This window comes from Phascolarctos cinereus, unplaced genomic scaffold (assembly GCF_003287225.1).
Source record: "Phascolarctos cinereus isolate Bilbo 61053 unplaced genomic scaffold, phaCin_HiC Scaffold_1;HRSCAF=81, whole genome shotgun sequence".
Taxonomy (NCBI): Eukaryota; Metazoa; Chordata; class Mammalia; order Diprotodontia; family Phascolarctidae; genus Phascolarctos; species Phascolarctos cinereus.
Window position 1 is genome coordinate 127788029 of NW_027555514.1, and position 112377 is coordinate 127900405.

General features: G+C 35.5%; 2 protein-coding genes across 2 annotated transcripts in view; one reads left to right on the top strand and one right to left on the bottom strand.

Annotated features, from left to right (window-relative positions):
• The first annotated feature begins 1993 nt into the window (after nucleotides 1–1993).
• On the top strand, nucleotides 1994–99516 carry LOC110200654 (ankyrin repeat domain containing 26). The gene is given in 38 exon segments (XM_078154086.1): nucleotides 1994–2417; nucleotides 5709–5823; nucleotides 5989–6162; nucleotides 7601–7707; nucleotides 14728–14865; nucleotides 15803–15933; nucleotides 16538–16560; nucleotides 16563–16590; nucleotides 24604–24660; nucleotides 27183–27219; nucleotides 30285–30357; nucleotides 35183–35243; nucleotides 35617–35765; nucleotides 38152–38214; nucleotides 38216–38255; nucleotides 38258–38384; nucleotides 38386–38518; nucleotides 40672–40819; nucleotides 41474–41535; nucleotides 44099–44195; nucleotides 49601–49629; nucleotides 49721–49802; nucleotides 49908–49952; nucleotides 57348–57632; nucleotides 59427–59476; nucleotides 60140–60278; nucleotides 61946–62159; nucleotides 63022–63205; nucleotides 65859–66002; nucleotides 67843–68799; nucleotides 71107–71259; nucleotides 76172–76284; nucleotides 78221–78347; nucleotides 80383–80673; nucleotides 84783–85000; nucleotides 86405–86633; nucleotides 96236–96281; nucleotides 97581–99516. Coding segments are annotated over 38 exon segments (5331 nt in total). The 5' UTR covers nucleotides 1994–2184; the 3' UTR covers nucleotides 97610–99516.
• Nucleotides 99517–108381: 8865 nt separating this feature from the next.
• LOC110200653 (ankyrin repeat domain-containing protein 26-like) overlaps nucleotides 108382–112377 on the bottom strand; it is a 78139-nt gene continuing 74143 nt past the window's right edge. Inside the window, 1 exon segment of the mRNA XM_078149945.1 lies at nucleotides 108382–111582. Coding sequence (XP_078006071.1) covers nucleotides 111482–111582 — 101 coding nt within the window. The 3' untranslated portion in view covers nucleotides 108382–111481.

Sequence of the window (112377 nt, forward strand, 5' to 3'; positions counted from 1 at the left end):
CATTAAAAACTCATGAAAATATTTTTCAACTTCCATAAATTTCATACTAGGTTTCAGCCAAACATTTGTCATTAAGTTATGAGGTTTTAATTAATGATTTGCCTCTATATTTGAAGTATTAACAAACTTAATTTATTAATTTATTATTCCCTATAGATATCAGGTAGAGTTTTTTATAATATACACATTGGTCCTCTCCCCAATAAGCATTATATACATTAGCAAATAATTATACAATTATATAATAATTTTCTGCCCACAAATTACACACAGTATAATACGTATATAATGATGGAAGAAATATTGACAGGTCAAGGCACAAGTACAATCACCAACATATGGATTTACACACTGGGCCACAAACGGTCCAACACTGAGACCAAAAAACCCACAGGATGAGCTTACATTTTGGCTCTTTGGACAGAAAAAAAAAGCAGCAGCACCCATTCATCAGGGTAGGTACGCATCATTTCTATATTCTCAAGTCCAGTGATTCTAGAGCGGAATGAACAGTATGAATGCTCACAGTGGAGAGAATACATATTACATCAGGAATGGAAACTAGCAGAGGAGAAAAAGGGGGGGAAAGCCAAGGCCAGTTAGATAATAGCCTGTTCTATTCCCCTTTGCAGGATTTTCCTTATGCTTTGAAGGTTGAACTAACTTCAATAAACACAATTTTTCTAGCTCCTGCTCTACATTATATGTATCTTAAAAACAAAGCCAACTCTGATGATCTATTCTAATGGAACGCTGCAACAGTATGATATAAACTAATATAGAGAATCAAAATATGGGTGTTAGAAGAGACCTTTAAAATCATGGAGTCCAGCCTTGCAATCAGTGTAAGAATTGTTTCTGCACCACAATCAGCTTCTACTTGAAGGGTATTATCTCACGAGAAGTCCATTCCATTGCTATAAAGTTTATTTTTCCTTATGCAAGTCAAAACCAGGCTCCTGTCATAACTAGTCTTAGCAATTCATTCTAGAGGCACCCAAGGCTTCACAATGGCCCTTCACATATTTAAAAATAGACATCATGCCTTCCCTTGGTCTCCTCTGTCTTAGTCATTCTTAGTTCATCCATATCTCTTCTGAGAATTTATCAATGTCCCTCCTATATGCAGCACTCATAATTAAACACAATAATCTGGACAGGGTCCCCTCAGCCCAGAGTTGAATGTGACTATTATCCTCTGTGATTTAAACCTTATTATTCTATTACTATAGCCTTAGGGTATATTAAACTCTTTTAGCAACTTAGGATCAACTAACATTGACATATCTTTTTCCAGTGAACTGCTATAACCCTCCCCACCATTAACAACGGCATCAGTAAGGCAACTGAAATTCTGCAAAGCCTGGGCTTGAACCCAGGGCCTCCTGGCTAAGGCCAGCTGCACTCTCCCTGTGTCAGGCTCCCCATCCCATAAAAATCATTCCCGCTTCTCCTGAAAGCAATAAAGTGGAAGGGAGAATCAGAAGAAAGAGGAACCTAGATGTATTTGTCCCAGGGGATCCAGCAGACCCCATCGCACTTGTTTTCAGTCTGGGCTTCACAGACTCATTAAGGGCTAGAAGAGACTTGGGAGGTCATCTAGTACAACGTCTTCATTTTACAAAAGAAGAAACTGAGGCTCGGAGAGGAAGGGCTTTACCCATCTTCACAAAGGGAAACAACAGAGCAGGTTCCGGGATTCGAATCCGAGCTGTCTGAATCCAGATACAGCATGGTGCCAATTAGGCCACACCTTGTCCCCATGTCTGCTACTTGGATGTGCATCTTCTTTTGGTGCAAAGAGTGGAAAGAAGCTCTAGCAGGAGACGCAGCCTGAAGCTCAGCCTCGCTCCCCAGCTTGACCTTTGGACCCCTCCCAGGGAGCGCTACCCTAACCAGCACATGCGCATTCACCCGTGAGCGGCTTTACGCTTGCGCCCATGCGCGTGACCCGCGGATGTGATAAACGCATGCGCAGTTCAGTCCATCTCGCTCCGTTGCCAAGGCTACAACCGTCTCCAGGGTTGAATCTTCTGTAACTGTTGGGCGCTCTGGAGTCTCTGAACCTCCATTCTCCGGCCCCTACACTTTTCTGGAGCGGAGGCGAGGGCTCGGAGAAGGCTGAGAGGCCAAGGGAGAACCCCTCGCGAGTTCTCCCGAGCCTCTCTGAAGCCGACCATCAGGATGAAGAAGTTTTTCAGCTTTGGCAGCAAGAGAGAGCTGTCTCCCTCTCGAGCCTCCTTCGTCCCGCGGAGGGACAACGGGGTCCTAGCTTTCGGCCCTAATGCAGGATACCTCCTCAGGGCCAAGGACCTGGGGAAGATCCACAAAGCTGCCTCCGTCGGGGACGTGGCGAAGGTGCAGCAGCTGCTGCTGCTGGGGAAGGCAGGCGTGAACGATCGGGATAAAGTGAACCGGTAAGAGGGGCGGGGAGGGGGGAGAGAAGGGAAGGGCTCCCCCCTCCCCTCCCAGCAGCCTGAGACCCCCACCCCCTCCACCCCTCCCTCCTCCTGGGTCCGTGTCTTCACTAACCCTGGGAGAAGCTGTTCCCCTCAGCACCTGGGACAGGGCAGCGCCTCCCGGCGGGGTCAGGGCCAGGCTTTGCCTCCTGGACATTGCACAGCAAGTCCCGAAAGCTGGGGTCACCTCACCCTCCTGCCTGTCCACTTTTAATGAACGGGAAACTCCTTCATTGTACTTTGAGCCAGGGTCCGACCAACTTATTCTTTCTCGATGGCGACGTGGGAGCAAATACTACTCTCTTCTAGTGAAATATTGTTTTGAGTCGTTTCAGTTGTATCCGACTATCCGTGACGGCATTCGGGGAATTTTCTAGGCCAAGATACCGGAATGGTTTGCTGTTTCCTTCTCCAATTCCTTTTACAGATGAGGAAACTGAGGCAAAGAGGGTTAAGTAACTTGCCCAGGGTCACATGGGTATCTGAGGCCAGATGTGAAGTCAGGAAGATGAGTCTTCCTGACTCCAGGCCCAGCACTCGTATCCATCGTGCCTCTTAGTTGCCCCTTCTGGTGAAATATGGCCACGATATGTGGAGTGTAAAAGCGTCAAGGCAGAAAATTAATTCCTGCTTTTTTTAAGCATCTACTGTATGTGTCAGGCACCTGCCTAACAGAAACAGATACAAAGAAATGGGGGAGCAGGGATTGTCCCTGCATTCTAGGAGGTCTAATGGGGGAGGTAATCAGTAAGGGAGACTGATGAGAGGATCAGATACTTAAAAGGAGAATCAGGAAAAGAGTTAAAAAAAAATCCTATCTGTTCACTGAAACATGCATTATTTTCTAAAGCAATATAAAATGCATTTAAAAGTAAACTAAATTTTTGAAAACTTCCAATAAAACTAGCATGAAAGTCACTTTTACCAAAGTAAAATATCAGAAATTTGAGTATCATTTTTACATACCTGTTCCATGTTTGTATGTAACTGAGTTTGTATGAAGTAGATAATGTGAAAAGGGAAAGTTGAGGAACTATGAAGTGAGGGTGTTTGAGGGAGTATTAGCATGTGTGTTGAAGAAGTATGATGCACTGGAGAGGAGAGAAAGATTGTTAAGATAACATGGGTAAAAACAAATATATATGTGTATATATATATAAATACATACAAGATAAATTGGGAGTAGTCCCAGAGGGAAGGCACTAGTTTTAAGGAAGATCGAAAAAGACTTCTTGTAGAAGGCAAGACTTAGCTGAGACTTAAAGGAAATCGGGAGGTTAAGCAAGGAGGGACAGCATTCCAGTCATGGAGACAGCCAGTGAAGACAATGTCAGGAGATGGGGTGCTATGTGTAAATAAACAGATATTTATTGTATCTACTATGTAACCAACACTTTGCTAAGAGTTGGGGAATCAAAGAATGGCAAAAGACAATCCCTGCTCTCAAAGCACTTAAAGTTCCCCTCACATTCCATAATCAAAGGCTTCATGTCATCTCCTCCATTTTCTAATTAAACTTTTTTTAAGCATTAGTATCCAATATTTTTAAGAGATACAAAAATATTATTCAATGTTGTTTTTGTTTTGTTTAATTATTAATTCAAGGTAATATTGTCTTGTCAAAATTATTTTTCAACTGGGAATAGAGTGCTTGGCCTGGAAAGTCAAGAAGACCTGAATTCATATTCTACCTCAGATACTTTCTAGTTATGTGACCCAGAGCAAGTTACTTAACTGCTGTTTGTTCATTTTCCTCAAGTATGAAATGAGACTAATAATAGCACCTACTTCCTAGGGATATTACAAGGATCAAATGAGATAACATTTGTATAGTGCTTGGCACAGTGTCTGGGACATAGTATACACTTATTAGATGCTGATTTCCTTCCTTTTCAGGCTACATCCAAGCACATCACCATTGCTGCCGGAAGGATAGGGAAGGAAGAAATCTCTCCCCCTCTACCTACCTTAGGCACTCTGGAAGAAAGCATGAGGGAAATACAAAAGGGGAGTCCTGAAGAACAAGAAAAAAATGAAAAATATTACATGCATGAATATTTAGATCCACATTCATTACATCAGGAATACGTGATTTTGTTGGTGTTGATAGTCTCTCCACCAAAACATATCATAACCTCTTTATAACTTATTAGAGGATCAGCTAGGGGCAGCTAGGTGATTCAATGGATAGAATGCCCTGCCTGGAGCCAGGAAGACTCATCTTCCAGAGTTCAAATCTGGCCTCAGATACTTATTAGTTGTGTGACCCTGGGCAAGTCACTTAACCTTCTTTACCTCAGTTTCCTCATCAGTAAAATGAGCTGGAGAAGGAAATGGCAAACCACTCAAGTATCTTTGCCAGGAAAACCCCAAAATGGGGTCATAAAGAATTGAACACCATTGACATGACTGAAGAACAACAAAGATGGTATTTGAGATTTGCTGTTGATAAACTATTCATCCTCTTTTAACAACGTGGTGATATCTTTAGGACTTAAGTTAGGTTGGTCCATGGACAGCTGAAGTACCAGTCTCTTTCTTCAAATCTTGCCAGAATGGTAGAACTACCAAAATGTGTACCCTGCTGGGATGGCCTTTAGCAGCACAAATCCACTTCAACTGTCCAATGCTATATTTCAGTAAGGCTTTAGTGGAGAATGCACACACATGTGCATATGTGCCTATACAAATACACAATATGGAAATATCTAAATGTTTTTCTGAGGCAGCTACTTTAGTAAATGTTTTGTAATTATAGATACTCTTCGTGGAAAGAAGTTGTTAGGCTTAACAACTAGGCAGAGTGATACACACCTGTAATCTCAGCTACCAGTAAGGTTGAGGCTGGCAGATCTCTTGAACTCATGAGTTCTGAGCTGCAGTGGACTATGCCAGTAGGGTGTGTGCACTAAGTCTGACATCATTATGGTGATTCCCAAAGTACAAGAGGCCATCAGGTTGCCTAAGGAGAGGTGAACCAGCTGAGGTGAGAAACTGTACAAAGTTATCATGTCCATCTATAGTGAAATCTTAATCTACCTGCTGTTTTTTTTCCCCCTAGCAATTTTGTTCATCATATCCAGTAATAACAGCAAATGCATATTTTGTATTTCTTCAGGTGACAATAGTGGTCACATATTTATTTTGGCAGTGATTTAGAGTTCAGGCGCAAGAATAACACTGAATTTTACGTTAGAAATCACATTAACTAATAACTGCAATTTTGATTTAGCTCTCTCATTTCCATAGGACGCCTCTACACCTGGCCTGTGCTAATGGATATCCAGATGTTGTGTCTCTCTTAGTAGAGAGGAAATGCAATCTAAATCTGTTTGACAATGACAGGCTAACGCCTTTAATTAAGGTATGTACTATTTAATCACACTGGTCAATGAAATGCATTTTGATTTTTCTCTTTGATTAAGTATATACGCTTTACTAACTTATTTAAATGTCACTAATGATGTTTTAGCATACTAAATTTTATCTTAGAGTTTTTATTGTCTCTTTCTCTATATTATATTGACAGGCAGTAGAGTGTCAGCAGGAGGAATGTGCAACTATCCTGCTTGAACATGGTGCAGATCCTAATCTTGTGGATGCCAGCAACAACGCTGCACTTCACTACGCTGCCTCTGGACAAAACACAGCCATAGCAGCAAAGCTGCTGAGACATAAAGCAGATATGGAAGCAAAAAACAAGGTAGAAGCCTATCTCTTGTATAACAAATTATTTTATGAGCTAAAATGTGTAATCAGGTAGTGTCCAATTCACATATTTTATCATTCATATATTCATGGAAGCATTTCTTTAATGAAAATAACTCAAAATAGTTCTGTAGTCAAAGTTCATTGACCTTTGGCATTTTCTAATGGGAGGGGGAGGAAACAAGGGAGGAGATTTCATTCATGTTGAAACTCTCCTACGATTTAATCTTAGAGTAGAGATTCTTAACCTGGTATCCATTAACTGTAAGCAACAATAACTTTATAGTTATTTCAATGTAATTGGCATCCTTTGCATTCTATATATTTGAGCCATTTAAAAACCATATTTTGGGAAGGGGTCCATGACGTAAAAAAAGTTAAACCCTGTCTTGGGGAGTGTCTTGAAGTACTGAAATGTTAAGTGACTTCCCTGGGTCACCCAGCCAGTACGTGTGGGCCAGTGGCAGGCCTTGAATCTAGGTCTTACTCATTTAAGACTAGCTTTCTGTTCATTCAGTCACAGCTGTCTCTTCAGAATTCTCTTTGCATGATATATTAGGTCTGCTCCCCAGAATGCAACGGTTACACCAAATATTTGCTTACAATGCTTTTCTGCGTATAGACCTTTACTTATGATAACATAATGTTAATTTGTCATGTAGAAACGCCACAATTTTTTTGACAAGTCTTTTAAAAATTTGTTCCTATTAAGTATAATACTACCCAGACAGAATTTTCATAAGAGCAAATTCTTAAGTGTATGTGGGTTTTTTTCTATTTCCTAAAGACTATACCATTTCCTTTCTAGAGCTGCTGAATAACTCTTGATTTTTAAGAAAAGGTTTAACTTTTAGTCACTGCCACTTGAGAGAGAAAAAACATTAAGTACACATTAGGATGATTGGGAAGAGAGGGAGAATGCAGGAGAATGGCTCTTCCAGGTTTAACTACCTCGAGGCAAGATCTTCAGTTTTGAGGCTGGTTATGCACACTCAAGGGGAGTGGGTAGAGAGAACTAGTTAACTGTAAAACTAACCAGGGCATAGCTTTAGCTTAGCAGAGTTCTGAGGAAATAAGGGTGGCCTCATGTAGACAATAATAGATCATGACATGAAGATAACAAGAAAGGAAGATACTCCTGAAATAATATGAAATAGCCTCTTACAAATCTGGGTTTCTATCTCCTGATCACAAATTAATAGCTGGAAGGAATCCCAGAGGTTATCTAGTTTCATTCTGTCATTTTACATGTGAGGAAACTAAGGCCCAGAGAAGTGAAATAAGAAGCAGAATTTATGTCCTGCTCTTCTCACTCCAAAATTCCGTTGTACCATACTTTTTTAACATGGATGTTCACAAAATTTCTTAAACTGAGTTGAAGTATATATAGAATTCTTGCAAACTATAACAATATCTTTAATATGATTTTGCAGGAAGGGTATACACCACTTTTGCTTGCAATTAGAGGAAATAATCAAGATATGGTAGATCTTCTCTTAAAGAATGGAGCAAATGTGAATGCCTCAGATAAGTCTAAAAGGTACAGTAATTAAAACTTGAAATACAAAAAAAAAGGAGAAAAGTTTTTAGAGGAATAAGAACAACTTATATCATGGAACCCATGAACAACAATCACTGAAATTGATTATTATTCTGAAATGGTGAAAAACATCCACAAACATTAAATATGAAAAGAAAAACTGTATTTATGAGTCTGCAACAAAGAAAGCAGTTCATGTGGACATGCCAACTACTGTTGATTACTATTTGTGGTTATTTGATTTTAAGTTAGTTATTTGATTTTATTTGATTTTAAGTTAGTTAAGACTATTCCATAGAAGTTTTGTACTCTAGTGATTCAGTTGATTCTCTTTATGAAGTCTTCATGTCACCCATGAGAATTATAGTGTGTGTTTTCTATTCCTTCTTCCTTTGATTATCCTTAAGAATATGCACATTGACAAATGCAAATCATTACAAGAATAACATGAAATACTTTCATGAACTTATGATCTTATCATTGTGGATGCTTCTGCCATTGGTTCAGATTTTAATCCTCACATACCTTCTTATCCTACATGATTTTTGTCCTTATCATTCCATAAATTCTTCATAGAGGATCCAGGAAAGACATTGAAGCCTTCTTCTGGTTCTTTTAATATTTGAGGACCAGTGCATCCAAAATGCTCTCTGGCTTTTATTTTCCATACAAGATTAGGCCTCCTCTTTTTCTGTTTATATGTGTCTTTGATAATGTCACTCATACCACTTATTACATCAAAGTCATTATTGCCTGAGTCTCCCTATACTCACTGTGCATATTTCCATGGCTTTTGGGATTATCTATAATTTTGATCCTATTGAGATCATATTTTTGGTTTTGGGATTTTTAAAAAGTCACTGTGACCAAATAGCATTCCAGAGAGAATATTGGTGTTTATAAAATGAGCTCTTGTGTCTCTGGGATCATTGGAAGTGCTGTGTAGTTTCTCAAATGAGATCCAATTTGACCTCCTTTTCCCAATAATTATGAGCCCAGTGTACTGTGGTTCTTCAGTGCCCATCCAGGCAGTGGGCATGTATATATATCTATACATATAAACACCTCTACAAAGATGTAGATAGACAAGCTAGATGGGGCTGCTCTTTGACTCTCTGGAATCTAGGAAATATATACTTTTCATCTATGTCTTTAGCATGGATTCATAGACCAGACTCTTTCAACTAAGTTTAGATTTCATCAAGGAGTCTTTTTCATGTTCCAGGGCTTGATACAATTAGCACAATATCATCCAAAAATAGGAGCATTTGGAAATATTTGCCACCATATACAGTCTCAATTCTATTTGGACTCAATGCAGAATATTCTACGTAACACTGGGAAACACCTTACGTGAGCATATGCCTCACTCTTTACATCTAGATTAATGCTAATACTTACTCATAGGAAAAAGTTACCCCTTTGGGTGGCATGGGTCATCGAGTCCTGTATGATTTTAACGTTAGCATGGGAGAAACTTATTTGATGTCACCAAATTTAAAAAAAATGGAACTGACATTATCATAACAGACAAAAATAACTGGTTATCATTTTTGGAATAGTTTCAGAATTTGTTGTCTATGTTCATTCAGATCATGGCCAGGCTACATAAAGGTCAAAATTAATATAAATGAGAAGAAAGGATAAAGATGAAAAGCAAGCAGTGGTTATAGCAGCTTGTGATTAAACAAACTATCAACTCCCCAAGATGAGAAACTGACATATCAATCATCCAATTAAAAAGCATATGTTAGGCACTGTTGTATGCTAAGCACTGTGTTAGGCAGTGGACATAAGTAATTTCTCAGAAGTTTAATACAAAAGAGTTGCCCCAAAGAGAAATCCAAAAGAGCCCAGAAATTATATGAGCTGGGAAACATTATCTGTGCCAAAAAGAGATCAGTTATGGCTATGATTAACTCAAGCTTAGAATACTACACAATTTGCAAAAAGTTAAGGAGGAAGAGAGTAGAAGATGAAGACCAGTACTGCTTCACAAAACAATGAAAAGCAGTTGAAGAGAAAATAAACCTGTAGGTTGTTTGACATGAAGCCTATACGATATCATTCTGAAAGAATTTATCTGTGGAACTGGAAGAGTGGCAATGAATAGATATGAAATAGAACAGAACTACCAATATGTCTTTTTTTTTTTTTGGCAGTTGGGGTTAAGTGACTTGCCCAGGGTCACACAACTAGTAGGTGTCAAGTGTTTGGTCTGAGGACGGATTTGAACTCAGGTCCTCCTGACTTCAGGGCCAGTGCTCTATCCACTGCGCCACCTAGCTGCCCTTCAGTATGTCTATTTTCATTAACACCGCTAGTGGAACATGTGGATTCATTCAGCTCAGTTCCTGCTATTCTCTGTTAGGCAAGGGCAGTGGTACTTCACAAGGCTCCAGATACATATAGAAAAAAAAAAACCTATGACAGATAAAAGACAATTATTAATTTACTTCATAATCATTTTTAAAGGCATTTGGAAGAAGGGAAGATTCCAAATGAGTGGGAAAGGCCACTTCTAATGGAATAAAAGTATACAAATATTGAAGAGTTATAGATTAGATTTTTCATTTAGCTGAGATCTCAAAAGATGTGTGTGGTATCTCTTTGAGCCTTTACTTCTGAATGTAAACATTTTTAATAGTATTTTTCTCCACTTACATGTCAAGATAATTTTTAGCATTCATTTTTACAAGATTTTGAGTTCCAAATTTTTTCTATTTCTTTCTCTCCCCTCTCCCGAAAATGGTAGGCAGTTTGATATAGATTATACATGTGCTATCATGCAAAATAATGTTTTCACATTAGTCACAGTTGTGAAAGAAGAAACAGATCAAAAGGAAAAAAAAACAGGAAAAAGAATAAATTTTAAAAATGCTTCAATCTCCATTCGAAGTTGATCAGTTCTTTATCTGGATGTAGATGTAGATTTTCCTTTATGGGTCCTTTGTACTTGTCTTGGATCATTGTGTTGCTGAGGAGAGCTGAGTCATTCATAGTGGATCATCACACAGTGTTGCTGATACTGTGTACAATGTTTTTTCTGGTTCTGCTCATTTCACTTTGCATCAGTTCATATATGTCTTTCTATATTTTTCTGAAATCAGCCTGCTAATCATTTCTTGTAGAACAGTTGTATTGCATTACATTCATATACCACAGCTTGTTGAGCCATTTCCCAATTGGTGGACAGTTTCCAATATTTTGCCACCGTGAATAGGACTGCTATAAATAGTTTTGCACATGTAGGTCCTTTTCCCTTTTTTATGATCTCTTTGGGATACAGACTTACTAGTGGTATTCCTGGATCAAATGTTGTGCACAGATTGATTACCTTTTGGGAATAGTTCCAAATTGGTTGGATCAGTTCACAACTCTACCAACAGTGCATTAGTGTCCCAATTTTCCCTCATCTTCTCCAACATTTATTATTTTCCTTTTTTTGTCATAATAGCCAATGTGATGGATGTGAGATGATACCTCAGAATTGTTTTAATTTGCATTTCTCTAATCAGAAATGATTTAGAGCACTTCTTCATATGCCTATAGATAGCTTTGATTTCTTCAAATGAAAACGGCCCATTCATATCCTTTGACCATTTATCAGTTGGGGAATGGTCTGTATTCCTATAAATTTGACTTAAATTTCTCTATATGTTTGACAAATGAGGCTTTTATCAAAGATACTTGCTATAAAGATTGTTTCTCAGCTTTCTGCTTTCCTTCCAATCTTGGTTGCATTGGTTTTGTTTGTACAGAAGCTTTTTATTTTAATATAATCAAAATCATCTATTTTATATTTCATAATGCTTTCTTTCTGTTATTTGGTGATGAATTCTTCCCTTCCCCATAGACCTGACAGATCTTCTTTGCTCTTCTAAGTTGCTTGTGGTGTCATCCTTTATGTCTAAATCAGGCACCTATTTTGACGTTATCTTGGTATACAGTGTGAGATGTTGATTTGTGTCCTATTTTCCAATTTTCCAAGCAGTTTTTGCTAGATAGTTCTTATACCAAAAGCTGGGGTCTTTAGGTTTGTCAAACACTAAGTTCTTATGGTCATTAACTATTGTGTCTGGTGTACCTAATCTGTTCCACTAATATAACACTCTATTTCTTAGATACAGATAATTTTTTTGCCAGATAGTTTTGGTGATCACTGCTTTATATTTAGTATTGCTATATTATCTTCCTTTGTATTTTTTTCATTAATTCCTTTGATATTCTTGACCTTTTATTCTTTCAGATTTTTTTACTAGTTCTGTCAAATAAATTTTTGGTAGTTTGATTGGTACAGCAGTGAATAAGTAAATTAGTTTAGGCAGAATTGTAATTTTTTTTTTTATATTGGCTTAGCCTACCCCTGAGCAATTGATGTTTTTCCAATTGTTTAGATCTGACTTTATTTGTGCAAAAAGTGTTTTGTAATTGTTTTCATATAGTTCCTGGGTTTGTCTTCACAGATAGCCTCACAGGTATTTTGTATTGTTTATAGTTGTTTTGAATGGAATTTCCCTTTCTATCTGTTGTTGCTGGGTTTTGTTGGTCGTGTAAAGAAATGGTGATGGTTTATGTGAGTTTATCTTATGTCCTGCAACTTTGCTAAAGTTGTTAATTATTTCAAGTAGTTTTTTAGTTGATTCTGTAGGGATCTCTAAGTATACCATCATATCATCTACAGAGTGATAAATTTGTTTCCCCATTGCCTATTTTAATTCCTTTGATTTCTTTTTCTTCTCTCATTGCTATAACTAGCATTTCTAATACATACTAAATAATAGTGGTGATAAAGGGCATTGTTGCTTCACCCTGATATTATTGGCAAGGCTTCTAGCTTATTTCTATTACAGATAATGCTTGCTGATGGTTTTAGATAGATACTACTTATCATTCTAAGGAATGCTCCTTTATTCCTATGCTCCCACTGTTTTTAATAAGAATGTATGCTGTATTTTGGCAAAAGCTTTTTCAGGATCAATTGAGAAATTAATATTATTTCTGTTGGTTTTCATGTTTATATGGTAAGTTTTGTTCATAATTTTCCTAATATTGTGCCCTTTCTGCATTCCTGGTATAAATTCCATCTGGTCATAGTGTATGTATAATCCTTGTGCTATATTGCTGTAATCACCTTGCTGATATTTTGTTGAACATTTTTACATTGATATCCATTAGGGAAATTGATCTATAATTTTCTTTCTCCCTTTTAGCTTTTCCTGGTTTAGGTGTCAGCACCATATTTGTGTCATAAAAGGAGCTTGGTAGGACTCCTTCACCTATTTTTCCAAATAGTTTATGTAGCACTGGGATTAATTGTTCTTTTAATGTTGGGTAGACTTCACTTGTGAACCCATCTAGCTCTGGGGATTTTTTCTTGGGAAATTCATTAATGGCTTGTTCAGTTTCTTTTTCTAAGATTGGGTTATTTAGGCATTATATTTCCTGACCTATTAATCTGGATAATTTATATATTCATTAAGTATTCATTGATTTAGCTCAGATTGTCAGATTTATTGGCATATAATTGGGCAAGCTCTTTCCTAAGAATTGCTTTAATGTCTTCTTCATTGGTGGTGATTTTACCCTTTTCATTTTTTATACTGGTAATTTTGTTTTCTTATTTCTTTATTTTTAATTAAATTAACCAATGGCTTGTCTTACTGTTTTTTTTTTCCATAAAACTAGCTCCTAGATTTATTTATTAGTTCAGTAGTTTTTTTTTTTTTAATATATATACTTTCAGTCTTATTAATCTCACCTTTGATTTTTCAGGATATCTGATTTGGTGCTCAAATGGGGATTTTTAATATGTTCTTTTTCTAGTTTCTTTTTTTTAAGTTGCATGCCCAATTCATTGATCTCTTCTTTTTCTGTTTTGTTGATGTAAAAATTTAGAGAAATAGCTTTTCCCCTAAGTACAGCTTTGGCTGCATCCCACAAATTTTCACTAAGTAGTGTCAAGGGACAGCAAACCTATACATGACATTACTGAGATTGCTGTGGTACTATGTTAGGCAAAAATCCCATAAATTTTCAGCACACAACAAACCTGGTACTTCAGAAGATTCGTGTTTTCATCATTGTGGATATTCCCTCTACTGGTGGAGCTCATAATCACACTAAATCTTAATTAACTGCCTTCATAAATTAATGGGCCTTTCCCAAATCAACTGGTGCTAGCTTTCTGATGAAGAACCTTTGTTTACTTAGGTTTGTCCTTAAACAACACAGAGTTCATGGCTCTATTCATGTTCAAAGACTTTCATGTTTGTTAAGACATAAAATAGTTTGTTCTGGATTAGCCTTTGCCAACCAAGGGCTAGCTCCACATTATGGGTGTTGGTTTTTTGATTTTTTGTTTTGTTTTGTTTTCCTTTTTTTTTTTTTTTGCTTTTTATTTATTTATTTATTTTTGGTGAGGTAATTGAAGTTAAGTGACTTACCCAGGTTCACTCAGCTAGTAACTTCTAAGTCTCTGAGGCTGGATTTGAACCCAGGTCTTCCTGACTCCAACGCTGGAAGCTCTATCTACTGCACCACTGGGCCACTCCTCAGCTTCACATTATGAAGTGACATTGGAATAGGAATTTAGTGGAGTGAGTTGCCAAGATTATTTCTAATCTAATCATTTTCAAAGGGTTTCTGCTTTACTTTGAAGGCCAGTAAACAAGTGGAAACTGTGTGGGATCCCTCACTGAAAGTCCTTAACTATTGCACACAACTTTGACATACTCTCTTCTTGTCTATTATAAAGCCTTAAATTTGACAATCCCTGCTAAAACTCTAAAGGGGCAAAAAAAATTATCTTTGTTATCTTTCATTCTGGTCTTAATTGTCATTTTTAATGCTACACATAAGCACTAAGAGTACTCGTGTCAATCACTAAGTGTTTATGCTCCAGACGCATCTTAACTATAAAGAATAGGAAATATCTTTTTATTGAAACATATCAAGAAAAATTTGATTAAATGTCACTAATTAAAATCTTAAATGTGAACTGTTTCTTTGTTATTCTAGAACAGCCCTGATGATTGCTGTCAGTGGTGAACCAACAGGCATAGTCAGTCTTCTTCTTCAGCATGACGTTGATCTCTCTTGCCAAGATATATATGGATGGAAAGCTGAAGAATATGCTATTTTCAGTGGTCATTCCATGTAAGTACTTATAATTCTAATTATCCTTAATTAGATTTAAAAGCGTTTTCCTCCATATAACTGAAGCTACCTGGGACTTTTATAGTTGCGTAATATAGCAAGCATCTGGCAGGCATACTTCAAGGCACTAAGAAGAAACTGGACAAATGGCAAAGTTAAGTCATCCAAGTTCAGGAGGACATAAGTAAGAGACAGGGTACAAAGTGGAGTCAGGTAATCTGAGATTGGAATTTTTAGATATAATGATAGTGATGATGATAATAGCTGCCATTTTTATAGTTCTTTAAGATTTTCCAATGTTTTACATACATTTTATTATTTGATCTTCCCAAAAGTTCTATAATTTACTTGTGATGCCTGATTTAGAGAGGCAGTTGTTTCTTTTTTGTTTGTTTGCTTTTTAACCTTGGCTGACACTTCTCGATTATAGTAGACCTAAAGTTAGTTTTAGAGAAAATCACATTATGTCTTGGACACCTTCAAATGAGTGATAACTAAAAAGAATAAATCATAAATACTAATAGTCAACATTAGACTTTACAGAATGTCAGCTTGGTACAGGGTAAAGAATGCTTGATTTGTAGTTAGAGTACCTGGGGAGAGATCATCTGTCACTACATGTGTGACCTTGGACAACCATTACCTTTTCTGGGACTCAGTTACTTAATCTATGAAATAAAGAGATTGGAGTAGATGACCTATATAGAACCTTTCAGCTCTGAATCTACAATTCTATAATACTGTGACTCTGAATACAAGTGTATTACATCTAGACTGAATGATTAGTTGTGCTCTGTAGACCTTATCAAAACAATAAAAAAATTTGTTGGTGATAATCTGATTATTTAAAGTTTGAGATACACTAAGACTTGATGCACATAATTTTTATCTTTGTTGATGTCGACTTATTAGGTTTTATATTTTATTTTGTACATAGTCATCGCCAACTAATTAATCAGTATGGAACACAGAAGGCACTTAATCAGCCCCTTTCACCCCAAATTGGCAGTTCAGAGAGGGCTTCTGATCCAGAATTTGCTTTGGGTGGACCTGCCATGGACCAGGAAGGTAGGACTGATAAACCCAAAGAAATAATTAATTTAAAAAAATAATAATAAAAAATAAAAGTCATATATACTTTTTTCCCCCCTATTTCCTTTTCATACTTTAAAGGGATAAGAACTGGTTTAGTTTTGGTTTAGTTTGCTTAATTATCCTTGTAGGTTCACCATCCTGAAACTGTTTACTAAAAATAGCCTCAAAATCTTTTCAGTTATTATTATCCGCTTTATCCAAAAATTTCTTTATGTAGGCTACAATAACAATTTTCAGATTTCTACGTTATTCTAAATATATCTAACTAAATCATATGAAAATTCTTGAACACTTTTAAAATATATTTAGCAATATTATTTGTTTCTGCTTCTTAAATAAGGGAAAATTAAATAATATATATAAGGGTCTCCTATAACTGTAGTATGTGCACACATGCACCAATAGTTTGCATGATCTAATATTTGAATATGTAAAGATAGAACAGTAAAACAACAGGAGAGCAGATTCCTTGTTGTATTTTAGAACTCTGTGTAAATCACTTATCCAGGCTTTCAAAATATATACATTTTAAATGTTTCCAAAATTTTAAAATGTTCATAAAGCTTTCGCTTCACAGATACTAAAGAAAATAAAAAAAGCCACAGGAGTTATGGGGACCAGGGAACAGAGGTTTGAAAGGTAATGCATATGTGTTCCTAGATTTTGGGTCAATATTTGCATATGTGCCCACCTCTAACATGACCCTAAGAAGACTTTCCAACCCCCTGATGCAGGTGATTAAACTTTAGAAGAGAGAAGATTTTGTGATTTAGCTCCTAACATTTAATCCTGCCATCTGGGCCATTTGGAATCTTAATGACATGGGCTTTTAATGATAAATTTATCTCACATTTATGAGATTTTTTTTTCAAATCAGTTTACCCATTAACTTATGTGGGTATTCTGGTTACTCTCATTAGAATGATGATGAAATTGAGGCACAGAAAGCTTAGATGACTCACTCATGCTAACAGAGCGAAAAGGAAAGAGTTATCATGTACTTTTAACTATTGTACGTTACACTACATATCAGAAAGAGATGAGCTATATAAACCTTCCTTAGAAGAAATGAGAAATCACAATGGCAGAAAAAACAGTATTTACTTTTAAATATATCTTACTACTGCCTAAAAATGTTGTATTCCAATAAAATATTTTAATTCCCTATAGCTAGTCATGTGACAACTGAACCTTGCTTTCCCTCATTTTATTCATTTGTAAAATAGTATATCTCTAACTACAGACTTGAAATTGTTGTGACAAGCATTTAGAACTAAAAAAGTGAAGTTGTATTCCTTAATAAATAGCATTTTTAATCATGTTACCTACATATATGAATTTTAAGCACAAATTTTTAAAAAACCTAATCCAGTTTTAATAAAATTATATTATGGAATCTCATTTAAAATGGAGTGTCTATGAGGCTTATCAATCAAGAAGTTATAGTCCAGAACATTGAATTAAATATAAGGACAATTAAAAAGTATAGTTTTAGTGATAGAACTTTTCATAAATATATTTCAGGAAGATATCAGAATATAGACACTGACTTTATGAAATACATAATAACCAATAAAATTTTCTGTACAAGCCACAATCATAGGATATACTTAAATGTGTTTATGTTAGAATTTTAAAAGGTTAAAGTAATAGGGATAGGAATAAAAAGAAAAGTTAATTATAATGGTTTGCTATTGTAAGATAAATATGCTTTCCTTCAAATACTCATCCTCCATAAGAGGATATTTATTTGTTCCACCTTATTTTGTGTTCATCAAAAAACTGTTAAAATTCATTATCTGATAGGTAAGTGTAGCTGTAACAGCATCGCTTAAACCATCATTAGATTTGAAATTGGTGATCTGTCAGTTTTTTTGAACTTGAGGAGTCAGTGAACTATTAGCATAAACCTCAAAACTTCATTGTTTTGGGGTGAAGCTTAGAAAAATAAAAACATGAGAATCTTTTTTTCTTGACTTTTACTAATAGTGAACCTCTTGCATATAAATTTTCATATAAATCATATTGTCAAAGGGAACCAGACTCTTATCATGAAGAAGAGTGTGTTAGAGCCCTGGTACTGAGGCCGGGTAGTCATTTTCAGTGCCTAGAACCAACATCTTACTTTCTTGCCATTATTTCTTGCATTCTTTTGTACAGATTGATTGTGAATTACCTCAATTTTTTTGTCAAAAAAACTAAAATATATTAGTTTTCTGGAGCCTTGACAAATTATTATGTCCTGGGGTAGAGCATTCCCTAGTTATTTCTTCTGGTTACTTTGATATTTTAATTCAGGGTTATGGTAGAAAAGCTATAATTTATCCAAAACATTGGTTTCCAAAAATCTTTTTATCTGCTCTCTGAAAATTGATACTCAATTTGTTTTTTGTGCAACCATAATTTTAATTGTGTAGTGTCATCTTCCTGCACAAGTCATCATGGATAATACCACAAACCACTGAATGATAAATGCTAACAAGTAAAAGATATCCTTCTCAACTGAGACAATGCTGTAGTGTAGATAGATAAGGCAAGCAGGATTTAGAACCATGTGGTCTAGTTCTGGCTGTGCCGCTAACTAGCTTCTTCATCTCTTTGACATTTTCTATTTACAAGTATAAAGTAAAGGATTTGGACTGCTCTCTGAGATTCCATTTATTCTAAAACACTATGTTTCTGTACTAATCCATTTTTAATATCATTGATTTAAATAAATTTTTATGCAGATCCTGAATAATATGCCTAGTCAACTACAGTAGCATTCATAATCCTTTGTCCACCTCCTTCATAAAATAATTTATACCACATAAATACCACTCTGTAGCATGACAATCAAATCTCCCTTTAATTGTACATTTTAGCATTTCAAACACGTCTATGACTTGTCTCTAGAAATGCATACAAAACTTTTAATTCATAATTTGTAAATCCCTTAGGTCATAAATACAACTTCACTCTAATATGGAAGAATTTCTTAGCCAGTACCAAATAGTTTTTAATATAGTTTTAGATTTGGGTGCAGATAGGCCACTTTACTTTGCACTTTTTAAAATTAGTTCCCTTGATATTCTCAACCATTTGCTCTTCCATGTGAATTTTGTTGTTATTTTTTTCTAGCTCTATCAAATAAATTTTTGGTAATTTGATTGGTAGGGCATTGAATAAGTAAATTAATTTAGATAGAATTGTCATTTTTATTATATTAGCTTGGCCTACTCATGAGAAATTGAAATTTTTCCAGGTGCTTAGATCTGACTTTATTTCTCTGAAGTATTTTGTAATTGTGTTCTTAAAGTTTCTGGGTTTGTCTTGGCAGGTAAACTCCCAAATATTTTATATTTTCTACAGTTATTTTCAATGGAATTTCTCTTTCTATTTCTTGTTGCTGAGCTGTGTTGGTAATATATAGAAATGCTGATGATTTATCTTATATCCTGCAACTTTACTAAAGTTAATTCTTTCAAGTAGTTCTTTAGTTGATTCTCTAGAGTTTTCTGATTATAGCATTATATATATATATATATATATATATATATATATATATCATCTGCAAAGAGTGACAGTTTTGTTTCCTCATTGCGTATTCTAATTCCTTCAATTTCTTTTTCTTCTCTTATTGCTAAAGCTAACATTTCTAGCACACCATTGAATAATAGTGATGATAATGGGCATCTTTGTTTCACCTCTGATCTTATTGGGGATGCTTCTAGTTTGACCCCATTAAAATATAATGCTTGCTGATGGCTTTAGATGAATACTGCTTATCATTTTGAGGAAAGCTCCGTTTATTCCTATGATATCTACTGGTTTTAATAGGAATGGATGTTGTATTTTATCAAAAGTTTTTTCTGCATCTAATAAGATAATCATATGATTCTGTTAATTTTGTTATTGATATGGTCAATTGTGCTGATAGTTTTCCTAATTTTGAACCAGCCCTACATTCTTGGTATAAAACCCACCTGATCATAGTGTATTATCCTCCTGATAGGTTGCTGTAATCTCTTTGCTAATCTTTTATTTTAAAATTTTTGTATCTATATTCATTAGGGAAATTGGTATATAATTTTTTTCTGTTTTGGCTCTTCCAGGTTTAGGTATCAGCACCATATTTGTGTCATAAAAAGAATTTGGTAGGACTCCTTCTTGGCCTAATTTTCCCAAATAATTTATATAGTATTGTAATTAATTGTTCTCTAAATGTTTAGCAGAATTCAATTGCAAATCCATCTGGCCCTGGAGATTTTTTCTTAGGGAGTTCATCAATGGCTTGTTCAATTTCTTTTTCTAAAATGGGATTATTTAAGTATTTTATTTCCTCTTCTCTCAATCTAGGCAATTTATATGTTTATAAATATTCATCCATTTCACTTAGACTGTTACTTTATTGGCATTAATTTCCTTTTCATTGGTAGTGAATTCACCCTTTTCATTTTTAATATTGGTTAAATGTTTTTCTTCTTTCTTTTTTTAATCAAATTAACCAAAAGGTTTTTTTATTGGTCTTTTTGTAAAACCATCTCTTAATTTTATTTATTATTTAAATAGTTTTCTTACTTTCAGTTTTATTTATCTCTCCTTTGATTTTTAGAATTTCTAATTTGGTATTTAATTGGGGATTTTTAATTTATTCTTTTTCTAGCTTTTTTAGTTTCATGCCCGGTTAATTGATCTTCCCTCTTCCCTCTTCCCTCTTTGTAAGCATTTAGAGATATAAAATTTGTATCTGAAGATCGAATTTTCTGTTGAGCTCTTGTCTTTTCATCAGGAAAGTTTCAATGTGCATCTTTTCCCCTGAAAGATTATGCTCAATTTTACTACATAGTTGATTGTTATCCAAGCTCTATTGCCTTCTGGGATATCGTATTACAAGCTCTACAATTCTTTAATGTAAGAAACTGCTAAGTCTGTGTAATCTTGACTGTTTCTCCTTGATAGATGAATTGTTTCTTTCTTGCTACTTGCAGTATTTTCTCCTTGACCTGATAATTCTGGAATTTGGCTACAGTATTTCTTGGAGTTTTCATTTTACAATCTCTTTCAGGAAGTCATAGGTGGATTCTTTCAATGACTATTTTAACTTCTGGTTCTAGAATATCAGGGCAGATTTTCTTGATAATTTCTTGAAAAATGCTGTCCAGGCTCTTTTCTTATCATAGTCTTCAGGTAGTCCAATAATTCTTTTTTTAAAATTTATTTTATTAATTTATTTTGATTTATCAACACTCACTTCCATATGCTTTTGAGTTTAAAATTTTTCTCCCCTTCCTCCCCACCACTCTCCCCAAGACAGCACACAATCTGATATAGGCTATACATTTATATTCCTATTATACATATTTTCACATTAGTGAAGTTGTAAGTAAAAATTAAAACCAATAGAAGGAACCATCAGAAAGAGGAAACAAAACTCAACAGAAGAGAAAAAAAAAGATAGTGATTCAACTTCCATAGTTCTTTCTTTGGATGTGGATAGCATTTTTCATCACAAGGCCTCTGGAGATGTCTTGGATCCTTGTATTGGTGAGAAGGGTTAAGTCTATCAATATTAGTCATAGCACAACATGGCTGTTACTGTGTACAACGTTCTCTTGGTTCTGCTCACTTCACTCAACATCAGACCATACAAATCTTTCCAGGTTTTTCTGAAGTCAGCCTGTTCATCATTTCTTATAGCACAATAGTATTCCATTACATTCATATACCACAACTTGCTCAGCCATTCCCCAATTGATGGGCATCCTCTCAATTTCCAATTCTTTTCCACCACAAAGAGAGCTGCTATGAATATTTTTGTACATGTGGGTCCTTTCCCCATTTGTATGATCTCTTTGGGATATAGCCCTAGAAGTGCTATTGCTGGGTCAAAGGGTATGCACATTTTTATATTGTCCAATAATTCTTAAGCTGTCTCTCCTAGATCTATTTTCCTGGTTAATTATTTTTCCAATGAGGTATTTTACATTTTCTTTTATTTTCTCATTCTTTTGATTTTGTTTGACAGACTCTTAATGTTTCATAGAGTCATCAGCTTCCACTTGCCCATTTCTAATTTTTAAGGAATTATTTTCTTCAGTTAGTTTTTGTACCTCCTTTTCCATTTAGCCAATTTTGCTTTTTAAGGAGTTGTTTTCTTCAGTGGATTTTTTTTTTCCCATTTGGCCAATTCTATTTTTAAGGAGTTTTCTTCAGTCAAATTTTGTGTTTCCTGTTCCAAACTGTGGATTTTTTTTAATAAATCTCCTATATAACTCTCATATCTTTTTCCAGTTTTTCTTCTACCTCTCTTACTTGATTTGTATGATCCTTTTTGAGCTCTTCCAAGAGCACTTTTTGGGCTCAAGAGCAATATTCCTCTTTGAGGCTTCACATGCAGGCATTTTGATGTTGGTCTCTTCTGAGTTTGTGTTTTGATCTCCCCTGTCACCATAGTAGCTATCTATGATTAGGGCTATTTCCTGTTTCTTACTCATTTTCAGCCTATTTGGTGACTTTCAAAGTTGAGCTCTGCCCGTAGTTACGGTAAAGGGGGCACTATCCCAAGCTTCTTATGCTGAGGGCCAGTGGCCTGGTCACTGGTTTTCCACACTGGGGCCTCAGATACTTACATCTTCCTCATTTCTCTGTGGGTAGAATAGCCAAGTTATGTCGATTGTGCCAGGGTTCCAGAGCTCATCATTTTTGCCTTCTGTGCTGGGGCTGGAGGCCTCACTGCTTGCCTACTGAGCAAGGACTGAGAGGCCTTTATTACTGACCTCCGCTGTGACTAAGAGCATCCCACTTGCCCAGATATTGTCTATGCTGGACTGTGCTCCCTTTTACCCAAGTGAGACAGACCTTTTCTGAAGTCCTTTTAAGGTATCTTAATCTGGAAAAGTGTTTCACTCCATCTTTTTGTGGGTCCTGTAGCTCCAAAATATGTTTAGCAGCTACATTTAATGTTGTTTCCGAAGGAAACTGGGGAGAGCTCAATCTTGGCTTCTCTTTACCATCTTGTCTTAAGCCCTGTGTTTTAATGTTTTCAAAGTGTTTTCCTCATGTTACTTTTGTCTTTCGTTATAACCTTTGAAATTTATCCTTTAGGGGAAATGTCTAGAAACTTGATGCTTTTTTAATAGTAACATTTTCCCTTTAATGAAAAATCTTTAGAATGTAGTTATAGAGACTTGGAATTGGAAATTACTTTAGAGGTAATGCAGTCCAACTATATCATTTGGGAAAATTCATTAACACTAGGTTTATGAAAGATATGTACTTTGTGAAAGATATATACTTCTAATACTTTTTATTTTTATTTTTTAAAGAGACCTCATTTTACAGTGGGAAAAATACTAGTTTTGGAGTTAGAATTTCCTGGAATTCCTTAGGAATATCATTTAACCTCTGAGCATTTGTATACTCATCATTAAAATGAAGGAATTCAATTAGATTTGAATTATATGATTCTATGAAATCATTCTTTAATTTGACAGGCAGTGATTGCTTATTATATGGTAGTTAATGTTTTAAAATGTAAAACTTACATGAATTTAAACCTACGGCACTTTTGTAAGATTTATGGGGATTTAAGCTATGTCTTATCTGTCAAAATTAGAGAACCGTGTAGTTCTTCAGTGAATATGAAAAGCCTGCAAAACCAATTTTGGGTATTCAAGGCAATTCAAAGGAATGTCATGTTTGGTGGGATAGAGGAGACAATTAAAAATGTTCTCAGTTGTCATCAAAGTTCATAGCCAAAGTGACGTATATTTACTTGTATTTGGTTAAATTGTTTTTACATATTATAAATAATAGTTAATATCAAACAAGATGATTTGTGCCAACTTTAACTTCCTTTATATCCCTATTACAATGATAATTTGTATCTGAGATAACTTTTTTAAAGGAGCCTATGGATGTTATAAGTTCTCTAGAAATTAAATTTTATTCAATATAATTTTAGAGTGAAATGAATTTTATTTTAGTTTGATCTTTTGATAACTGGTAATTTATTTGTGATATTTGTGGGTACTCATTATTTACATATATTTAATTAACAAAAACAGTTCATTCCTCATGGAATGGGAAAACATCAGATGAATAATTTATATTTTTTCTATCAAAGATAAATTCTCTTAAAATCACTAACATTTACATTCATGATGGTCATGCGAGGGAAGAGAGGTCATCTTATTTGTATTGGTTGGGTAAATTGCTTTTTACTTTTTGCCCTCTTCTTTCTGTAGTGGCAAGTAATGAATTTCTTTGTACAACAGGATTAAATGAGTAAGCAGTGTTTTTAGTATTGTGCTATTAGATAAGGAACAAGATCGAAAGTAAATACATATCATCAGCAGTGGAATAATTATGTGAATGGTAATTATGTGTCTTTGAAGAGGCATCCCACTTGGCAGACTGGCACAGAAACTTTTGAAATGTGGAAGCAAAACACAGCTAGTGAGAGAAAATCAGTTGACTCTTTCTCATTGAGGTTTTAATAATATATATATTATTTCATTTTAAGTACTTTCATAATTAGTAGACCAAATAGATCATACTAACAGTTCGTACATTCCTTTTAGAATAGAGCTGCTTGTCTTCATATTTTTTTTCTGATTTCAGATTGTTTCATCTATCCCTTTCATGCCTATTCCTAAACAGATATAGAAGTACAAAAATCTCAAGTGCATACATCAAGAGCAAGAATTTCAGGGAAAGGTATTCTGTGAAATAATGAAATAAAAATATTCACTCAAACAAGAATTAAATTACTTTAGTTGCTGCTCTAATTCAAATTTTATTTTTGGTATTGCTTTTACTATTTTTGTTTAGCTTAAGCATTATGTAGAATAAAATAGGATAGAATCCATTATACTGATATTTTCTGTGTGGTATGCCATTAGAAAGTAGCATTCAGTTTTTTAACTTGATAAATTCTGAACATTTTGTTAAAAATAATTAAGAGATGATTTCAGGAAAAAATGTAGTAGTAGAATCTGTTTAGCATTTCTACTATTTTTGAATAATTATGTTGAGTTTGAACTTTTTATTTAAAATATAAAGATCTTTGAAATTCGTATTTTAAAAACTACTTTGTAATGGTAATTTTTTTAGCATTGTTCATTACTGGATTGAGTTAATTCTGCTCATGTTCATGTTGATATTGTATTGATTTTATACTTTTTTACTATTATAATTCCACTCCTTGATGTATGTGTGTGTGTGTGTATACATGTATATATAGATATATATCTATACCTATATCTATATCTATATATATATATATATACATATATACATAAAAAGATAAACTGATCAAATATTTTGTCTATGTGTCTAGTTCAAGTTAATTGCTCATGTGCCACAAAAAGAGAAGGACCTACCTGGTACTACTCTGATCTTTATTCTATTTTCAGTATGACCATGTAATTGCTAACTATACTGATGTTTTGCTACAGTCATTATATAGTATAGGTTGAGTGCTTTCTAATTGTTAAAAAAAAAATAAGAGTCCAAACCATGGGAATTAAGTTGTTTGAGATCCTGTCCCAAAGAGGCTCTGGAGAGGTAGTAATGTCCTAGCCCACAGAGCATGATTCTTCTCCTTTGTTTTATCATATAAATTTCACCTTGCCCCAGAACATAAGTGACTCTTTGAATCATGTCTATGGTATGAAATAAGCCTGGAGGCAGTGTGCCAGCTCTCCAGCTTTGAGGCGATTAGAACTTTTATGCTTTTTAAACAACCACAGTGAAATCTTTCCTGATCAATCATATCTAACTAGAGAAGAGAACTAGAGACTTTGTTCTGTATGAATTAACTTGTTTCTTCTGGCCCTCCATTCTTGGGAAAGTCTTGGAATACCATTTTATCCTGCACAATATGGCATAATGTTTTTAGCTTAGTTACATTTTAATGGGGAAAAGCAATATGAGTCATATTTGTCACTCATAAAATAGTTACTAGGTACTTAGTATGTATTATGCTATATACCGAAGTCTTATTCTAAAATTCATCAGGGTGTAGAGGCAACCTTAAATTCTCAAAGTTTGTGTAGACAAAGTGAGCACTCTTGTAGGTTTTAGCCAGTTGGAAAGACTAGATAGAGAGCTGGCCTTTAGTAAGAAGTCAGGGTTGTTTAAAACCCACTTCTGATACCTACTGGCTGGTAAACTCTACACAGGTTGCTTAACCTTTTACTGCCTCAAGTTACTAACTCTCTAACACTATAATTTGCAGAGAAATTGCCTGTCTATATCGGTGGAGGTAATTATTCTCACTGTGAGTTCCATATAGATGAAATCTCATCTCATCAAACATACCTAGTTCAAAAGAAATCTGGCAGTATCTTGTTGAATGAATTAGAGAAAGTAAAGTTTGGAGAATAGTTATGAATCATATAATCAAAGAAGTTACCCAGTGAAATGGACAAATGGTCATGTCTTAATTGCTTCCCTTAGACTAGTGGTTGATAGAAAAAAGAAGTGTTTATTTCACTGCCCATCTCACTGTCTTTAGAGTATATTTTGGGGGAGAAAGTCAGAAGAAATAACAGATGTACATTGTACATAATAAGCTTTTTGTTTTTGTTTTTAGTATCCCTCCCTGGGAAGGCTTGAAAAGAAAAAATATATTGGTTTGCAACTCATCAGCCCCTTCCTTCTAGGGACTGTAGAGGTCTATGCAAAGTATGTCATATCTGGATCTCTTGCCCATGGAGAAGAGCTAGAAATATGTTATGTCATACCAAGACAGCGCAGTCTCTGGATCTGCCCTGATTTACAGCATGGACCAAACAGGTCATGCTGTGTCATGTTCAATGTGGCAGTACTATATCTCCAAACATTCCATCTGTGTGGTGAGTGGTAAAAAAGGTGAAACAAATATGGTCTTTCTCAATCTACCTACATAAAAAAGCCCAGATTAATTCTGTTATGTCAGCTCGTTCCTTCTATTTATGATATCTGCTAGTGATGTTATGCTCTGTCAGTGTGAAAATGTCTGCTAGTGAAATGGCCAGTGTAAACAAATCACTGACAGATATCTGATGCTTGAAGAAGACCTCTTTCTACCCTCAGAGCCTTGATACTTAAGACACTTATCTCTGGCATAATTGCATTTGTATCATGGGTCTTTGTCCAACAAAATATATTGTAGCAAAACTTCATAAATTATACCTTTAATATTAATATCATGTATTTGTATTTCTGTTTTAATTGTATTTTACTTCTTTTTCCAGTAATGGAAGAAAATTCCCTGGAAGAATCTATAAGCAGGTAGGCTTCATAGGGGTTAATATTTCCTTTAATTAACTAATCCATTAATTATTTTAATCAAATTAATTTATTAATTAGTAATTTAATTAATTAATCCACATGGTCCATTCTCTAATAGGTGTTTCTCTCCAAGGCAAAGCAGATTCTCATGCTCCAAAAAATAACATATCTTCAATTTAACGAATTCCCACCATCATATTAACCCATGTGTTTACTTCATTATCTCGCATAGAATTATGTTTATTAAACACCTCATATATTTATATATTAATCAGATTGGCAACTATTCTGTGTTAGAGTTGCCTGTGAACACCGAAGGATTGAGTTATTTGCCTGGGCATACAAAACCAATATGTGACAAAGGGAGAACTTGAATCCAGTATATTTGTACTCCCTATCCACAATCCCCTAAGAGATCTATTAATAAAAAGTAATTAGATGGATAAAGAATGAGCAAGCTATGTTCTTCCATATCACCACAGTATGTATTAGCTACCTGGAATAGATTCCTAAGAAGCCTTTTAAGGCACGTCTCTAGTGCAAATATGTATCTTCTTAAAGTTGAGGAAATGTATCTAAGTGCTCAGGGATTATCAAGTCCAGGGGTGATCAGCATGGGGTAGCGATTAGTCACTGGGGACAGGGTCTTAAGACAGGATGCAGTGTTGGAAATTTCTCAGCAAGACAGAGAAAAGCAATAGAATAAAATCAGAAGTGGCTGCTAAGTGGTTTCTGCTTGGAGCTCTTGTGGACAACAGTGGTAGAAAGCTGTTTCTCACATTGAGACCTTGGCAGGAATATTGTAGTTCCCAGTTTGAGGCATCCAGGCAAGCTGGCATTCTATCTTGAGAAGAGGTGGCAAGCCTGTTAAAAGGACATCATTTCTCTAGAGCTCCTAGAGATGCAAAGAGACATGGCAGTGTATTACCTGTAAAGACCACCAACTGGAGTGACTAAGGACTAGATATCTCACTTCCAGTGAGCTCATATTCACACAGTACAGATTCTTTTGCAGTGACCTACAGAGTTTGTACTTTGTTTGTGTTGCTGTCTGTGACAAAAGTTAGTCTTAATATAGAAGAAGGTGAAAAGGCTGGAGAAAAAGCCATTTTGCCCTTTGGATGATCAAGTAGAGGGAATGATACAAACTTTTTAAAATTGAAGAAAAAAGAGAATCTACTAGAGGTAAAGAGGAAGAGTGTGAGTGTGTCAGGAGGTTGGTGGGAAGAGTCATGTAATACAGAGATGCTGAATATTTGGAGCCTTTCTTCCTTCTTTTGTCCAAAGGAGATTGTGTGAAAAAGGGAGCAGGAGCAGGACCTGAACTCAAGAAGGAGAAGGAATTGAGAGGATGATTTGGAATCCTTTAGAATTTTAAAAAAAATCAGAGAGTGAGAGTTAATAATATAAAGAAATTCAGGAGGCCTTGAGAAATTGAAGTGACTTAAGCTGAAAGAGAATGATTCCATCTAAAGGAGATAAAGAAAGTGAGTAAAGATAGATTTGAAGAGTTGGAGGAGGATATATGGAAGGTTATGAGGAGGAAGAGGAAATGGAATGAAACTGAAGGGGAGGTAGAAGGAGAAGAAGGATGTAGAAAGACAAGACCAAATAAATAAAGTGGCAAGTTTAAGGAGAAGGAAAGGACACTTGACTTGCCTGTCAAAGAATCAAGAAAACCTATAAAAAAACAAAACAAAACAAAAAAAGCTGTCTTGGTGTTAACAAATGCTAAGGAGCTAAGAAAAGAAGTGCCTTGGGGGCGGTGGATAGGGAGTGGGTCTAGGAGTAAGAATAAACTGGAATCAAGTTCCCCCTTTGTCACATACTTGTTTTGTGCAAGTCATTAAATCCTTCAGCGTTCTCAGGCAACTCTCTGACACTGAGCAATTGCTAATCTACATTATTTCCCTGCACCAATGAAAACACAAGTCATATACCCTACTGTTCTTGAATTCCTCCTTTTGCAAAGAGGTGAATAGAGTGATAACTCTGTAATTGAAACTCCCTGAACTCAGATTACCACAGCAGTTGTACAGAGGTGCTTCTAGCAAGAAAGATAAAGATTAATAATTTTACTTTTTGTATGTATGGGGAACCAGGTAAATTTTTAGTGACCTGAATTGATTTTTCTGATTCTGTGATTCATGGAAGTCTACTGTAAGGAGATAAGTCTCAAATTAGGTCCTGAAGGAAATGGTGCACATTGATTGGTAGTGGATAGGCAGATGGACATTCGAAACCAAATAGGCATCATGAATATTCTAATTTACTCTGAAAATGGTTTCTATTCTGTTCTATAATATTGTCTGACCAGGTTCATCAGTGATTATATTACATTCAGGAATGATTGCACTTGTAATAATTACCTTTCTGAGACTGTAATATACGACCTACTCACATATCCAGAGGGCAGCTAGGCAATATAGCGGAGAGAGCGCTGGACTTGAAATCAGGAAGACTTATGTTTATGAGGTCAGATCTAGCCTCAGACACTTACTAGCTGGTTGACCCCGGGCAAGTCATTTTCCTTATCTATGAAATGAACTGGGGAAGGAAATGGCAAACCACTCCAGTGGTTTGCTATGAAAACTCCAAGTGAGGTCACAAAGAGTTAGACACAACTGAAAGAGCGAACAACAAACACAAGTCCTATCTAGAGTTGAAAACTAAGGAAGGTGACTTTAAGAAAAATGAGAGACTTACTATGAAAATGTTTGTCAGAAACCTAGTAAGGAAGGCACAGAGAGTAATGCTACAGATACATTGCAGGTTTTTGGTGAGTGTATGATTTGTAATGTCCCATTGTATTCATTTGTCAGCTTTAGAGGAGTATAAAAATAGGAAGTGAGCTTATTCTGGAGGATAAACCCACTGATAGCTTTTACAATAATATTCTGTGCCAGATTGAATCTTGGAGTAGGCATAGTTTACATACTCTGCTCTATTAAGTTATCCTTTGTAATGTATCATTTGGTAGTAAAACGTCTGACAACAACTGAAAAGCCTTTTTGACAATTCTCTTCTGGAAATAAAACTACTTATTTTTGTTTTCTTTTTAAAAGACTCTGTGACAAACCTGGGGCTGATGATTCCTGGCCAACCACAGATGAAGAAGAATTAGATTTTAGTATTAAGGTAAAGTTTCTTTATGAAATTTTTTTTCTAGTCTTAAATTTCAGTTTAGTGGGTGCTTTGCTTTGTAAAAAGATTTGTTGTAAACCTAATAATCATCAACAAAATCAAACAAAAATAAAATTTTAAACAATATCCTTAGTATTTAACTCCATATGAATTCAACCCATGTGGAGCCAAATGAGTTAAAAGCAAAAAAGCTTTTGTTTTGTGTTAGGCTTTAGGTTTCTTTCAAATTTTCCCACCTTTAACTTTGTTTTTTTTTTCCCTGAAAAACTAGGTAAAATCAATGCTTTCTGCTGATATCTCTGTATCACTTTCCATATTTCCTTGTAACCTTTGTATTTATTTGTGCACTCAAAAGAGTATTGGATTGGGAGTCAGAGAACCTGGGTTCATATTCTATGGATACCACTCCTAAATAAATACCTTGGCAAAGTGGTTTTTTTTTTCCTGGATAATATTTAAGGTCCCTTCTAGCTTTAAATCTATGATCCATTATGTGATATACTGTTCTCCAAATGTTGGGAATAGAGATTACTTCCAATTTTTTAGCTTTTACAGATAGAGCAGATATAAATATTTTTGTTTAGCTAGGTCCTTTTTACCCTTCCTTTGCTCTTTTTAGGGTGAATTAATAGCAATGGAATTATAGCAATGAAAATCAGTTTTATGACTCTTGTATGTTGTTCTCCAAAATGTTTGCACTAATGTACAGTCTGACCAGTGGTATATTAGAATTTCCCACAACTACATGAATTTATAATTTTTGTAATTTTTGACATTCTAGTTGATATAATAAACTTATGTCAATTTACATTTCTCTGCCTATTGGAAGATTGGAACATTTTTCATGAAGTAATTCTGTAATAATGAAACAATTTTTATTCAATCATTGCTTCATTTTACTAGATTGAGAGATATGTATCAGATAGTCAGTCTTCAATTTTTATGAAGGTCACATTCTTAGAAAATGGCACAAAAGTCAAATACTTAAATATGTATTCACTGAACATATGGGAAATAGAGCTTAGGTTCCCATGACCACCAAAAATTGTAATCTTTTGCTAGAGATTGCTGAATATACCGTTTCTAACAGCTCAGCCCACTATGCTTTAGACTAATTTTCTGCCGTGTCCCACCCCCCAGGTGGATACCTTCCCTTTGCCCCTTTTCCAGCTTCCTTTTATGTACTATTTTTTCATTAGAATTTAAGCTCCTAGAAAGAGGGGCTGTCTTTCCTTTTGCTTATATTTGTATTCCCAGAACTTAACACTGTGTCTGACACATATTAAGGGCTTAATTAGCATCTCTTCTAAGCTATATAATTTTATGATCCCAGTATTTATTACAGTTTTATTATGGTATGATTTGTAAAAGTTGTGTTTAGAATTTCTGCCTTTAAAAAGATTACCATTTCTGCGTGTCTGAATCTACTTTTTTTAAAGGTTCTATATGATAATGAGATATATTTATGTAACATTCTTGTTCAGAGGACCCTATGAGACTTACACTGCATTTGGGGACCGTAATTGTTATACAAAACTTGAGTTTTAAAGTCAAACAATAAAACTATGCTAAGGAATGTTTGGTAAGATCTTTAATCTACAAAGGTAGGGTGAACAAGATCGGTGAAGTGTCTAGCAGATACCTGCCACTCCACAAACTTGCAGCATTGTCCTTCTCGTTTCTTTCCCCTACTGTGTGTGGGGGTTGTTATTGTGAAAGTGAAAATGAGGTTAGTAATTAAAGCATGCAGATGCTTGAAGTTGCAAATGATAAACCACCTGAATGTTGAGGATTGACTGTATATATATTACATATTACCATTATCAAACTTAGTTTATATACTTATTTAAAATATTTTCCAACCTTTTTCTGTTCTTTTAATTTTAGAAATACCATTTTTTCTTTCTTGAATAGATCTCTCCATAATCAAACCTATTGATTTTGTCTCTAATAATTCTTCTGTTTGATAAAAAGTATCCTCCACAGTTGATAAAAAATTTTATTCCATTTATTACAACTCTTAATTTTAAATATTTAAATAAACAATATAATTAATGTTTATTGTAGCATACAGTATGAGGTATAAATCTAAAACCTTACCTTCTACTGCTTGCCTAAAAAAAACTAAGCACCATAGAAATTTTACTACTCCCTCTTCTCTGACTATGCCTTGTACTTTCCAACGTCCAAGACTTATAGTTAGTTCCTTCCTCCTACCATTGGCCTTTGGACACTCAAATCATAAATTAAGTATTAAGGCCTAGGTCAAATGCTCCTTATTTTAAGAAATTTTCCCTGATCCCATTTCTTTCTCCCTTCCTATATGGAAGCAAGCTCTCCCTCTTTTGATGTCCATTAAATGTACCTTAAATTGCATCACATTTCTCTTATTTATCACATGGTTTTATATTATAGTGATTGGTGTAAATATCTCATAGCTCCTTAGGGATGGAACATCTCTTTTTATTTCCCATTGAATCTAGTAGAGTAACTTACACATAAAAACATGAGTTGCATGAATTGACATTTTTTATGTTTTTTTCTAAGTGAATAGGCAGTATTAATGATGGGCTATATGTAATTAATTAATTAATAATAATAGCTAAAATTTATATCGGCACTTCTACGTGTCAGATACTGTGCTAAGCACGTTACAATTATTATCTCATTTGAGTCTCACAACAACCCTGAGAGGTAAGTACTGCTATTATCCGAATTTTACACATGAAGAAATTGAGGCAAACAGCAGTTAAGTAACCTGCCCCCAGGGTAACACAGCTAGTAAGTGTCTGAGGCAGAAATTGAATTCTAATCTTCCTGACTGCAGGCTTGTGCTTTATCCATTATTTTTGCTCAAATATCCATCTCCTACCTTTGTAGTACATACTGAGTTTTTTTTGGTAGATAATTTTGGGTTTGTGACACTTATTTATTTTATTTTGTAAATGTTATGTCCAAATTTCTTAGTTCCTTGTTTTTTTTTTCTTTTTTTTGTGAGGCAGTTGGGTTAAGTGACTTGCTTAGGGTCACAGAGCTAGTAAATGTCAAGTGTCTGAAGCCAAATTTGAACTCAGGTTCTCTTGACTCCAGGTCTTCTATGTGCTGCGCCACCTACCTGCCCCCATAGTCTCTTGTCATAAGAAGTTCTTGAAAAGTCTGCTTTGATTATATTTGTTACTTGGTACATGATGTATATATTTCTGGCAGCTTGTAGTAAGGAGGTAGCATGACATGGTAGCAATAACTTATGACAGAAGAAAGATGATAGCAGGGATGGAAGGATCTAGTGAGGGTGTTTTCAGGATGTGGGAGACATGGACATGGTTGCAGGCAATAGAGAATGACCTAGAAGATAGCTGAGATTAAAAATAAATGTTAGAATCGGTATGAGAGAGGTGGCAAATCTGTTGGAGGAGATGGGATGGGATGGGATCACCTGAAAAAGTAGAGGGCTCAGCTTGGTGAGGAGTAAGGCCACTTTATCATGTGATATAGGGATGAAGGAGACAATGGCAGAAGGCATCTGAGTGATTGCAGAGGTGGAAGAGGGAGCTCATGTCCAATGGCCTTTATTTTTTCTATAAAAAATTTGAAGCAAGTTTCTCAGCTGAAAGTGTAGAGGAAGAGGGAACCATGGAAGGTTTGAGAGGGGATGAAAAGGCTTGGAAGAGCAGTTGTGGAGGGTGGGATAGGTAAGATAAGAGAAGTATGGTAGGATTGCCTAGAAGCAGTAAAGGTCCACTTGAGCTTATATAACACAAATTTGCAATAGTCACACTAAGAATGGTTGCATGGTTTTCTCATTTTTAATTGGTTTCCTATTTAAACTTATGTATTTTATTTTATGCACTTAAACACATTTTTTGAATAGTGATCCAATGGTTTTACTAGACAGCCAATGAGGCCTATGACACACACAAAAATTGTAAAAAAACCTCTTTTTTAGGTAGGTTTTTTTGGGAGTTGTATATAATACTTGATTCTTGGCATTAACGCAAAAGCAATAAACAGTACATAAAAAATATCTGCCATTAGACTGCATCTTCACAGCTTTTCCTAGACCCAGATAGTTCCTAGAGGGTAAAGCCCAGTCCTTCCAAGTGCATACATACAACACAAAAAAGGTCAAAGAATACGACATAGTTTGCAGTTGATGTTGAGTACATATTGAGGAGTTCTAGTCCTTAGATGAAGATGTGAGACCTGAATGCAAGATCTCAGCTTTTTCTCAGCAGTACAAAGAAGGGGCTCAAGACCTTGTGTGAACTGAGGTTCTTATAGCCTTATTTTTTTTTCTTTTTAGTGGCCTCTTGCTAGCAGGAACTTTTGCTTTCTTCCTGCTGAAGGTGTCAATTGTAATGAATGAACCCAACAACTGGGTCTAGAAAAAGTGAGCCTGACATCAACATTTCTCTAGTTTCCCCAGTGTTGAGACCTTTAGTCAGGTTTCTCCTCCTTTCTTTAGTTTTAACAAAAGAAGTAATTTAGAGTAATTATTACTATTCCAAAACACACAAAGAAACTAAAACTAATGACTAAGGGACTTTAATTGTCTTTGTTATAGTGATTTGAATGATACATTGAAATACTAATTTCTAAAACCTAGTATTTTTCAATGATATGACAAAGTATTGAAGAATAAAATTGTACTTCTTGGTATATCAGTTTTTGGTGAACAAAATAGTCAAGAAGACTTTATTTTCTACATTATGATCAGACTAAATACATTACAATGGTAAATGTCAGAAAAATGTAGACTGTTAAAAAATAGTATCTTATAGGAATTGATACTCATTATTCTTTTTTTTTTTCTTGGCAGAAACTCCCCAAGTCGAAGTTAACCAAAATAATAAGTGCTTCTCAGCAGATAAGGAAAAACAGTAAGCCATCTGAGGAATTTCCACTCTTATATTATTATTTATTGCCTTGAAATGATAGATTTCTTCATGTACTCTTTATTGGTTTTTAATACAGTAGAGAAGTCAATACAGAACATAGAACTTTTCTTGGGCACAGTGAGTCATATAGCGAAAAAGAAGATATGACAAATTCCCTTCCTAAGCCTTCATCCCAAGCCCAGTGCTCCCCTCATCTTGTCCATCCCTCACTTGGCTCCTTTTCAAGGTCTTCCCAGATGATGTCTACTCTTCTGGGCATTAATAAGGTAATTATATTGGCTATGATTCCTATCCTTCTTTCCATATTTGTTTACCCTCTTTCCTTTCCTCCCTCGCTCATCACCACTTCATGAAGATGGCAAGGATTCTAGGAATGGAAGTCCTCAATAGTCACATCAAAAGAAAACTCAGGGAAATTTATATATTGAAGATGAAACATTGATTGGTCCAGACAAGTCATGAGGGAATTATCAGGAAGAAGGATTAGAAAGCAGCCAAGAAGGGGTGGAGCCAAGATGGCAGAGTAAAAGTAGTGACTTGCTTGAGTACTTCCCCAAACCCCTCTAAATACCTGTAAAAAAACTACTCTAAACAAATTTCTAGCTCAGCAGAACTTAAAAAAGACAGTGAAACTGATGTCTAGCCCAACACAACCTGGATGGTTGATAGGAAAGGTCAGTTGCTCTGAGCTAGGAGGGTGTGCAAGCACAGTACAGGACAGTACAACCTCCACATTGGAAACAGAGCCCTACCTTAACAAAGAGTTAAAAAGTCAAGTAATTGGCTGAGAACATTAGCAAACGCAGAAAAAAAAACTAAGACTATAGAATCTTTCTTTGGTGACAAAGAGGATCAAAACATATCACAAGAAGGAGATAACAAAGTCAAAGCTCCTACATCCTCCAAGAAAAATGTGAATTGGTCTCAGGTCATGGAAAAGCTCAAAAAGGATTTTGAAAAGCAAATAAGAGAAGTAGAGGACAAACTGGAAAGAGAAATAAGAGTGATGTAAGAAAATCATGAAAAACAAGTCAACACCTTGCTAAAGGAGACCCAAACAAATACTGAAGAAAATAATACCTTGAAAAATAAGACTAACCCACATGGCAAAAGAGGTCCAAAAAGCCATTGAGGAGAAGAATGCCTCGGAAAGCAGAATTGGCTGAATGGAAAGGAGGTCCAAAAGCTCACTGAAGAAAGTAATTCCTTAAAAATTAGAATGGAGCAAGTGGAAGCTAATGACTCTATGAAAATTGAAGAAATTATAAAACAAAACCAAAAGAATGAAACAATAGAAGACACTGTGAAATATCTTATTGGAAAAACAACTGACCTAGAAAATAGATCCAGGAGCGATAATTTAAAAATTATCGGAGCATCTGGCAGCCAAGTTCGATAAAAGAGCCTAGATATCATCTTTCAAGAAATTATTGAAGAAAACTGCCCTAATATTCTAGAACCAGAGGGTAAAATAGAAATTGAAAGAATCCACTGATCACCTCCTGAAAGAGATCTCCAAAGGAAAGCTCCTAAGAATATTATAGTCAAATTCCAGAGTTCCCAGGTCAAGGAGAACATATTGCAAGCAGCCAGAAAAAAAGAATTCAATATTTTGGAAACACAATCAGGATAACACAAGATTTAGCAGCTTCTACATTAAGGGGCCAGAGGGCATGGAATATGATATTCCAGAGGGCAAAGGAAATAAGATTACAATCAAGAATCACCTACCCAGCAAAACTGAGTGTAATTCTTCATGGGGGGAAAAAAATAGACATTCAATGAAATAGAGAACTTTCAAGCATTCTCGATGAAAAGACCAGAACTGAATAGAAAAGTTGACTTTCAAATACAAGACTCAAGAGAAACATGAAAAGGTAAACAGGAAAGAGAAATCATAAGAGACTTATTAAAGTTGAGCTGTTTATATTCCTACATGGAAAGATGATATTTGTAACTCATGAGACCTTTCTCATTATTAGGGGAGTTGGAGGAAATATGTATGTTGACAGAGGGCACAGGGCGAGTTGAATATGAAGGGATGATATTTAAAAAAATAAAATTAATGGATGAAAGAGGATTGTACTGGGAGAAGGATAAAGGGAAAAGTAGAATGGGGTAAATAATCTCACATAAAAGAAGCAAGAAAAAGCTTTTAGAGTGGATGGGAAGTGAGGGAGCTGAGAGGGAATAAGTGAATCTTACTCTCATTGTATTTGGCTTAAGGACAGAATAACATACGCAATTAATTGGGTATGGAAATCTATCTTACACTACAGGATAGTGGGAAGGGGATAAGAAAGGGGAAGATGATAGAAGGGAGGGCAGATTGGGGAGGGGGTAATCAGAAGCAAACACTTTTGAGGAGGGACAGGATCAAAGGAGAGAGCAGAATAAACAGGGACAGGATAGAATGAAGGGAAATATAATTAGTCTTTTTCAATATTACTGTTATGGAAATATTTTACATGACTATAATGTATAACCTATATTGAATTCCTTGTCCTCTCAAGGGCATGTGGGTGGTTGGGGAGGGAAGAATGGAGAGAATTTGGAACTTAAAGTTTTAAAAATGAATTTTAAAAATTGTTTTTACATGCAACAGGTAAATAAGATATACAGGCAATGGAGTATAGACATCTATCCTGCCTTATAGGAAAATAAAAGGGGAAGGGGATAAGAGAAGAGAGTGAGGAAGGGAGAGCAGATTGGAGGAAAGGGTATTCAGAATGCACACTGTCTTGGGGTGAGGGGAGGGGAGAGATGGGGAGAAAATTTAGAACTCAATCTTTTGGAAGTGAATGTTGAAAACTAAAAATAAATTAATTAGTAAAAAAAAATTAAATCATCTGCTGGGGGGGAGGGGGAGAAAAAAGAAAGCAGCCAAGAGTAAGGACAGTTAGAAGATTATTAAGATAAAGTGGCAGAGGAGGAATTCAGTCAAGATGTCCATGATGCAGGAATTTAGTCAAGATGAGCAGGATGCTATAGATGGAGGGAAGGATTGGAATATGTAGATACAGAGGAAGAAGAAGAATAAAGTCAAGGTGAAGAAGATTTTGAAAATATAAAGGGAAAAGAGATTTTGAGTAATCAACAGAATCTCTCTCTTTATACTATTAAATGATAGAAATGGAGCTAAATGTAAAATGAGTAAAGAAAAGAAAGTAATGAACATTGCTACCAAATTTCCCATGGCAATTATAACGGATGTTTATTGAAACTTAAGTGCAAACTTATATGTCACTTCTCTTAAGGTAAAAATAACAAAATGTTTTGTTTGGTTAACAAATGATTTTTCTTTGAAAGTCAAGATTTAGATCTAGCTTACTTAGTCCAAACTTAGTTGTTTTGTTCTCATAGATGAATTAGAACAAGAAGAATATGTGAAAAATATTTTAGGCCATAATAACTTTTTTTTCATTTATTCAAATACTAAGTATCTACCACATATTATACTTGAGTGTGTAAAATGAATGAAAGTGGGATTTCTGATTGATTATAAATTAAAACAAAGTTTCCAGTAATAGAATTATAAAAAGAGAAGAAACTTTGAAAGGTTCAAGTAGTATGTATATTTGCTTTTATTTAAAATGCCTATGTGCCATCCCTAACATTCTATTTTTAAAGACTCAGAAAAAGTGATTCCAAGATATTTTCTCAGACCTTTGTAATTTTTTGCCTTAAGAACTGTAAAACCCTGAAATGGAATTTCCTTTTTATTTGAGACCAATTTTAAGTTTACCTCTCTTTTGTTCTTCAGATGGATATTAATTCTTCTCTAAGGTAATAGTTAACATAGAACAGAGGAATACAAACCAGAACTTAAATAATAATCTTATTATAATCCCTCATCTTCCAACCTTTTTTAAAAGACATCTAATTTCCAAAACTTTCATTTCTGTTCCATGCAGTATATATTGTTAGCTTACCTTGCATTGTGACCTAATATAAAAGTGGGACAAAACATGTTGTAATCTCAAATTTGAAAATTTCACTTTCAATTTCTCCTTTATATTTTAATAGCAATCATAACAACCCCAAATTTTAATAATTAAGTTCAGCAATTTATTCCACATTATAAAATTTTCTTATTTGCAAGGCATTTTGTTATAAGAAATTCAGAAGCCAAAAAGACTCAGTTTATGGCCATTATGTACTGTATAATTTAATCATGGATTTAAGACTTACACAAATAACTTTAATTTCTTATAGCTACTAAAAAAAAAGTAAGTTTAAAAGCCCCAACAATCTACATGAAGTATTTGAATATTTATAATTTAAATGAGATTAAAGTTAAACTTCTTTCCTCTTCATGTATCTCTGTTTAGGTCAAATTAGATTACCCATCATTTCCTAAATGTACCTTGAGCTTTTCATTCTTCAGTGCCTTTCCTTACACTATTCACTGTGTTTGGGATATCTTCCTTGCCCTCTTTTTTTGCCATCTGAAATTCTAGCTATCTTTCAAGGCCCAAATCAAACAATACCACCTATATAAAGCTTTCACTGGTCCTTCTAACTCTTCTAAGCTCATATATTTTGAATACATTTCACAGATTCTTCTTTCTTTCATATTTATATCTTAGTAAATAGTGATTAATTATCTGCTATGTACCAGGCAGTGTGCTAAGTGCCAGGGATATGAATTTTAAAAAAGAAAGACAGTACCTGCCCTCAAGGGGCTTACAATTTAATGGAGGAAGACAATGCAAAATATCAAAGGAAACCAATAATTTGGGAGTTAGGTGAAAATACGTGTTTCTCAGACAGAGGGGAGAAGTTAGAGAACTGCACAGTAGTGCAGCAAAGTGAGAAATGAAGAATTGTTTCTACTAAGCCCTCTCCTGCAGTGGAGGCTTTGAAATTCCTCCTGTCATGGGGCCGGTGGTTAGGTGGAGTACCAAGGCTTGTGTAATCTTGAAGGATGATGAGGTTTCCCCAATCATAGGATTCCTAGGGCCTGGTGGAGTAGTCCCAAAGTTGTGGTGAGAAATGAGGAGATGTCTGTGCTGGGCTCTCTCCTTCAGTGGAGGTTTTGGAGTTCATGGTTCACCTCTCCAATCAGAGGGTATCTTATCATCCCTATTAGATTAGTATTTGAGCATAAGAAATGTTTATTATCTTTCTCATGTCCTAGTACTTGAATTTGTTGAAGGAAGAATTAAAACATTCATTGGCATATATCATGCTGTAAATTAATATTTCTACTTATGGAGAAGAATTTTTCTATAAGGCAAATATCTAAAATAAGTGACTGCAAAAATCTAATTCTTTGCATGATTTGATTGTTAGGTCCATCAACATCTGGCAATTATGGTATGTTACATAGGTTTGTATTATGCATGCTAGCAACAGATTAAAGAAAAGTTTTGTAGGACATTGTACATTTCATTCTCATTAATTATAGGAAGAATCAACAGAATCAGAGGAGGAAGAAAAGGAAGATGCTGTATCTGTTGACAATGGTACTAGAGAACAAACACTTCCTGAAACTGCAAATCTTCCCAATGAAGTTCAGGCTCACTGTACATCAGAGAATCGTGCTGTTAGAAAAGGCAAGTTATTGTTTGATAGGACCCAGGATTTCATCATTGTGGGAAATTCCCATTGAGAAAATTTCTACCAATGCATATTGACAACTGTTCTACAGCTTATATATAGTATTACTGAATACCCTGGGGCACTAATAGGTTCATTGTCTTGCCCATGGTCACACAGCCAGTATTTCTGAAAAAATACTCAAACACATGTCTTCCTAACTCCAAAACTATCCTTGTATCCACTGTGCTGTGCTATTCCTCACGTTGTAGAATATGCTTACAAAGCTTTCTTTTTGTAAAATGCCATTATAAACCTGTAAATTTAATGTGTATTGACCTAACTCTGAAGTATGTTAAATACAAATAATCTTTCTCTTTCTCTTTTTTACCCATAATATTAAGTGTATTTTAGAAAAGATTTTTGTTATGTAGTCTTGTATAAAATTACCTCAGCTCCTAACTTCTTTCTTTGAAGTACCCTCCTTTGCCCACAATGCCTAAATCCAAATGTTGCGCTCTTATTCTGGTTTTGTTTCCTCGAATGTTTTTGTTGTCATTTTCATTTAATTTTCCCTGAAGCAATTATGAATAGAAATATTTGAACAGTTTTCATGTTCTCAGTAGTACATATTGTAATTATTAATGTAATTTTTTGCCTCTGCTTTATAGATATGATGTTAGCATTAGGATTGGAAGAGGAAGAAGATGCAGAATCACCTTGGGATTCAGAGGTATCTTCTCTTAAGTTATTTTGAAACTTCAATATTGATTGTTTCCTTTCAAATTGCATTGCAGATTTACTTGTTTACTAATGATTGCAATTGCCTAGGTGGAATGAAAACTAGAATTTTTGAGCTGGAAGGGACCTTAGAAATAATCTAGTCCAACTACTTACATTTAACACATGAGGAAGCTGATCCCCAGAGAAGTCAGATAACTTGTCTATGGTCTCACAACTGATTAGTTACAGAACCAAGAATTTAATCCAATGGTCCTAACTTGCAGGCCATACACTTTCCATTCTACCCCTTAATAGTTTACCAATTTCAAAATGTCATTCATTCATTTACTCAATCATTCAGTGAACAAATGCCATAGTACCATATGCTAGGTATTAAGATATATTCCAGTGAAGTAAGAGACTTCAGACAAAGACTTAGTATACAACCCTGCTTCCCTGCTACATGAGTAGTTTAACTTTAAGTGATGGAATAGGACACAGGCACTTATAAGATGATTTTATGGTCCACAGGGAGCAAATTTCTGCAGAACTTGTATGCACAAAAGCTGACAGCAATACAGAGGGAAATGGCAGAGTAAATTGTGGTTAGTCAGAAAAGCTTTCATGAAAGAGGTTATAATTAGGACTTAATGATAGGGTCAAATTTTGATTGGCCTAGAAAAGGGAAGAAAACCTTTCAAGAGAGAGGATAGGTAGAAGGAAGTAGGGGTGGTTGCAAGGAATGTAAAGAGTGAGGTTTAGCTGTAACAGATAGCCTATAATAGGGAATAGAAATTATTTTCTATAAATAAGATAATGTGAATTGAGGCCTTGAATGGTAGCTTTAGAAGTTGGGATTCGATTTGCATCAAGGAGCCATTGTCCTTTCTTATGCAGTGTAATAATATTTTGAAATTTGGTATTTTAGGAAAGCTTTTTGTGATCAGTATAGAAGATTAACTGCAGCAGAGGTACATTATAGGGAAAAAAAGATCTTGTTTCAATAGGTGTAAAGTGCTGAAATAAACTAGACTAATGGTGGAAATAGGAAAGATTAAATAATAACTTGTTTATTTTAGAGAAAGATGCAGCAGTATATAGCAATTACTAGGCTACAGAGAGAAGGAGATAACTAAGTTTTTAAGACTGAGGACTGGGGAAAACATAGATATCACTAATAGAGACAAGGAAGTTAGAAAGGTTTGGGAAGGCTTACATGATGACAGGCTAAGGCAACTCTTTAATGTGTTAGTTCTCAGGAAACGTTTAAATGGAGCTATCTCATAGATTGCTAAAATTTTAGGAATATGAGAGTAATGTCAGATGATTTTCCATGTCTTATAGCAAAAGGAGTTCAGAAATCTGGGTCACACAAGAATATCCCTTGAAATTGAAATAGGCAGAGTTGAAGGGATTAACTCACAGTTTTATATTGGAAATAATCAAAGGCAGAAGCATGAAGTGTGAAGACAAGAAAAGGGCAGTGAGTATGCTTATGCTTTTTAGTGTATGTAGAATATTGAGCGGAGACTGTGGAGTTAAACGTAGAGTGGAGACCAGGTAACAGAGAGACAAAAAAATCATGATTCACAAGAGGTTTGGAGACCAGTATTAGACATCAAGCATGAGGCCAGGAAATTAAATGAAAAGAAAAAAATATATTATCCAAGTGTAGGAGACCTCTAGAGAAGGTGGGAATTATATTGAATACTCCACTATCAACGATGAATTTTTCAGTACAATAGATACGGTTAGTATGATTAAGCTAAAATTTTCAGCCATTCTGTCATATGTGTGTATACACACACACACACACACACACACACACGTACATATACATATGTGTGTGCATATGTACATATGTGCGTATATGTATACCTGTGTGCATATGTAATATAAACCTAGATCAGTTTGAACTGTGCAGGGCTTTGTTGTCTAGTAATTTCAGTCATGTCTGACTCCATTTGGGGTTTTCTTGGCAAAGGTACTAGAACGGTTTGCCACTTCCTTCTCCAGCTCATTTTACAGATAAAGAAGCTGAGGCAAACAGGATCACACAGCTAGTGTCTGACACCAGATTTGAACTTATAAAATGAATCTTCCTGACTTCAAGCCCAGGGCTCTATTGACTCTGCCACCTTTTCTAAGATGATTGTACACTGTACATTAGACCCCAAATATTATTTTCTTTTCCCACATTGTTAGCATTTGAAAAACAGTATTTTAAATGTACTATAAAATTTTGTTATAACTATCATAGCAATAATATCCTGACTTGGAATTTTATCATTACTTACAAGTAAGCCATATCTGTATAAAAAAAGTATACTCCAGCCTACAGCACTACATTTACCAGTGTTATCTCATCTATAGACAAAAGAAAGAAGAATAAATTTGAAAGGTGTAAGTGTGATGTTTTCTTTTGAACAAAATGTTTTATAAAAAATTTTATTTTCTGTAGAACTGTCATTTCTCTCTCAGTGGAAAGTTCACATTTTACCAGCAGAAAGCATTCAGGACTGCTTTCTACAGTGAGCTTGCTAACTGTGTTGTTGATCTTTTCATTTGATAAGTGTTCCACTGAAAGTCTCTCCAAAGGATCTGCCAGGCACGTACCTGCAGCCACAAATCAAACCTTAAAAGACAATATTTCAATGAGACAACATGAAGGTAAGATTGTACAGTTAGATTTGTTATATAGTTAGGTTTGTTTGAAAAAAAATAAAAGTGGTATTGGGGAGGAGGTGGCAGGGAAGTGACTCTTATCATCAAATATGTAGAAGAAAAGGTGGGCAAAGTCTTAGTGCCACTAACAGGACTAAGCAGTATCACTGAAGGCTTGCCTGAGCAAAATCAGAAAAAGAGGTCAGAAAAAGGAATATAATAGAAAGTAGGGAAGGAGAGGTATTAGAAGGAGAATGGAAGAGTACAATGGAAAGAGAGAGAATAGAAATACATATGTTTGATATGGAGTGACAGATTGGCTCTAATAATTGTCTCTATTAATAATCGACCAGCGTTTGCATGGTGGTTTGTTTTACAAAACAGAATGAGCTCCATTTCAGTTTAATTAGTTGGTTATACAGATATCTTCCCTGTGATACAAGCCCATATCACCTAATTTTTTGGTGATAGAGTCAAGACCTATAATTCCATTGTTATGAGATAACTCCCTCTACTAGTGCAGGTTAGCACCTTCTCTGAAATTTAGGATCTCAGAGAGTTGACTAGAGTACTGAAAGGTTAAGTGATTTGTTAATAGTCACACAGCCATATCAAAATCAGAGGTGGGACTCGAGCTCAGGCCTTCCTCATTCTAGGGCCATCTCTCCATCTACTCTGCCTCTCAAACTTCACTGGTCTCTCATCTCCTGGCTCTGAAACCTTCAGTTATTTATTTCATGTCTATCAGATAAAATGCAAAATGAAGAAAATGTGTTATAAACTTCATTTTTAAAAATCTTAACTATCTATTTACTCCGAAACATACATAATAGAAGATGGCTGCATTGGAACCAGGATGAAAAAGCAACCAAATTTCCTTTCCTAAATTGCTAGGGAGGGTCTGAGGGCCTCCATATATACTGGATGTTCTTTTTTCTTTCAATCAAAGACAAGATTTATTAGAACATCCATCATACTGGGCAGACTCTGAAGGAGTCCGAATGTTAGTGAGCTATTGGCTAGATTTTAAGAATCTAAGCATCTTAATGGAGACAAGATGGACCTTATATACCCAAAGACTATGGGAGGGATCTAGGAGTGGCCAAGTAGTCTATGAGGCAGTAGAACTCCAGGAACCTGGACCAGTTGGCCAAGGGAGAATGGAGCCTAGATAGGATTAAGGGTGGGAGGAAGCCTGGGACCAGGAGGTAAGACAATGGAGGGCTAGGCTAGGTTAAGGGTAGGAGAGATTTGGGAGGTTGGGTGTAAGCAGTAACATAAGGCCAGTTGATAGGATTTTAGCCTCAGGCTAACTCCAGAGTTTTGGCCATGTGGGAAAGTCCAGGGATTTTCCTAGATGCCATCCTCATCGTTCCCCCCTCAAACAAATGGGACCTAAATTCTTTTGGGGTAACGGGTGAAAGTCTTGGCTTCTGAAACTGCTTCTTGCTGGCAAGGGGTGAAGAGCTGTCTCTGCCTCGATGGGGTTCTAAAGAGGTTGACTGGAACCACGCACAGGCTACATCCAGGGAATGATGGGGGGACATTGGCTGGCATCCGCTGTTTGCTATCAATTGTAGGTGAATGCCTGTCGTATGGAAGACACAAATCTGACAGAAAAGACTGTAGGGCCCAGATATGACAAGATAAAACATCCTTAGCTATGTTTGGATTCAGATAATTCAGTTTTCCAACCATGCAGTCTCAAATCTACGTCATAGCCAGACTCAGGAATAGCGAGGTGGGTAACATTCCTTTTCAAAGGAACATAACAGGGAAACTGAGCCAAGAAGATCCCATCTTACACTGAGGCTAAAATTGTCCTCTCAGCTTTTCCCAATGCTGATTTCCCACCAGTATCATATTCTCTGAGTAGCTTGTGGCATTTCTCTCAGATGATGGATTATTGATTATCCATGGATTATTGTGATCCATCAGACAACTCAAAATGAAATCATATGAACTTTTACTTCACATAGCAAGTTTCACTAATCATAGCTTAGGAAAAACTTTTCCACGATTTACATCTCAAACTTAAATTTGTCCTGGTATAAAAAGCTAATCATTAGAGATTTCTATACACTTGCAAATTCTCAGCAAGCTATAACCTAAACAAGCTTTTTGGCTAGTTTACACATTAAAACAGTAACCAACAATTGTCAAATTATTTTAGCAGTAACCAAATTATGAAAAGTTGCTTGACGTAACTGATACAAAAAGTTCATCAATCTGAAACTTGAAACAAACCCATTACCAGTCAGGTGATTTCACTTTTGTTAAATGCATTTCCAAATTACTTTACACAGAGAATCAACATCTCATCATTAACAGTTAAAACTACAAATGTAAAAGAGCATGTTTAGCCAAGTTCGGAGACTAGCTTCTTTACCTTGAGCAGGATATGCTGAACCTGGGTGATGCTTCCAGGCAAGGGTTACCCTAGGACCCAAGGCCATTGCCAGGGGGGCCCATACTGTAGCTGCTGCTCCTCCTCCCTCCTTCCTTTCCCAGGTGGGAGAGGGTAAAAGCAAAGGTGAGGGGGAAAAGGTGAAACTCTCTTCTCTTATGAGAGGGATTAACAGATACCCTCTTGACTCAAGGAAAAGGACAGGGAGAAAGGAGTGACCAGGGTTGTAAGGAGAGGTTTCAAAACTCCTTAATGACAAATCATAAAACCTCCAGAATCCCAGTGAAGTGAGAGCCTGAGAGCATCAGGTTGAGTGTGAGACAGCTTCATAACTGTCTGCCTGAAAAGCACCTCCAAGCCTTATTGCTTGAGAGCAACCCCAACTGCAGAGCAAGAAAGGAGGGTGTGGGGGCTTACATACCTTCCAGTCTCTGCTGGAGAAGAACTTGGGATTAGGCAGTTTCTCCATACGGCCCACCAAAATGTTGAGATTTAGGGGTGCTGGGGCCCCAAAATCACAAGTGGGTCCTGCCTGAAAGAATTCAACCTAAGCCTTCTTTCAGCCAAAGACAAGGTTTATTAGAACATCCATAATATTGGACAGACTCTTAAGGAGTCTGAATGTTAGTGAGCTATTGGCTAGATAATAAGACTCTGAGCCCATGGCTAGATTATAAGAATCCGAGCAGTGGCTAGATTTTAAGAATCTAAGCCCTGGGTGTTCTTATTACTTGCTTTTACACATATACGTGTCTCCCCTCCCCAGATTAATTTATTCAAGAATAATTATGCTTTTTGCTTTCTTCATTCTTGGCAACTTTTAGCTTACTTTCCTGAATGTTTTCATCCAGTTATATAGTCCAAGGATGTTAAAATGAGGTGGCCATAGGATAAAATACAAAGTTAAAAAAATTTCCAATAGGTTGGCAGAAAAAAATCACTTGCCAGCAACATTTAGGGGATGGAGTGCTGGCTTCCAAGGGCCTTAACAATAGGGCTCTAATCAGCCTTAATTCATACTGCTCTTCTTCACTCTCTTTTTCAGCCAAACTGTTCTATTACGTATTCTGTATATTGTCCTGCCCTGTGCTACTTCCATGTAACTGTTTAGGCCATCTGTTGAAATCTCTCTCTTCCTTCAGAAACTTTCTGAGGTCTAAACTCCATGAAGCTTTCCTGGCTTTTCCTAGTAATTTCCCAATATTTCCCAATTTATTGATTTGTTGGTTTCTTTTAAAAGTATATTTATTATAAACGTCATCAACTAATTTTACAGAGCACCTACTACTACATGACACTATAATCCATCCCAAGGTTTACTAAACTTAGACACAACAGTCATTGTTGTTTCTGAACTTTTCATAAAGGGAAACATAGAACAAATGTAAAATAGTAACAAAAAGAATTATATGTAAATGTTCATTTACCCCCAAGAACCCATGAGTTCACTGGTCTAGACTCTAGTCTTAGATGCCTTGGAAACTGAGATAGATTGGGGCTGACTTCACCTCCCCACCTTGTCTGAGTTATATGCAGTCTTCTTCATTAATTTCTGAGGTAAAAAGAAAAAAATCACCTTATTACCAGACTTTCAATGATGCCCACACAGAATACACACATAAGGACAATCATTGCTAACTTCTAGCACATGGGCCATCCCTCTCTCTTTGATATTAATCACATGTGTTCCAGCTGTTTATAGGAATTAGAGTGTTTTCTTCTTCCATGTGTGAGAGAAGAAGAACAAAGCTATACTTAGAGACAATTAGGCAATTTGTCTATCTTTTCTCTGTCCAGAGGTATAATTAATGTCTTTTTTAGCCCAGGTGAGTGAGTAAAAACATTTATACAGGAGTTAGTTATAACGCTTATATTACTGATGCATATAGGGTTAATAATGTGCTTAGTATTGTTTTGGGAGTATTTATTTTAAAACTTCTTTCAGTTTCTTAATACTTTTGTGGACTGACTTATAGTAAACCTAATATTATAATTTAATATAGTAAACAATTTCTTAAGCCTTTTTTGGACTGATGTATAGTAAACTAATTTAATATTGTAAAATATACAATGCTTTCAGAACTTCAAATTTTATTTTCTGAGATTTATTGTAAATATGTAAAAAGCTTTGTTTTCCATTAATTATATATGTTGAAAAGTTTTTATATATTAATAACGTTGAATTTGTGATTGAGATGATTAAAACAATTTTGCTGTTTTAAAATAACTCTCAAAATTGAAAGTTTTTGTACATCATTTCTTAGATGTATTTTATATACCTTCTTTCATGAATGGATCAAGAAGCTTTAAGATGAATAAACTAATGGATATGAGAAGTATAGGCATGCCAGTAGGCAACGTGGGTATGGAAAGAAATGAAAATGTATTATTAACCATTATTCTACAAGTGTGCATCTATGTGTATGTATTCAGAACATTTATTTCTAGCCCTTTAGTTCTGTGATAAAAATATGGTTTATAGATTGCTTTAAATTCTGTTTTATCTTTACTGTGTACATATTGCCCGATTTTGCAAATTATATAACCAATTAAGGAATCACCCACAGTATGAACACTTGTAGTATAATTGCATTAATCACTCTCATTGCCTGGAAGACATGCTGCTGCATTAGAGTATCATCTTTTTAATTAATTCCCTGTGAGACTTGAATCTTTTAAAAAGGATAACCTTTATGTGTGTCATTGATGAGCATGCTTAAATATTGGTATATGTACATATATGTATTTGAGTCCCTTGACATCTATGTATTTGAAATGTAAATTGCATGTTGTGCCAACACAGTATTTTTGTTTTATTTCAGGTACTAATAATTGATTCCAATTACTGTCATGCAAGTGCTATAATAAGAATTATACAAAATTAAAACATTCATTTTTTAAATCCTTTAATGGGATCTAACAAGCATTTTCATTTTGCATGAAGTTGTGATTGAATTACACTGTTAAAATACAGTTAATGATAAAACTTTTATTCTTTTTTCAGATTATCTTGAGAGACATCCTAATTTGAAGGTAATAACATTGATACTTTTAATTTATTATCCAATATTTGTTGAAAACTTTGACTATAACCATCTTGTTATTTAATTATCTTGTTTCATAGCCCCTTCAACCCACTATTGAAATGCAAGATTCTTTCACAAACCAAGAATCAGAAAAAGGAGTTAAGGGAAAACAAAAGTCATGTAAGTGTCATAATTCCATAATTTAGGAAGAAAATAATTTTATTTTAAAGAATTTTCAATATTCATTTTTCTTTTTTCTTCCCTTCCTCCCCACTTGTATTACAGATTTAATGGAAGAATTTGATTTAGATGATGCAGATGACATGGATGGTATTTTCCTTTTTGCTCCTTCTTTACAAATATGGTTATAAGTTAATTTTTAAAAATCACATCTAATAGAAGATGATATCTGTAGTCTTCAGGTTTTTACTTTTGAGTTTTGAACACCATATTTCAAGTTGTATTTTTATACTTTCTGGCATTTTTGTATATTGCATGAAGGCACATAACTATTATGTATCATGTGTACATCAAGTGCCCACTGTTGTACTGTAGGACACAAAGATAAAAACAAACAGTTCTTTGCTTCAAGGAATTTACTTTCTATGAAGGCATACAACATATAAACTATGTTACAGGGTCTGGAGTAAAGGAGGTAAGGGAGAGAGATAAAAGTGCTCTAGGAAAATTGAGGGGGGAGAGAGCATGAAAAAAGGTAATAGTTGTGGAAGGAAGGTTTCATAGCTGTGATATCCACTGAACTGTAGCAATAGGGCAAGAGAATGGCCTAGTTAAGTGCATTCAGAAAATGACTTAATAGCTTTGTGTAGAATGGACCAGAGAAGGTAAGAACCAGAGATAAGAAGACCAATAATGGATTGCAAAAATCCAGGTGATGAGGTTGTGAAGTAGGAGGATAGTTTGGGAATGAAGAAAAGGGAGAAGATAACAAATTTTATGGAGGTAGAATCAATAGGATATAGCAACTTTTGGAAATGTGTGTGTCTATATACACATACATATATATTTGGATGAGAGAAGGGTCAACGATATAAAACCAGATGACTGTGAAGATGGCCTGTATTTAACAAAGATAAAAAATATTAAAGGACTGATGACTTCAGAGAGGAGGAAAAGGAAATAATGAATTCAGGCATGATCATGTTTAATTTGAAGGTACAGGAGGACTTGCAGGCTGAGAAGTCCAGAAGCCAGTCCTAAAATGTGGTGTCCAAAACTAAGGACAGAATTCAGGTGTGATCTGACCAAGATCAGCCAGACTAATATCTCCCTTCCTCTGGATATTATATCTCTTTTAATTAAATTTAAAATTGCTCTAGTTCTTATGGCTACTATATTGACTCATATTGAGCCATATAGTCCAACAAATTCTGACAAACATTATCTATCCATACTTCTTCTGCCTTGTGTTTTTACTTGCATTTGCCATTTTGTCCACAAAGATGACGTGAGGGAATTTGTTAAATGCTTTGCTGAAATTTAGGTAAACTATAATGGCAATAATCCTCTGGTCGGTCAGTCTAGTAACCCTATCAAAATATGAAAATAGTCTGGTGTTACCTGTTCTGACCACTTCCCAGGGAAATCGTGAGAGTGGATCAGATCACCAACAAAGATTATCAGAAGAGATTATCTGTGAGGCAAGGAACTTCAACAGTGTCTGAGGCTTCGTAATGTCAAGAGATGAAGACTCAGAAAAAAGGCCATCAGATTTGGCAGTTAGGATCCAATTGCTAACCTTGGAGCAAGCAGTTTCAGTAGAAGCCAGTAGAAGCCCAAAGCCAGATAAAAGGGTTTGAGGAGTGAATATAAATAACTCTAGTAATTAGAGAGCTGAAAAGGAGGTGAGATATTGGACAATAACTTTAAGAGATGCTGTGATTAAGTGAAGGATGGGAGAAACTTTAAACACCCAGAAAATTAAATGTTTGTTGAATAAGCTGATGTTTTTCCCTTTCATACATCATTGTCATTAATTTGCACTTTTTGAAGCTAGTATAAAAGTAGTCTTGTCTTATTTTATTAGGGAATACATACACTCTATAAGCTGTCATTTTCATGCTAAATTTGTAATACATATTGAAAGTTAAAAGATTAATCTTCAAGAAGTTATTCTTTTTTTTGTTTTTTACATGAAATGAGATCATCTATCCTGTAATAAGTTTAGATACATTCATTAGAATCAGATGACAGAAATCTAACTAGAATATTCTTGATTGATCCCAACCTTATTCTCTTTTATTCCAGATTCAACTTCTCAAAATTCTTTTAGATTATTCCTTATTCTCTCCTTTTTTGCTCCTGTATCTAACAGCCCTTCTTTTCACCAAAGTCAAGCTCTGTGTTTGGGCCTGGTTCCAAACCTTTGTATATCTTCCATCAGTTGCTCCCACAGTTATCTCTGTCTCTAAAGATTCATTCCCCATTCCCTTCAGCATGCCTGGGTTCTTCTTTATCATTATTTGAGCTTTCAGTGAGTTGTAATCTTTTTCCTGGTAGGGAGTCTTCCTCTGTGTTGATGGATGCTGACTGATCAGGGCTATGGTTGCTGAAGATTGGGGGCTGGGAAAAATGGGGGGGCTGTGGCAATTTTAAAAAAAAGATAACAATGAAGTTTTCCTCATCAATTGACTCTTCCTTTCACTTGAACACTTAGAGGCCATTGTATGGTTATTAATTGGCCTAATTTCAATATTGTTGTATCTCAGGGAATAGGAAGGCTAGAGGAGAGGGTGAGAGATGAGGAATGGCCTGTCTGTGGAGCAGTCAGAAGATGTATAATATTTGTCAGTTAAGTTCACCATCTTATATGGGCAAAGTTCAAGGTACACTAGTAATACCAAGATCACTGATCACAGGTCCCCATAACATAGAATAATAATGAAAAAGTTTGAAATATTATAAGAATTACCAAAAAGTGACACAAGACACAATATAAGCATGTATTGTTGAAAAAAAAATGGTGTTCATAGACTTGCTCGAAGCAGGGTTGTCATAAACTTTCAATTTTTAAAAAATGCAGTATCTGTGAAGTACAATAAAAAGATATACCTGTATCTGGAGGCAGAAGGAAGGACAAAGTAGCGAAGCAGGTGAACAACAAGAGTAAACCCTTCTCTGGTACCCAAGAAGGTGATGGAAAAATAGAGACTATTCTTGGCTCTAATGAACATGCTGATTATGGCTTCTCATCATAATGGAATATTTCTGTGAATGAACTGAACTCTCCCTCTCTGAGAAGGCAACCATTTATCTCTTCCCCTCTATCCCAGCTCTAACCTTTCAGATGAAGATTTAAGTTTTAGAATTCCCCTTTAAGCCCCTCTCTACTGTTTTAGTAGTATTATTAAATCTGTCTTCTTTAGGTAAAAGATGAGGTAAATTCCAATTGTTTTCTAGGTGTTTGTGCTTATTCATTGGCAACTATGTGGGTGGTGCAAGCTATGGGATTTCAGCTCAGAGTATAAATAACTGAAACTACCCTTCTAACAATGTGGTTTAATTGTCACCTGAGGGTGAAATGAGCTGATAGTGATTTTTCATTTCTCTTAGTAACTTCATAACTCTCCTAAAAGGTAGAATTTTTGGAAGCGAGGATTTTATTTCTTTTCCCTTTTAACTAAGCAAACCAATCCTCAATGATCACTGTGATCTCAGGACCTCTCTCCCTCTCTTGAGAAAAATCCAGCAACACTTACTGGTTACGCATTCACCATGTCCAAGTCCTCAGCTTACTTCCCAACTTCTTTTAAGCTAGTAACTACTTCTACATTTAGTTAAAACTACTCTGTCTGACCAATGGTCCACTTGCCAAACAGGACATGCTTTTTTCAGACATCATCTTTTTTGACCTCTTTAAAACATTTTGCACTGTTAACTACCCCCTTGTTCTCATAATCCCTTCTTCCTGTGTTATTTGTGACCCTATTGATTCTCCTTCCAGTCTTACTGTTCCTTCTCAATTTGTATCTTCACCCCTTCCTCTGTCATAGTTTCTGGTCTGCTCTCTTTCCACCCTTCTTTTAGTGATCTGTGTTCTCATGTATTCAACTATCAAAGCTTATGTACATTACTTCCATCTCTTGATATAGAATAGTGTCACTCTCTAAGCTTCAAATCTCTTATCGCTAGCTATCACATGAACATTTTCAACATAACTCAATATTTCCAAAGCAGGACTTTCTTTTTAAAGCCTTTCCTCCCAATAACTCCCCTGTTTTTGACCATCATCCTTCCAGTCACCCAGAGCTGCAACCTTTCATCCTCAATTCTTCTCTCACACACTCTGAATATCTAATGATTGTATTTTCAAGATTTCACCTTTTTAACATCTCTCAAATACACCCGCTTCTTTCCTCGTGCATTGCCACTGTCCTAGTCTAGGCCCTCCTCTCCTCCACCTTGAACTATTTCTGGTGGATCTGTTGAGGTTTAGAGGTTGAGAGGTGCCGGGACCCCAAATTAACAACATGTGCATCCTGCCTGAAAGAATTCGACCCAAGCCTTCTTTCAGCCAAAGACAAGGTTTATTAGAACATCCTTCATATTGGGCAGACTCTTAAGGAGCCTGAACATTAGTAAGCTATTGCCTAGATTTTAAGAATCCAAGCAGTGGCTCTATTTTAAGAGTCCGAGCAGTGGCTTGATTTTAAGAATCCAAGCACCTTAATGGAGATAAAATGGACCTTATACACAGAAAGACTGTGGTAGGGATCTAGGAGTGGCCAAGTAGTCTATGAGGTAATAGAACCTCAGGGACCTGGACCACTTGGCCAAGGGAGAATGGAGCCTAGATAGGATTAAAGGTGGGAAGTGGCCTGGGGCCATAGGGAGGTAAGGGAGATTGGGTATAGCCACAGTGAAAGGCCAATTGATGGAATTATAGCCTCAGGAGAAGTCTAGAGATTTGGCCATGTGGGAAAGGGTTTTTCCTTTTTGGGGTCTAGGTGCCATCCTCATCGTTCCCCCCTCAAACAAATGGGACATAAATTCTTTTGGGGTAACGGGTGAAAGTCTTGGCTTCTGAAACTGCTTCTTGCTGGCAAGGGGCGAAGAGCTGTCTCTGCCTCGACAGGGTTCTAAAGAGGTTGACTGGAGCCAAGCACAGGCTACATCCAGGGAATGATGGGGGGACATTGGCTGGTACCCACTGTTTGCTGCCAACTATAGGTGAATTTGTGTCTGGAAGATACAAATCTGACAGAAAAGACTGCAGGACTCAGATATAAAGCAGGGGCTAGATTTAGGGCCCAAATATGAGAGGATGAAACATCCTTAGCTCTGTTTGGATTCAGAAAATTCAGTTTTCCAACCATACAGTATTAAATCCACCTCATACCCAGACTCAGGAATAGCCAGGTGGGTAACATTCCTTTTCAAAGGAACAAAATGGGGAAACTGAGCCAGGAGGATCCCATCTTTGATTGAGGCTAAAATTGTCCTCTCAGCTTTTCCCAATGCTGATTTCTCCCCAGTATCACTTTCTCTCTGAGTAGCTTGTGGCATGTCTCAGATGGTGGATTATTGATTTATTGATGGACTATTATGACCCATTAGACAACTCAAAATAAAATCCTATGAGCTTTTACCTCAAACAGCAAGTTTCATTAATCCCAGTTTAGGAAAAACTTTTTTACAATTTACATCTCAAGCTTAAATTTGTTCTGGTATAAAAAGCCAATTGTTAGAGATTATTTCTGTATGATTGTAAATTCTTAGCAAAACCCAAATAAGCTTTTTGGCAAGTTTACACATTAAAACAATGACCAACAATAGCCAAATTATTTTAGCGGTAACCAAATTATGAAAAGTTGCTTGACATAAGTGATAGAAAAAATTCACCAATTTGAAACTTGAAACAAACCCATTACCAGTCAGGTGATTTCAATTTTGTTAAATGCATTTCCAGATTACTTTACACAAAGAATCAATATCTCATTAACAATTAAAACTACAAATTTAAAAGTGCATGCTTACCCAAGTTTGGAGGCTAGCTTCATTACCTTGAGCAGGATGTGCTGAACCTGGGTGATGATTCCAGGCAAAGGTTGCCCTAGGACCCAAGGCCATTGCCAGAGGGGCCCATGCTATAGCTGCTGCCCCTCCTCCCTTCTTCCTTTCCCAGGTCAGGGAGGGCAAAATCAAAGGTGAGGGATAAAGGGTGAAACTCTCTTCTCTTATAAGAGGGGTTAACAGATACCCTCTTGACTCAAGGGAAGGGAGAGGGAGAAAGGAGTGACCAGGGTTGTAAGGAAGAGTTTCAAAACTCCTTAACGATCAATCATAAAACCTCCAGAATCTCCCAAGATATTTTTAGCTGTTCTAACTTTTCCTGTAACTTCCGTACAGGAGGATTCATGAGTGTAGAGGAAAGGGAGAAAGTAAGCCTCAGGGAATCAAAAGACAACTGCAGTTTTCCCCAATTCCTTACCGCCAAGAAAATTGACAGAATTGGGCATATGCTTCCAGTTAGGGTGCCCATCCTTGTCCTCTAAGCTGCAGAAGGTGTGCCCAGATCGATGGCCTCAAACTGACCCACCGGACTGAGAGTCTGAGAACATCAGACTGAGTGCGAGACAGCCTTGTAACTGTCTGCCTGAAAAGCACCTCCAAACCTTGTTGCTTGGAGAGCTACCCCAACTGCAGATCAAGAAAGGAGGGCATGGGGGCTTACATACCTTCCGGTCTTGGCTGGAGAAGAACTTGGGGTTAGGCAGTTTTCCCATACGGGCCACCAAAATGTTGAGGTTTAGGAGTGCTGGGATGTTGGGCCCTCAAAATCACAACACGCAGGTCCTACCCGAAAGAATTGACTCAAGCCTTCTTTCAGCCAAAGACAAGGTTTATTAGAACATCCATAATATTGGGCAGACTCTTAAGGAATCTGAATGTTAGTGAGCTGTTGTCTAGATTATAAGAATCTGAGCCCATGGCTAGATTATAAGAATCCAAGCAGTGGCTAGATTTTAAGAATCTAAGTCTAAAAAAAGCTATCTTCTAATTAAATTAAAGTAGTTCACATTTGGGAAAAAAAAAAACAATGCAACCATGCTTAGAATAAATAAGAGTTCTTTTTTTTTTTAAATACAGTCACTGAAGGGATCCTAATTGTAAATATTTTCTGTGTAATTAGCCAAAAAGACTTAGTTTCAAGTCTCATCTCTGACACGTACTGGTTAGGTGACCTTGGGCAAGTCATTTAACCTCTAAGTGCCCTAGGCAATTCTCTAAGACTGTAAGTTGCAGAGAAGGTACCAGTGTACATTATTAGAGGTAGTTTCCTCACCTAAGAGTTCTCTATAAATAAATCACAGGTTAAAAATCACAGTTTCAGAATCTATTTCCTAATCCTAAATAATTTGAAAAGTCAAATGTGAATGTTATTTTTAAAAGGTTATTACAGAAGAAAAGCCTTTTCCCAAGGGTCTTGCTAATAAGTTCTTTGGGAATATACACTGAGATGGATTTTGGGAGGAAATAAGAGCTAGTAATCCTAGAAAAAGAAGATAGGCTGAATAAAAGAAAGAAAAGTTTTTTTTTTCTTTTTCCTCATGTTACAGAAGAGATAAAATACCAAATGCATTAATAAACAAAATAAAATCATAAAGCTAGGTGGTAATTTGAGTGACATCCTGTGAAAAAATTAAATAATGTGTCAAGTAGATAAAACTGTTGTAGTATTTAACTCCAATATTTCCTTTTCAGATGCTTCTGATTGGGATTCTCCCAGTACTTCTCAGAAAAGTGAAAGTTACAGAAGTTCCAAGGATTTGAATTTTAATGGGAATTATCCTTGCCCCTCACTGCCACTGATCAAAAATCAGTCAGAATCTACAGAATTTGGAAAGATTCCTTTAAAAGAAGATGAAGCAGCTAGAGCTGGAAATGGCCCTGAGACTGGGTTTAGCGATGTGATTCTAGAAGAAAAACCAGTGCCTCAGAAGGAGTGTGAACCACAGCCCTCTCTGAAAGAAGAGGAAGGTAAAGAAGGTAATGAAGAAGCTTGCAGAAATAACATTCTGAATTTTCCATAGGTAGATCATTTGCTCTCTTTGTTACATTCCAATTTTTATTAGTATAGGTAAGCAAAATAAATGATAAAGTCATGTGATGACAGAATTCACTGCTTGTTTTTACTCCTCTCATGCAGCCTAGAATTTAGCAGGTGTCTTTTTAACAGGTATTTTGCTTTTCTCCTCTAATCAGTGTAACATATGTTAAATTAGTCTTCTCCTGTCTAATCGGCTGGTTTACTACTTAATTTTTTTTAAGTGTTTCCAGTCCTAAAACCATTAGGCTTATATAAGTTTATATTCACATATAAAGTCCATATATGAATGATTTTTCTTTTTTCTGTAATTTTGAATTATTTATAGCTCTGTTCCCTGAAGCTATAGTCGAGTTAACTTTCCCCAAGTATTAAATTACCTTGTTAGTTGATGCTTCCTGGTAATTGTTTCCATGACATTGGTTTGAATGGAATGCAATTACCATACCAAGGAATGTCTTTTTAATACTATTTTTGAAGTTACATAAATTAAGATAATTTTGTCATATTCAGGTTTGACTGTTTATGTTGGTTTTGTTTCAATAGATTTTTTTTGACTGTGACATATACAGTTATATCTTCCTAATCTTTAGAAGTTATGTTAATCTCTGTTAATTTCTCTCCATGTTATCATACTCTATCTAGCTCTGAGGTAACTAAAAGATTTACATTGAACTTCAAATTACCTGCTGGAGTTATTATAAGCATATCTTATTTTCTTATTTTCTTGGCTTAATCAGAGTAGCTTATAATTAATTATACAGATCTCATGTACTTTTATTCCCCTATGCAACATGACATCAAGGTTTTGTTCTCTCTATGCTTTGAAATAATCAGATTGATTCTGTCTTTTTTTAAATTGATTTTGTCTTGTCACTGCCTAAGTCATGATTCTGTGTCTCTGAACTTAGTTCAAAAGTTCATCTGTCTTGTAATAAGTTAAATTTAGAAATCCAGTTCTGTTGTTAATGATTTTACTATTCTTGTGAGAAGAAAATGTGTTACCCTTGGAGGAGACATGTGAACACTTGGACTGTGGTCTAGTATCTTTATATACTCCAACTGTCCTTCAAAGATGTCTGGCTTGTTATCCAAAGAATTCTGGTCCACTCTTTATAACATTGCAGGTGGACTCAAGCAATGAAGATTTCTCAGTCAGAAGAGAGAAGGAAGGAATTGTTGCTAACTGCTCATTCCCAATTTCCAGTCAGTCATGTTGTCCTCATCTCCATGATGCTCTCTACTCTATAACCTATCTCATTGTTTTCCCTACCTACCCAACTCTTTGTTCTCTTGCACTTCCCCAAACCCTATGAAGGCTAGAAATCCTTACCAAATTTATTGGTTACTGCTAGCCTAACTAATAAATTGATCACACACGGACCATTTGCTCTCTGTTTACCCTTAATTTTCAAATGTAACAGTCTCATCTTGATTAAATATATAAATCATTCTTCACAACTTCCTGTGATTTGGTATGTAATGAGCATCTCACAAGAAACTTAAAATGTAGCAGTAGATTGAAATTACAAAATAGTAAGCTAAATGCATAATTAGTAAAACTGAAATGTATTACATTTTATACCTTATTTTAAAATAGATAAATTATAGCTGTAATAGCTGCCATTACTGTTAATGGGGGGGGGGGATTTCAATCATATAAAAAGTAATTCTAAATAATATGAATTGTTACTTAAATATCAATATTGAATTAACACAAGAATTGGAATTTAAAGGATCATCAGAGGAAGGCCAAGAAAGTTTTGATAAAAGTGACCAGGAACAGGTATGTAAAAATGACATTCAAATTTCTGATATTTTATTTGAGTAAAAGTGCCCTTCATGCTATTTTTATTGGAAGATTTTCAGAACTTAGTTTACTTTTAAATGAATTTTAAACTGATTTAGAAAATAATGCATGTTTCAGTGAGCAGATAAGACTCCTTTTTTGCATTATGAAGTATAATTCTGTAATCTGAAAATGGATACTTTTAGAAATAATCTTCTAACGAAATGTGCTCATTGTGAATGCTAGAAAACTAATTATATTGCTGAATATCCCCTCATTTCTCCCCATAAATTAAATGAAGACTATTATCTGTAAAAGATATTATGACTATTTATGATAATTTTCATAAGATTCCTAAATAATTCAGCTTCTACGAAATTAGGTGGCATAGTGGATAGAGTCAAGAAGACCTGAGTTTAAATCTGTTCGTGGGCTCCTAGCTAGCTGTATTACCCTGGAAAAGTCACCTAACCTCTCTTAGCCTGTTTCTTTATTGGTAAAATAATTATAAGTAAAGCTTATCACACAAAATGGTTGTGAGGATGGTATGAGATAATGTATATAAAGTGTTGTGAAAACCTTAAAGTGCTGCATAAATGATAGTCATTGTTATTATTTTTAAATTTTTATTATTTTACAATGCTATTATCTATTTTATAGGACAAAGTACAGATGGATGCAGATGATCTTGATGACCTCAGTCAGTCATCTGACATAGCTACAGAGGATTATGATTTCCCTCCCTTAAACAATAAGAATGTTTTGTTATTGATTGAACAACTTAGTGTTGATTGTAAAGGTAAGAATATTCTTAAATTACCTAACAAAATGCCAGTGTTAAACAGAAACCAAAGATATGGGTATATTCAAGAAGATACCCCAAAGTCCTATTTCATTGACTCATAGTAAAATAGATTTGACTTTGGGTTCTTGGTGGCTCTGACATTGGAGCCTGATCTCTGGCAGGCCTTCCTAAAGGTGAAAAGGATTATGGTGGCTTCAGGGTGGTGAATTTTTCTGCCACAGAAGATGAAATTCTATTTGTTTAAATTCAAAAAAGAGTTATTAAGTACCTACTGTGTGCCATATATACGAAGTTTAGATAAGACATAATCATTGTCCTCATTGAGTGTGCAATCTAGTAGGGGGATGTAGCCTACCTAGATAGCTCTAGTATTAAAAAATATATATACTTGAGGAGTACAGTCATATTGCTATGTGAGGTTCAAAGTGGGATAGAACACTAACTATCAAGAAGCAATAATTTCTTTGTAAAGCTACCATTTATTTGAGTTGATTTTTAAAGGATGAGTATGAATTCAGTAGGTGTAGATCATGGGAGTGAATATGGGGGATGAAGTGAACATTTCAAGAGTGGAAACTGTCAGCAAGGAGGCAGAAAAATGACAGTGAAAATGGAGTTTTACTGGATGGGATATAGCAATAAGAGGTAAATATGGAAAAACAGGGTGTTACAAACTTGTAGAGGGCCTAGCTTTTGAATTGAGTTTTAAAGGATGGGTATGAATTCAGTAGATGTAGATCATGGGAGTATAGGGGGAAGAACTGAGCATTTTGGAGCTTCACTTTCTTCATCTATAACATATCTTACTTCACAGGATTTTTGTGACCCTATATGTGCTATATTACTACATGTGAGTTATTAATATTGAATGCTAGGACAAGGCATATGAATTTTTTGCTTGGTTGACAAGAGAGGACCATTGAAGAGACTGATATGACTAGATGCATAAAAATATCAGGCAGTGATCTCTTTCATGGAAAGAATGGCCAAAATATTAAAATCTTTCACTAAATGGCCAAAAATGTCAACAATCTCACAAATGTTCTGCCTAGTTTTTATAATTCTTCTTTCAGCTTGGCATATTGAATAGTGTACTGGACATAAAGCCGTGAATACCTAGGTTCAGATTCTGCCTTATACACCTGCCACCTGTGTCAATCTCAACAAGTCCTGTAACTTCCCTGTGCCTCAGTTTCTTCTTTTTTGGCCAGTGAAAAAATGAGCATGGATGTTACTGTGTGAATGTTACGTACAGATTTACATTATAAGTCCCTAAGGGAGAAGCAGTGTTTACATATAACTATTTAGGGTAAAATGTATTTATGATACTTATAAAATAGTTCAGTATACTTGCAGTTTATAGATATTAAATGTATAATCCATTTTATTAATCTTATTTGTCCCCCCCCAGAGTACACATCAGAATGTTTACTTTTTTTTCTGTCATTTTGAATTGTTTATAGCTGTCTTCCCTGAAGCTATAATCGAGAGACTAGAAGAAAGTGAAAAAATCTTTTGACATATTTCAGTTTCTCCTTAGCATTCATATTTGGATACTATTTTGTCATTGCCAGAGTGTTAGAATTCTAAGTAATACTGCTACTGTCCTGCAGATTTAAAAATACTCATATTTTTATTTACTTGTGTTTTTCTCTGTACAGATCCTATTAGCCTTTTGAAAATTCAGGATGCAGTTCTTAGATATGAACGATTGGTAGAACTTAAAAAAGGACATTGTTCACTACTCACTGGAAAAGTTAAGAGTTTAGAAAACAAGATTACTGGACTACAGGAAGAATTATCAGAATCAAGAGAAATGAAATCCCATTTAGAGCATCAAAAAGCAGAATGGGACAGAGAACTCAGTAGCCTCAGGTATCTAACTCATGCGTTTCAATAAAGACTTGAAAGCATTTCTCTTATGTTGAAGCATTGTGAGAGAGGATTTGAGGTTAGGAAAGTAAAAATGACACATCTTTAAAATAATAATATAATAATGAGCCTACTTAATCCTTTTTATTCTATGGATATCTATGAGAGATGCATTTTTAGTGAATTTTCAAAACTTTACCTTAATTACTTAGATTTTTTTTTCAAAATGAAGTAAAAGTCAACTCTAAATAATCAATAATAATGGGAAAAATGGATGAGGGAAATGTAGAAATCACTCCCACACCTAATTTTAGTCAAGAATTTTATCTATATCCTCCTCTAAATTTTTTACCAGCATTCAGATGTATCAAAACTCAGAAATTTTGAAAAAGTCGTTTCCTTTACCTCCTCTGTAGTGCAGGTCAGTAAAAATTTAAAGCCAAGAAGTCAGGCAGGGAAGGCGGGAAGTCAGTGGACATATGTATCCAATTTACGGTATTTCTGTCCATTGAATACAAAAAGCCAAAGCATCCAAAGAACTATATGATACATTTTGGATAGAAGCTTAATGCCCTAGATAGAGAAATGGCTTCATGTCTCATTTGTGACACATCCTGACTGTGTGAGCCTGAGCAAGTTACATAATCCGCAGTGCCCCAGGCAACAATCTAAGGCTTGAAATTGCAGAGCAGGGACCCATCTACATTAGTACTGGGAGTTTCCTGACGGTGAGTTCCCTATATGGATCCAGTTCCCCCTAAATTAATGTTCTTTTCCTTTAGAGGTCCAGATGAACATACTTAAAGTGCATTCCTTATTTCTACTGAACTATGATGTTAAAAAAAAAAAGGCAATTTTAATCTAGGTTTACACTGAAGCAAGAGGAAGTAAAGCGAGTGACTGCAGAAATGCTGTTTGAAAAAATTAGAGAACAGTTAAGAAGAAAAGAAGAACAATATAGTAAAGAAGTGGAGCTAAAACAGCAACTTGAATTCACTCTTAGAACTCTGGAGCTTGAACTGAGAACAGTAAGAAATACTTTGAAACAGGTAAATTGGAATTTAAAAATCAATATTTCCACCTTTTCTTTGTTAAGAATATTTATGGGTTATTTTTCTTTATGTATTTATGAATACATATTTATGAATGATTGAACCCAGCTTAGTTATACTAGACATAAATACCATAGTCCTTTTTTAGGATTAAAAAGACTTCACAGTATTCACCTGTCCACTCCCATTATTGGCAACCCGTTATTGTTCTTACTAATACAATTAAAATTATCCAAGCCTTTCTAAATGGAAGAAAGGCAAAGTCTTAATAGGTCACAGCATTGGACTAAACTTACTAATAAGATGAAATTCAATAAGAATGAATGAAAAGTTTTATAATTAGATAAAAAATTAGTTTATAAGTATAAGTTGAGGAAGATAGCATTTTGTCTGGAAAAAAATATAGGAATCATAGTGAGCTCTAAGTGTAATTTGAGTTGGTGCTGTAATAAAAAAAAAAAAGCTAATGTAATTTTGAGTCCCGTTAAGAGAAGTATAGTTTCCAAAACCAAGGAGGTAAAAATACTTCTGTACTCTGACCTTATCAGACCTTGCCTGTAGTAGTTTGTTCATTTGTGGCTACCACAGAATTCTGGTAGCTAGTAAGCAGGACGGCAAACAGGAAGAGGAAGGGACTTGAGTCCATGACATGTGAGGATCAGTTAAAGGAACTGGAGATGTTCCTTGAGAAAAGAAAACTCCAACTGTCTTCAAGTTGTTGGGGTTTTTTTTCAATTTAACAAACATTTATTAGGCATATGCAATGCCCTGTGAAAGTCACTGGAATAAATATCAAATTAACCACTGATCTTCCTCACATAGAGCAAGTACACAATTTGGCACAATGGTAGGAAGGCATTTTTTGTACTGTAATCCAATGTTTGTTTTGAAGGGTATAATTCACTTTTTTGTGTCTGTGTCTTTTTTAAAATTTTTAAAAATTAATTAATTTATTTTAGTTTTCAACATTCACTTCCACAAGATCTTAAGTTCTAAATTTTCTCACCATCTCTCCCCTTCCCCACCCCAAATCTTCATTCCTCTTCCCCTAATCTTCCCTCCTTTCTATCTCCCCACTCCTCTTATCCCCTTCTCCTTCTATTTACCATAGGGCAGGATAGATTTCTGTCCCCCATTGCCTATATATCTTATTTCCCAGTTTCACATAAAAACAGTTTTTAACATGTGTTTTTAAAAATTTGGGTATCAAATTCTCTCCCTTCCTCCCTGCCTACTCACCCTCATTGAGAAGGCAAGCAACTCAATAAAGGTTATACATGTGTAGTCATGCAAAACACTTCCATAATAGCCATGTTGTGAAAAACTAACTATATTTCCCTTAATCCTATTCCAACCCCGCATTTATTCTATTCTTTCCTTTGACCTTGTCCCTTCTTAAAACTGTTTGCTTCTGATTACCCCCTCCCTCAATCTGCCCTCCCTTCTATCATCTCCCCTTATCCTTTTCCCCCCTTATCTTCCTGCAGGGTAAAATAGATTTCCATACCCAACTGAGTGTGTATGTTATTGCCTCCTAAAGCCAAATCCAATGACAGTAAGATTCATTCATTCCCTCTCCCCTCTCTCCTCTTCCCCTCTATGGTAAAAGCTTTTTCTTCCCTCTTTTATGTGAGATAATTTACCCTATTTTACTTCTCCGTTTCTGCTTCTCCCTGTGCATTCCTCTCTCACCCCTTAATTTTTTAGATATCATCCCTTCATATTCAATTCACCCTGTGCCCTCTGTCTATATATATTCACTCCTACTACCTGAATACTGAGAAAGGTCTCATGAGTTACAAATATCATCTTTTCATGTAGGAATGTAAACAGTTCAACTTTAATAAGTCCTTTATGATTTCTTTTTCCTGTTTACCTTTTCATGCTTCTCTTGAGTCTTGTATTTGAAAGTCAAATTTCCTATTCAACTCTGGTCTTTTCATCAAGAATGCTTGAAAGTCCTCTATTTCCCTGAGTGTCTATTTTTCCCCTGAAGGATTATACTCACAGTTTTGCTGGGTAGGTGATTCTTGATTGTAATCCTAGTTCCTTTGACCTCCATGAATATCATATTACAAGGCCTCTGATCCCTTAATGTAGAAGCTGCTAAATCGTGTGTTCTTCTGATTGTGTTTCCACAATACTTGAGTTGTTTATTTCTGGCTGCTGTGTTCAGGTTTTTGAAGGAGAGTCATGTGGAAGAAGGATTAAGGTTGCTCTGCTTCACCCTAAGGGACAGAACTAAGACCAATGCATAGAAGTCGCAAAAATGTAGATTTTTAGGATTAATGTTAGGAAAAAATTGCCAGCAAATAGAATCATCCATAAGTAGAATGAGTTGCCTTGAGAGATGGTGGCTTTCCCGCCCAGACCCCCCATGAAGACTTCAAGCCAAGACTAAGTAAAGTCTAGTAAGAGTCAGGTACTTAGTAATGGGTATGGATTCACCTGAATGGTTGTTGAGGTTCCTTTACAACTCTGAAATGCTATCATTCTTTGTTGCTTTTCATTTTCAATGCTTACTTTTCTTAGATTTTTCAGCTATTTTCCATTCTTTTTCAGATTCCATATTCCAGTTAAAAGTAAAATATTTTTGCTGACTTTTGCAGGAAGAATATGATTAAAAATTTTATGAAATGGTTGTCCCCAGGTTGAAGAAGAGCGAAACGACACTCAAAGACAACTTTCTCAGGAGCAGTGTGCCAGAGCTTTGCAAGACAAAATTCTGAATAATCCTCTTTGGAAGAAAAAGGAAATAGAAGCAGCTGCCTCCAAAATGATTCAGAGTTCTGAGGTATTCCCTTTGGTCATTTTCAAGTCTAATTGTATATTTAAAAAGTCAGGATTTTTGTTCTTCATTTTCAGACAAATTAGTCATCCTCAGTCATATCCATCTGTCTACAGCAGACAAACAGTGACACACATAGTGACCAAAATCAGCACAAGTTGTTTGTTTTACTTTGTTGCTTCTTTTCTTTGAATTGAATGATCCCTCCAGAGACACAAGTGTACGTCTACTGGAACAAATCCCTGCCTCTCAGTAGAGCCTCTGCCCTTTCTGGACATAGGGAGAGGGCAGTTTATCAGTTTCACTAACCTCTAAGGGGAGAAAGGAATGCAACCAGGTAGAAGGTGACACCAAACACAAACCACTTTTCTTCCTTAATTAAGTGATTTCATCTGTTGGCCCTTTCCAGGGCAGAGACTAAGGGTTACTAAACATATGAGAATAGTTTGGTCTTTTTCACATTATTATCTCACTCATGTTTCATGAAAGAGAAGGGAAAAAAGTATTGCAACAAGAATAAATTGCACGTAGATTTCTAAAATAAGGGTCTATACTTTACAAGGTTTCATTCATTCACACTGATCGTTGCTCAGCATGATAGAAACTCAAGTTCATCAAATGCCAAGTTTGTGATTATTCATTTTCTTTTTTTTTTTTAACAGTGGTTTGAAGTAAATCATTCAGGTTGTCAGCCCTTAGTAATCCTTTGGTGCCTGGGCACTGGAATGCTTTATTTAACTCAGCTGCTGCCTATTCATACCTTTCTCTTGGCTTTATAGAAAAGATCTCCTAGAATCTCCTAAGCTTTTTGACATAACTGTTTCCACGAGTCCTGATTGGGGGCAAATGTTCCTGGACCTGTTTTACTATGATGGGGGTGCAAAAATCAACTTTTTATGCTTTGGCCTCAATGATACTTTCATTATTCCTTTGAACTTTGATAGTTAGGGTTAGGTTACCATCTACTGACCACACTCTGGGCCTCACTTTTCCTATCCCTAAAATGAGAGGTTTGGACTAGATAACCCCTAAAAGTTCTAAATCAGTGAAGCTCTGAAAGTGCTACAGATCTATTAGAGAAGAGATCGTTCTCAACATGTACACTAAGAAATTCTAAGACCGTTATCACTTCATTAGTCTGCAGCTAATTGTACCAGGACAATGACTAACTGTAGGACAACGGCTTATGTTCAGCCTAAGAGGAAATTAGCTATTGGAAAAGAGTGCTAGATTTGGAGTCTGAAGAGACCTGGATTCAGATACTGCTTCTAGCACTTACTAGGTACGACAATGAGTAGATAATTTAATAACTTTTCCTAACCTAAGTCCTAATCTTTAAAATGGGGAGAATAATATGAATATTTCCCTCATAAGTGTGTTGCAAGGCTTATGAAAGATAATGTCTCAAAAGTACTTTGGAAACTTTAAAAGGACTTTGTAAATAGCAGGTGTTGTTATTTTTATCGTAATACCATGCCTAGCCACTGTGGGATCAAATGGATATAGCAAAGGAAATAAAGTATGCGGAAAGGCAGACAGATTTGGGGGCCTAAAACTACAGGGTTTATAAAATGTACTCTATATCATATAATGAAATGCATATCTTATTTTGAGGACTGAATATCCAAAGTACATATCTTCTGATTGATGTAGCACTTTTAAGATCTGTTCTTTGGGAAAATTGAGTCTGACAGAAATGTGAAATAGATGAAACTCACTCAATTTACTTTTTCTTTGAATGAACTATGCTTCTTGGCGCTAGGAGTTTAAGTTTTAGTTATTAAGGAAAAATCAGAATGCATAATTTTATTTTTAGTAGCAATTTTTTTCTGCTTATTGTGTTTAGGTTCCTGATAGCAATGAAAAAGAAAAATATCTCCTGCATAAGAATCAAAACCTACAGGATGAAGTTGCCATGCTTAAACTGGAACTAGACACAGTAAAAATTAAAGATCAGGAGAAAGAAAATCAATATACAAGAGAAAATGAAGTTTTAAAAGAAAAGAATGATGAGCTTCAAAAGGAATTAAAACTGAATGAAGAAGCATTAACAAAAACAATATCCCAGTACAGTGAACAAGTAAATGTTTTGACAACTGAGAATGAAATCCTGAGCTCTAAATTCAAGAATGAAAAACAAAACAGAGACAGACTAGAGACAGAAATTGAATCATACCGTTCCCGTCTGACTTCTGCTCTTCGTGATCATGAACGAAGTCAGACAACAAAACTAGACCTCGAACATAGCTTTCAGCGAGAACGAGATGAGTGGCTTCGTTTACAGGACAAACTAAATTATGACTTGTCTAGTCTAAGAGAGAACAATGGTGTCCTTTCTCAAGAGCTCTCTAAAGCTGAAAGTAAAGCCAATAGTTTAGAAAATGAGCTATACCGTGTACATGATTCCCTCAGAGAAAAGACACACATTTTAGAAAGCGCACAAAGAGAATTAAACCAGGTCCAATATAAAGCAAAGGAACTGGAACACACAAATCAAATGGAAAAGGAAAAACTGAACAAATATATCATCAAATATGAATCTATCCAAGAAAGATTAGCCCAAATCCAGAGTGAAAATATGTTGCTTCGGCAACAGCTTGAAGATGCCCAAAACAAAGGCATCCTTAAAGAAAATGTACTGAGTGATGCCCAGGTACAGTTTATTGATCTCTTCAATAAACTTCGTGCTGATACTGAAAAACAAGTTCATATGGTAGAAGACAGAAATAAAGAGTTAATCAGTGAATGTAACTACTTAAGAGAGCAAATGTGTAAATATGAAAATGAGAAAGCAGAAAGAGAGGTAGGTCTTTAAATAATATCATTTGATAAGCATTTCACTTTTTGAAATGAAATTAAAAGTAATTTTGATCAAGGTAAATTAGGAATTTGAATTTTTAGCAGACAGATGATGTTACTAATTTTCATTGTAAAAATTCTGACAAGTAAGCATGGAGAATGAAGAAGAAATAATATGAAAATAATCAACCTGATATTCATCTTTTAGATAAGGTGACTTACTTTACTTAAAAATATTATGTAGTCCATGAAATTTTAAAGGCAAAGTGTCGGTTTGATAAATGTAGATAGATTTAATCACTTGTAAATAAATACTGATGGATTTATAATTCTAATAATAAGCATAATATTCCATTTTAATACTGCAATGGAATGAATTATTTGAAATGCTAAAACTTAAGATAAATCCTGAAAAATTATGTTAGTGTTAATATGACAATTCAAATTGGACATCTGAATTGAGATACTGTGGGATATTATAGTTACTGTTTTCACAACCTTTTCTGAACCTGACTAGTTTTAATTCAAACTACTTGGATATAATTTTAGAAATATTAGATACTGGATTATATTTTTAATGAAATTCCAAAGACTAGTAACTACTTTTCTTTAAAATTTAGGATAGTAATCTGTTCAAAGACATTATGATTGTGCATTGAGCCTTCTTTTTTTGTGTGTGGTAACAGTGACATTTTTTTAAAAAATGTGTTTTTGCTTCCCCACTAGATTTTTTTTTTTAAATTTATCTCAGTATTTTTTCACTGTTTTACTAACATTTCTTGCTTAATGTACAAAACTGCAGTTTCTAGGATCGCTGCCTTTCATTTGTTAAAGACAGATATCTTTTTAGAGTCTAATAGCAATTCTCATTATCTGTGATTTTTCATATATGCATTGGGTGGCAGGACTACCAAGTATTGTACTGGGTAACAATAATTTTTTTTTTTATTTTATTTTTAGTATATGTGATCATGTGTTTGAATCTAGTCATTCATACTGGAATTTAGCTTATTTGTAGAAATTCAATTAATTATGCCAATTTTTCCTTGCACATGGGCTTCTTTTAGCTTGTATTTCCTTTAAAAATTTTACTAGACTTTATTTAAATTTATTTTTACAAGATACTTACTCTTATCTAATAAGATAGAAAAAATTTAATTTCTTTGGCTTTTTAGCTTCATTTGCTATTAGTAATTTGTGCAATAATTTACTTTGCTGTATAATGAAAATGAACAGGATTTTTTTATAGCATATCTGTATATACATATATCTGTGTATTTGTGTATCTATGTGTACATGTACACATGTGTGTGTTTATGTATGTATATAGGTATTCCTGCTAGGCTAGAGAATGAAATGACTTCCCTTTTAGCTGTGACCTTGCACCAGACTGTGTATATGTAAGTGGGAGAATTACCATATTTTTTACAGTTTCCCCTTTTTCTATCCCTTGAATGCAAACAGGAATGTAATTCCTATCCTAACAGAAAAAGGAACTGCTTTGAATACTTGGCAAGGACAGTTGATGTGTATAGAAGTTAGCAAACCCTCCACTCTACCTTTTTGTTTTCTGTCAGCAAACTATCACTTCAAGTCCTTTTACCTAGCCTAACAGGCATATGAGTATATATGTTCATCTCCAGGGCAACCTATGAGAGGAAGGAAAATACAACTTTTTCTTATAGATGTCCTCATTCTTATAAAGGCCAGTGCAAAGAACTAAGGTAGTTACTTCTCTGAAAAAATGGAAGGAAAAAATCCCTAATGTTTCTATCAAATATAGAAAGCTATATATTCTTCCCCTTCCCCATTTCTCCACCTTCCATGTGAATTATACTTAAAAAAATTTTATCTCCTATATGGCTTTGGAGGTGTTATAATTCTTAAAAAGATGGAATGGGGAAATCAGGCTGAATGCATTGCTTTATGAGGAGAATATTGAGCAAGTAGGAAGATAGCATTTGATCCATGGTGAATGGAGGGTGAGTGGTATAGTCAAAAGAACTTTGTAGTCTCAGGAACTAAGTTCCAATCCTTTTCTCTATTAATTACTACCTTTAGAACTTGAGTAACTCATTTGACCTCTTTGGGGCTTAGTTTCCTCATCTGCAAAATGAGAAATTGATTAAATACTTGATTAAATAAAATAAGAATTTTTCTAGTTCTAAGTCTATGATCACTATGAATATGTTAATTAAATTATATGTGTGAAAATATTTACATCAACTAATTTTGAAGGCATATTTTTCATACAAGCTAATATTGATTTATGAAATCAGTAATAGAAATAGTTTGGGCATATTTCTATCAGGGTGCAGTAAAAAGGCTTCAAGAAGAACTTGCTGATTCCCTGAAAAAACAATCCATGACAGAAGCTTCACTAGAGGTTACATCACTTTATCAAAATGATTTTGAAGATAAGAAAAAACAACTACAGAATGAAATCGATCAAACTAAAAGTAAAGTATGTATGCAAAAAATTGGTAATTTGTCACTGATTAGTGGAAAGTGTTTTCAGTATAATGTTTGTGGGGTTGTTTTTTTTCTTTTTTACCAATATTATGTATTTCCTGAACACTGTGCCTGTCATTTAAACTGACTTAGAACAATACTTATAACCTATACCATTTGTACTCTTAAATTGGGCTCATTATATTCACCCTTTGGGTGGCTGACAATTTTGTTTATCCTCACACAAGGAATGAGGTGTTTTCTAAGGAACAATAATAACTAAATCATTTCTATCATACTTTATGGTTAGAAAGTCCTTTACATACATTATCTCATTTAATCCCCTAAACAGTTCTATGAAGTAGAAGTTACTTGTTTGTTTCTATTCAAACTACTCCTTAAATGAAAGGAAAATGATATTACTTCACAATTTGAAAGTATATAAATTGTGCTTGGAAAGTGAAATTGAGAATTAAAGTAATTAGGTGGATAATCTCATATTATCTTCTAATTTATTCAAACTGATCTCACCATGTTGATTTCTATCTCCATACCCTCAGTCATGCCCTTCTTCTTACTTAGTTAGTTATACTTCCCCATCTATGCTACCTATCCAAACCTATCCATTCTTCAGCACCCTGCTTCTCAAATATCACCTTCACCTCTAAGATCCTTTTCAGTTCCAAAAGGATGATTCTTTTGCCATAAGCCTTTGTTTTTGGCTTTTCAGCCCTTCTTCTGAAGGTGAATTCTCCTGAATTCCACTTTTCATCTGATACTATATAATTTAGTATGTAACTGTATATTGATTGCCTTATGGTATTTATATCTATTATCAAACTATCATTTCCTGTATCTAAGTCTTGTTTCCCCAACTAGATTGTAATTCCTTGAGGACAGGGATTATTTATACTTCTTTATCTTCCATAGAACTTCCTTTTCACAGCATGTTGATAGTAGGAGTAATACTTATTATTGTAGTAGTAGTAGTAGTAGTAGTAGTAGTAGTAGTAGTAGTAGTAGTAGTAGTAGTAGTAGTAGTAGTAATAGTTGTAGTAGTAAAAGAACATGCTAAATAAATGTTTATTTGTTGACTTTGCCATGAGTTGAAAGTTTAGCTACAATTAAAATTACTACAAGGTAATATTTGGACTAAAAAACTTTGAGTTTTTCTAGTCTGATATTATAAATTTTCAATTGCCCAGAGTCCCCCAATGGCAAAATAGAAATTCAGTAGAAAATTATTTTACTTTTTATTATTATGAAAAACTATCATAATGAAGGAGAACTTCAGCATAGAATGCAGTTTCACAGTCAAATTCTTCTAAAGTGTTCCCTTTATTACTATAAAATATATTCCTCAATTCTAGGTTTCTTTCACACATTTATGTATAGTTAAAGGTATGCTGTTCATCATTATTCCAGTCAAAAGGTGTAGAAATGGATATTTCTGGTATCCTTCAAAACATGTTTTCAAGCTAGTAACCATCATCAATTGTAAAGTAATGGAAATCAATGCCAAAGCAGCCAAACATGGAGTTTTTGATGAAGAGATTTTCTCTGTTTAGAGGCTGCTTGGTGCAGATGGTGATAGAACTTTGGGCCTGGAGTTAGAAAGACCTGATGTTAGATGTAGCCTCAGATGTTGTCTTTGTGATCCTAGGCAAGTCACTTAATCTTTCTCAGTTTCAACTATAAAATGATGGGGATAATAATAGCACCTACCTCTCAGGGCTGTGGTGAGAATCAAATAGCACTTAATAAATGCTTGTTTCTCTGCTCCAAAAGCATAAAGGCCAATATTGTATGTTGCATTTAAGTAATCACTGCTTCCCACCATTTGATAAGCACCTCCTAATGTTGCAAAAACAGTTCTCGTACCTGGTGAACTTCAGTATAATTGTTTTAACTAAGAAATAATTGTTAGGTCCAATCTCATTCTTATGAAAACTTCTTTTCTTTCATATTTGTATGCTAGAGAAATATTTCTAGGTTTCAGAAATCAGAACTGGAACCAAAATAAGTTTTGTTTCCCAAGTAACTCCCCTGTGACTCATTCTCTTTATTTCCCTCCTGTTCTTTTTGGCCCACATTGATTAAAATATTAACCTTCAAAAGCTTTTGGCTCCTGGCTTCAGGCTAGAAACTAGGTGTGGACTGAGCCTTAGGAAGTATAGCAAGGAAGCAGTAAATTAGAGTCCATCTTTGGCAGTATGAATTAGCTCAGTTAATTGGCATTCAAAATAAGCTGGCACCATTTCTTCCCTGTCTTCTTTCCCTGATCATACAAGTAACTAAGCTTTTACTATGTAAGAATTAGGTGAAATTACTGTTTCTTTCTTGTTCAACATTTAACCCATCAACTAGTGAATGTCAAGTATGTGAATTATACTATGACAGGTTCTGACCGGGTTAAAAAGAATATGTGTAACACATACCCTCTCTCCTGGAAGAATTTTCAGTGTTACTGGGAAGCCAGTGCAAAGTAGAGGAAGTTCATTTATAATACAAGGTAGCATATAAATAAGTACCAAGTGAATGGCATATAAGTAAGTAGCTTATAAAGCATATATAAAAGGGAAAGAACACTATGGTTAGAGATTAGTGAAGATGGTACTTAATCCAGTCCTTCCAACATAAAAAATTACTCAATACAAATTTTTGGAATTAGCACCTCTTTTGGAAGAAAATTGCCAACTTGCTAAATTTAGTAACATGTGTTTTAGATGATTGCATACTTATAATTGAATAAAAACCTACATCTGAAGGTGACTTTTCCAAGATTTTGAGTCCTGGCTCAGCCCCTTGCTGTCCATATGACTTTTGACAAGTGGTTTTCTCTCTTCAGGCCTGAGTTTCCTCATATATAAAAGATGTACTAACTCATCACTAGGGTCCATTTTTACTGTAACAGTCTACAATTCTAAGTGAGTGAACTCCGGTTGCTTGTTCTTATTCTCTAATCTATTCAGCTCTCCCAAATCTACCATTGAAAAATATGTAATGAATTCCTGCCATGTACCTATACAATATTTCAGCAATAGAGACTGAAATAATAAAGAACTAAAGTGAGTGGTGGCACAAAAATTAGAAGCTAACTAGAATGGCATGCTCACTGTATCAAAGAATGTAGTTAAGGAAGAGATCTTTGTTGTAAGATACCAAGAAAACTTTGGAGAAAAGATCGAACTCGAGTTGCTTTTGAGGATTGGGAAGGGTTCAATAGGATAGGAGAACAATACAGTCCAGGAAAAAAGCAAAACTACAGGAATGTGAGGAGGATTGCTGTAAAGAAACTACAAGTAAAAGCTGGAAAAAATAGGATGTGGTTAGATTTTAGAGGAAGAAAGGCAGAGAAGTTTAGTCTTTAATCTGGTAGACCATAGCAAACCCATTGTAGGTTCTTGAGTTTTTAGATCATTAATATGATCTAAACAACATTTTATGAAGATTAACTTAGCATCTTGTAATAAGGATTGGTGTGGGGGTGAAACTAAAACACAAAGACCCTGTAGAACCTTTTTTTTTTAAATTAAACCGTAGGCGAGTGACTTAATATCACTGTGCCTATTTCCTAATCTTTAAAATGAGAAAGTTGGAATAAGGTATTCACCTCTCAATTTATGATCCTCTGCTTGGGGTAATAGGTCTAGACTAAGGTGGTAGTCATGATATAAAACAGGGAAGAGAAACACTGAGAAGGGATAATTTACAGGGATAATAAATGACACATCAGATAAGAGAAACAGGATCCTATGTTGCAGTGAAATCATATACTAAGAAGAAAGGTTTTCGGGTACAGATAGAACGATTGACAATGCACTTTCAGTAGACCAGTAGGGAGGTAATCCAGATTCTATGGAAATAAAGAAAAGCACTATGTTATTTGCATAGAGAGCTAGCCTCAGAGTCAGGAAAACAAGGATTCAGATACCAACTCTGACATAGATGGCTTTGTGATCCTGGGCAAGCCTTGTAAACTCTTGGTGCCCTAAGCCATTCCCTAAGACTCTGAGAGCTGCAGATTCTGAACTGCAGGCTGGGCACAGGGCCTGTCTGTTCCCTATACCAATTAAATCACAGATGCAGACCAAATAAGCAAACAATCAGAAATAAATAGATGAATGAAATGGGAATAATAGATGAAGACATGGCAGCTGTGAGATAGTCATTCATTGAGAAGTTTGGAATCAAAGAGGAGAAAGAAGAGTGAATCTAAAAGGGGCAGCAGAATTCAGCAGAATGAGGAGGGTTCTTTCTTCCTTTGTAAGATAGATAAGACCCCTGGAGAAGGGAGAGATTGAAAACCTTGAAAGGAAGTTGTCAAAAGGACAGATCGTTTACTTGGCTCGTAATCTAGAGCAATAGATAGCACTCAAAGAGAATAACAAAATATGAATTTACACAGGTTGCATCTCACTTAGCCAAATAGAAAGAGATTTGGAGAAGAGTTTTATAGCCTAACATAAGAACACATATATAGACATTTCAACATAGGAATGCTTAGAACATAGGCCAGGTGTGCCAACAGGAGGAATGAGGATGAAGTGACCGTTTCCTTTGGCTGTAGAGAAAGGGGGAAGGCCAGCATTCCTGCAAGGTGTATTGGCAAACTTGGCCCACATTTTATGCATTCCTATGCATTTCAACCATTTTAAAATTTATTAACATTATTAGTGTAATTAATACCTATATTGAAATAAAATGAGAACTATCATTAATCTAAATTTCACAGAAACAGTTTGTAGCAAAATCAGAGGAAGGCTATGTTTTAAGTAAGATCAATCTTTCCATATTTGTGTTGATTTTATAAACTACGCTTAAATTGATATTTAGAATTGGATCTGGAATTAATGAAAAGTATCTTTTTTTAAAATGCCAGTTCTGTTCTTGTAACATTTTTCATTGTGAAAATGTTTTCAAAGCTTGATACTGAAAAGGAGAAATTAAAGAAAGTCATTGAGTTAAAGCAATCTCTGGGAAATCGTCTAGAAAAAGAAATGAAAAGAAATGATGAATTACAGAAAGAACTCAGTGGGTAAGACTCTTTTCTGCAAATTGTTTCAACCAAATATTAAGTAATCAAGGACTTAAGTGTCTATTAAATCCTAAGTACACATTCATTTTATACATGAAGACTTGGATAATTACAGTATATATAATTTTAAATGAGCAATAAGTTTTTTCATTTTCATTTTATTCACTAAATTATTGCTGAAAATCAAACATTCTAACTTTCATCTTTGAAATTATAGTAAAATGCTGTGTAGCACCTGTACTGTTAAGTATGTTTTCCAGAATTATACTATCCAGCATTTGTCAGTCCCTTTTTAAGTGTCCTATTACTGAACATAAATTGTTTCTATAAGGTTGGTCTCTATGTTCTTCATGCTAATTTATTTTCTTCATTATTCACTTATTCCTTCCTTTATCATTCATTCAAAAAGTATTATTAAACATCTCTTGTGTACAAAATACTGTGCTAGACCCTGGAGTTACAGAGATGAATAATGAATGATAATTGAAATGATTACATTGTAGTAAAAGAGGTAATTCAGGGACTTCAATACCATGTGCAAATAAGAATGTGGTAAAATGCTTAAGAATGGTCCATAGAAAATGCAACCAGAGACTGAAAGAGGTAAAGATCTTTTCTGTCTTTGTGGGATCAGCAAGATTGTATTAAGGATATGAGTTTTGAGTTAGACTTTACAAAATTACTTGGCTTGAAATTTAAGTCTTTCACAATGTGGCAGCATCCTGCCTTTCCACACTTAAATTATATTATTCCCTCTTCTACAACTTAAGCTCCTGTTAAACTGGACTGTTTTCTGTCCTTCAGAACACTGCGCTTTCCCACCTTTGCCCTGTGCCTGTAATGTTCACCCATGGCCTCTGCACTTATCCTCATGCAAATGCACCTCTTCTATGGAGCCAACTCTGATCTCTGTTGTTGATAATGAATGACCTTCACCATCAGACTTCACATCACAATTTCCACTACACTCCCCCTGAAGCTCTTACATTTTGTTGTGTATCATAATTATCTACATGTATATCTGATATTCTAATTGAATGAGAGCATGGACCATAATCTATCTAAATTTTGTATTGTATCACGACCTTTAGGGCTAAGCACTTGATTCTTTCTAATGGAATTTTTATTGAATTCCAATTGATGAATTTTAATTGAATATGGCAAGAGACCACCACTGTTGAGGTGTCAAATCCTCTGACCACACAGGCTGCTGTTTCAGTGGCAGAGGAGAGTCTCCAAATCATGCATTTTCCAGAACTGTAATTCAGCTGTGTTATGGTTTAATTAGGTTTTTGTGGGCTTCTATTAGAGCACTAGCTCTCAGGGGGAAGATTCATTCACTGTTGCAACCAGGCAATTTACAAAGTAAATTATGAGATGCAATTGACTTTTCAAGTTAGGGACAACCACTATGCAAACATTTTAAATGCAACTTCATATTCTAATAACATTAAATGATACCATTTGTGTTGTGTGGGCTACGGCATTTAAGTACTTGGCCACCTAATTTACACAGATCTACAATTAAAATAATAAAGGTACAAAACATTCCCATAAAACTTTTTTTGAAATAAATTTACTCATTTAAATTTTAGATTATATTAGTGGAAGATAATCACCTTTTCTACAAATATTACAGCATAACCAGATCATTTGGAGACTATTCTACAATAAAGTAAAATTGATGAAGAGCTGATGTTGAATATACATCATTTGATATAGAGATGAAATGATTAGTGAGGCTACTGTTTCCTTTGGTTTTTTTAACAAAATATTGTCAGATTTGAGTTGGCTGACCTCAAGAACTCTTTTTAGATTTATTTTCTTCTCTATGATTGAAAATAAGTTAAGGCAATGGGTCAAAAATAATACTTTTTGAATCTATAATATTTAAGCTATAAAGAGTTTGACTTAATTATTCTGTTCATTCTCACAGATTTAAAAAACTGTTGAAAACAACACAAAAGAAATTAAGAGAATATGAAAAAGGAGATGTTTACAAGGGGGCACTGAAGCAAACACATTCTGAAACGGATAGACAAATTAATAGGTTAAAAAATAAGGTAATCCTTAATATTGGAAAACATGAAGTGTCTTATCTTTATATTGCTTTTGAAATGGTTAAACACATATCTGTATCTACATATATATGTATATCGATATGTATACATATGTCCACATACATATATATCCGCATGCATACATACACACATACATATATGTAGCAGGTCACTGGACGTTAGTAGCCATGAGAAGATTTACATCTTCCCCATGCTTGGAAAGCAGCACTTTCTATCTAAGTCCTAGTTACACAATTCCTGTTGTTCTCAGGGACTCAATAGACAACCTTGCAAACTTTATATCTCCCTGAAAATTCTGGGCTCCAGTGACTTTTTATGTAGATTTGTGTATTAGAATTTTTCCTCTCTACTCCCATTATAGAATTCATGTCAACTAGAATATATCTAGAAGTGGGCTGTTTGAAGAAATCAGGGGCTGAAAAGCCTTTTAAGGTCAGTATTTGCAGGGCCTCTTAGAACTTTGGCACTCCCTTCTGACACTCTGCTTCTGAAATCTTAAAGATGAAAAATTATCTCCCTGAAAGGATGACTAATAGGCAGAAACAATTTAAAAAGCAGTAGTTCTTTCACAGATTTTAAGATGACAAAGAACAAATTAAGCAAGAGTTTGATTGCAAGGTGATCACTGCTACTATTAAGAGACTTCATAATATAAGACAGAGTTATAAAAATTAAGGACTTTCTCTCTAAAAATGGGACTTGAGTTGGCTTAAGAGAGAGAAGGACTCTAGTACTTAGAAGATTTTCACTTCATTTCACCAGTAAGTGGGTGAAAACCATTTCATTGCAGTATGCCCTATTCATCACTTTTGTATTTTAGGGAAGCAAAGATATTCCCCCCTGATGGAAGAATAATAAATTGACTAATTCATCTGAAGCTGCTACTTTTCTTTTCTTTTCTTTTCTTTTCTTTTTTTTTAAGATTCTGATATTTGATGATATTGAAACATTTCCCCAACTCTAACACCTTTAGGCCACCACAGGTTGGGGGAAATTCCTAAAGAGGTTTTGAAAAATAGCATAAGTGTTCAAGTGAACAAGTTGGCATTGGCCAACTTTAAAGTGCTATGTAAATGCTAACTAGTAGTATTTTTTTTTCCTATAATAAGTGACTCCTTAAAAACATCTTATTTTACTATCATTAATTTTCCTAGTTAGTGTCTGCTGTCTTGCAGTTCTCATCAATATTTATCTAAAAGAATTAACTTCTTAACATACATTGAGTTTTTGCCCTTTGGAACTCGGTGGTGTCACGCTTTTTTATTTGTCACTTATTTCAGTCAGTCATCTAACTCCTGGGCCTGAAGGAAAACAGGTGGAAGTCCTGCTAAGCTTGTTGGTTTATATTGTGAGGTACTTGGGGAGCAGGAAGAGGGATATTACATAATAGAATCTCTGGTAAATGTGATGTGTTCCCTGGGCACTATCACTAGAGTTTTGTAGATGAAAAAGACGTGATTTTCTCGGGCTCTGAAACTGACCATGTGACATTCAAATTACCATAAATTTATTTGCTTTCTCAGTAAAGTCTATCATCATAGAATCAGTGTTCTCATTAGGATGATGAAAAGGAATCTCATTTCTTTCCAAATTCCTTTTAAGATCTATTGTTGCTTTAAGCGTAGCATAACTTAAGAAGAATTTGTTGATATCCATCTACTATGAATTTTATTGATATCTGCTCACTGTACTAAAAGCTGGGCAGAAAAGACATATGGAAAAATTGGAGAACATGGAAGATATGGGATCAAGTACTAGATGTGGATGATACCGACTGTAAGAGCTAGTAATATCATTTCATGGTTTCTCCTTTCAGTCTTAACTTTGTTTTTCGTTTGTTGATTTACCTAATGATCATTTTAGGAAATACATTTTGTAGCTGTAATATAAGAATATTGATACATTTAATTATATCTGAATTAAAAATAATTTAATCTTCAGTTTTAAATTAGTATTTAAATTGAAAGACCTAAATTTTACTTGTATAATTTGCTAAATTGATATTTTATGCAAACAGATTGAAGACCTTACACAACAGTTGGAAGCAGCGTCTTCAAAATGTAAACAGTTGGAATCAATGAACCAGAGTCTTCGAGAAGAGTTATTTTCCATGAAAATCTTGCAAAAGAAATGTGACAAGCTGGAAGAGAATAAAAGACAATTGGAAGAAGAAGTAGTTAATCTTAAGCATCATTTGGAAATTACTAAGCTAGAAGGCAGTCAAATAGAACAATATAAACGTGAGATTGAAGAACGAGCGAGGCAGGAAATTGTAGAAAAACTAAAAGAAGTCAACTTATTCTTACAGGTTACTTTATAATTACTATGCTTTTTATTATTGCTTTATTACATGATAATATGCTATATTATTAATAATATATAACTATCATATATAATCACATGTAATAATATGTAATATAATAATATAATATTATATGCTATATTACTATATGATTATCACTACTATTTATTTGTTTTTGCTTTTTTTTTTTTGGTGAGGCAGTTGGGGTTAAGTGACTCACCCAAGGTCACACAGCTAGTAAGTATCAAGTATCTGAGGTTGGATTTGAGCTTAGGTCCTCCTGACTCCAAGGCCAGAGGTCTATCCACTGCATCACCTAGCTGCCCCCATCACTTTTATCATACAGCTAGTAAGTGTCAAGTCTCTGAGGCCAGATTTGAATTCATGTCCTCCTGACTCCAGGGTCAATGCTGTATACATATTGATTGAGTTTTAAAAAATAATTGGCATAATTAGAAAAAAAATTGAAAGGTGAAATGTTTTGTTTTTAATTCAACAAAGGTTTTAGTTGTAATAAAACATTCTGGAAGATTCTGGAGTTAGAGTTAATTTTTTTTAATAATTATGCCTGTTTTATTTTTTTTGTTTGTTTTTGTTTTTGTTTTTTAGCAAAGCTCCATGTTTATTCACAGGGTATTATAGCCAGGCCCAGAATTAACTAGGTGGGAAAATTTCCTGTTTAAAAAGGAAATTGTACAATGGGGAAACTGAGTCAAGAGGATCCTCCCTTTGTCCATGCTAAAGTTATCCCCTCAGCTTTCCCTAGGAACAGATGTCCACTTGTAACAATTCACAGACACAGGTTCACAGAAATGCATAGGGCATTTCCCTTGGATGGTGGATTTAATACTGGTGGTTTAATAATAACTAGACAACCATACCTGAAATCAAACTCAGAATAATATCAAATTACAAGCACAAGAGATATTGCCTCAAATAGCAAAATTTCACTAATTACAGCTAAGAAATTATTGTAATAATAATTAACAATGTACATATATAAAAACATTTCATTTCTTCTTCATATACAAATTAAGAATAATCACATTCTGAACACATATAGTGAATACCTGATAATTGACTCAAAACCACAGAAAAATGCCATTACCATGAATCACCAAACTAACATGTAATGCCTGTGAAGCTCTGAGGCAAAATAAAATCTCTGAATCTAAAGTATATTGTTACCAAATTGGTTCAAAGATGTAATTTCAATTCATTCTAATTTTATTAACATCAATATTTTCAGAAGTGATAACCAAATAATCTATCAGATAAAATTAACTCTTTACTGTAAGAGAACCTAGCAAGTTTCCTCACTCTGATTGGGAGTGGTCCTAGCTTTTCTTTTTGTGTTTTTTTTTTAAATTTTTTAAATTGTTTTTATTTTTTTCTATTAATTTGTTTTTAGTTTTCAGCATTCACTTTCACAAGATTTTTAGTTCCAAATATTCTCATCTCATCTCTTCTCCCACTCCAAAACAGCATTCATTGTGAATACCTCTTCCCCTAATCTGCCCTCCCTTCTATCCCTCTGTCCCTTCTCTTATCCCCTTCCCCTTCTTTTTTCCTGTAGGGCAGAATAGATTTCTATACCCCATTGCCTATATATCTTATTTCCCAGTTGCATGTGAAAACAATTTTTAACATTTCTTTTTAAAACTTCGGTTCCAAATTTTTTCCTTTCTTCCTTCCCTCATTGAGAAGACAGGCAACTCCATACAGGTTTTAGATGTGTAGTCATGCAAAACACTTCCATAGTAGTCATGTTGTGGAAAACGAACTGTATTTCCCTTCATCCTAACTTGCCCCCCCCATTTATTCTATTCTCTCTTTTGACCTTGTACCTCCTCAGAAGTGTTTGCTTCTGATTACACCCTGCTCCAATTAGTCCTCCCCTTTATCATCCCCCTCCTCTTATATAAGCCCTTCCCCCCTATTTTCCTGTAGGGGAAGATAGATTTCCATATTCAATTGATTGTATACGTTATTCCCACTTTAAGCCAAATCTCATGAGAATAATTCTCATTCCCTCTCACCTTCCCCCACTTCCCCTACACTGTGAAAACTTTTTCTTGCCCCTTTTATATGCGATAATTTACCCCATTCTACATCTCCCTTTCTCCTTCTCCCAGTATAATCCTCTCTCACCCCTTAATTTTATTCTCCAGATATCACCTCTTCATCTTCAATTCACCCTGTGCCCTCTATCTATCTATCTGTGTATCTATTTATATATGTAATTTTTCCCTCCAACTATCCTCATACTGACAAAGGTCTTATGAGTTACAAATATCATCTTTCCATGTATGAATATAAACAGTTCAACCTTTATAAATAAGTCCCTTATGATTTCACTTTACCTCTTCTTGCTTCTCTTGAGTCTTGTATTTGAAAGTCAGATTTTCTATTCAGCTGTGGTCTTTTCATGAAGAATGCTTGAAAATCCTCTATTTCACTGAATGTCCATATTTTGCCCTAAAGAACTATACTTCATTTTGCTGGGTAGGTGACTTTTGGTTTTTATCCTAGCTCCTTTGCCCTCCAGAATATCATATTCCAAGCCCTCCAATCCCTTAATGTAGAAGCCACTAAATCTAGTGTTACCCTGATTGTGCTTCCACAATACCTGAATTGTTTCTTTCTTGATTCTTGCAATATTCCCTCCTTGACCTGGGAACTCTGGAATTTGGCTACAATATTCCTAGGAGTTTTCCTTTGGGGATCTCTTTCAGGAGGTGATTGGTGGATTCTTTCAATTTCTATTTTACCCTCTGGTTCTAGGATATCAGGGCAATTTTCCTTGATAATTTCTTGAAAGATGATGTCTAGGCTCTTTTTGATCATGGCTTTCAGATAGTCCAATAAATTTTAAATTGTCTCTCCTGGATCTATTTTCCAGGTCAGTTGTTTTTCCAATGAGATATTTCACATTGTCTTCTATTTTTTCATTCTCTTGGTTTCGTTTTACAGTGTCTTGATCTCTCATAACGTCACTAGCTTCCAGTTGCTCCATTCTAATTTTTAAGGAGTATTTTCTTCAGTGAGCTTTTGGACTTCCTTTTCCATTTGGCCTGTTTTGCTTTTAAAGTCATTCTTGTCCTGGACCTCTTTTGCCATTTGGGTTAGGCTATTTTTTAAGGTGCTATTTTCTTCAGTATTTTTTTGGGTCTTCTTTAGCAAGCTGTTGAATTGTTTTTCATGATTTTCTTGCATCACTCTCATTTCACTTCACTGTTTTTCCTCTACTTCTCTTACTTGCTTCTCAAAATCCTTTTTGAACTCCTCAGTGGCCTGGGACTCATTCATATTTTTCTTGGAGGCTTTGGATGTAGGAGCTTTGACTTTGTTGTCTTCTCTGGTTGTATGTTTTGATCTTTGTCACCAAAGAAAGATTCTGTGGTTTGACATTTTTTGCAGGAAAGGGCCAGGACCGGGGCCAGGACCAGGCTTTTCTCTCACCATGGTCACACACCTTTCCTACTGTCTTTCTAAGTTGTCTTTGGTGTTTGTGGGTTGAGAAGTCTGGAAACCACCACAGCTGCCTGTGATTCAGTCCCCTGAGGGCTGCTCCAGATTTGCTGAGGCCTGGTCTTCACCTGCCGGGCCTATTACGCTGAACTGTGTTCCTCTTCCAGCCAGGCACAATAGGCCTTTCCAATCAACCATCCAGGCTGTGGGCTGAAAATTTGTTTCACTCTGTCTTTTTGTGGGTTCTGCTGCTCTAGAATTTATTTAGAGACAGGTATTTGGAGGGGTTTGGGGGAAAACTCAAGCAAGTCACTGCTTTTACCCTGCCATCCTGGCTCCACCCTATACCTGTTGTTTTTATAATGATACTAATTCACTAGGATAAGAACTAGTGAATTAACATCCAATAGAACTGGGATTGTTGTTTTTTAAGTTCAAATTTAATTCAGCTTACCTTGATAATTAGTGCCTTCAAAGTTAGAATCTAATTTTAGAAAATCAGAATTGTTCTCTGAATCACTAATTGAAATTAAAATGTAACCTAAAAGAATGTGGTAACAAACATCTTATAATTTTCAGGGTAGAGTTGGGCAAGTTTTGGGGTTTTTTTGTTAACTTTGTTCCTTGTTTTGCATTTGGTTTAGACACAAGCAGCATCCCGAGACAACTTAGAACAATTAAGAGAAAATAACAATGCTTCAATAAGAAACCAAATGGAACAACGAATTAGAGATCTGGAAACTGAACTCTCCAAAATGAAAAACTCACATCAAGACTCAACTGAGGCAGAGATAGAGAGATACAGACAGCTTTATTGTGAAGAATTAAAAATCAGAAAATCATTGTCAAACAAAGTAGACAGGTAAGCCCAAACACGGACACTAAGAATATAGTACCTAAACTTATCAGATTGCTTTTAAGGTTTTCCATTTTGAATTTAACGACTCTTTAATGGATTGATTTATGACTTCATTGGGAAATGGGGGTTAACTGTAGAGATTATACTTTTATGCATATTGGTAAACCAAATAATTTTTAAAATGTTGACAAGGTTAACAAAAGAATGCAGTGTGGTACATTGGAAAGATGGTACTCTGGCTGTAGAGTCAGAGGATTTGGCTTCAAATCTTGCCTCTGATGATAACTGCTGTATGACCTTGAGCAAGTCACTTAACCTCCCAGGACTTCAGTTTCCTCATCTTTAAAATGAGGATGTTTGATTAGGTGGCTTCTGAGATCTCTTTTAGTTCTCAATCTATGATTTTATGAAAATTATTTTTAAGTATGTCTTATTGATGTGTCATATTATTTCTTTTTATTATCTGCTACAGATGAGTCCTTCCTGGATGAAGTTAAATATTTTGAAAATTAGAATAGCATTATTCTCATTTCACCAAATGACAATATTAAAAGGTTTAAAGTATTTCTGAAAATGTATAACAGAATCACATCAATATATAACTCATTATAAATAATCTTCTAATGGTGACAGCCAGGACTGAAGGACTTGGGGCCATCCTGGTGACCCACAGCAAGTCGAACCATTCCCCTCAATTTACTGCTACCCCACCCATTCAGTTTTCTATTCATTGAGGGAGCTATTGAAGGGGAAAAGAAAGAAAGGAAATATTAACAGAAAGGTTTAGATTAGAGGCTTGGATAGCCAAAAAATACTATACTAAAGAAAAAGGGATGGGGCAGTTTTCCTTTGCTATATATCTTGGTAACAGTGGTGGGTAGGTATTATGTACAGTTGAAAGCCTCAGGACTTTTTTTAGCCTCAGCTGAGCTAGAGACTGCATCCCTGAGTCATTTGGCTGCTACCTGGGTCCTGGTGGAAAGACTGCAAAAGCACTGCCTGGCATAATCACCCAGATTTGATACCCTTAAAACACCTCTACTCATTTCCAACATAAATTTATAGAATACAAGTCTTTTTATTAATTACTTCCTTAAAGATCAGATTAGTAAAGAATTCCAGATTTACAAATATCTTTTGTGTTTTGGTTGGGTTTGTTTTTAATTTTCCCAGGACAGTCTGAAAACCTTTCCCTTTAAAGGTTACACTCAATTTCTTTGTACCATTTATTGGGAAAGTACCTTAATGGAAGTAACTCAATAATGCAAAAACTTTAATAACCTACATACTTTAATTGTTTTTGGAGTTAAGAAACTACCAAGGGAAAAGTCACAATTATGATAACATTAATAAAAAACAACCATCTAAGAAAAATGTAACTATTTATGTGCTTTGAAATGTTCACAGAACTACAGAGAGGCTAGCTGAGATGAGTCACCGACTCCTGAATGAAAAACAGAAGAATAAAATTTTAATCAACAGTTTTACTGCAAGTCCAATTCTGGAGCCTCCACATGTTGGGAATATTAATACTAGTATGTTCCTCAGTAGAAGTCTTATTCCAAGAGGAAATTTAGTATATTCTACTGGAAATATAATGTCTTCAAAAAGCAGAGTGGAGGCCTACCTGGCAAAGGTTAGTCATTTAGAATTTTTTTTCTTTCTTTAGGTTAAAGGTATAATTAAAATTTTCATCTTAATGAAATTTCCTACTTAAGTATTTTTGAATGTGTCATATTGATTTTTGCGACCTATTAAAATGAAAGTGGTCCTTTTACCTAATGATAATTAAAAATAATGAGTTTTATAATTTTTTTTGATTTTTAAAATTTGAGGTTTTTTTATCTTTAGTTTTCAACATTCACTTTTATAAGATTTTGAGTTCTAAATTTTCCCCCTTTCCCCTTTCCAAGATGGCATGCAATATGATATAGGCTATACATGTATAATCATATTAAACATATTAACGCATTAGTCATTTTGTGAAAGAAGAATCAGAACAAAAGGTAAAAACCATGAGAAAGAAAAATGAGAGAGAGAAAATAGTATGCTTTGCTCTGCATCCAGACTTTCATAGTTCTTTCTCTGGATATGGATAACATTTTCCTTCATGAGACTCAGAAGAACTAAGTCTAACAAAGTCAGTCATTGCATAATGTTGCTTTCACTGTGTGTAATGTTTTCCTGGTTCGGCTCACTTCATTCAACATCAGTTTCTGCAAGTCTTGCCAGGTTTTTCTGAAATCCGCCTGCTCACCATTTCTTATGGAACAATAGTATTCCATTACATTCATATACCACAACTTGTTTAATGATTCCCCAGTTGATGGGCATCCCTTCAATTTCCAATTCTTGGCCACCACAAAAAGAGCTGCTATAAATATTTTTGTACACGTAGGTCCTTTCCCCTTTTTATGATCTCTTTGCCGTATAGACCTAGTAGTGGTATTGCTCGGTCAAAGGATATGCACAGTTTTGTAACCTTTTGGGCATAGTTCCAAATTGCTCTGCAGAATGGTTGGATCACTTCACAACTCTCCCAACAATGCATTACTGTTCCAACTTTCCCTCATCTCCAACATTTATCATTTTCCTGTTTTGTCATGTTTGCCAAACCTGATAGGTATCATGTGGTACCTCAGAGTTGTTTTGATTTGCATTTCTCTAATCCATAGTATATTTCTCTAGTCCATAGCATTTTTTCATATGACTATAGATAGCTTTAATTTCTTCTTCTAAAAACTGCCTATTCGTATCCTTTGATCATTTATCAATTGGGAAATAACTTATATTCTTATAGATTTGACTCAGTTCTTTATATATTTTAGAAATGAGGCCTTTATCAGAGAAAGTGGCTATAAAAGTTGTTTCTCAGCTTTCTGCTTTCCTTCTAATCTTGGTTGCGTTGGCTTTGTTTGTGTAAAAACCTTTTAATTTAATCAAAATTAAGCATTTTACATTTCATAATGTTCTCTATCCCTTGTTTTGTCATAAATTCTTCCAGGTAAACTATCCCTTGCTCTCCTAATTTGCTTATAGTAATAGCCTTTATTTCTAAATCGTGTACCCATTTTGACTTTATCTTAGCATACATGTAAGATATTGGTCTATGCCTTTAATGTAGAAGCTGCTAAGTCTTCTGTAATCCTGATTGTGGTTCCATGACACTTAAGTTGTTTCTCTCTGGCTGTTTTAAGCATTTTCTCTTTGACCTGATAATTCTGGAATTTGGCTACAATTCCCTTGGAGTTTTCATTTTAGGATCTCTTTCAGGAAGTGATCAATGTATTCTTTCAGTGACAGTTTTGCCCTCTGGTTTTCCGCAGGGCAGTTTTCCTTGTTAATTTCTTGAAAGATGCTGTCCAGGCTCTTTTTTTTTTTTTAATCGTAGCTTTCAGATAGTCCAATAATTCTTAAATTATCTTTCCTGGATCTATTTTCCAAGTCAGTTGTTTTTTTTCCAATGAGGTATTTTACATTGTCTTCTATTTTTTCATTCTTTTAATTTTGTTTGACTGATTCTTGATGTCTCATGAAGTCATTAGCTTCCATTTGCCCAATTATAATTTTTAAGAAATTATTTTCTTCAGTTAGCTTTTGTACCTCCTTTTCCATTTGGCCAATTTTACTTTTTAAGGAGTTGTTTTCTTCAGTTAATTTTTGTCCTTCCTTTTCCAAGCTATTGACTCTCTCTTGCATACCTCTCATTTCTTTTCCCAATTTTTCTTCTACCTCTCTTATTTTACTTTTAAAATCCTTACTGAGCTCTTCTAAGAAGGCTTTTTGAGCTTGAGACTAATTTATATTTCCCTTTGGGGATTCAGATTTTTCCCCTTCTGAGTTTGTATTTTGCTCTTCCCTGTCACCATAAAAGCTCTCTTTGGTCAAGGTTCTTTTTTTCTTTTTGTTTATCTTGTTTGCCTATTTCCTGGCTTTTTAAGTTGAACTCTCCTGCTGGAGAACATAGGAGGCACTCTCCCAAGCTTCTTGTGCTGGGGGCCAGGGGCCTGATCACTAGCTTTGTTCCCTGAGGCCTCAGGTGCTGACCACTGGTGACTGTAGGGGTATGGCAGCTTCATTGATGCTGAGCTGGGGTCCTAGTGGTGATGTCTGGCATGTGCTGAGGCCAGGTAGGGTTTTTCTGCCTTTCCTCAGGCTGTGCTGCAGCATGGGGAAGTCTGCTGTTTGGGAGGTCTGCTGCTGGAGGTGACCTGCCTGCCCTAAGCTGAGCTGAAGCACGGGGAGGTTGATGGAAGACGCCTGCCTGCCAGGAGTGGTTCTCTGAGCTGGAGTCTGCTAGTTACCCTGGCTGTGCTAAGGCATGTAACTGGTCCTGAGGTTAGCATTTACCTACTACACACTCTGGGGTTTAGGATTTCCCCCTGGGATGCTGAAGTGGAGCCTACTACAGGCTTGCAGAGATGCCTCCTGTCCTAGACTGTACTCCCCTTTTACCTGAGTGATATGGACCTATTTTGGATTTTTTAAAGACACTGCAAAAGTATTGTCTATAGATAAATATATAGATATAGATATAGATATAGATATAGATATAGATATAGATATAGATATAGATATAGACATATAGAATGAATTAATCAGTCAATTGATAAAGATGATAAAGAAAATTGAAAAAGACCTTTGTGGCTTGGACCACTTTGGTCATTTATGTGACCTCTCATGTCACTTATAACTTGATGTTTATTTTTATCGCTTTTTAAAAACAAGTCTGTATTCAGACTGCACTCGGCTGATTCTGATATCATTCCCAAAGCAGTAACCAATCAGTTCCAGTCTTTTTAACAAATTTCATTTATTATGTGGTTTTTAGTGGGTTTTTGTTGTTTTGGGGGGTTTTTTTAGTACTTACTTTTTAACTCTTCAGGAAGAAAATATTCAGGAGAGACATGCAGACAGACATAGATTCTAAGTAATCTTAAAAGACTTTTACTTCCTTAATCTTTTACTTCTCAAACATGGGCTATGTTTTCCAGCATACTTTCTGGAACCCCCTCCTGTTCTCATCTTTGTTTTGAAGTCACTAAGCATCAAAATAAGTTTTGACTTGGTTAAGAAATGCTTTGTTTCTCATAGATTGTCTCTACTTAGTTCTCTTCAACAAATATTGGCTACAATCATCTTTATGGTGGTCTTTTCATAGATGCTTATCACAAACATTGCAACATGTGATGGCCAGATGACATTGGATCTATGGTTCTTGTTGCTTTTGGGTACATAGTAAAACCAACTGTGATCCATCCTTCTAAGCCATCCTTCAGTTTAACTACAACTTTGTTTTGTCTGTTTGCTTATTTCAGTCATATCAGTATGGATGTCATAGATTTCTTCCAATAGCATGGCATTTTATTGGTCTTCTGACATTTATATTACTAACAGTTAAATTAATGTTTTTAAAATGATTAAAACTGTGATTGATTCTTAGCATCATCTCTTTTTTTTTTGGAGGAGGGTTGTCATTTAGGAGGACTAAAAGCCATTTATACTTTTTCTTCATTTCATGAGGTACCCTAAGAATTCATTACCACCTGTCAGTGGTCAGTGCACTGACAAGGGGTCCCTGTTTACTTAGCTCAGTTGGTCATTCTTTGGCATTCATTTATTAAACAAACATTTATTAGGCACCTGTTCTATACCAGGCACTGTACTTGCACTGGAGAGTAAAAAAGACAAAACAGTGCCTATCCTGAAAGAGCTTGCATTCCACTGTGGTTAGCAATAAACAAAAAAGCATACCTATATAAATCTAGGTAAATAAAAAGCGATTACAAGTACCTACAAAGTAATTTGGTTGTACATGGCAGAGCTTAGCAGCTAGGACCATAAAGATAGGATTTGTAGACACTTGAACTAAGCCTTCAAAGGACACTGGGGATTCTGAAAGACCCAGGTAAGGTGGGATTACATTCCTGGCATGGGAGAAAGCCTTTGTAAAAGCCTGGAGAAACGAGGTGGAATATCTTTTATAAGGAACAGAGACAGGCCAGTTTGTTTGGAACTTAAGAATGTGTGCAAGGAAGTAATATACAACAAGCTAGAAAATGTATGCTGAAGCCAGAATATGAGGGAATTAAATGCCCGACAGCAACATCAGTCTTTTTCTGATTATGGTGGAACCTGGCAGATACAGTGCTCCATGGGCATGACCTTTCAAGATCCCAGAGTCGGCTCCATGTCACAGTGAGGCCTCAGAGAAGTACTTCTGCTAACAGGTTGGAAAAATTAGCCACTCTCATGAACTGACATCCGAAAAATGACCCCTTTAAGCCCCGAGTACTTACAAAACCATCAGTAACTTATTTGTGCCTTTTATCTTAGAAAGGCTTCCTGACTTGCCATAATGTTAGACTGATCTGGATCCTGCTTTTGCCTGAAATATTGAGGACCTCTCTGCCATTTCTGTGATCATCATGGCAGTGTGTGTCACACATTCTCTGACTCCAAAATATTCATACCCATTACCACATCCACAGAAGGGCCAAGTTCCCTGTCTTGGAGCTGGTTTTATAACTGAAAATGGTTAGCAAAAGAATAGTTCTTCCATTCGGTAAAGTTCTTTCTGTGATGTGACCAGAGTCAACAAATTCAGTAGCCACTTGAGGCAGTTCCAATAAATTTCGATAGCAAAGTATAAGAACAATTTCCACAGACTGCTTGTGGGGAACTTCAAAAAGATCTTCATCCAGGGCTTCTACTGACCACAGTTATGCTGCTCTCTGCACAGGACTTTGAGTCCAGAAGTAGGGATGCACAGAATGCTAAGCAGAACCACAAGAGCATGTGGCGAGCCAGTGCCACCTCTGACATTGACTGCTACATCTGTTTAATTTGTCAGGAAGTGCTGATAACTTGGTCACTGCTAGAGCTTTGCACATTGAAGATAAAGGATTGAAAACAGTATTGTGTTAGCTTTAATTTTTAAAAAGTGGAACAATTTCCACATCTTCTAGTTATACTTTTTTGAAGTAAAGCCTGGTGAGACTCATCTACTAAAAGCCTGGCTGCTTAGCTACCCCAGAGGCTGCTTCAATACAGGGCCATATACATAAGTCCCTTCTTTCATAGAAACTAAAACCCTGGAGCATGAAATGCCTTTGAAGATATAGGCCAGTCCAGAGGAACAGTTGTGATTGCGAGATACCAAATCAGGGAATGTAGAATATTAATATTCTAGGTTTGAAAGTATCTGTGAGTAGAATCCAGAAGTATCTGGAAAATTCACCAAGCCAGACCAGGGCATTCCCTGATGTTGAAAACATATCCAAATTAGGTCTCTGCTACTTATTACCTGTGTAACTTTGAACTAGTATCTTGAGTTTAACTACAGTTATCCCTTCCATATCACAACTTTCCCCATCACATTTTCCATATATTGAGGGTCAGCATAAAACATTAAATAAGAATGGGGGAGAATTTTGTGGAAGCCATGGACACACAAAGCCCTGCTGATGACACTGAGCCTATGACCAACTACTTAACCCAAATTTTACAATAAGGTACTGTCAACACTCCACGAAAAAAAAAAAATTCAGACTTTTCTCTGGTACGAAGGAAGGGCCAAAGAATTTGATAGGGATTTTCCAAATCGCAAGGGTGCCACACTCCTGCCCCTTGCAATGTGGAAGGGACAACTGTACTTGGTATTTATTCTCTTTATATTATATATTACTTAGTATGTATTTATTGTTTTCCCATTACAACGTAAACTTGTTAGCAAACATTTATTAAGTGCTCATCTGACTAAGTACTAGATACTGTGTGAGTAAGGATCATTTCAGGTTTGTTGGTGGTTTGGTTGTTGTTTTTTTTTAAATTTACACTCCTAGCCCCTAGCATAGTACCTAGCACACAGTAGGTATTTATAAATTCTTATTGATTGATTTACCTTGGTCTCAGTTTTCTCATCTGTAAAATGAGAGACTAGCTGACATTTGAAGTTCCCTTACAGCTCTGTTACCATGTGCTGATGCTGGATAAATTTGTTACCACATTCTTTTATGATGTAAGTACAAAATGCCTTGAAAAGAAATAATCTTTTCACATCTATTTTTATAATTACTTTGTAGATCTCTATAAGAGCTAAGAATGTTTTACAGTTTGAAACAAATCTTCAAAAGATCCTATGTAGTGCTGTTTGTATGAATTATCAAACATGCCTGTAATAGTCCTAATAATATTAGAAAAGTCATTGATGGAGCCCATTTGCCCATTGTCTTATTTTATTTATAGAACTAAGGTCTTATAAAACTTTCAGAGATAGTAGTTTCCAGAAAATGTGTCAATGATAACCATCTTTTTTAGCAATTTAGTTTTTTTAAAAATTTAATCATAAACAACCAAAGTCCTATACTCTTTAGAGTTTGTGCTAAGAAAAAGAATAATAACAGTAGCTTTCCTAATAACAGATTTTGAGTTAATGGAACAAGTCAGAATCAGATCAAAAAGTTATTGAATTTCAGACGAAGACTGTGTTCTAACTTCCTCTAATAGATAGGGCTAGCCCTATGCCAAATGGGTTTGTAATTGGTATTTCATTATCTCCCTTTGTTATACTTCCCCCTTTCTTGCATGCTCCCATTTCCCTGAATACTCAGGGGCCATTATGCTTGTGCTAGCCCCTGACAGCTGCGCTATTAGATATCCTACACGTACCTGTCCTGGACCTTTATCTTCATTCTAATAATAACAACAATAATAGTGCTATTTTAGCTGATGATATATAACAACTTAATGTTTACAAAATGCTTTACTTATATCATTTCACTTGATCCTCACAGCCATCCTAAAAGTGCTGTTATTATACCTTTTTACAGATGAGGACACGGGGGCGAGTGGGACTAAGTGACTTGCTCATGACTAGTGCCTGGAGTTTTAACAAGAACAGATAGAGATATAGATCAGATATAGCTAGAGATCCATAGAGGCTGTGAGCAAGAAGAGCTGAAACCACTTGAGAGGAAGAAGTGTCAGCTGCACAGTTTAAACCAGGACTCTCCTGACTCCAAGTCCATTGTTCTTTCTACCACACCACATTGCTTCTCTTTTTAGAATTACCTGTTGTGCCCAAAAGACAGATATCAGCCCTTTCATATTGTAAAGTATTTAATAGTCTAATTCATGCTACAGTGTTCAAGGCTTCTGCTGATTTAATGTGTTCTTCCCTTCCAGGGTTATATAGATTTGCCATAAGCCAGAGGAATGAATGTGAAACAAAATTTCAGACATCTGTGAACGTCTAGTAGGGAAGCTGTTTGAGAATAGGAAACCTTTCCAGAAATAGGAAACCTTCTCAAAATAAAACACATGGGTTATGATCTACTCTTCTCTTGCATACTTCCAGCGTTATTGATAAATATAATAATAATAGATTAGAATGGTCAGGATGTCAGTATGATAACTCTCCAAGTCTAAAACTGAAATCATGATCTTGGTGGAGAAGAGGAAATCAGTGACAAATGTGGGAGGACAAAGAAGGAGACGGAGAGAGAAAAAGAGAACACCAGAAGAAAGAACCTTATTCACCTGATAGAATTATAGTTAGACCTTTGTTTTGACTTTGAAGCTATTCCCCCAAGAAAAGTATGAATATGCCCACTGACCTTATTTGAATATGAATTATGTGAATATGCCCAATACCTTATTTCCAGCATTGCTCATATCTGGAAAGTAAGGAATGTCTTTTTCCTGGCTACTTAGTGGCACATTGATTCCACATTGATGATTGGTTGAGACCTGGCTAGTGTGAATCTGAGCCAAGACCCTGAACTTGACCATTAAAAGGGAACAGAGACATTGGGCTTCCTCAGTATGGTGTCAGTGGGCACCTAAAGCAAATTCCATGCCCTACAAAGAAGATATGACCAAAATACTAAACAGCTTCAGTGGGAAAGTCACTCCATATATATTAGAGATATCTTCAAATCCAGAATAAAATCCTTATCTTTCAACCATGTGAAGTTAATTACACTCCTAATCACACCCTCTACATATTATACATATACATGTATGTCTATATATTTCATAAAGAGGCATACAGATATTTTTGCATTTATACTAAACATATGAAAAGAGCTTTTTGTAAATGATATTGAACATTTGTTCTCCCTTAAAAATATATCAATTTTCTTTTTTTTCCTAAAGTATATTTATTAACATATCATATAAAATTTTTTAAAGGTTTTTCATTACTGAAGACCTCTTCTAGTAATGATGCTGACAAAGAAAGGCTTAAGAAAGATGTAACTCAGAATCTGGGGAATCGACCCAAACTCTCCTCCTCTCTTCCAAATTTACTGCCAGGACAAAAAGAAGTTGACAGTATTGCCATCATGAACAATAACAGACATTCACACGTTTCTTTGCCAGGTTCTCTTTTGTGCATTTACTATTACAAATTTGGTGAGAAATATCTTTACTTGAATGTAAATTTAAATATGAACATTATAGATAAGAACACTCTCTGTTTTGGTGATGGCTTTCCCCACATGCTTTATACATATGTTGCAACATTTACCTCGTTATCTATAGTATCTTAACTATTTCATCCGTCTTCTGAAAAGGAAACTATCCAACTTTAATCGTTATCAAGAGTGTGCTCCCATTTCATCTTCTCTTCCCACTTCTATGAAGCTGTTTTAAGAATTGAAATTGGAAGGCTTTGTTACAAAGACCTTCATAACCACAATATATTAATTTAGAAAATCAAATAAAATCATTTTCTCTCTGGATTAAGAAATATGTCAATTGGAACAGAAATGGAGAAGCTGTTTTCATTTAGTGCTTTCTGCTCATACTGTAACTAAATGAAGTAATGTATTAACATTTGAAATTAACTGTTTTAAAGTTTTTTATAAAATTTGATTTTATTTTTAGAGAAAATGTTATTTTCATAAAAATGGAAATGAAAAGGGTAAGATTTGCTTAGAGAAGAAAACTATGCAAAGCCTGAAATATAACTACTAGGCTAACAAAGTTCATGTCTCTTTGTATATAATTAATTGTGAGAAGCTCTTGATTCTGTTCATAAAAGTATTATTTTATTAGACCAATAGATTTTCTGTTGAATGACTAAAGTCAAACTAAAGTAACATCTAAGTTTATTAATAATTTCTTTGGCTGTCTGCAATTTTTTAAAAGATTTTTTTAGTTCTTTGTGCTATCTCAAGATCCTCCTTCTTCATTTACTTCATTGTTTTGTATTGTATTTTAATGTTATTTCAGATGCAGCAGGAGTTGGAAGAAAGTATAGCTAGGGAACTTGATGAAGGTATGTCCCAAATTGTTCATAAATAAAATATAATTTGTGCTATACCTGACTTTTAAATATGCTGAAAAACTCCTGGAAAGGTGCAGTTTCAGTGCCATGTCTCTTTTTTTTTTATCACTTTGAAGTAACGATGAATTACTCTGTGCAAGATCTAGCAGGTTCTTTCTAATAAGCTAGAAAGGTAGCACAAGCACAAGAGATAGACTGTCTGTTTCCAGAAGAAAAACCTGACCACTTAGAGGCTTAGATCCAGAAGGCTCGTCAGTAGGTAATGAAATCTTTGGCCACGGCATCCCGTGAAACAGAAGGATAATTGGTCCTCGGTCCTGTGTAGCTACTTCTGATTTTCAGGTGTAAAGTTAGTCAGCCACTTGTGGGGGATGCAATCAAGAAGTTGCTAGTCAAGATTTGTGTGGACTAGAGAACCATTGAAGTCATATCCAAGTCTGAGATTCTATTATTCTGTTTAATTCTGTGATTCCATGGTGATTTCAGGAGAGTGATGGGAAAGGAGACAAAAGATACTAAGAATCCCACAATTCAAAAACCATCTACAAATAAATATCAGTTTAGTTATTAGAATCTTAGTTTACAGTCTTTGTCCAGTGACCAACAGTACTGAAAGAACTAAATAACATTCATATTAACACCCTTGTTATCAATTTAACCAGAACATAGAAAGAAGTTGCAGCTAAATGGAAGTATGTTTCACATTTTCCTCAAATAGGCAAATAAAATAATTGGCATGGTTGGTTTGGGCATGGTGAGCCCAAAGGCAATACTAAAACATAATTAAATAGGAAATAGAGTTCAATATGAGCATAAGCAAACAGACCACCATGAACATAATTACAATTGCAGCTTATATACTGACATCTACTGCAGAGGATGAAAAAGAAATGTTATGTGAACAATTTGATGAGTTGTTCCAAAATCAACATTCTTTTTAAGTGTAATAATAGTGGCTGACCTTTATATAACACTTTAAACTTTGCAAAACACTTTGCATACAATATCTGATTTGAGCTTTAAAACAACCCTCTATGGTAGGTTACTTCCAGGAAAACTTCAATTTAACTGTGAGACCATGGGCAAGTCACTTACCTTCAAAGTACAGAGGAAACTCTAAGACTAAGTTGGACCAATAACCATTTTCATGATTCTTAAATTCTGAATTCCTTAACATGATGAATCATGAGTCCCCAGAAAAGTTTAAAAATTACACACATACGTATGTGTGTATAATATCTATATATACATACATAACATAAATTGGTTTTTTCTTCCTTTTCCCCCCAGCTACAGCTAAACTGGATTCTAGATCTTGAAGGACTACTAATCTACTAATGATTGCTCAAGAATACCAATGTTAAATCAGGATCCAGAAAAATTACATGCTTTAAAGGAAAAAATAATGTTCATTTATGAAATTAACTATGTTTACATAATATATAATGGCTTTCCATTAAATACATAAATGTGAAAACAATCTGATGTATTAGAAAATGTGTTGTGTTATAAGTTTTAATATGTACTGTGTTTATTTATATATATATATATATATATATATGTAAATATATTTGTATGGTTCTTTATTAAAAATTTGATTTCTTTATATTTGTAGCACTGCCTCCCAAATTGTTAGTTTGTTGCAGGTACTCTAGAAACCACTAAATGGATTGTAATATTTTAGTTATCTATCTTTGAAGGTTGTACTGTGTTTTCTATTTAATAAAATATTAAATAAGATAGGCAGGTTTATTGATTATTCATATCCAACTGTTAAACCAATTGGAATTTTTTTATAAGATGAGGAGCTCACTTTCAGATTTTTTCTTCAATTTTGTATTTGCTGGGGAAGACCGTGCTAACACCTATGATTGCCTGCTGCTGAATACCCATCTTCGTGCATCAACAGAAGCTAAGGAGAAAGGAAAGGATGCAGCTAAATTGTATTAAAGGCAGGGATGCAAGGAACCTGTACATGACCAAAAGTCATGGGAAAGTGGCTCACTTTGGTACCAAGGAGGTAGTCAAAGAAACAGGTTCTCCCCTACAGAGTATTTGCTAAATGTATGTTGCTATTGGCACTCATCAATTACATGTGCTATAAAGACAGGCTGATCCCTCCACTAAGAAAGAAGCTCAAGAGGAGAGAGGGAACACCTCTACCTACATTTTGGCTTATTAGAGAAAGCTTCATAGACAGCACAGAAAATAATCTAGGATGGAATACAAAAAGAAAAAAAATCCTGAGGAGGCACAGGAAAGTTGATAGTACAGTCACAGAAAACTGGTGATAGAAAAGCCTGCCAGAAAGAGAGGAGGCAACTCTGATGTTGGAGGTATGCAACATGCATCCCATAAATGTAAATAAAATAGTAACATCCCATTCCATAGTATACTGAAGATTGGGGGTGAGGGAGCATCCCAATGCCATAAAAAGTGTATCAGGTAGAGAAATTTTTTAAGATGAAGCCTCAGTTTGACACTACCTATTCCTCCCTTGTGTGTTTCACTTACCTACTTAGTCTAGGTTTACCTCTACCTTTGGTATTGTTCTAAAAGCATTTTTGACTGTCCTAGCCCTAGAATTTGGATACCTTCAGAACTCTAGCTTGATGGGGCAGCTAGGTGGTGCAGTGGATAGAGCACTGGCCCTGAAGTCAGGAGGACCTCAGTTCAAATCCGGCCTCAGACCAAACACTTGACACTTACTAGCTGTGTGACCCTGGGCAAGTCACTTAACCCCAATTGCCTAAAAACAAAAAACAAAAAAAAAGAACTCTAGCTTGACCTAGAATACTACTTGAAATGTCTTCTCTTTCATCAATGTAAAGGGTTCTCCCTCAGAGCTTGTTAATTGTCCTTTTCACAGATCTCTATAGGTCTCATTACCTTTCAAGGGCAAGGATCTGAAAACAATTGTAAACATTAGATTTTTCCATCAATACAGCTGGGTGCTTCACCTGTTACTACTATCAAATCTGTACGATTTGCTGTTCTTTGTCTTCCTATTATTCTGTCATGGCACATTCAAAGATGACTATGGTGATGTTTTCCATTGCAATCTTAGTCACAATCTTTCCCCTCTTTTGCCCCACCCGCCAAAAAAAAAAAACCACAATAACATAAGTGATTGATTGTCTAGAAGGAGCTGGGTTCATGGTTTCTTTTTTCTCCCTGCTTTGGAAATTAACAAAAAACAAATAAATTTTCTTTTGTTCAGCTTGAAGCCACAGTAGAAGAAATTGCTCTGGTAAATATATAACAGTTACAAAATCTTCCTCTAATTCTTTACCCTCTCCTCTTCCCTCTCTTATCCCTCATCCTCCTCTGCCTTTCCACCACTTCCAGCTCCAGATATTTTCCCCAATGTCTTTTCTTTGATACATTTGAGCAATGCAATGCATAGAATAAAAATGCGATGGTTAATCATATTTATCTTAGAAAATCAGCCTTATAATGAGAAAGGAAAACAGAAAGCAAACTCTTAAAAAACATGGAGAGAGAATAATTTTATTACCTTAAGAAGAGAGTAGAAATAAGTTTGTCAACTTGGCATAACCGACTCCATTTTGATTTTACTCCATTTTGTGATAGAACTGTATTAAGTTGTTTTCCTATCAGTTGTTATCAATCTCATAAACAATTGTGTGGTGTGATCATTATGTGTGAGCTTGTAGACAATTTATATGTAGAACTTCTGTTAGGATAGATCACCAATGGTAAAATATTATAAATAACTTTATCAGTAGCGTATGTAATGAACTACCAATCAAATTATGTGGTAAACAAATTGGGACCTCCCCTAGCTAAAACTACTAGAAAGCACAGGAAACCCTGCTCCTTGATTGTGACCAGGATAGATTCCCAGGTTGTCTGCTGGTAAAATGAACATAAACAGCTCATGTTTGCTTGAGGGCAGTCCTAACTGACAGACTTGCCAGAAGATCTTGTCATCAGCATCTCTATGAATGACACTTACTGGAACCTCGAAGATGAAGGTTAGTAGTGAACTCGTAGATGGGGGATTATGAGTTTATGCACAAGTTATCATCATAAGATGATAGATTTAGAGCTGGGAGGGACCTTAGAGTTTACCAAGTCCAAGCTCATCATTTCATAGATGAGGAAACTGAGGATTAGAGAGGTAAAGGCGACACATCTAGTATGTGTCAGGGGTGGAATTTCAGCACAATATCCACTAGAATATTCTGCCTCTCATTTGCCGCAGCAACCCAGAAACTAGTTACTCAGAGACTAGTTATATCATAGCTTTTTCAGTGAAAACATCTCAATTTAGTGAAGCACTGACCTGTGCTCAGTTTTATATATCTCTTAACTATTTACAAAATGCTTTCTCCCAATCAAGACTCAAAGAAAGTAGTTCATTCAGAGTTTTAAGGCTCATCATGCCCACTGCATTTTCTCTAACGGGTAGGGTTGATTGGTATTCCCTGGTAGGACTTCTACTTAACAGGCCAATTAGAATTCATTCACCCAAAGCTGCAACAGTAACTGTACTCAGGTTCAGAGGATCTTGTCTCTAGAGATTTCCTAGGCTGCTATTTGTAATTCATACTGTGGTTCAACAACAATCGCTGTCTCCATGTAACCCTGCACAGAGAATAGAAATGTGCTCTCTGATAGTTCCCTAGTGGCTACCTGGCTCCTTTTTTATGCTCGGAGAGTAGCTCCATTCAAAATGGCTTAACTTTCAAAGTGACAATTAAGGAGACCCCTACTGCTTAAGAAGCATTAAGATGCATGGACTCAAAGCTATTAGTTGCATTTCCATTACTTATGTCTTGGCACTCAGGGTAGATATTTCCACATAAATTGTTCTAGGCATGGTAGTATGTTAGTATACAATGTCAGAAATGCTGCTCTAACACATGACTTTATAGATCACAAAATAAATGACCTCATCCCAGTTATAGAGTACTATAATAAAAGGTAATATCAAAAACATTCCTGATTGAGTACTTCTACATGTTTCACCCTAGGCAACTATCCCTCTTGTCTGTCCCTACTTCCAGCTCTCTTTTCTATTTAAACATCATTTAGTCCAAGGAAGTTCCATAGCAGATTTGGCCAAAGTCCTGTTGGCATGTAAAGCTAATTGGCACATCAAATCATTCCAAATTCAAAGGCTGGTAATTAATTACAATATTTAAAATGGCATCACTTCAGTTAGAAAATCTGAGATTTCTCATCTTAATATTTAATTGCCAACATACTCATACTTTTAGGAGAAAAAAAATCTAGAAAAATAGATTTATCTGAAACAAATATAGTTTGGGAGTTATATAGTTGTTTTTACTTTTTCAACCTTAACTCCCAAAGCACAGAGGTTGATTTCAGCCCTTTTATAACTGCAAAATAAATGTCTATCATAGAAGAGTTCTTTAAAGAAACCGCACCATACACTCACCATTTTACCACAGATAAATGCATCTTGTTCCTCCCCTTTTCCTCTTCCTCTCCTACCCTCCCCCAGGTATACACCAAAAAAATGCATCTGGTTATTTGTTAGCCTTGATAGCATATTACATGCATCCAGGACACAGAGGTTTCACTTTGTAACCATACAAATAAAACAAGAAGTTAGATGACTTAGTACTTTCAGGTATAAACACGATTTACAAGATTTCATTCGAATCTCACAACAACCCTGTGAAGTTGATTAAGTTATTATTCCCATTTTACAGATGGGCTAAGTGAGAGTTTTCAGTTTTCCTAGTTCCAAAGGATTCTAGGTCAGTCACTGGCTGAATAGGATAGTGAGAATGGGGTGTGGCAGGGTGGGAGTGGGGTGTCAGCCTTCTTTTGGATAGCATGTAAAAACTAATTATCTTTAAGAATAAGATTGCCACAAACTTTACACTTGAACAGAGGCACACATTATCACAGTTTTAGAAACAGAGATCTTCCCAGTAGTTTAGATTATGTGAGGCAAAATTAGAAATTGCATAGGTTAAATGGAAAGCAATCAAAGTCTACTACTACTACTAGCTTTAAGTCCCAACTCAAGTCCCCCCTTTTTTGGAAAGCCTTTCCCTACTCCTCTTAATTCTAGTGCCTTCCCTGTTTTATTTCCTATTAATACAATATATGGCTTATTTGCATATGGTTGCTCCACAGTGACCAACTTGTCCTGATTGGACAGCTCCTCACAACAATTACCAGGTTCACTACCAGACCTTTAAGTTTGAGAACCTCCAAATTCCACCATCTCCTTTCTTTCTTTATTTTTTGGGGGGTTATTAATTTATTTTTAGTTTTAAGCATTCACTTCCACAAGATTTTGAGTTCCAAATTTTGTCCCCATCTCTTCCCTCCCCTCACCCCAAGATGGTGTGCATTCTGAATACCCCTTTCCCCAATCTGCCCTCCTTTCTATCATCCCCCCTTCTTTTATCCCCTTCCCCTTCTATTTTCCTGTTGGACAGGATAGATTTCTATACCCCTTTGCTTGTATATCTTACTTACCAGTTGCATGTAAAAACAATTTTTAACATTTGTTTTTTAAAAATTTAAGTTCCAAATTCTCTCCCTTCCTCCCTCCTCACCCACCCACCCACCCTTGAGAGGACAAGCAATTCAATATAGGTTATACATGTGTAGTCATGCAAAACATTCCATAATAGTCATATTGTGAAAGACTAAGTGTATTTCCCTTAATCCTATTCCAACCCCCCATTTTTCTATTCTCTCCTTTGACTCTGACCCTCCTCAAAAGTGTTTGCTTCTGATTGCCTCCTCCCCAAATTTGCCCTCCCTTCTATCATCCCACCCTCTCTTATCTCCTTCCCCTTTCCTGTAGGGTAAGACAGATTTCCATACCCAATTGATTGTGTATATTATTCTCTCCTTAAGCCAAATACAACAACAATAGTATTCACTTGTTCCCTCTCACCTTCCCCTGTTTCCCCTCCACTATAAATGTCTTTTCTTGTCTGTTTTATGTGAGATAGATAATTTACCCCATTCTACCTCTCCCTTTGTCCTCCCAGTACAATCCTTTCTCACCTCTTAATTTTATTTTTTTAGATATCATTCCTTCATATTCAACTCACCTTGTGCCCTCAGTCGATATGTAACGTGTGTGTGTGTGTGTGTGTGTGTGTGTGTGTGTGTGTGTGTGTGTGTGGTCTGTCTATACATATACATATATATACATATATAAATGTGTGTGTGTGTATATATATATTCCCTCCAACTACCCTAATACTGAGAAAAGTCTCATGATTTACAAATTTCATGTTTCCATGTAGGAATGTAAAGAGTTCAACTTTAATAAGTCCCTTATGATTTCTCTTTCCTGTTTACCTTTTCATGCTTCTCTTGAGTCTTGTATTTGAAAGTCAAATTTTCTATTTAGCTCTAGTCTTTTCATCAAGAATGCTTGAAAGTCCTCTATTTCACCAAATGTCCATGTTTTTCCCCTGAAGGATTTACACAGTTTTGCTGGGTAGGTGATTCTTGGTTTTTATCCTAGCTTCTTTGACATATGGAATATCATATTCCAAGCTCTCTGATCTGTTAACGTAGAATCCACTAAATCTTGTGTTATTTTGATTATGTTTCCACAATATTTGAATTGTTTCTTGCTTGCGATATCTTCTTCCTGATCTAGGAACTCTGGAATTTGGATATAATATTCCTAAAAGTTTTCCTTTGGGGATCTCTTTCAGGAGATGATCGGTGGATTCTTTCCATTTCTATTTTACCCTCTGGTTTTACAATATCAGGGCAGTTTTCCTTGATAATTTCTTGAAAGATGATATATAGGCTCTTTTTTTTATCACAGTTTCCAGGTAGTCCAATAATTTTTAAATTCTCTCTCCTGGATCTATTTTCCAGGTCAGTTGTTTTTCCAATGAGATATTTCACACTGTCTTCTGGTTTTTTTTTCTCATTCTTTTGGTTTTGTTTTATAATTTCTTCATTTCTCATAGTCATTGGCTTCCATTTGCTCCATTCTGATTTTTAAGGAATTATTATCTTCGGTGAGCTTTTGGACTTTCTTTTCCATTTGGCCAATTCTGAATTTTAAGGTATTCTTCTTCTTCTCATTGACTTTGTGGACCTCTTTTGCCATTTGAGTTAGGCTATTTTTAATGTGTTATTTCTTCAGTATTTTTTCGGGCTCTCCTTTAAGCAAGCTGTTGACTCATTTTTCATGATTTTCTTGCATCAATCTCATTTTTTTCCTAATTTTTCCTCTACTTCTCTTACTTGCTTCTCAAAATCCTTTTTAAGCTCCTCCATGGCCTGAGATCAATTCCTATTTTTCTTGGAGGCTTTGGATGTAGGCGCTTTGACTTCCTTGTCTTCTTCTGGTCGTATGTTTTGATCTTCTTTGTCACCAAAGTAAGAGTCATAGTCTGAGTTTTGTTGTTTTTTGTCGTTTTGTTGTTGTTGTTGTTGTTTTGCTGTTTGCTCATGATCCCAGTCAATTACTTGAGTTTTAAACTCTTTGTTAAGGTAAGGGTCTGCTTTCAGTGTGGAGAATGTACTGTCCCAAGATTCAGGGGTTTTGTGCAGCTGTTTTCAGAGGTATTTCTAGGAACCTGTAAATTTTCAGTTCTTTCAAAGTGGCACAATCTAAAGAGAGGTATTTACTCCTCTCCTGGCCTGTGCTGTAGTCTGTGAGAGACCATAAGCACTCTTTTGTGCCTTGGAACTGTGAGGAGGATTCTCTATCCACCAGTGCCACAAGCTCCACGATGCCAATGCACCTTTTTGCCCCTGGACCACCACTCAGAACTGCGAACCAGATCGAGCACAGGCAAAGCAAGAGAATCCTGCCTCAGCACCAGCAAAGAGATCCCTGCAATTCCCTTCTGATAAGCCACTTGATTCTCCCTCCTTTTCTGAGATGAGACCTCCAGAAGCAGCTGCCGCCCTGGGGCTGTGCTGGGACTGGGGCCTGACCAAGCTCCTCTCTCACCATGGTCCAACAGACCTTTCCTACTGAGTTGTCTTTGGTGTTTGTGCATTTAGAAGTCAGGAAACTGCCACAGCTGCCCATGATTCAGTCCCCTGAGGGCTGCTCCAGCATTGCTGAGGCCTGGTCTTTGCCTGCCTGGCCTATGCTGAACTATGCTGCTCTCAGCCAGGAGCAACAGATCTTTCTGATCAACCATCCAGGTTGTCTTGGGCTGGACATTCTTTTCACTCTGTCTTTTTGTGGGTTCTGCGACTTTGGAATTTGTTTAGAGCCATTTTTTTACAGGTATTTGGAGGAGTTTGGGGGAGAGCTCAAGTCACTGCTTTTACTGTGCCATCTTGGCTCTGCCCCAGGTGAGTCATTTTTTAAAGAATCTTTTCTAGGCTTCATTTCTTCATCTGTAAAACAAAAGGCAGGTGTCACAGGTGGATAGAGAGGATAGAAGAGTGAATATGGACACAGCCAGGAACACCTAAGTTCAAATCTTGCCTCAGATAATAGCTATGTGTCTTTGAACAAGTTACTTAATCTCTTTCAGCCACAATTTCCTCATCTGTAAAATGGCAATAAGAGCATTTATCTCATAATGTTGTGAGGACCAAAGGACCAAATATCAGATTTTATTATTATTTTTATAATTAGGGGGTTAGACTATATGATCTCTAAGGTCCTTTCCAGCTCTGACAATCTATGAAAATACATATTCATTTCCCACTCAAGTTTCTTTCTTGAACTATAGGTCATGTCAGTTCACCTATGTTCATATTTATATAGTATATAGCATATATTTATTTTCTTCATATTTATATAGCATATATATATAATGCTTCTGCACAGTTCTCAGTATATTAAAGCCTTTTCCTGACTGCTATGGCCTTTCCATTGACCTTTAAGCAATCCACAAGTCAAACAACTCAGAGAATTGTATGACCCAAAAAGGAGGTAGGTTATTCATAGTAAGAGTGATAGACAATCTAGACAGACTCTCCTAGAATGATGAAATATCAAAATATCTAGGGCCCGAGCATATTGGAGACCCTGTGGGAGGCTGAAGGGAGGACAAACATAAGAGGTACACGGAATGAAAACAATGTGAATGGGTTGTGATCTATATGTAGTATGTAATTACAGGTCTGGAGGAGCCCTGGAGTTGACTGACACGGTCAAGCCTTTGCTTTAGGAAAATCATTTTGGCATCTGGAGGAGAGTTTGAGACAGGAACCACAAATGGAAGACTATATTACAATATTCCAAAAGAGAGATAAGTTCCTGAACTAGGGTAGTAGCTGTGTATCTGGAAAAAAATGAAATGTTATAAAGGAAAAAAAAAAGATTTGGCAATTAATTGGATATGTGGAGGGAGAGGAATCAAGGATGGCACTGGGGTTGCAAGCCTGGGTAATGGTGCATCAATGAGGGGAGAGGTTGGTAGAAAATGTAATTAGTTGTGTTGGAAAGGAGCTTCAGATGCTTAGAGAACATAATTTAACTTGTTCAAAAGGCAGCCAGTGATGTGGGACTAGAACTCAGAAGAGAAACTTTGGCAAGAAATAGAGATCTGGGAATCATTTGCCTCTAGATGATATCATAAAGTGAGATGGGGAAGGGAGAACAGGAAAAAAAATTATAATAGAGGGAAAAGAAAAGCAAACTCAGGATAAAAACCACAGGGAATACTCAGTTGAGGAACGTAACACAGATGAAGATCCAGTGAAGGATTTGTTGATAGGAAAACCAGGAAAAAAATGTCACAAATACCAGAAAGGAGAATATGTAGGGGAAGAAAGTGATCAGCTGTGCCAAATTTGGTAGAAGTCAAGAAGGAAAAACACTGAATAAAGGCCACTATATTTGGCAATTAAAAGATAACTGTCAACTTTGGAGAGGGCAATTTCACTTGGATGAGGTTGGAGGTCAGATTGCAGAAGGTTAAGAGTAGAGGGAGAGGAATGCAGAAGGCAAGTGTTCTATAATTTGTATAGTCTATGAGAAAAGTGTAACAGCTGACAATAGAGGACTTGAAGGTTTGGAAAGCCTTTTATACACATTATCTCCTTTTACGTATGAGCAACTTGTCTATGGTCCTGACAGGTAATAGGAGTCAGAAGGAAAAATTTGAATCTCGGTCTGACACCAAGACCAATACTCTATCCATAATGCTAAGCTGATAATGCAGTAAATTTAAAAATATCATGCTGTCTCATGGTGATATAGGTATTCTACAAATAAAAGTTTCTGAGATGATAGAATAGTGTAGAACTGAATACTTACAACAATCATTCTGCCATCAGATATAATTACAGCAACTGTACCTAATAAAACAGGATTAAGGAAGTATTTCTTTGGGAAAGTCTATATGTTGTGACCTTAAGCCCTGATAAAGAATCCTAAGTTTGTTAGAAAATCTGAAATATTACTTCACAGTTGGTGAACACAGATATTCTAACTTTCCTAATACAAAAAGTGGATTATGAAGGTCTAAAAACTCTGTAAAAGATACCCTCCCTGTTAACCGAAACAATAACAACAAACTAGCAACAGTGTTTATAATGATAACAATCACATCTTTGGCATTTTTAGAAAAAAAAAATTACTCTTTCAGCTACGTGATTCAAACGTTCAGCCCTAAAACAGCTCTAAAGTTTAACTAAACTTACAGAGTGCTTTTTCAGCTTTTGGCACTGTGCAATCTTAAAACAACGTTCTTCACCTAACTTCCTCTAAGGAGTCCAATTAAAGCCGACAGAAGTTCCAGTAAATGAGGACCTCCAAATACAATAGTAATTTGCTCTCTCTACCCCTGCACACTCTAGACAACAAGAATGAAGGATTGAAATTTTGAATGGTTTCTTTCTGGGGCCCTAAATTTAAGGGCATTTTAGAAGCCTTTTCTTGTTTTTATTTTAGACACGATCATTCCCATTTCTTAAAGAAGAACCCACTTGACCAGTCCTTTGTCATATATCAAACTCTTACATCTAGCTCTACAGAAGAGGACAAGATGGCTCTCTGCTGCTGCTTATGCAATGGAGGGAGGCTGGCATGAGGAATGGAATGGCTGCTGGACCAGGGAAAACATTTTTTGGGGAGTAAGGGAGGTTGAGAAATAAAGAACCACAACTAGAAAGAAAGAGTCAGATATGGAGCAGGCAGTTTTATTTCCAGACAGAAAAGAAAATACTAAGTAATAAAGAATCATACAATGATGAGACTAGAATCCAATAATTTATCACTATTAGATACCTTAGTAAGCTAATATTCAGTTTTTGCAGTGCTGCTAATCAGCTCAATACATTTCATCTTCACAAGACACAACAAAATTTTACACTGAGTGTAATTTTCTTTCTGATTTTCAGTCTCTCTTTTTGTCTCTTTTTCTGTGTCTGTTTTTCTCTCTGTCACTCACTTTCTGCCTCTCTTCCCCTCCCTATCAAAACGATTCCCTTGACACCATCTCACTCTTCCTGCTGTAATTATAATCACCCTGGCACAAGCTCTTGCTTCTATTATCTTTAGCTTCTTACAATATTCTCAATATCAGCACTAAAGGAAGGAAATACACCAAAAAGTCCAAGGAAATCTAGAGGCCCTGGCAGAAATCTAGCTAGTAGGGTCCATGCTAGACTCTCCATATGGGAAGCCCCCCACCAACTTTCCAAGAGTCTTCTGTGGAGAATCCATCCAATAATTATGATAATAATAATAATAATAATAATAGCTAACATTTACATAGTGCTTACCACATGTTGGGCCCTCTGCTAAGCACTTTGCAAATATTATCTCATTTGATCCTCACAACAACCTGGGGAGGTGGGTGCTATTATTATTCCCATTTTACAGATGAGGAAACTGAGGCAAATAGAAGTTAAGTGACTTGTCTAGTGTCATATAGCTAGTCAGTATCTGAGATTGGACTTAAACTAAGGTCTTCCTGACTCCTAGTCCTGCACTCAATCCACTGTGCCCCCTAGTTACCCTGCAAATGCAAAGGGTCCCAAAATTATGCCAAAGTCCCCATATCAGGTACAGTGGCTAGCTAGATTGCCCTTGGATGAAAACACAGAGTCTCAACATGCACAAATTTTTGTCCTTTACCTGCCAACACCCTTTCCCCAAGGTTCAATTCTGGGAGAAGCCTGACTTTCAAATAGCAGAAGCAAGCTATGGAATTGGAAACTATTAGAACATCCATTGGCTCCTCACCCCACCTCTGCTTCACAGGGAAAGTTGCTATTTACAGTAATGTTGATTTTGGCTTTAATTTAGAGTTTCCCAAAAGAAGGAGAGAAAGGAAAAATGCTATCTCATCCATCAGATAATAGGACTGGTTCTTTTCTTTACACATAGAAAGCAATGATGAGCATAAGAGAATTACAGCATGCATTAAAAGAATAAATTAAATAGGATTTGGAAACTCAACTTGTAGCCAGCTTGTAACTTGTAGTTATCTGCCAGTTGGCTGAGAGTAAGTCTGGGTACATAATTCAGTTTGGTAATTGTTCTAATTAGCTATTTCACATTTTTCATGAATAGGTTCAATCAAACACCATATGTGTATATTTGTGCATATACATACATGTATACATATATACATATACAGACACATATACATACAGATCTCCAAGACAGATCTTGTCTAGCAGCTCCACTTTCTTAAATACCAGCTCTTCCTTTTGTTCCAGTCCACTCTTGCTGCTGCTGCCACCACAACTGACCACTTCAGTAGACATTACAGCATGCTTTAATGGCATACCAGGACCTCATGACCTTCTAGAACTTACAAGGTCACCTTGGCTTATTCATCTTGAAGTTGTTGCTCAGTTACCTAGTGACTCTGGAAGATATGCTAGTTCCACCATTCCCTTACTCTACTCTCCCATGAAGCTTTGAAGAGTCCTTATGACTAATAGGCATAAAGAAAAAGGAACATTTTTTTGGGTGGGGAGAAGGGCAGGCATTTGACCTCCCTATTGTTTCTTTAGTCAGAACTGTGTGTATACAGATAAGTCTTGATTAGAATAAATAATGAATTCCCTGAAGTTGTCCCACGTATTCACACTATTTGAAGTTACAGTTATGTAAAATATGGCAGTTGGTTCCAGCCCAATTCAAACATGTAGTGTCAGAGGCAGGATTTCTCTTTTTCCCATAGGGCAGGGTTCTTTTTACTGTTGAAGAGGCATCATGGTGTACTAGAAGGACGTCTGGATGGTAAAGCTTGCTGACTCCATCTTGTCAGAAAGCTAATGAACTGCAGGAACAGATGACACATGCTTTCAGGTAAGACCAATGGGCAATTTTGTTTTACTTGACTCTGTATTTGTTACAAAGGCAGGATTTTCATTTGTTTATTTATGTACTTTGAGGGGATGGGGAGAAAAATGAGGGAGTAGTGAAAGTGATTTCAAAGTGGAGAAAAAGAATATAAGGAATCTTTTAAAAATGTGTATCAATAATCTCTTCCCCTCTGACTTTCAAAGCTGTAAGAATGAAGATCAATACTATGACTATCCAATGATTCCAAAGAATCCATGATGACATACTATCTACCTCCTGACGTGGAAGTGGTAGCTTTAGAGGGCAGAATGAGGGATATATACTAGACATTTCAAAATTCTCAGAGCAGTTTTAAGCTTTAATAACTTCAGAAGCATCAACGCTAAAAAAAAAATGCAGATGTGCATAAATACTTGGCTCAGACCCGTGATTTCATCATCACAGGAACTCCCTGATGTAGAAATTTCCTCCATGGACAGTTTAACTCAAGGGTTGGTAAACTACAGCAAGCTGGCTAAATACCAACAATCCCCAGTGTTGTTTGGCTAGAGAATTAAGAATGCTTTTTTGCAATAAATACACTAAGACTTTATTTAAAAAGGAAAAAACCATTCTTAGCATGCAGTACAAAAATAAGCAGCAGCCAGATTTGATCCTCAAGTAGTGGTGCGAACAACCCTGTATAGCAAAATCAGGATTTGAATCAACCTAGGTTTTGTGATTAAAGACTTCACAAAAAAAGCACTGTTATCATAAAACTTGCAAAGCAAATGAAGTATTTGATTCGTTTAAAGTTTAAAAACAAAAAAAATGTAAGTGTACTGTAACTTAAAATAAGTTAAAAACTTATGATATATTTTCTAACATATTAGATTTGTTTCTCATTTATATATTTAATAGAAAATTATTAAATATTATATAAACATAGTTTATTTCAAAATTAACATTATTTCTTCTTTTAAGGCTAGTAATTTTTCTTAAAAATCTTTAAGTATTCTTGGGTTTCTAGGGAAACTGGATCCTCATTCGGATTTGTCATTTTTGAGGATCCATCAGTAAATCCAGCTGGGGGAAAAAGGAAGAAGAAAAAATAATTTACATTACATACACAAACATATACACATATACATACCTGTAATTTTTAAATTTTTTCTTGGGACTCATGATTCATCATGTTAAGGAATTCAGGGGTTAAGAATCATGAAAACGGTCACTGGTCCAACTTAGTCTTAGGGTTTCCTGAGCACTTTGAAGTTAAGTGACTTGCCCATGGTCTCATGGGCAGTATGTATCTCAGGAAGGATCTGAACTCAAGTTTTCCTGGAAGTCACCTACCATAGAGGGTTGTTTTGAAGCTCAAATCAGATATTATATGCAAAATGCTTTGCAAAGTTTAAAATGCTGCATAAAGGTCAGTCACTATTATTACACCTGAGATGTATGTTGGTTTTGGAGCAACTCATCAAATTGTTCATATAATAATTCTTTTTCATCCTCTGCAGTAGAAGTCATTATATAAGCTGCTATTATAATTATGTTCATGGTGGTCTGTTTGATTATGTTCATGTTGAGCTCCATTTCCTATTTAATTATGTTTATTATTGCCTTTGGGTTCACAATGAAACCAACCATGCCAATTATTTTATTTGCCTATTTGAGGAAAATGTGAACCACACTTCAAGTTAGCTGCAACTTCTTTCAATTTTCTCGTTAAATTGATAGCAAGGGTGTCAATATGAATATTACTTTGTTCTTTCAGTACTGATGGTCACTGGACAAAGACTGTAAATTAACATTCTAATAGTTAAACTAATATTTGTAGATGGTTTTTGAATTGTGGGATTCTTAGTATCTTTTACC